Source organism: Loxodonta africana, chromosome 1 (assembly GCF_030014295.1).
Source record: "Loxodonta africana isolate mLoxAfr1 chromosome 1, mLoxAfr1.hap2, whole genome shotgun sequence".
NCBI classification, from domain to species: domain Eukaryota; kingdom Metazoa; phylum Chordata; class Mammalia; order Proboscidea; family Elephantidae; genus Loxodonta; species Loxodonta africana.
Window position 1 is genome coordinate 71,723,969 of NC_087342.1, and position 144,179 is coordinate 71,868,147.

At 40.5% G+C, this 144,179-nt stretch overlaps 3 protein-coding genes, 1 long non-coding RNA gene, 15 other non-coding genes and 1 pseudogene across 26 annotated transcripts; 14 read left to right on the forward strand and 6 right to left on the reverse strand.

Annotated features, from left to right (window-relative positions):
* The first annotated feature begins 3,506 nt into the window (after positions 1–3,506).
* On the forward strand, positions 3,507–12,613 carry BTN1A1 (butyrophilin subfamily 1 member A1). The gene is made up of 8 exons (XM_003416467.3): positions 3,507–3,565; positions 4,292–4,423; positions 4,662–5,009; positions 7,118–7,399; positions 8,400–8,549; positions 9,059–9,079; positions 9,173–9,199; positions 9,606–12,613. Exons 2-8 carry the CDS (start codon positions 4,345–4,347, stop codon positions 10,277–10,279), a joined length of 1,581 nt encoding a protein of 526 aa, XP_003416515.1. The 5' UTR covers positions 3,507–3,565; positions 4,292–4,344; the 3' UTR covers positions 10,280–12,613.
* A 7,456-nt stretch (positions 12,614–20,069) lies between these two features.
* On the forward strand, positions 20,070–20,152 carry TRNAL-CAG (transfer RNA leucine (anticodon CAG)). Its single transcript has one exon. It is a non-coding gene; the product is annotated as a tRNA-Leu (tRNA).
* Positions 20,153–23,740: 3,588 nt separating this feature from the next.
* On the forward strand, positions 23,741–23,823 carry TRNAL-CAG (transfer RNA leucine (anticodon CAG)). Its single transcript has one exon. It is a non-coding gene; the product is annotated as a tRNA-Leu (tRNA).
* A 1,753-nt stretch (positions 23,824–25,576) lies between these two features.
* TRNAT-AGU (transfer RNA threonine (anticodon AGU)) lies at positions 25,577–25,650 on the reverse strand. Its single transcript has one exon. It is a non-coding gene; the product is annotated as a tRNA-Thr (tRNA).
* Positions 25,651–29,916: 4,266 nt separating this feature from the next.
* TRNAR-ACG (transfer RNA arginine (anticodon ACG)) lies at positions 29,917–29,989 on the forward strand. The gene has a single exon. It is a non-coding gene; the product is annotated as a tRNA-Arg (tRNA).
* Positions 29,990–30,412: 423 nt separating this feature from the next.
* Positions 30,413–30,485, forward strand: TRNAV-CAC (transfer RNA valine (anticodon CAC)). Its single transcript has one exon. It is a non-coding gene; the product is annotated as a tRNA-Val (tRNA).
* A 38-nt stretch (positions 30,486–30,523) lies between these two features.
* Positions 30,524–42,240, forward strand: HMGN4 (high mobility group nucleosomal binding domain 4). Of its 8 annotated transcripts, none has more exons than XM_010596165.3 (4): positions 30,524–31,023; positions 33,923–33,968; positions 34,104–34,228; positions 37,464–42,240. In XM_010596165.3, exon 4 carries the CDS (start codon positions 37,544–37,546, stop codon positions 37,814–37,816), a length of 273 nt encoding a protein of 90 aa, XP_010594467.1. In that variant the 5' UTR covers positions 30,524–31,023; positions 33,923–33,968; positions 34,104–34,228; positions 37,464–37,543; the 3' UTR covers positions 37,817–42,240. The 8 variants fall into 8 exon arrangements, with proteins under 8 accessions (XP_010594467.1, XP_064138030.1, XP_023411469.1 ...); XM_064281960.1 differs by having other exon boundaries at positions 34,104–34,209; XM_023555701.2 differs by having other exon boundaries at positions 34,104–34,162.
* A 7,431-nt stretch (positions 42,241–49,671) lies between these two features.
* On the reverse strand, positions 49,672–49,744 carry TRNAK-UUU (transfer RNA lysine (anticodon UUU)). The gene has a single exon. It is a non-coding gene; the product is annotated as a tRNA-Lys (tRNA).
* Positions 49,745–50,635: 891 nt separating this feature from the next.
* On the forward strand, positions 50,636–50,707 carry TRNAA-CGC (transfer RNA alanine (anticodon CGC)). Its single transcript has one exon. It is a non-coding gene; the product is annotated as a tRNA-Ala (tRNA).
* Positions 50,708–51,241: 534 nt separating this feature from the next.
* TRNAI-AAU (transfer RNA isoleucine (anticodon AAU)) lies at positions 51,242–51,315 on the forward strand. Its single transcript has one exon. It is a non-coding gene; the product is annotated as a tRNA-Ile (tRNA).
* A 1,072-nt stretch (positions 51,316–52,387) lies between these two features.
* TRNAP-AGG (transfer RNA proline (anticodon AGG)) lies at positions 52,388–52,459 on the forward strand. Its single transcript has one exon. It is a non-coding gene; the product is annotated as a tRNA-Pro (tRNA).
* LOC135230732 (uncharacterized) lies at positions 52,440–63,146 on the reverse strand. Its single transcript, XR_010321394.1, has 2 exons — positions 62,451–63,146; positions 52,440–61,964 (listed from the first exon to the last, which is right to left on the reverse strand). It is a non-coding gene; the product is annotated as an uncharacterized LOC135230732 (long non-coding RNA).
* Positions 53,701–53,773, forward strand: TRNAK-CUU (transfer RNA lysine (anticodon CUU)). The gene has a single exon. It is a non-coding gene; the product is annotated as a tRNA-Lys (tRNA).
* A 2,473-nt stretch (positions 63,147–65,619) lies between the features above and the next one.
* TRNAY-GUA (transfer RNA tyrosine (anticodon GUA)) lies at positions 65,620–65,707 on the forward strand. Its single transcript is given in 2 exon segments — positions 65,620–65,656; positions 65,672–65,707. It is a non-coding gene; the product is annotated as a tRNA-Tyr (tRNA).
* Positions 65,708–69,146: 3,439 nt separating this feature from the next.
* Positions 69,147–69,219, reverse strand: TRNAA-AGC (transfer RNA alanine (anticodon AGC)). The gene has a single exon. It is a non-coding gene; the product is annotated as a tRNA-Ala (tRNA).
* A 2,989-nt stretch (positions 69,220–72,208) lies between these two features.
* TRNAY-GUA (transfer RNA tyrosine (anticodon GUA)) lies at positions 72,209–72,298 on the forward strand. The gene is given in 2 exon segments: positions 72,209–72,245; positions 72,263–72,298. It is a non-coding gene; the product is annotated as a tRNA-Tyr (tRNA).
* A 5,746-nt stretch (positions 72,299–78,044) lies between these two features.
* On the forward strand, positions 78,045–78,133 carry TRNAY-GUA (transfer RNA tyrosine (anticodon GUA)). The gene is given in 2 exon segments: positions 78,045–78,081; positions 78,098–78,133. It is a non-coding gene; the product is annotated as a tRNA-Tyr (tRNA).
* A 2,276-nt stretch (positions 78,134–80,409) lies between these two features.
* ABT1 (activator of basal transcription 1) lies at positions 80,410–86,471 on the forward strand. The gene is made up of 3 exons (XM_003416394.4): positions 80,410–80,699; positions 81,307–81,509; positions 81,656–86,471. Exons 1-3 carry the CDS (start codon positions 80,453–80,455, stop codon positions 82,034–82,036), a joined length of 831 nt encoding a protein of 276 aa, XP_003416442.1. The 5' UTR covers positions 80,410–80,452; the 3' UTR covers positions 82,037–86,471.
* Positions 86,472–87,956: 1,485 nt separating this feature from the next.
* On the reverse strand, positions 87,957–88,030 carry TRNAN-GUU (transfer RNA asparagine (anticodon GUU)). The gene has a single exon. It is a non-coding gene; the product is annotated as a tRNA-Asn (tRNA).
* Positions 88,031–124,140: 36,110 nt separating this feature from the next.
* Positions 124,141–125,205, reverse strand: LOC111752366 (olfactory receptor 2M3-like; annotated as a pseudogene).
* Between the last annotated feature and the right edge of the window lie 18,974 nt (positions 125,206–144,179).

The window sequence follows — 144,179 nt, forward strand, 5'->3', positions numbered from 1 at the left end:
GTGCCTAACTTGCTCTTTTTATATCTCAAAAGTGATTAGGTTTAAGACACACACCACACTGATGTGGTCTCATTAATATAACAAAGAACCCCCTATTCCCAAATGGGATTACACCCACAAGTAAAGGGGTTAGGATTCCAACACATATTTTGGGGAGACACAAATCAATTTTGACAAGGTAGAACAGGGGACAGAAGCCTAATTGAAGTGGGCCAAGCAGAGAAAAGAGACAAGGAAGGGGAAATTGGTTATAGGTGATATTTTCAGAAAATCAGGCATGAAGTGAAGCTGAAACTGGGGCAGAAGCATCTCAGATTAGGAAGACCAAGGGCAGATTTGTTTGACTTAAGCTGCAAATTTTGTTTCTGTCTATATACTGGTAAGAAGATAGGGAGTACGAATTTGAAGATCTCAATTTGGAGACGAAGATAGACTTGGAAAAAAAAGATGACAATAAACACATCTGCTTCTCTAACTAGGGATCAGGTCAGTTGTGAGCCAAGAGATAAGGACCAGGGAGTTGTCCACCACACAGAACAAACCTAGAGAGTTGGTTCTCCCTGAAGATGTGGAGGAGACAAAGGATACCCAGAGTCATATTTAAACAGACCTTACACAAAATTGAGTAAAATAATTTGCTTTAAATTTATAGATAAAACCCATGACTTCAAAGGCCTTCCTCATGTGAATTGGGCAGCACTGGGACGTTCCATCCTGAAACCTCTCTGGTTGGGGTGCTTGGGTAGGATCACAGTGAAGTACAATAAGTGAGCAAAGGAGAATCCTGCCTACTTTTGGAAGAGGCTGTAGAAGGAGTGGCCCTTAAACAAGCTCTTGAGGGAAGAAAACAAGTTTACCAAGTAGATAAGAGAGGACAGAATGTTCTAGAAGGAGGAGAGACAAGCTCTACAATCTGGAGGCCTGAAAAGATGCTGTGTTTTGAGGCATTCAAACATCTTTCTAAATTCTCTTGGCGGGTGGGTAGGCCTTAGGAGAGGAGGAAGACAAAGCTAAGAGGAAGGCAGCAATAGTACCACCATATCCTACAGCAACTTCTTGGCCAGAATAAGGTGCCTGAATGTGATGCTGGGATCATTAGGGAGATATGGAGGGATTTTTAAGCAAAAAACAACATGATCAGATTGGCATTCGGGAAAAATCACTCCCCTGGCAGTTTGGTGGGTCAACTGGAGCAATTGTCTTCTGTTTGTCTTAATTGTTATCCAAATTAAATGGCAAACGACAAACAGAGAGCAGAGAAAGACTTCTGCTACAAATGTAATAAGAGGTTGATATCTTTAACTTATAAAAGATTGTACAGATGGGTAGAAAACTGTAGCAGGGCCAGTGTAATGGATTAAATCGTGTCCCCTAAAAATGTGTGTATTAATTTGCCTGAGCCATGATTGCGGATATCCTGTGATTGTCCACCATTTTGTCATCTGATGTGACTTTCCTATGTGTTGTAAATTCTGTCTGTTTGATGTTAATGAGGGGTGATGGGCGGCAGTTGTGTTAATGAGGCAGGACTCAATCTACTGGATTGGGTTGTGTTGTGTCTTGAGCTGGTTTCTTTTGGGACATAAAAGAGAGAGGAGAGCAGAGACAGGGAGATCTCATACCAATAAGAAAACAGTAGTGGATGTTAAAGCCATCCACTTGTGGTATTTCTGTTATAGCTGCACCAGATAACTAAGACAGCTACCCAGAGTCTAGAAAAAAATGAGCAATTGGCCTGAAAAGCTCATTTACAAAATATACTGAATAGTTAATAAACATATGAAAAATGTTCAACCTCACTATCATGTAAGTGCATAGTAAAATAATAATTTGATAAATTTTCACCTATCCCGTTAATAAAGATGAGAAATAATAACCTTCAGGGCTGGCAGGATTTAGTGAGAAGAATACTTCCACTGATGGGTTCAACATTTCAGGGAGTGACTTTGGCAACATGCATACTCTTTGACTCAACTTTTGTATTTCTGGGAGTTTATCAGAAAGTTTATCAGGAAGTAACCTTAGTAACTGCAGATGTGACAAAGATTTATGTATAAAGAGTCCCATAATCTTGACATGATTATATGAAGTATATGTGATATTATGCAGCTATTAACAATATTATGAATTAGGTAAAAAGTTATATTGCAGCTAATCCCGAGTCTGCTTTTATGAGGTATATAAGCATAGAATGAAAACTGGAAGTAAATATACCAAAATGTGAACAGAGGTTATTGTCAGTCTGTGGCTTTATGGGTGATTTTCATCTTCTTTTTTAATAGTTTTCCTTTTTTCCATAGCAATAGGAGATTTAGCCAAAATAAGGAATTATAGGCCTCACGGGTTGCTTTGAGAGAACTTTGGTAAGAAAGTGTCTTAATGCTAGTCTAGTGCTGCTATAACAGAAATAGCACAAGTGAACGGCTTTAACAACAGAAATTTATTTTCTCAGAGTCTAGTAGGCTAGACTCTTTTTTTTTTTAGTAGGCTAGAAGTCCAAATTCAGGGCACTAGCTCCAGGGGAAGGCTTTCTCTCTCTGTTGGCTCTGGAGAAAGCTCCTTGTCATCAATCTTTCTCTGATCTAGGAGCTTCTCAGTGCAGGGACTGCAGGTCTAAAGGACTGCCTCTGCTCTTGGCACAGCTTTCTTGGTGGTGTGAGGTCCCCCCCCACCCCCGTCTTTCTGCTTACTTCTCTCTTTTATATCTCAAAAGAGATTGACTCAAGACACAACCTAATCTTGTAGATTGAGCCCTGCCTCATTAACATCGTAGAGGTAGGATTTACAACACATAGGATAATCCCATCAGATGACAAAATGGTGGAGAATCACACAATACTGGGAATCATGGCCTAGCCAAGTTGACACACATTTTGGGGGGACACAATTCAATCTATAACAAGAAGCATCCTTGAGGTCCTGAAAAAAAGAATCACACCTCATGGGCTGGCTCATTCCTAGCCTACCTTTAAGTTTGGCCTCCAATGGAGTTATGCCAACAGACACAGCAGCTTCAGTGAGAAAGACCATGAAGAAGAGGACTGCCAGCAGGGAGCTGGAGGCTACTGCTACCTTGGTCCCCTACCTTTCATTTTTCACTCCACAGAAATAATGGAATAACAACTTACCCTCATCTGGGTCCCTACTATGGGCTTTACATGCTTCATCTTACTTAATCCTCCAAAGAAGCTATTACTGATAATATTCTCGTTTGAAGGATAAAAGAACTAAGGTTCAGAGAGGTGAATTAACTGGCCAAGGCCTCACATTTCATTTTAGTGTTTCTTTGGCCCTCTTCCTTTTTCACTTTACCCCCTTTTATTTAGCCCAGTTCATTAGTGTGTACCCTGATGTCTGAGCTGAAGACCACAGACACTTCATCTTTCTGGAAATTGTTTTGTTTGTTTTCAAAGTAAGTACGCAAGGCTTCTTGGAGGCAGGCTTCCCTGAAAACCCTTCCCCCTTCCTTTTCCTGTTGGCCTTTAACGTTTGCCTCTGGGGCCACAACCAGCTTTTTCACTTGGTAGCAGTGGCTCCTTGGTGCCTTTTCCTCCAAGATCATCAGGTCAGTATCCGCGATTACTCTCATCTCTTGTGTAAGAGAGAGCAGCTAAGGGGCATTCTTCTCTCCCTCTGACATCTTCTTCTCTGGTACTAGGCCCTCTGTTCTTCAAACTCTTTAGCTTTCTTCAGCTCCCCTTTCTTGTTCTACCTTGTCAGTATGTTTTGTCTTTTCTACTCCAGTTCATTTCTTGGTGTCTATCACTTTGTCCATCCCCTTATTTGTATCATCACTGCTAAAAGCAAATACCAAAGTATTATATTTGAAAGAAGATTTTTTTTTTAGTGCAGTGATCCCAAGATTTGTTCATTTATACAACCCATTAATGGGTACTAGGAGACCTGGTGGCAGTGGTTAAGAGCTCAGCTGTTAACCAAAAGGTTGTTGGTTCAAATCCACCAGCTGCTCCTTGGAAACCCTATGGGGCAGTTCTACTCTGTCCTATACAGTCCCTATGAGTCGGAATCAACTAGATGGCCAAAGGTTTAATGGGTACTGTGTCACACAGTTCTCTTCTCCAAAGTCTCTTTTGGGGTTTTAGGGTTCATTTAGTTGTCTCATATATGCTTGATCAAACTTAGGATGATGAGTGAGTGGGCAGTTGCTGATGACAGAGTGGACTGGAAAGCCACACTGGGGAGGAGAGAGATGAGATATCAGATACAAATGGATTACAGAGAACAGAGAGTCTACAGAGCCCACAGTGATGCCTACCCATTCATCTTCTAGACTGGAGTTCCAGTGGCTTCATACCAATATCTTGCTGTCCAGAAAAGTTGGAGATGCCAGTTTCCCCAAACTCCTGCCTCCCCAGATGTCTGCTCACTCTCATTCTCCTCCAGCTCCCCAAGCTGGATTCAGGTAGGCCTCGCTTCTGCTTCTCTCTCTTTTTATCTCTGACTTACTGAGTTGAAACTTCTCCATAAATGTAAACAATTCCTTAGCCACCTCCACTAGGTCCATATAGACACCCTAAGGCTGTTTGAAAAGAGAAACATTGCAAAGGACTCTGCCCTTTCTCAGGAGCCTGGTCTGGGACAGCCCTCACCTCCCATCTCTACACACACCCTGTCCCTGACCCTGCTCGTTTTTTGCGCAGCCCTCTTTGACGTGATTGGACCCCAGGAGCCCATCTTGGCTCTGGTGGGTGAAGACATCGAGTTGCCCTGTCACCTCTCCCCAAACGTGAGTGCTGAGCACATGGAGCTGCGGTGGTTCCGGAAGAAGGTCTCGCCGGCAGTGTTAGTGCACCGGGACGGTGTGGAGCAAGAGGGAGAGCAGATGCCTGAGTATCGAGGGAGAGCCACGCTGGTGAAAGACAACATCACTGCGGGGCGCGTGGCTGTGAGGATCCACCCGGTCAGGGCCTCCGACGATGGGGAATACCGGTGCTTTTTCAGAAGGGGTGAAATCTATGAAGAGGCCAAGGTGCAGCTGAAGGTGGCTGGTGAGTAGATGGGTTTTGACTTTCTCCAGTGACTCCCATGTGATATATATTTTCGTATAGATCGAATTACTTTGGAGACCATCAGATTCATTTTCAAAATCTCTTGGGTTGACTGCGGTTGGCAGACCTATAAGTGAGAGATGGGTGGGAAGAGGGCTTGAGTTGAGAGGGGGAGAGAGCACCAAATGTCTTTCTTGTACAGCTTTGTTTCACTTTCCTCCTGCTGTTCCCCTCAATTATAGAATAAGCATTTCCCCATGTTATTAGTTGAATAAATGTAAGATATAAAGGCCACGTAGCAGTCTTTTCTAAGAGTGCACCATAATTTACTTGGTCAAGCTCCAGAATAGGACATTTAAGTTGTGTGTGTTTCACCATTACAATAAGGCTGTGATGAGCATCTCCATTACATACTTTGAGGCTGCTTTATGGATTGGTCCCTAAAAAGGACTGATTTTCTAAGGCCATAGGGCATGATCATTAACTTTCTTGATCCACTCAGAGAAGATTTTACTTTTGTTTCCTTTTTTGCTTCCAGACAAAATTCAGGGTGAAACACTAAAGGCAATCATAGGCATTCGGGAGGAAAAGTGTGCATTGAGGCCTGACTGTCCTACTTACTAGTGAATGGCATCAAGCTAATCTCTTTTTGAGCCATGTTTCCTAATGTAAAGCTGGGGAAGCACCTACCTGGCAGGATTTTACAAGAATGAAATAAAACTAGACAGTATATATAAGAAACCGCTTTGCCAAATCTGAAAGCATTATATACTTGTAAGATATTACTATGCCGTGTTGTTGTTGTGTGCCATCCAGTCAGTTTTTGACTCATAGTGACCCCATGTGACATTAAAAAAAAAAAAAAATTGCAATCAACCCTATAGGACACAGTAGAGCTGCCCCAGAGGGTTTCCAAGGAGCACCTGATTCAAATTGCCAACCTTTTTGTTAGCAGCCATAGCCCTTAACCCTTATGCCATCAGGGTTTCCACCATATGACATTAGGTTTCCTAATTAGTTGTCTTTAGTCATTTTTCCTGTGCCTTAGGCTGCTCTAAAATATCAAATATAAAAATACATTGCCTTTCATAGACATAATCACATAAAGAACGTTGGAAAAATACTTAAATGAAACCTGGGCCCCTGCCTTATAACAGGATGTCCCGGCAGCAACAGTGTGTGGAACTCACACGCTTTCATTTTTAGGGAAGAAGTATCTTGCAGTTTGATTATAAAAACCTAGAGATTTGGTAGCATAAAACTATGGGTCTCACCTTTTATGAGTCATGCGCACCTTTGAGAATCTGCTGAAAGCAGCAACCCCTTTCATGGGAAGAATACACATTCTCACGTATCTGTGCAAACTTGGAATATGGAGTTAAGCCAGTGGTTGTGGACATGTGTTTAAGGACTACACCCTGCAGCTCAGTGTTTTCCTGTACTCTGTGGAGTTGTAAGAAAAGAATGAGGCAAAATAAACAGGATGAGAAGCTTTGGAACTGATTTATGTTGGAACATAATTGTGAGAGGGAAGATGAAGTTGAAACCATTTTTTAAAATTCCTAAATCAGCATCACAGCTAAAGGAAACTTAAACTGTCATCTGTGATCTCAGTGCAATGATCCTCTAACCCTCTTTTTCCTCAAGGATGCTCCTTCTCTGTTCATTCTTGAACACTCTGTCTTAGTTCTCCTGCAACTCAAAGCCTTCCCTTAATACTTCCAACCACAGAGCTCCCTCCTATCTCTGAAACTCCCAACCTAAACCACTTACTGATCTTGCTGTTCCTGTACCTGATCAAAGACCCCTCGTGTGTGTCCATCAATCCCCTGTCCCTCTTTCAAAGACTACCTCAAATGCCTGTCTTTCCTTTAGGGCTAGGACCAGTGACTAGATTCCAACATGACATCCTTCTCTGCTGAGGTGTAAGAAATTCCCTCTATTGATACCTCAGTTTCATTGTGTAATGAAATATGGAGATGAGTCCCTCCCATTCCCAGTCCCCTTGTGCTTCTGTCTCTCTGTCTTTTTCAGACTATGTTGTCCTATGGTTATAAGGCTCCCAGAAGGGTGTTCACTAAGGACTAAGGCCAGTTCTGTCTCCATAGCTTTGGGCTCTGATCCTCACATCCATATGGAAGTTCAAGACAGAGGTGAGATCCAGCTGGAGTGCTCCTCAGTGGGATGGTATCCAGAGCCCCAGGTGCAGTGGAGAACTCCCGAAGGAGAGAAATTTCCATCCACATCAGAGTCCAGCAATCCTGATGAGAAAGGCCTGTTCACTGTGGCAGCTTCACTGATTATCAGAGACAACTCCCTGGGAAATGTGTCCTGCTGCATCCGAAACCTGCTTCTTGGCCAGGAGAAGGAAGTAGGAATTTCCATACCAGGTTAGTGGAACTAATGATGGATTTATATGTTGACACAGCTTCAGAGCCACACCACCTGGTACGCCTGCCTAGCCATGACCTCATAGATAGAGTTGTCCACTTTCCCCACCGAAGCGCCTGCCTTCTGACTTGGGGAAGCTCACCAACTTCACTAGAAGAGTAAAGATTCTAAAGGTACAAACTCTATCTAGACCTCATAGAAATTTCAGATTTTCCATCTTTGAAGATACACCTTAGGTAGAGAAGCCTTCTCACTGGAGGCCTTTCTAATCCAGAGTCTTCTGTCCTTGAGTGAACAAGAAGCCTAAATTGTTTTTCTATTTTTACTGTTTCTACCCTTGACTTCTCCTCAATATGTTCTCAAGGTCCTCAGGGAAGCTTATTCTCCTATTTATTCTACAGATACTAACTCTGATTCAGGCATAAACCTTGTTTTATTCTTTGATCTTTATTTCAGTCTTATTATGTTACACATGTGGAGCCATGGTGGCGCAGTAATTAAGAGCTTGGCTGCTAATCAAAAGATCAGCTGTTTGAATCCAATAGCGGCCCTTGGAAACCCTATGGGGCAGTTTTGCTGTGTCCTATAGGGTCACTATGAGTCGGAATCCACTCCACAGCAACAGGATGTTACACACAGAGGCGTCACTTCCCTTTCCTCATTTACTTCACTTATCTCTTTGGCTCCCACCCTCCCCTGATATTTATGGAGGAATTTCCAAAATAACAGGAATTGATCAATTATATCCTTTATTTCACAGATCCTATCCCATAACAACTCTTGTTCAGCATCATTCTTCACTTTCTCTGCTCTTTTCTACCCAAGTTCAATTTTTTTTTTTGAAAAGTTTAGAATGGCACTGGAGCCACTATTTTTGCCATGGGAGGAGCAGGAGAGGTCCAGGTCATCCCTTCTTCTCTCCCATTTTGGAATCAGGAGAGAAGTGGGACTTACTCAGAGTTTCTCAATAAATGTCCTTTTTGGAAATTTTTGTTTTAGCTCCCTTCTTTCCAAGGCTGACTCCCTGGATGGTGGCTATGGCCGTTATTCTGATGGTCCTAGGACTTCTCACCATTGGGTCCATATTTTTCACTTGGAGAGTATATAGGCAAAGATCCAGAGAGAGGAAGAATGAATTCAGCCCTAAAGGTAAGTCACAGAATCCCAGGTTACTAGTCAGGAGTGCTTCGGAGTGGGGTTCTATTCAAGTCCTTTAGGATGACTTCCAGCAGGAAAATACTTGATTCTGGATTCAAAGTTGGGAAAGATTATAAAGATTTGGAAGTCACAAATATTCAATATGATGGAGAAGAACAGGGATTTGGGGCACAGGCAGAGTCAGAACCAATTCTAACTGAAGTATTAAATCTGATGTTTAGTTACTACCCACCTTCAGACTGTGTCCCCACTTTTAACTCAGCTTCTTGGGAGCAATCTCTTATTTTTAAAGATCTAATCTCAAGCCAGTAGGAACTTCCTGTATATTTCTTAGAAAGCTAAACAAACAAAAAAATCCTTGTTCTCGATTTATTGATAATGTGTCAATACTCAGGTATTCATGAATGAAACAGTTTCTTGTTGGTGTGTTTCCCACTTCAGTTTTATCCCCTCCCTCACATCCTCTATAGGACATTGAGATATTTCCATTTGTTTTCCAGAGAAACTTCTGGAAGAGCTCAGTAAGTTCTGTCTTCTTGTCCTTGTTTCACCCACAAGGTTTTCTCTCTCTGATTCTACAACCTGTCAATGACAATCTCTCTCTTTCATTGCAGAATGGAAGAAGGCTACATTGCATGCAGGTCAGTGGCTCTGAACTTCTCAAGGGCTCTGAGGCTCTTTGCTGAGGGATTCAGAGTCCTATGACACTTACAAATAAAAACACTAATATCATTTTAGTGATGAGGATAGTGAGGGGAGAGGTGATAGCAAATGGCCTCAACACTTTTCTTGTTAGCCAGAACACAAGCGCCCTCAGAGAAGGTCCAAGTAGGCACTGGGGACAGTCAGCACTTATCCTGTGGCTATTGATGAGGGAGGGAGCGAGCCTGGAGGCAATGGAGACAGCTTAACAGGCCAAACAGCTCTTCTCATCAGGAGACCTGTCAACTCCTAAAATAGTGATCTATTTCTTTGGAGAAAGAGGGATAGATCCTGAAACCTCTACCACTCACTGACTCTTGGACTCCTCTCTCTCACTCTTTCCAGTTGATGTTACTCTGGATCCAGATACAGCCCACCCCCATCTCTTTCTGTATGAGGATTCAAAATCTGTCCGACTGGAAGATTCACGGCAGAAACTGCCTGAAAAGCCAGAGAGATTTGACTCTTGGCCCTGTGTGTTGGGTCGTGAGACCTTTACCTCAGGAAGACATTACTGGGAGGTGGAGGTGGGAGACAGGACTGACTGGGTGATTGGAGTGTGTAGGGAGAATGTAATGAAGAAAGGATTTGACCCCATGACTCCTGAGAATGGCTTCTGGGCTGTGGAGTTGTATGGAAATGGCTACTGGGCTCTCACGCCACTCCGGACCCCTCTCCCATTGGCAGGAGCCCCCCGCCGGGTTGGAATTTTCCTGGACTATGAATCAGGGGACATTTCCTTCTACAATATGTCTGATGGATCCCTTATCTATACTTTCCCCATGGTCTCTTTCTCTGGCCCCCTCCGGCCCTTCTTTTGCCTATGGTCCTGTGGTAATAAGCCCCTGACCATTTGCCCAATCACTTATGAGCCTGAGGGGGTCATAGTGGTTGCTGATGCCCAGGACCCTTTTAAGGAGATCCCACTGTCCCCCATCAGGGAAGACTCTGCATCCAGGGATACAGACACTCTCCATTCTAAACTGATCCCTACCCAACCTAGCCAAGGGGCATCTTAAGGACCATCCTAACTCAGCTGCTTTCTTTTTCTCTAACTCCTCTGCCTCATCATCTCTGAGGCTTCAGCTGTCAGCTTCATTCAGCTCCTGTTTCTTCCTATTAAAAAAAAAAAGAGAGAGAGATAAATTAGGCTTGGGAAGGTTGTGCTGCTACTGCTGCTAGAGAGGCTGGGTGTAAGACCTTCCTAATCTGTGTCTGTACCAATATTTGGGGGTGGGGGGGTGACTCTTAAACCACTTCTAGTGCGCTCCTATCTCTTGAGGCCAGATCCAACAGGGAGGGACTTAGAGCAAACTCAAAGAACGGCTCAGGGATCGAGGTAAGGTTAGGTTAGCATGGGATTGAGGTGGAAACATTTTGGCATCCAGAATAGGGACATGCAGAGGAACAGACTGTAGACAAGCATAAAGCCCAAAGGTGTTGGGAAGGAAAGATTCCAGGCTGAAATCCCACAAAGGCATTTGAGGGGACACCAGGGTGTTGGCAAGTGAGGTAAAACCCAGGACAACAATGAACTCTAGAGTTTTGGGGGCCTAATCTTAAATTTTCCATGCCAACCCATAAAATAAACAATAACACCTGAGAAGAATGTGCTCCTTAGAACAATCAATTGTAGGAGATCAAAAGGACATTTGCCCAAAAGCAAAGATGAGAAGACAGGAAGGGGTAGAAAGACAAAAGGAAATGGTGAACCCAGGACAGAAATGGGGAGAGTGCTGACAAGCGGTGGGGAGTGAAACCAATGTCACGGAAGACTTTACGTACAAACTATTGATTGGGGAACTAATTTGTCCTGTAAACTTTCACCTAAGGCACAATTTAAAAAAATCCCATGCCATGTCCTACAGGGTGGAGGAGACAGGCCCTACTTCTATGGGATCTGGGTATAGGAAAGAGGAATAGAGAGGAGCTGGAATGAGCAGGGCTAGAGGGGCAGACAAAAAGCTTGACAGAAGAGAGCATCTTGGACAAAACTCAAAGTTGTCAGCATGGTCGTTCCTCGAGCCCTGTCCCTCTTTGCCTCCTCCTGTTTCTCCCTTGCCTGGACATCAGTCCAGTTTCAATTTGTTAGCTCCACAAGTTCCCCATTTTCTTCCTTCTGATCTAGCATCTCTCCATTTCAAAGGCATTTCCTAGGAATTGTCCTCCAGAGATATTACCATTACCGCTTCTCAGCCAGTTTCAGCTTCCTGCCCCCTCAGACCCCATCCAACATCCAAACCCCCCAAACACACCTTCGATTTGCTTCAACTTCTATCCATTTCCACGTGGTGCCACCGTCCACTGTCTCCCCATCTCCCCAGCTTCCCGACATGCTGCTTCTCTTCGGCATCCCCCAAATGCTGCGTCATCATTCTTAAGAGTAACTGGCAATACGATCGCACCTATTTGTATTTGCCCCTGGCCATTTTCCTGGGGTTTGTTTCACCAATGAATTCCAAATTTATCCAGGCTCGTACTTTGCATTTTCATTGTATTCTTCCAGTTTCCAGCATAGATGTTGCCCATGGTCTTTACCTAATAAATAATTTTGTTCCATTCCTGAAAGCAGCCTCTGTATCTTCCTTTCTTCATCCCAACAGGTGGAACTGAAACAAAAACAGAGGAAAGAAACCTGTGAGCATGGAAAGCAGCTGGTAAAAGCAGTGCCATTTTATCTAGCTCAAGACCCATCCCAGGCCTGATGGCAGGCTGACATAGACCATGGGGGTCACAGTGTCAATGGCTACCGTCAGCCTCTCTTTGGGTGGTGACTCCATTTCTACCACCAGGAAGGTAACTGACTCCTGGTGTGGGTGAGTGAAGCCATCCCTTCAAATTAACTGCACTTTTCCCGGGAGGGGGGATTATTTGGGACATCTTCAAGGGTAATGCCTCAAAATTAAAAAAAATGAAAACAAAACTGAGGTGATCTTTGGAAAACACCATCCCAGAAAGGAGCTCTTTGGATTCTTGCTTGAAGGCCCTCTTGGTCCAGAGAAAAGCCCATTAGACCCTCTGTTGCCTTAAATCACTGTTAGGAATAGTCCCCTCGCATAAAGTCTGACCTTAATGCAATTCAACCTGCGCTGCTGCCCAGTCACCAAAAGGTGGGAAAATCATCTTATATGTATTCCTTCTACCGAGAAATTGTCAAAATCAGACCTACTACTTGTCACACTGCAACTTCACCAAATCCAAATTATGTTCCCAGTAAACTATTATATCCATTATTGCGCCATATTACATGTCTCATGATTAAACTAAAAAGCAACTCTTCTAAATTTTCTATCTGCCACCCTCACAGAGGATCATATCAAACTAAAACCAAATGTTGACTCTTGGGTGGGAAATCTGAGCACCTGACAGGTCTATTATCATCACATTCATTCCACTTTAAGAAAAATGTGACAGTAATACTCTATTATCTACATTCTGTCATTTTCAGCTCCCAGGCTCCATATGTTTGATTCTGGTTCTGGTGTTTTTCTACTGATTTGGAATTTAAGATCTTAATACATTTCAGTGGAAGTATTACTAGATTGTTTTGAAATGAAACCATATACTGGCTTTGAATTAGGAGACCACAGAAGATTTCTTCTGAGAGGGAGTTGAGATGAAAACAAAATTGAGCTAGGATGAGAAGTGATAGTCAACATTTATTCCAAGCACCTTCTTTCAGAGATGAGGAAACTGAAGCCATGAGAAATAAAAGGATTTGATCATAGACATATAGTAGGTGGCCAAGACAGGACCGAAATTCTGATATTCTTGATACCTGTCTAAGACACCTTCCACTGAGCAAACCACAGTTGGGTAGGAGAACAGATTAAGTTAAACTGGGGGCTGGAGCTTCAGAAAATTGTTTAGAGAAATTACCAGGGTTGGACCTATTGGTTCAGGGGATCCGTAGGTTTAGGAAAGGACAGGAGAAGAAAAAATCCATGCAGTATGCTACCTTCTGCCTGCACCTAGAACCTGCACCTGGAGAGCCAGAGAGAAAGGGCTCCTTCCTCCATCATTTCACATACCCCCAGCAGCCAATGTCCTCCTTTCTCTGCCCCTTCCTCACACCCCACCCACTCCCACACTGTACCGTTTGGAGAACACCATTTATCCCTGCTTTAAAAGTATTTGTGATTAAAGTCGTACTTTCAGAAAATAATTTTTTTTATTTTAAGTTCAAACTTCTTGAAAATACTTGGGAACCTCGGGCAGTTGTTTTGTTGATTTAATGTGTATCCTGAAAGGGAATTTTACTACCACCATGCCCAGAATAGACAGGGCTGTCACAGCAACTTTTTTCTAAGACTGGAGAGAAAAACAGTCACAAGTTCTAGTCTGCTCTGTGACACCCCCCTCCCCCCAGTTTCCTGCTTTTCTTCCTGGTCACCTGTCACAATGCTGGCTAGTGGTAAATTTCTAGGAAAAAACCAGTGCCCTTCTTCCCCCTGGCTCTAGCTTGCATGATCCACCCCTGAGGAAGAACTTATCTGATGACCTAAGAACATGCCTTGAGGATCCCTCTCCTGCTGGCACCAGTACTAGAACTGTCCCGAGTGACTAGAGACAATGATTAGACTCAGTAGTTCTGGCTTTATTTCTGAATCTTCCAAAAGGCAAGAAATGTCTCACCTCCAGTGCTTCACCAAACCTACTGTCATGGATTGAATTGTATCCCTCTAAAATATGTGTCAACTTGGCTAGGCCACGATTCTCAGTGGTTTGGCAGTTATGTAATGATGTAGTCATTCTCCATCTTGTGATCTTATGTAACTATCTTCCATTTTATGTGTTATAAATCTGATGTGGTGGGGATTAGGGTGGGTTGTATCTTGAGTCACACCATTTAAGTACTTCCTTACTTAAGTTACTACCCTTCACTGCTTTACTGAAGTTACATCCTTGCTTGAGTCACACCTTTTACCTTACAAAAGATAAAAGGAGAGAGAAGCAAGCAGAGAGAGAGGGAGCTTGCTACCACTAAGAAAGAAGAGTCAGGAGTGGAGTGTGTCCTTTGGACCCATTCCTAGACCCAGGGAAAGATTGATGCCAAGACACATGGAGATCTCCAAGGAATACCAGACCCACAGGTGTTGAAACGAGACAAGGGCCTTTCCCAAGAGCCCTGAATTCAGACTTCTAGTCCCCTAAACCGTGAGAGAATAAATTTTTGTTTGTTAAAGCCTTTAACTTATGGTATTTCTTTTATAGCAGCACTAGCTAACTAAGACACCCACCATAAGATTTCAGAAGCACCTGAAATTTCATTGTACCCCCACTACAAATAACTAACTGAAGTATATACTAATAATAATAATAAAAAAAACCTGTTGCTGTTGAGGTGATTCCAGCTCATAGTGATGCTGTAAGACCCCACAGGGTTTCCAAGACTATAAGTCTTCATGGAAGCAGACTGCCACACCTTTCTCTCATTGAACGGCTAGTGGGTTCAAAGGGTTCAGACGACTCACCATTAGGATGGCAGCCAAGCTTTTAACCACCTTGCTACCAGGGCTTCTGTATATACTAACGACACCTCAAATTTAACAGGTCCAAAGCACAACTCTGGATTTCTTCTGGCAAACCCATTCCTAACTTGGTCATTCCCATTTCCATTAATAGCTTTAGCATTCACCCCATTTCTCAGGCCAAAAACATAGGAGTCAGCCTTAATTCCTCTTTTTATCTTACTACCCACCTCCATTAGTAATCTGTTAGTAAGTCCTGTCAGCTCTGCCTTCAAAATGTATCCTAAATGTGATCGCTTCTCTCCTCTTTTACCACTAGTTCCTTGGTCTAAGCTATCATCACTGCTCACCTGGATTTTCGAAATAGCATTTGCTTCAACTCTTGCCCCATACAGTCAGTTCTCCATACAAGGGCTAGAATATTGTTTTTAAAGACAAATCAGATTATATCACTGAAATCCTCCAATATCTTTCCAGTGCAGTCAGGATATAACTCAGGCTCCCTAATATGGAAGGCCCCACCTATACGACCTGGCCCTTGCTACCTCTGCAGTCTTACCTCTTTCCCTCTCTCCTTTATTCCTTTCTTTCAGACACAGAGGGCTTTCGTTGTTCCTTTATTCTTGTCTCAAGCCCTTTGTCCTTGCTGTTCCCTCTGCCAGCCTCCCCTCCCCAGGTATCTTGTTTGTCTTACCCCTCCTTTCATTTGGATTCTGCTCAAATACCTTCCCTAACCACCCTCTGTAAAAATAGCACCCTACTCCCAACCCCTCTCCACCATTCTCTGACCTCTTGCCTTGCTTTATTTTTCTTCAAATCACTCATCACCTCTTGAAATTACATGCTTATTTATTTTCCTTATTGTCTGTCTTGTCATAAAAGCAAGAGTCCATGAGAATAGGAATTTTGTTTTGCTTGCAAACAAATAAAAGTGCCTGGCACATATTAATTATTCTTTAAATGCCAACTGAGAGATTAAGCGATAAGTGTGCTCCAGCATGTTTGGATCTGGAGGTCATGGTAGGTGTGACTGACCTACCGCAGAGAGATGGCTGCTGAGTGTTTTCCAGATACATGTGGGTAAGGATGGTCCAAACCCCGCCTAGCAGTTGGGCCTTTACTATCTCAGCCTCTTTGAGAGTAGGTCAGATTGTCAGATTTAGCAAATAAAGTATGTCTACTTGGTGCATACTTATATTAAAAGATTATTTGTTATTTATCTGAGATTCTAACTTAACTAGACTTCCTGTATTTTATCTGGCAGTCTTACCTGAGAGGCCTGGGCCCTTTCACCCTCTGACAGAGGTAAATACCACAGATTCCCAGAAGACAGTTCACCCCGAGAAACTTGTATGAACACTAACTCCCTTTCCTCTTCTTCACCTAATTTTCAATTTCATGTTTTACAACTTAGTTTTCTAACTCTTTATTCTGTCCTTTCTCAGTATTCTTTAAGGCCACTGTGGTAAATTGTTATACAAATGACTCAAGTAAACCTCTTATCCTGGACCCAAGCCTTGTGTAATCTCTCTGGATGCTGACTCTGGTTTTGACCCTGTGACATGCTTTGCCCAGTGGTGAATGTGAGGCAATTAGAAGCTTGAAAACATAAGTGTCCATGGGGCTTGCTCTCTGGAAATTTTTGCCCACCAGATGGAGAAGCCAGGTCTAACCTCCTTGGAGATGAAAGGCCTTATGCAGAGAGGCCCAGCCAACCTAGCTGAATGAAGGGCATGAGTGGCTCAGGCAAGACCAGCAGAAGAACCACAGAATCAGGAGAAATGCTAGCTGTGGTTTTAAACTACTGGCTTTTGGGGTGGTTTGCTATGCAACAATAAATAATTGAAACAGTTACTTTAAATTTTTTTTGCTAATATGTCTTTCCCTTTTCTTATTTATTTTTGCTTTTTCTAAAAATATTGTTTTAAAATGCGGGGTTTTTTCCTTCTCTTTTTTAAGAGGCAATCCAATTGTTCATTGAGGAACTAAACTGGCAAATTGCCTTGAGGCCTAGGGGCTTGAGCTTACATTATCAGAAGCCTCCAGCTTCTGCCCATTTTGCTCCATATTTTTCAGGTTCATTGCCCCAGTAGAGAGTAAGCCTGATAAGGATGGAGCTTCTGTCTGTTTTTTTAACTGTTGGATTATCAGCACATAGAACACTGCCAGGCACATACCTGTTAGCCCACTGCCATCGAGTGGATTCCAACTCATAGTGACCTTATAGGACAGGGCAGACCAGAAGTGCCCCATAGGGTTTCCAAGGAGTGGCTGGTGGATTCGAACTGCAAACTTTTGGTTAGCAGCCATGACTCTTAACCACTGCGCCACAAAGTCCCCACTAGGCACATAGTAGGTACTCAATAAGTATTTGCTAAATGTTGGATGAAAGAATTGCCGCTCTTATCTCTTGTCAAAGTCATTACCCACCAGTACAGTACCCTCTGAGAAGAGCAGAGCTGATTGCAATGGAAAGGCCTGCCATCACTGCTAAGTGGATCTGGTTTGCTGCTGTTCCAAATGGTAGAGGGACTGTGTCCTTGTGTTCACCATGAAGATGGCAAGCATTTCAGTCTTATCACATCACTTTGAACAGAGGGAGGATAATGCCCTGAAATTCCTGCAAATTTGCTAAAGTCTGCTCTGAAATTTTAAGTTCAGGCATTATTCTCTTCTGGAACTTTAGCTAAAACCCACTACTCTTGAGTCGATTCCAATTCATAGTGACTCTACAGGACAGAGTAAAACCGCCCCATAGGGTTTCCAAGGCTATAATCTTTATAGAAAAAGATTGCCACATCTTTCTCCTGCTGAGCAGCTGGTAGGTTCGACCTGCCTACCTTTCTGTTAGCTAGCCAGTGTTCAACCAGGGCTCCTTTCTGGACGCTTAAGCTCCAGTATGTACTCCTATTCTTTGGGGTTTCCCAGAAAGAAGACCTTGCAACAACTAGAGAGCCGTAGTGTTGATTATTGTATATTTTGTTTATTGAACATTATGTTACTGTATATAATTGATATAACAGCCAATAATAGTAACTAGCATTTATTGGATGCCAAGTGTAGAACTAAAAACTTGACGTGTTATCCCATTTACCTAAAAATATTCTATGAGGTAATTACAATAATTATTATCATTTTAGAGATGAAGTACCTGAGGCTCAGGGAGAATAAGTAACTTGGTCAAGGGCACATAATAAGTGGCAGAGGTAATACATGGATCTTTCAGAAACCAAACTCATGCTTTTAACCACAATACTTCCTTATTCAGATATACGTATCCGTTCTCATATAGTTCAAACTCCTCATGATCTCTCCGCCTTTCTCTCTCATTACTGTTTGGTACATACGTTCATGGTAGATCAACTTTGTGAATGAAGAGGTGAAAGAAAGTTCTGCACCTCTTAGTCAATGCATCTTCCCATGAAATTGCCACTCCTTCTTGCTAGGGGAAGTTTTACTTTCTCTGGCCCTTAAAATACCTGGGTTCATTCTGTGGTTTTATCTCACGATGACAGTGAGTGTTGCTTGACTCCGAAAATCCAGAACAGTTGCCTGCAACCCTAAGATATGTCTGTCCTTACAAAATGTTCACAAGCTTCTCCCGACAACCAGTCCAATAATCAGATTTTAATATTCTCTGTAGACTGTTTTCCTTTCATCTCTCAGAAAAGGTGGACTCCACCATTTCAGGGACCAAGGAACACCGTCCTTCGGCTGTGGTCATCTCTGACAATCTTCAGTAATTCACTGTCAGACGCTTCCAGTGGGGGAGCGCATTCACTCAGCCTTACAAATATCCATTGTAAACTGTGCTTTTGACTGGTCTGCTCCATGTTTCAAAAATATTTTGGACCACAGTCTGTAGCACATAGGTCTGAACATGTTTTTGAATGTGGCTGCTTCCTCATCCATAAAAGAAAGATTCATACTTTCTCTAAAAAGCTAAACCCCCAAACAACTGTCTCAAACCTGGTTGCATGTCAGAATCACGTCAGGGTTAAAGATACAATTCCCAGGCACCATCCCCAGAAATTGACTTGGTCTGGGGTTGGGGAGATGTTGGTATGTTTTAAAATCTCCCCAGGGAAGAACTCTACCTAGAGGATTATAAAAGGCATTATTTATATGCTTTTATATCCCACCTTCTCCTAAAGTCAGAACAGTTTCTCTGTTAAGAATAATAGGATTATTGTATTTTAAACCGGTGGTTCTCGAAGTTGAGCTTGCATCAGAATCAAGCGGTGGGCCTGTTACACAGATTGCCCAAGTCTATACCCCAAAGTTTCTAATTCAGTAGTTCTGGGGTGGGGCTGAGAATTTCCTTTTCCAGCTGGTTCCCTGGGAATGGGGATGCTGATGCTGATGGTTCTGGGTCACACTTTGAAAACCACTGCTTAAACCAAGGAATTAGGCATTGTATTTCCTCAGTTGAATTCATGGTGAAACTCAAAGGTGTCTAAGAGCAGATCCTGACGTCCACAGAGGCAGAATGACTTCTCTAAGATCTCCTAGGCAGTTAGCTGGCTAGTTCTAGTTCTGTTTGAAATTAGAACTCAGGTTCCCTGAGTTCCAGTCAGTGATATTCTGATGACAGCATCCTGAAGGCTAACACCTGTTAACAAAAACTTGAATCTGATTTTTACGTATGTTTAGAAAAATGGCTGCAGTGAAGGTTTGCTATCGAGTGCCTCCTGCACCGAGTTTAGTAAATACAGAAATTACTCACCTTTTTTGCTTTAAAAAGAAAAAAAAAATTTAAGTGCACAAATCCTGAGTGTACAGCTCAACAAACTCAACTCAAGAAGGCCGCCCCCTTACGCCCCTCCAGTCACGGAGGTCCACCACCTGGCAGATTTTAAACCTGAGATAGAAAGGGAATGAGAGGCGGAGTTAGCAAGCACCTGAAGGTTGGGCCTCAAAGTAGCAAAAACGGAATAATCCTAAAACCTCCTGTGAGAAAGCGTAAATTTAAGCAAAATATATATATATATATATATATTAAGCAAGGCAATTCAACCTCGGTGAGGTTATTTTAACTAGGCTTTTCTGTCCAGGTTAGGGAGTAAACGTCCTCATTCTTCTCGTGTACCCAGCCCTGAAATGCTCCGCCCGCCAGGGGAGCGTGATGTCGAATCTGTCACTCTGCAGCCCAGGCAACGCCGGCCCTATTCTGCACTTCCCCCGAGGTCGGTGTCTGGGATTGTCAACGAAGTGGCGGTTTCGCTTTTAATCAACGAATTCGAAATTTTTGAGAAAAGAGGAAAAGAAAGAGGGAGACACAGAATAGCATTTTTCGTAGTGACAGAAGAAAGTGCTGAGCGGGGCTGTCACTCAGCAAGTCAGGATGGCCGAGCGGTCTAAGGCGCTGCGTTCAGGTCGCAGTCTCCCCTGGAGGCGTGGGTTCGAATCCCACTCCTGACAATGTGGCATTTTTGTGTCATTGCAGCGATCGAGGCATTCTGCCTTTTTGTATGTATTTGCCACAGGCTGATCTATTTTTCAAAAACTTTATCCCAGCTTTGGAATGAAAGCACTTTGTACCCGAAAGATGATTAAAGAATTATCTACTTATTTTAATCTCATCTCCTTTCTTTGTTTCTCTGTCTCTAGTGGATCTGTCTTGATCACCACACTCAAAGAGCTGAACGAACGTTACTCCTCCATCCATGGCCTATTATCTTCACTGATGTATGCAGGGCTCATCTTTTGTTTTATTTGTAGAATCCTTTTTAAATTCACTTTTCTTATTCTCATTTCTATCCCCCATTCCCATATGAAATCATTGGGAAGGGCATCCTTTTATTTCTATATATTTTTGTAGAACATGCATTACTGGTTTGGACGTGTGCCTTTTTAATTTACATAAATGGGACTGTCTAATATGTCTACTTTTACTTCATTTATTTGACACCACAGTTTTGAGATTTATTTGTGGTGTTGTGTGCACGTCTAATCCAATTGCTTTTAGTTGTTCCATAGAAGTTCTCAGTGTGTGCCCACACTCCCAGATTGGATCCAGAGTCTTGCCACCACAAATAACAGTTCTATCAGTGAATGGCCCATTATGAACCAGTGTAAAATTTGAGATACAACAGGAGTGGAATTGCTGGCCATGGTGTCTGCCAATCTAATTTTGCAGTTCAGCACAGGAGACCCATGGAGGATGACTTAGACATACAGAGAAAGTTATGTTTGTGACATCTCCAGAAAGAGCCCTAAGATTCAAGTTTCCTGATGTCCAGCCTTTTTTTTATCTTGAACATTAATAACTACAGTTATAATCTGTAATATACAATGTTTCTATTTTGGACTTATAATTTGGACATTGAATATTATTCTTACATAATTTATTGCAAAGCCCCAATTAATTAAAAAAAAAAAAAACCCTCAGGTGACCAAATTTCCCCACCACCACCATTCTTAAAAAAAAAAAAAATTCAATCTAATACCAGGTTACAAAAGCAGAAACTGTCATCAACAAGAGTAGAAATGAACAAGATTTCTCATGTCACTCAGGTGGCCACATGTTCATTTCGTTTCTTCCCGCTTAGAAAAAAAGAAAATTTTTCTTTCTTAGATATTCTGATTAAAACATGATTTTAGGTCCCTGCTTGGGTCCTGGCAGCATATGAAACAAACCAACAAAAAAACCCAAACCTGTTATCATCATGTCGATTCCGATTCATGTGACCTTATAGGAAAGGGTAGAACTGCCCCCACAGGGTTTCCAAGCAGCTGGTGGATTTCAACTACCAACCTTTTCGTTAGCAGCCAAACTCTTAACCACTGCACCAATAGGCAACATTTGAGAGTAGAGAAAACGGCTAATAGGTGTGACTCCCAGGGAGCTAGGAGGAGTACTTAGAGGTGCCTGGAGGACCAGCAGCTTGATCCCATGCAATTTATGTTGCTATGAGTCGGAATCTACGGCAATGGGTTTTTTGCTGTTGTTTTGGGTACTAACCTTTGGACTCTGCCACTTGTGAGCTGGATGACTGTCTTAGTCATCTAGTGCTGCTGTAACAGAAATACCACAGGTGGACGGCTTTAACAAAGAGAAATTTACTCTCTCACAGTCTAGTAGTCTACAAGTCCAAATTCAGGGCGTTAGCTCCAAGAGATTTTCTTTCTCTGACGGCTCTGAAGGCAGGTCCTTCTGGTCCATTTTTCCCTGAACTAGGTGCTTCACCGCGCGGTAAACCCAGGTCCAAAGAACACGCTCTACTCCCAGTGCTTCTTTCTTAGTGGTATGAGGTCCCCATGTCTCTCTGCTCGCTTCTCTCTTTTATATCTCAAAAGAGATTGGCCTAAGACACTATCCGATCTTGTAGATGTCATCAATATAACTGCCGCTAATGCATCTTATTGCATCATAGTGATAGGATTTACAACACACAAGGAAATTACATCATATGAAAAAATGGTAGACAGTCATACAATACTGGGAATCATGACCTAGCCAAGTTGACAGGTATTTGGAGGCGATACAATTCAATCCATGACAATGACCTTCCAGGTAAGTGACCTAGCTTTCCTATGTCTCAGTGCTCTCTTCTTTAAAATAGAGAAAATAGTCATATCTTACCTCATGAGTCCACCACCCACTGTCAGTTTGTCATACTCTGGTGGCTTGTGTGTCATTGTGATGCTGGAACCTATGCCACCGGTATTTCAAATACCATCCGGGTTACCCATGGTGGACAGGCTTCAGCAGACCTTCCAGACTAAGGCAAACTAGGAAGAAAGGCCTGGCAATCTACTACCAAAAATTACCAAATGAAATCCTTATGGATCACAACAGAACATTGTCTGACTCACTTGCTTGGGACACATTCATCAGGAAGGCTCAATTGCTAAAGGAGGGCATCATGTTTGGTGATGTAAAGGGCCAACAAAGATGAGAGAGAACTCCGTGAGATGGATTGGCACAATAGACATAAAGATGAACTCGAACATGTGGGCGATCATAAGAATAAGGAAGGAACCAGGCTACTTTTCATTCTGTTGTACATAAGGTCATCATGAGTTGAAGTCAACTCGATGGCAGTTATCTAGCTATCTACCTCAGAAGTATGCTGTGAGGATTGCATAACTAATATATATATAGTGCTTAGAGAGTGCTTGGAAAATAATAAGCAATTAATAAATGCTATTTTTTGCTATAATTGAGGATCTATCATTTGCCGGGCCCTGTGCTGGACCCTGGAGATAACAGCAGTGAGCAGGGCTGATATAGCCCCTGCCCCCGAGGGGTGAACAGGCTGGCAGCAAAAAACAGACATGAAGCCAGCAAATGAGTGCTGCAGTTTAGTATGTAATGGGAAACATAGTCCCTTCCATCTCCTCTTCCATGTATGAGAACCTCAGTAGCACAGCTAAATGCCCTACTTAATCCACAATTTCAAAGCCCAAATGCCATCCTCACTGTCTTGGTAATACATGGTCTTTTTTGAAAGAACGCATGAAACGCTTGATATTTATCAACTCTGGAAGTCAAGTCCATCTGTGGTCTGCATGATGTCTGATGAGAATGCCTAACGGGATTTGGCAGTTTAAATCTATCAGCTGCTCTTTGGAAACCCTATGAGGCAGTTCTCTGTTCCATAGGGTTGCTCTGAGTCAGAATTGACTCGATGGCAACAGATTTGTTTTTTGTTTGTTTTCTGCAGGCAAAGAGGACTTTGAAGACTTGCATACTTCCACTCCTTAAGTGTTCCCATTTACCTGAACCTAGTGTCCTTTTTTTTTTAGTGTCCTTTCTCACCTATAGGTCTTTACACACACTATTTCCTTTGCCTGGAACACCTCTTCCACTCCATCTCCATGGCTTACATTTTCTTGCCTGGGTAAATTCTACATCTCCTTCATGGCTCAGTCTGGGTATCACTTCTTCCATGAAGTCTTCCCCCTCTCCTTCCACCGCATTCAGATTGCGGCAAGTGTCCAAATGTGGGCCACCGCTTCCGGCCGTCCCAGTGATATTACATCTGACTGCATCGTATTATGGAAGTCAGGATGGCCGAGCGGTCTAAGGCGCTGCGTTCAGGTCGCAGTCTCCCCTGGAGGCGTGGGTTCGAATCCCACTCCTGACAGTACAGTTTTGGCTCTTTAGCGGAGCAGTGGTTAAGAGTTCGACTGCCATCCAACAGAATTGGGTAGTTTGAATCTACCATATCCTCTCTGGAAACACTGTGAGGCAGTTTTCTGTTCCGCAGGGTCGCGAGGAGTCAGAATTGACTCGGTGGCAACAGGTTTGTTGGTTGTTTGGTAGTGTAATTGCCACTGAATTATTTGCCTCACCTTCCCACCAGCCTCGTTAGGGTTCATGACTCTTGCCTGTGTGATTAGCATAGTTCGTGCCACATAATAGGTCCTTCCACAAACAGCCACTGAATGAATAAACAAACTTTTGATTGCACTGCATTTCAACTTTGCCACATAGATTGCTTCCATGACTGATATATGGAGAGTTAGGAAGAGTTGCTTTTGGTAGCGATGGTGAGACTCTTCACTGGGAATGTCCTATGGCTTCAGCATCATCCGCAGTGGTACAGACCATCGGAATCGACTCGATGGCAACGGGTTTGGCCACAAGAACCCTGTAAAGGTGTATTACTGGAGCCTGAGCAGGAGGGTGGAAGTTTAGGCAGGCTTAGTCACAGGATGAAAGAGTGATATAGTGTTGACCCAGCCTACTTCACCATTTGGGAGAAGTCTGTACTTTCAGCTTCAAAAAAAGGCTTTTCTGGGTGAAGGTAGAGGGTTCTGGTGAAAAAGAAGGGTCTGCCTTTCAAATGCTTATAAAGAAAACTGAGGAATTAATTTCCAGAGTGAGAAGGAAAACTCTCCCTAGAAGTAGAGCTGCTTTCTGAGCTACTCCCCAAAGTATCTGGACATTTTGTTCCCCGCAGATAGGACCCGAAATCATATTTCCACCTTGGCAATTTATATGAAATAATGTGCTCTGAGGACAAAAGCCAGGCTGACGGAACTTTCTGTGCCCGATGAGTGGGCGCTGCTGAGTCTTGGGATTTGAGTGGGCGGGCGGACAACAGTTACAGCAAACTTCATTTCCCTGACCTTTTGTTTCTATGTGAAGGGCCTCAAGTAAGAGTAAAACTCGTGGCTTCTTTTCCACTTCTTATTTTCTCTTTCTCTTGGAGAGATTGGGAGAAGGAACCTCTCAACCCTTCCTTGACTTCTAGTCCGCCTGGATGTGCTGTGGGCCTCAAAGTTTTTGCCTGTCGGAGGAGGCTACCCACTCCTTGAACACAATCAAATGGATGTTTCTCCCTGCCAGCTTCATCCTGAAGTCACAATGGCAAATATTTATTTTCTGTTTGATTTTCCTTTCCAAAAAACGCTAAGCAAAAGGCTATCTTTTTAAACAGCCGGATTGTTTTATATGATTAGATTTTACTCGGTGCTATGAATTGTCAGAGATGCTGCAGCCTCCTCAACAACACATTTCTCAGCCATTGTCCTTTCTAAAACACTGAGAGTGCATCCGTTTGGGATTTCCCCAGGAAAGAGAACACAGTGACCAGAGATTATGATGTTGCTTGTAGTTTATATTTGGTGGCTGTACCTCCTGCTTTCCCTGGTTTTGTTTGTGCGCTCTGAAAAAATATTTATATGAAATAAAAATACAAGAAATACAGAAATTCTTCTGAAAGAAAAAAAAATTATCTTTAACTCTCTTTTGTAGACATTGAGAGAGAACCAAACTCAGATCCACATAAAACTTCTCTGAAACCCCATAAGGTAAAGTTACCTTCAAGATTACATACACACATACCCCTATGACTACTCCGACTCCCTTTTTTGAGGGCGGAAAACCGCAAAAGGCCCCGCTGGGATTCGAACCCAGGATCTCCTGTTTACTAGACAGGCGCTTTAACCAGCTAAGCCACGGAGCCAACACGGCACCGCTGTTCTTTATTCACAAGGAAAAGGAATGCTCTCTGCTTGTGTTCTGTATTTATCTTTCCGTACCAGATCTACCAGAAGTCAAGAGCAGCCCAGATGTATCCTCAGAACCTCAAAAGGAACCCCCGTCTGGCCCCCAAAAGAACTGATAAACCGCGCAGCTGCGGGCAAACTGAGTCCCCTTCGCGTGATAGGCAAACGCGGGCGCGAGCCTGAATCCGTGGGGCACTCAAGAAGAATCTTCGTTGAGAGGCCAGCTGGAAGGGCATAAGCTCAGGAACGATCATCGTCATCCTCACGTTGGTAAAGCATGACCTGGGTCACTGAGGTAAGGAAGCTGAGGAAAAGGAAGAGACCACGTGTATACCCTAACACCCTTCCAGGTGACCCCAAGACCAAGAATCTATTCTTGCAAGAAGCAAGCTATATGTTCTTTATTTCGAGAGTTTTAATTAAAATTCCAAGTATTTCTCAGTAAATTTGAGTTCCACTGGCCTGCTACTTGCTTATAATGTTAACTAATGGAAATTCCAAAGTGGGCCTTAAAAATACAAGACTTCATAATTAAAAACCTAGTCTTGGAAGGAAATAAGGGAGAAGTCCCCTCTCCTCTGCAGCTTTAGAGGGAGAGCAGCTTTCTTCACAAAACGTGTCCAAAGGATCCAGTTTTATAAGGTGTCAAACTGAGAGCACTCACAAGAATTTGTATATTGTCATGGGGGCTTGTGTCTTTGTAACTGTTCCCAAGTTATTCTGTTCTCTGTTAAAATAAATTTGTCCTTGGAAGTATGATTTGAACAAAGGGGTTTAGTTTACAAATTGTTATGATGTTGTGAAAGTAACTTCCAAGGAAAACCCTGTAATTGTGATTGTCTTACTTGAAATCTGTTGTCCTGGTGTTAATGTGGCAATTGGTACTTCATGTTTCTAAGCTGTATCAATATTTGAAGGATTTCTCTCTCATACTGTATGGCAGCCACTGGCACTTACCTTCGTTCACATACACGATGGGGAAAAAATAAAAGTCTATGACTCTGCTAGATTTCTTATTTTCATAAAATGATTGAGAGTCTATGAACTCAACACTTAATTTGATTGAGTCTCAATGAAATAAGTACCTATTTCTCTCATATATTAAGACTAGCCATATTATTAGTTTGTTTAGAACCAATTAATTATAAACACCAGAGCCAGTTCCCAAGGAGCAGCTAGGTGGATTCAAACCACCAGCCTTTTGGTTAGCAGCCTAGCTCTTAATCACTGCACCACCAAGGCACCATAGTCAGCACAGTCACACCTAATACGACTTTGACCAAACTGTAGCAGACATTTGGCTACAGAGCAGAGCCAACAGTTTGGCTTTTTCCTCTGACTTGCAGCTGATAATGTTTGCATAGAATTTCTAAAAAGTCATAGAAGTTGTCTAACTAGCCAGAGACAAGCCCCAAGAGAAAACCAAGACATTGAGCAACAATTTCCAGAAATTGGGCGTGAACTACATCTTCTACTCAGTTTCCAGTGTGACCAGGAAGGACTATGGAAAGGTCCCTCACATTGGCTCTGCTCCACACATCCAAAACTGGAGAAGTTGTAGATCGAAGTGACACAGACTATTAACAATAATGCAAAGTAATGTGGGAATGGCAGACAGTGTAGTTTTCCATAGGCCTGAGAACCCAGAAGAACAGTGCACTGAAACTCAAGGGAGAAGAATGTCCCTGTGATCCTTAGTTTTATATTGTCAACTTGGTTAGGCTATAGTATTCAGTTATTCAATCAAAAACATTAAGATGTTGCTGTGAACATATTTTATATATCTACAGGTCCTTGACTGTAAGGGGGATTATCCTCAATAAAGTGGGTGGGTATCATCCAATCAGTTGAAAGGCCTTAGCAGAAAAACCAAGGTTTCCTTAAGAAAGAAATTCTGCCTCAAGACTACAACATCAGCTCCTGTTCAACAGTTTCCAGCCTACTGACCGACCGACCGGTCCTACAGATTTCAGATTTTCCAGCCCCCACAATTGTATAAGCCGATTCATTGAACGAAATCTCTTCTTCGAAACAGAAGTATATATATCCTGTTTCTCTGGAGACACCTGACTGGTACAACCACTGAAGAAAAGACTGGAGACTGGAATTGTAACTCTCAGAAAATAAGACCCAGTAGAAAGATATCCAAAACAAAATAAAAGCATGCCCCAACTCATATCAGGTTGTGAACATGGCTGAGAAATTTGAGAGAGTGAAAGAGGCCTTCAAAACCTGCAAGACAAAGGGAGGGGTTTGCAGACAAACATTGGGGAGAGCAAAAGTGGAGGCCTTCAGCCACCTGAGTTGAAAGATGTTTTGAGGTGCAGATGGGACCTGTGACCTCCAAGAGGCCCTGAGATCTGGCCTCCCTCTCTGGGAGGTTTCCTGTGTGGCAGGGATAAAACGGAAGGGGAGGTACTCCCATTTGCTTTGTTTATGAAAATTCAGGCACAGTTTTTAATGCTTCCAAACTCCTTTTCAGAATAGAAATCTCCTCTTGCTTCTAATGGGGATGTGGTTGTCCATGAACTTGGATGGGAAAACAAAAGCTTATTTTGATTAACCTGTTACTAAAATTTTGTATTTACTTTTGTTATAAATGTAGGCAACAAACCTACATATTTTAGCTCCTATGACTTTATCACTATTGGAAATCCCAAATATTTTCTCATGAAATTTCAGTTCTTGATGATTTTGTAAAATAAAATTTATGCTCATTATTATTTTGAAATTACAATATTTATTAGACTCAGTGTTGGATCTTGTTATTTAGTGCAGTAATAAAGAAGCACAAATATTACTGTCATAGTTCTTTAATATTTTGATAGCTTATTTCAACATAATTGGTTTCCTTTTGAAATCTTATGCATTTACCTTTTTTCTTTACATTTAAAAGTGTTATTCTGAGATGCAGTTCGTTTTCACCAAACTGCGCTGTGTACCCATAGGAGAAAGCCTGGTGAGAAGACCCCTGTTCTATGGTCTAGGAGGAATCCGTAACTGGGCCTACCTTAATTTTTATGCAGAAAGAGCAGAAACATGTATATTTTTCTTTAGAGCTGTTGCAACCTTATGAACCGAGAATATTTTCTAATCTCAGTATGAACATTCTCAGTATCAGATAGTTTTACTCCTGTTCATTATCCATCAACTTGTTTACAGTGGCTCAACAGGCATGGGGATAAAGACTCCCGAGAATATAGAGGCTTAAACACACACACACACACCTGAGACATGTTCTGAGAAAGCAAACAAATGAGTATTCTAGTGTGTGCTATTTGACGATGCTCGTTTTTAAAAGAGTCAGATTCTGAGACGTAAACCCTGCTGTAGGAGAAACATGCAATGAGGCTGCCTAGCACACCGTCTTGCTTAGTAAATATTTTTTTTTTCTTTTTTTCAACGAGTCAGGGAGAGATAAGAAAGTCAGGTCATGTCACCCTCCAAAGGCTTCCAATTTCCTACAGACTAACAGCCAACCCTTTGCGGCGGCCTACAAGGCCTGCAAGGCCATCTCCCTGGCTTCCCCCTTTTACCAGTCTCCTAACCCTCTCCTCTTGGTCGTGGCCTGCTCACTGCTGGAAGAACCCAAGCTGCTTCCACCTCCTACCCTTTGTCCCGGCGATTTCCTCTGTCCAGGGCACTCTTTCCTCTGATACCCACTTTTCTGTCTGGTTCATCTTCACTGCTGGGCTTTCCTCTCCCTTTTCCGTTTTATTTTTTCCTGCAAGAGCTTATCACCATTATTTTACTTATATCACCATTATTTTACTTATTTAGTGCTTTCTTATCTGTCTCTGCCTCAGTCAGCTAATCTTGAGGGCAGGGATCATGTTAGTTTTATTTACGGTTGTACAGCATCATCTTGAATCAACGAAACCAATGGATGAATGCATGTACATATGCATGAATGGAAAGGTCATATACCCGCAGAGGATGCCGGGCTTGCCTCCCGCCGCCACTTTTCGGCCGACGGTGACAGGCCAGGGAAGGAAAGTACAGACCCTAAAGCGCGTGCAGAAGTGGTCGCTGGGGAGCCCACGCACAGCTAGCCTAAACTAAGCTAAGCTAAAAAAAAAAAAAAAAAAAAGCTAAGCTGAAAAAAAAAAAACTAGCGGGGGAAAAAGACAGCTTTTAGCCAAAGTGCAAACACTACAGGAAAAACCGGTGCCGCGGCCTGGTGTCTGATCAAGGGATACCCGCCACTACGCCACCTACGCGCAGGGCCAGTGGCGCAATGGATAACGCGTCTGACTACGGATCAGAAGATTCCAGGTTCGACTCCTGGCTGGCTCGGTCTGTGCAGCTCCACTTTTCTCCTTTTTTCACCCCTTCAGCCCACCTGAGTTCAAATAAGTAAGAAAATCTGTGCAAGGCAAAGTTTACCCGGAAGTCTCCGGAGGGCAGAATGCTCGGCTTTTGACCACAGCTGGAGGGAAAATTCCACATGCGACCATACCCAACGTACCCGTCTTCCACGACCTGGCCTGTCTATCTCGGCTGAAGGATGAGTTTGAAATAACATTAATGTAAACGGGAAGAAATTAAGACTTGGACCGAGAGGATGCGGTCTGTGAGTCTCGTTGGTTTCCCTGATTTGAGAGGCCCGCACGGAGACACATGCTTACTCTAACATGAGGCACATTCACAAGGACGGCCAGTGGAAGAGCGTGGGAGTTAAAGGCAGAACACTAGACTCAGAGAACGGCTTTACATCGGGTTTCCGTAGTGTAGTGGTTATCACGTTCGCCTCACACGCGAAAGGTCCCCGGTTCGAAACCGGGCGGAAACATGTTTTTTTCCTCATAATTATTTTTTTTATTTTTAAATATCACACTTTCATAAACACGCCCCCTCCTCTTTCTGTCTTGCTTGCTCCGGCGGAGTCGCTAAGGCAGCGCTGCCTAGGGTGGGTCCGAAGTCCCTCGGCCTAGAAGGCCCACACTCGCAATCATCAGGCGGAAACTGGAACGCCAGCCTCTCCGCGAGAGAAAGATGTGGCAGTCCGCTTCTGTAAAGAAAAGATCACAGCCTTGGAAATCCTATGGGGCAGTTCTACTCTGTCCTATAGGGTTGCTGTGAGTCGGAATCAACTCGACGGCAACAGGTTTGGTTTGGTTTTTTGGTTTCCCGGCCTGGGACGCGCGGCAGGCCGCCCGCAGCCCCGGAAGCGCATCCTCGCCTTCCCTCGCCTTCCTGTTCGCGGCGGTGCGGGCCCCGCGCGTCTCCAGCGTCTCACAGTCTGCGCCCGCCCTCCACCAGCCGAGGGTACCCGCGCCGCTGGCGCCACTCCTTGGATCCCCGTACCCCTCGGAGGCCGCGAGACTTGGGTAAGCGCCTCACGGTTCAGGGGACTTACTGTGCTCCTCCAGAAAATGGAGAGGGTGTCCCTCCGCCCTGCAAGTACCTGGGACCCTCCTGCAATATGGCCCTCGTCATGATTGGGGACCTCGGCCTTGCCATCCCTTCTCCAAAGTAACTGCAGTGTCTCTCCTGGGTTCCGAGTGTGAATCCCTGGGAAAGGCAGAATCCGGGAGGAGGGGTTGCACAGGCTACAGGCGCGACAGGAATGTCCCCACGGGGCCTCTAAGGTGAGATGCATAAAAAAGACAGGCGAGGAGAGGGTTTGAAAGGATTGAGTCGGCAGGACTGTGGCCTGGAAGAGGTCGTAGGGGGTAGGTTGGTCTATCTTGGGCTGGGCTCTCCCTCCCTTGCCACCTTACAGGGCATCACCTTCAGGAAACTCCCACCTAGGAGACACCCCGGGGCTGAATCTCCCTCTACTTTGACCTACTGCTCTTTCTGTCAGAAAAAAAAATGGGTCCCAAAGTTAAGACTAAGTGAATTTTGGCTTGCAGCTTGAGAAAAACCAATGGCAACACCTGTTTAAAATCAGGACTTGTGCACTGGGTTTGGCCTTTGACTGCTGACTCTTTGACCCCTGACCTCTGTCTGACACTGTTCTGCTTTCATTAATGTTAATTGAATCAATGAAACGCTTTTGTGGGAAAGAAATATTGTTATTCCACCTGACAGCCTCAAGGGTATCTTCAGGATTTACTTCTTAAATGTATTATTACTACAGGTATTGTTACTATTTCTAGGGGTTAGCCAGGCCTAGCCTCTCAAATCACCCTTTCCACGTACCCTCTAATGAGTGATATGAATGTGATGTTTTTAGGACCATAAGAAAAGAAAGTGTAGTCCTTACCTAATGAGCTGGGGTGTTTTGTTTAAACAGCCTGCTTGTATAGGCATTCCTTTTCTTGGCCTTATTACCCCTGCACTTAAATACCCTCTCTGAAAGACTCATGCTTTTATCATTTTGCTGGTTCTCTTGTTAGCAGGATAATAAGCTTGGGCATGTACTCAGTAGCAATTTGTCTAAGATCTTTTCTTTTAAGATCCCCTACATCCTCCCCCCTCCCCCCCGCCCCAGAAATAAAAGTAAGTTCGTGTGCTGCCCTGAAAGGGGGTGGAAGGTCCCAGGGGCCCAGGAGGTGACAGGGTTTTGACCTCCCCATCTTTCTCTGATCCCAGTGGGCAAGAGTGCTTCAGCTGGGAAGCCGAGTGAGCCCTAAGCCAGGCAGTTGCAGGTGGGTGACAATTTGTTTGGGAGCCTATGGCTTAGTCCTCTTCCAAACAGGTGCATTCTGGAAGGATGCAGCAGCAGCTCTACCTTTTTGACTTCCTGCCCTTTCTCATGGTTTTTATAATGTCTCTCAAAATTGGTTCCTTCATTTTAAGAACAGCTGTCTCTCCCACTCCTTTGCTGGGTCCACTATTACCCTACTCAAAGTTGCCTTACATGATTTCTCATGGTCCTACCACCCCTTTCCCTCAACCTCCCAAACTTAACCCCAAGTGGAGTTATACTTCATTTGGAAGGTGGAGAACAAATAGGGCCCTGGAGAGTGATTGACGCCATGTGACTCCTTGCTCCTCTAGCACACCACACCTTGCATGCAATCTTTTATTTTTATTTTTTTTTTAAGTTATAGTCTTTATTCTCTCTTAATTAAGCTTGGTGTTAGTAACCTTTCAATGTACTACCTCACCATAAGTAAGAGGCAGAGAGAAAGTGTGGCCTTCTGACTCTGCCGTGGGATGGAGACAAGAACCCAAGTTAGAACTATCACCCAGAACCCCAGTTCAGTAACAGTCAAGGGAGCAGGCGGATGCTGCTAAAATGTGCCCTACATGTGTTTGTCGGGAATGAGGTGGGAGGTGAGTATTGAATGAGATGGAAGTTGGTCCATGGATGCCTGAAACAGACCCACAATGACAGAGGCAAAATCATGGAAAAGAGATTTTGAGAGCTGGGTGAGACCTCAAGGTTAATCTCATTCAAGATGTGTCCCAGGTCACTAAGGCCTTTGCACTGTTTCCTATTTCTGAGGACAGAGATTTGTGTGTTATGTACATTATTGATACAGTTTGGGCAATTCCTAGGAGTTCATCTCACAGATGAACTCGTACCCACATCTCATCTTCCGCAGCATTAGCATATGTTTTTGCAGAAGAAAACTTGTATTTTCTCCTTTAATTTGTCTTTTTTAAAAAAAGCTTTTTTTTTTTTTTCTGGTTAATTCAAGCTTCATGGGTCTTTTTCTAATGAAAAATTAGAAGTCTTCCCAGTTAACCAAAGGATTCTAAGAAAGGGATAGAGCAGATATTACCTCTCCCTTGCAGCTGCTGAAGGAGAGAGACCCTTCTTCATACAAAATAAGTAAGCTGGTTAAATGAGGACTTAAATTGCAATCTTTAACAAGAATTTCAGCCCAGTTCTGTGCAATGTGAAGATATGTGATTAAAAATTTCACTAACTTGTTTTGTTCTGTTCTCTGTTAGTATAATTTTGTCCTTGGAAGTGTTATTTTAACAAAGGGGAATTGTTAGATTCCTAAAACTAAGAATTTTTCCTGTGTCTTGGGAAATAACCTCAGTATCTGTCTTGATAATTTCTTGCCCTGGTGATACCATTGAAATTCATATCTTTATATCCCCCAAAGTTATAAAATTACTTACAAGATTTCTTTCACATGCATGATAGAATATTCTTAATTGTATAATGCTTCTCTGTTTTATTATTTGACAAATGATTTAAGTTACATCACTGTGTGGTGAGAGCTCCCTCTTTCCCCAACCCTCCTCAGCCTTCATGGAAATGACCTTTTATCCCTCTGGCCCTTTTTCATTATTTGTGTATCTGTCTCCTACATTTGTAAGGTCTCTGGACAGTCAGTCACTGGGTCTCCTGATCAGCCTTCTAAAGGTGAGTTTCAAGGAACTAATTCATATTTGTATACCTAGATAAGGTATCCAGCCAGTGGCCTGTTTTCCATAAATTTATCTTTATTGTCACTTGCTGTGTTTTGGCCTTTGACATGTGGCGATCACGGTCCCTCAGCTTGAAATGGACTGCAAGTGATCTATCTTGAAGAAGACTGAGCCCAGGAAACAGATTGTGTGAGCATTCCCACACCAGGAGATGGGCTGAGAAACACAATTTTGGAGTAAGATGGAAGGAGAATGGTATGGAGTATCCATTCTGTAGCGAAGGATGTCCTAGGACAAAAACTCATCCTTCAATTTCCTCTGTCATTGTCTGGCAATAAAAAGGTCTCTAAGAATATAGGCAGAATATTTAGGATGACCGTATCATTTACTGCCGAAGCTGAGACACTTGAGAGAGTAAAAGGAAGCACTGTTAATATTATGCTACAGCAACAGGTATAAAAAAGTCATCCCAGTATTAGAACAAGTGATTCCCATATCCTATAATGTCTCTTTTTCTGGTTTGGTTTTTATAATGTCTCTCAACATTGGTTCCTTCATTTTAAGAATAGCTGTCTCTCCCACTCCTTTTCTGGGTCCACTATTACCCTACTCAAAGTTGCCTTACATGATTTCTGGAATCCTTCTCAAATATTTTCTTTAAAAATTCCTTTCCCTTATTGTGCCTGAATTTTAATTAAAAAATAAAAATCTCTTGTTCTCTTAAGATCTGTTGAAACATTTCTTTAGTGGTATATTTGAGAGAGAGAAGAAGGGAAACAGAAATTAGGTATAAATTCATATAATGTTTAGGAGAAGATGTCTTCAGGACAGAATGGGTCAGGTCTAGTTGGATCAGCACAATTGTAGCATGCCTCAGTGGTAGCAGGGAGATTAATGACACCATTACTTTCTAGCCCCTCAGTAATTCAGTCTCCCTGAAAAGGGGGCAAGGGAAGAGCACAGTGAGGGAAGAGAAGGGTCTGGGCTTATTTCACATTAGCTTTTCAGTAAAGAGCTAGTCACTGTAAGAACACAGCTGTTTCCCTTCTCAATTTTAATCGCTGTTTCCAGAGTACCTTTCAAGATACTAGGGGAGATACTGACTGATTCAGGGCACACTCAAGAACACTAGTTCTTCCTTCTGCTTTATACAGAATTTCATGTCTATCTCTATCCCACAAGAAAGAAGGAAAAATACAAAATTTCCAGAAATTCTAGCCGTGAGGAAAAAAAACGAGGAGCATAGATAACGTGATGTTTTAGCACCATTTACCAGTGGTCACTTTGTTAGCCAAGCAACGTGTAAATGAATGAAATCTAAGGTTGCCCAAGTACTTCTGTGTTTTCCAGTATATCTAAATCAATGTAGGACAAGATAATTAAAAAAAAAAAAATGGTGACATGGGGGCAGTGCACAGGGTTATGAAATTTCCTAGGAAATATTTTCAAGGGCGAGGCAGAAGGGGCGAGTAGCTAGTCTTGGCTGAAAGTTTTAAAGAAGCTAGGTAGTGCCCGTGAATGGCAGCCATAGGTACAGGTCCTAATTAGCCAAACTCAAGTCACTTTTTTTTCCTGCCTCTGTGGCACTGAATCTGTACTCTTGGCTACCTAGTATTCTTTCTGCTATACCCCTCACCTCTTTAGTAGTTTTTAGGAACCACAGAGCAGGACACAAAGTTTTTCCATGCAAGATACAGAGAATCATGTTGCAACAGCCACACCCTCTCCTCTGCCCAGTTCAAGGAGGAGAACACCACCACCTCTTCTTACCTCGGGACTAACCTCCAGGCCCTCCCCAGTCGTGTCTGTTTCCCAGCCTCGTCAGAGGTGACTACTGTCCTGATTTCTAAACTTATGCCTTGCTTTTATTTAGTTTTACTACTTGCTTGCAGCCAAAATAACACGTCATTTGGTTTTACACATCATATAAATGGATCTATACTGTATGTATTCTTCTGCAACTTGCTCTTTTATTTTATTTTATTTTATTTATTTTGGTATTGTTGAGAATATACACAGCAAAACATACACCAGTTCAACAGTTTCTACATGTACAGTTCAGTGATGTTGATTATATTCTTTAAGTTGTGCAGCCATTCTCACCCTTCTTTTCTGACTTGTTCCTCCCCCATTAATATAAACTCACTGCCCCCTAAAGTTCCTATCCAGTCTTTTTCAAGTTGCTGTTGTCAGTTTGATCCTATATAGATAGTCCATAGAAGAGCATGCTTGTTAAAGTGGAGGGTCAGTGAAAAAGAGGAAGACCCTCAATGAGATGGATTGACAGAATGGCTGCAACAATGGGCTTAAGCATAACGATTGTGAGGATGGTGCAGAACCGGGCAGTGTTTTGTTCTGTTGTACACAGGGTCGCTATGAGTCAGAACCGACTCAATAGCACCTAACAACAAAAATAACTAGACGAGAATAATGCTCAAGGCAGACATTTTTTACTAGTTAAGTTAAACAATTTTTTGGTTTTAAGAAGACTTCAGGGGATATTTTTGGTGTAAGGTTTAAAGATTATCTCAGGGCAATAGTGTCAGAGGTTCATCCAGCCTCCATGGCTCCAGAAAGTCTGGAGTCCATGAGAGTTTGAATTCTGTTCTGCAGTTTCCCCATTTTGATCAGGATTCATCTGTAGAATCTTTGATCAAAATATTCAGTAATGGCAGCCGGGCACCATCCAGCTCTTCTGGTCTCATGGCAAAGGAGGTATGCAACTTGATTTTTTGTTCAACATTATATTCTTGATATTTTTACGTGTTTTTGCATGCAGCTGTAGTCTATTCATTTTTGCTGCTGAATAGTATCCCCTTGTATAGATATTACCATGATTTATTTATCCATTACTATTGAGGGGCATTTGGGTGGCTTCTAATTTTTTGAAATTACAGTATTACTAGAAACATTCTTATAGGGGTCTTCTGTGCATACCTCCAAGAATCGCTTTAGGTAAACACCTAGAAGTAAAATTGCTTTAGATACTACCACATCGGGTTTCTAAAGTGAATACACTAATTCATACACACATACATACACACCAACAGTGTATTTAACTACTATTTTGATTGCTTCACATCAGCTAAGCCCTTGATATTGTTAGACCACTTAGTTTTTACCAATTCAGTGGCTATGAAATGTTATCTCCTGTGGTTTTAATATTCGCTTCCCATGTTACTCATCAGGTTGAACATATTTTCACCATTCATACTGCTTCTAAAAAGTGCTTGTTAACACTTTTGTCCACTGTTTTAAAATTTCATCTTGTCCTTTCCTCATGGGTCTGTAGGATTTCTTTATATATTCTGGGTTCCAATCCTTTGTCAGTTATATGTGTTGCAAATATCTTTGCCCTGTTTGCAACTTATCCTTTTACTTTTATATCATTTCTTTTTGATAAACACAAGTTAATTACTTTTAATATAGTGAAATAGTTAAATTTGTTCATCTTTCCCTTTATTGTTTTCATTTTTGTGTCTTATTAAAGAAACCTGTCGCGGAGCAGTGTGAGGGAGGCAGAGGCGCCCCCTGGACTAGCAAAGCCACCTGTCAAACACTGCTGCCACCATGCCCAAGCGAAAGGCTAAAGGGGATGCTAAAAGTGACAAAGCAAAGGTGAAGGATGAGCCACAGAGGAGATCAGCGCGGCTGTCTGCTAAACCTGCCCCTCCAAAACCAGAGCCTAGGCCTAAAAAGCCCCCTACAAAGAAGGGAGAGAAACTTCCCAAGGGGAGAAAGGGGAAAGCAGATGCTGGCAAAGATGGAACCAACCCTGCAAAAAACAGAGATGCCTCTACAGTCCAGGCACAGAAAGCGGAAGGCACTGGAGATGCAAAGTGAAGTATACATTTTTGATAGCTCTGTACTTCTAACAACTGCTGTTCAAAATACTATGTTTTTTTTAAATCAAGTTTTGTAAAACTATAGAATTTTGGTTTAGCTTTTTTTTTTTTTAAGTTATGTTATTAGCATACAGAATGCTTCATTGTTCTCTTTTGTGGAAAGGGCAAATACCACTAATAGAATGTGTCTCAGAAGCTAGATAGAAAGGGAAGAAAATAGGATTTTCTATCCCGGGTTTCGAGGATTGTTCTTGGTCATGAGGGATTCCCTCACATTTGTGCATCAGGCCACTTTGACACAGAAGCCTTGTGTGTGTGTGGCGGGGGCAAAACTTCACTTCTTCTCTTTCCCTGATGCCATCAGCATAGACTTAACTTCTTCAAACAAGAGTCTTGATGTGGTCCTGGCACCCCTAAAATTAGCAGTGTCAGGCAACAGTACTCAGGCAATACAGAATTTCTGGTGATGATATCAAGATGGTGTTGCTCGGAAGATCCACAGTTCCTGTTTTTAGTTCGTGAATCATCCCACTGAGAATTCAGCACCTTTTAGTTTATTTCCTCCACATCAGTTGGCCTGTGAAGAGCTCTTAAACTACATGCCTCATGTGAGACGTCCACCCCTCTGAAAACTTTTCCTGTACAAAGCAGCAACAAAGGACTTTGTTGACTTTTACAGTGACTTTTTCCAGAGGGGAATTTGGGAATTTAAAGTGTTATTATTGCCGATGCCCTGGTGGGAGTAACGTGATTGTTTCTGAAAATTAAAAAAAGCTGAATACAAATTGCTTAGGAGGGGAAATCATCTCCTACCAGAAGCCAGAAAGACATTCTCCTGTACTGCCTTGGAAAGTTTTGTAGTTTTGCTTTTCATATTTACCTTTTGTCTGCTCTGATTTTTGTGAAAAGTATGAGGTTGAAGTCCAATTTAATATTTTTTCCATATGAATAAGTAGTTGTCTGTTTACTGAAAAGTTCGTCCTTTCCCCGCTGATTTGTGACATTAGGTGTTTCATAAATCAAGTTTCTGTGTATCTGTGTGTATGTCTGAGTCTGTTGATAGGCTCTATTCTGACCTACTGATCAATTTGTCTAGCCTTGTGCCAGTGCTATACTGTCCTGATTACTACACTTTTTAAAAAAGGTTTTAATATTAAAGTACAAATCCCACCCTTCAACATCACCATCAAATTTTTTTTCTTAAGAGAGTCTTAGCTGTTCTTAGCCACCTGCTCTTCCAGGTTCTATATCAAAAAACAAAGCAAACTTGTTGGGATTTTGATTGAATTTCTGTTGAATTTATAGATTGGTTTGGGAAGCCATATCATCTTTACAATATTGGGTCTTCTAATCCATGACCATGATACAGCTTTCCATTTATTTAGGCCTTTTAAATGTCTTTCAATAAAGTTTTATAATTTTCTCCATAAATGCCTTCTTTTGTCAGTGTTTCTTAGGGACTTTATATTTTTTGATGCTATTTTATATGGTATGTTTTCAGTTACTACTTTGTATTTTTTACCATTGTTGATTTTTGCATCCAGTAGCCTTGCGAAACCCTCATTAATTCTTACATTTGTATATTCTTTTGGGTTTTCTACAGAGACAGCTGTCTTAGGCTGGATTCTCTAGAGAAGCAAAACCAGTGAGGCTTGTGTGTGTGTGTGTGTGTGTAGAGAGAGATTTATATCAAAGAAGTGGCTTACACGGTTGTAGAGGCTGGAAAGTCACAAGTCTGTGGGCCAGACATCAGACTGGAGGCTTCTCTTGACTCATGTCACTGCAGTGGCTGATGAACCCAAGATCACCAGGTCAGGCAGCAGGCTGTGAGGGTGACAAATCCAGGATCGGCAGGCAGTATGGCAAGCCGCTGGCTCAAATCCCAAGAACTGGAGTTCAGATGATGACAAGTCAGAGATGCAGGATCCAGAGTGAGCAAAAGCCAGCGAGCTTTGCCAGAAAGTCCATATATATTGGATGCAGGCTATACACCAAAGGAAACTCTCTTTCAACTGATTGGCTACTCAAGCAGATCTCATCATGGAGATGATAATATTGTATCAGATCTCATCATGGAGGTGATTACATCATTATGTAACTGCCAAACTACATCATAACTGTCAAACCACTGAGAATCATGGCCTAACAAGTTGACACACAACCTTAACCATCACAACCACCATATCTGCTGTATATGCAAGTATTTTTGTTTCTTTGAAGTCCTTGTACCTTCTTTTCCTTTTCCTAATGCAAATATTATCCCAGTGCCAGGGATACAGCAGCAAGAAAACAGTCTCAAATTTCATGAAGCTATGTTCTAGCTAAACCTAAAAATACCAAATCCATTGCCTGTCAAGTTGATTCTGACTCATAGTGACCCTATAGGACAGAACAGAGCTGCCCACAGGGTTTCCAAGGAGCCGAGCTCTTAACCACTGCACCACCAGGGCTCCATGTTCTATCTAGGGAGGTAGAAAATAAATATGCAAATTTATGCAAAAAGAAGCCTTAAGGAAAGAAGTGTAAGAGGGTGCTATTTAGATTGAGTGGTTGGGGAAGTCCTCTCTGATGAGAACACATTTGAGCAGGGCCTTTAATGAAGTGAGGGAACAAAAGGTGTGAATATCTGAGAGGAAAGCATTCCAGCAGAGGGAATGGCAAAGAAATGAGGTAGAAATGTGCTTGGCAAGCTGAAGAAGAACAAGGAGGCTATCTGCTCCATGGGGGAATAGGCTGTAAGAGGGCAAGAGTGGAAGAAGGAAGCCAGACAGCTGTCGCAATCATCCAGACAAACCATGTTGGTGACTTGGACCTGGTAGGGAACAGTGAAGGAGAGTGGACTGGATATGAGGTGTGAGACAGTTGGCAGTAAATAAGGAATGCCATGCTCGGATAGTTAACCTTTCTGAACCACAGTTTTCTCAGTAGTATAGCAAGAAATGATACCTACTTTACAAGGTTGTTTAAAGAATTAGACATACTATATGGAAACATTTACTACTGCAGTTTACCAAATTGACGTTCTGATGAATAAAGCTTACTTGGGACTTTGAAAAAATAATTCATATTTACCAGAGCTTAATCACTACTGGAAAACTGATTAAAAAAAAATTATTTGTTGAACCCACAAAACTGAGGGCCAGACAGTATATTATATACAGTAGTAGTATATATAGTAAAACTAGCATCACGTTATATGTTACCAGTATTTCCCTTTGTAATAGTGGATTTCTGGAAATTCTGATTTATCATGCAGTATTACCATCCCTCTGTTCTACTATTCCCACTCCATCTTACTCAGTAAACAGTAAACGTTTATCTGTACTTTCTCTGTGACAGACAGCTGGGCTTGGCACAGATCAGAATCAAAGATAAAAGAAATAATCTCTATTCTCAGAGAGCCCAGATTCATACAGGGTCAAGTCATCACACAGTAGTATTCTTTGTGCTGTGGTAATATTGCAGGACCCTCAGACTGATGCCAAGGCATGAAGGAGTACTAGGGAGGACTTCCTCGGGAACGTTAACACCTGAATAGCAAAATGAAAGCAGATAGGAGTTGATCAGGCAAAAACTTGAAAAGCCAAACTTGTTGCCGTCGAGTCAGTTCTGACTCAGCAACCCTATAGGTTAGGCAAGGGGTGATGAGAAATGATTCCAGTCAGAGTAATAACATTTGCAAAGATGTTAAGAAAGTGTGGTGCATGGTAGATGTTCAATAAATTATTAAATAAAAAATAATTAAAATGCGTAACCAAAGAAATTACAGTGTATTGTTTTTGACTATAATAAAAGGTAATTCTTAAGTGCTGATTGTCCACCAAACACTGTGTGTGCCCAGTGATTTACATGCATAATTTCATTTCCACGACCCTGTGAGTTAAATAATATTACTACCCCCATTTTACCTTACATCTAATGAAACTGAGGCAAACAGAGATTATGTAACTTGCCCCGAGATTATACAGTGAGTGGTAAAATCCAGAATAGGATCCAGGTCAATATCTTCAGGGCCTAGAAAACTCCTCACTGTTGAAAAGGCTGAGGATCACTGGTATAAATCTCAAATGTAATCTTTCCCCCCCAAAATTTTTTTGGTATTTCTGAATAAATTCAGAAACTTCCTAAGATACCACTAGAAGCCCATCAAATAAAAGTAACGCCAGTATTCTACAAGCCAGATAATTGTAATTTCCAATGAAGAAGGGTAGTAGTAACACCAACAAATTCCATGGGGAACTGGTCATATGGAATTTATGAATGTTACTCTATCTCCAGCAATATAAAGTTAGCAGGGATATTGTTTCTGAACAAGGATGCTAATTTTTTAGACAAATATTTCTGTGAAGTAGGGAAAGCCAATTTAGGAAATTATAAATAAACCTCCTTCATAGTATCTGCTTCCCTCTACGCCGAATCAGTATTCATCAAACCACCAAAGAATTGTAATTTATTCTTCAAAGTGATTATTATTTGAAAAACAGTTCCAGCTTTTGAGCCAGGTACACATTACTGGCGGGGGGGGGGGGGGGAGGGGAATCTCCCTGCCCACTTTTCTGAACCGTTTGGCACTTATATTCTTATCTGTAAATTCACAAAGTGCCATCCTGGTAATTTATAAAATAGTATAAATATTTTGAGAGTTTGGGTATCTGACATGAATCAGCCTAAGCGATCTAGAGTTTTTAATCAAATTTCTGACTTTTTTTGGCCCTGAAAGAGTTGGGAAGGAGGGAAACTTATTTTTCTGCATCTGCCTTTGTCGCTCTTCATTCTACTCTCAAGTGGTCAGTCACAGTGACCCTTCTAAAATATATCATGTCACACGTCTCAAAACCCTCCAGTGGCTTCCATCTCGTAAAAGCCAGAGTCAAAAAAAAAAAAAAAAAGAAAGAAAAACTGCAAAACACCTACAGAATCCGAGCGAGGGTGCGGTCAGAAGAGCATCCGGATGGGGGGTCCCTCCGGCCAATCTGCTCTCGGACGCACTTCCGATCCCTTCTAGGCGACTGGGAGGTCCGCACCTCTCGATGTCACCTCTGGCTGGGCCAGCTCTGGGTTGCGTTCTGGTTGCTGAGTAAAGGAGGCTGCGGCCGTTCAGTTTTCTGTTTGCTTCTCATTCCCTCGCAGACCTTGCTCTGACTTTCGGGGGGCTCTTACCCCAGTCCTGTTTTGGTGGCGTTTCAACAGAAGCGGATTGTCAGCACCTAAAGGTGGACTAGCCTTGGAGACAGTGAATATCCGCAGGGCTTTCTTAACCGTTTAGATGCCAGGGAGCCCCCTGGAAGCATGAAGAAGCCCAAGGAAACCTTCTCCGAATTATGTTTTTAAAAGCGTTCAGCAGACACACATATGATTACAAAGAAAACCAATTATACTATAAAACGCTTATCAAATGATTAAAAATAATTTGCAATGCAGTAATAACTCTGCTTCTTTATTAGTGTATTATACAAGGCACATCTCATAACTACCATAATTTCAAAATAGTTAAATATGAGATATTTGTAACAACTGTAATGTAATACAAAAGTATTTGTTCTTTTTCTTGGTGACAAAGCCACAGGTACTTCTCTTTTGACTGTGGTTTGTTACCTACATTCATAACTGAAGAAAGTGCTAAATTTCAGCTGTAGGTTAGAGATTTTAAAGACATAATTTTTTTCCCCATCCAAGTTTACCAGCCACCATGTTAAGAAACACTGCAAAAGTGCTTAACCCAGTGTCTGGCACATTGAAACCCCTCCATAAATACAGATATTAGTAATTTCATTATTACTTTTCTTGCACCTGCTCAAATTTCTTTTAGGTGAACAGGATGGAGTTTTATCACATGAAGTCTTGAGAGCTGAAGATTCAAGACCAGTCCCAAGCACACTGACAGAGTGCTGTACTCACAGATGCTCCTCCATTCAACTCTGCCTTGTATAGGGACAATAATTTAAAGATAGGTGGAAAGAGAAACATCAAGTATCACCTGACGGGTACTCCTTGCCTCATTCAGTAATTATTACTTACATCCCACATGTCAGGAGTTATGCTGGGCAAGATATATCAGAGCTCAGTCCATTAATCAATTAGGCATGAGTGCTAAAAGAGTGCTGTCTACACACTTTAGCTGTGGTATAAAAGAAGTGTATAAAGCTGGCAGGTATTAGGAGTGTGCCAAGGGTGGCAAAGCAAGGGCAAAGGAAGAGATTACAGGGAGGAGGGCATGCCATTAAGGACTGGTTCATTGATTCATTCAGCAAATATTTATTGAGCTTCAAATGTGTGCTAAGGCTACAGGGAAGGGCCAGAGGGCCCTGCCCTCACCAAAGCAAAGAAATATTCTGCTTCCATAGAAGGAGAAAAAGCTATCCCATTTCAGGAAAGAGTTAAAAAAAAAAAAAAAGCAACAGTGAAAAGCTCCAGGGTTTGACTCCATGGTCTCTCAACCATCCCTCCTTGAAAGCAAAGCTCAAAAAGGACCTTACACTAACCTCCAGCCATGACCTTTGGTGGGAAGCACTAGAAAGTGCCCACACCTTTCCACAGACCTGGCAGCCACAGGTAAGTTGAGGTTAGATGAAGCATAGGAGCAAAGAAGGGGGTTGTGGGGTGGAGTACAATCAGAGATAAAGCCAGTTCAGAAGGGCTTCTTTCTCTTGGAAAGGACTTCAGATTTTATCCTGTCTTAAAAGTTTTAGGCCAGGGGAAAAGCCCGAGCAGATGTGCATTTTACAAAAACCTCTGTGTCCGCTGTATGGTTGAATTAGAAAGAGATATCGGAAGCTGAAGTTTTCTGACTATACAACTCCCAGCAATGAGCTCTTTCAGTAGCTTTTTTTTGGTGTTTGATGATATCCGGGGTAATGGAGACAAATTAACATACAGGTTTAGAGATTAGGAGAATGACGTAGAACGGAGATATAGTTTGTTCAATTAATCCAGTGTCATTTTATAACCGTCTACTATAAGTTGCCCCCCCACGTGTCTGTCAGTTTGTCATACTGCCGGGGCTTGTGTGTTGCTGTGATGCTGGAAGCTATGCCACTGGTATTCAGATACCAGCAGGGTCACCCACGGAGGACAGGTTTCAGCTGAGCTTCCTGACTAAGACTAGGAAGAAGGACTTGGCAGTCTACTTCTGAAAAGCATTAGCCAGTGAAAACCTTATGAATAGCAGTGGAACACTGTCTGATATAGTGCGGGAAAACGAGCTCCCCAGGTTGGAAGGCACTCAAAAGATGACTGGGGAAGAGCTGCCTCCTCAAAGCAGAGTCGACCTTAATGACGTGGATGGAGTAAAGCTTTCGGGACCTTCATTTGCTGATGTGGCACGACTCAAAATGAGAAAAAACGGCTGCAAACATCCATTAATAATCGGAACCTGGAATGCGCAAAGTATGAATCTAAGAAAATTGGAAATCATCAAAAATGAAATGGAACGCATAAACATCGATATCCTAGGCATTAGTGAGCCGAAATGGACTGGTATTGGCCATTTTGAATCAGACAATCATATAGTCTACTATGCCGGCAATGAGAACTCAAAGAGGAATGGTGTTGCCTTCATCGTCAAAAAGAACGTTTCAAGATCTATCCTGAAGTACAACGCTGTCAGTGATAGGATAATATCCATACGCCTACAAGGAAAACCAGTTAATACGACTATAATTCAAATTTACGCACCAACCACTAGGGCCAAAGATGAAGAAATATAAGATTTTTATCAGCTGCTGCAGTCTGAAATTGATCGAACATGCAATCAAGATGCATTGATAATTACTGGCGATTGGAATGCGAGTGTTGGAAACAAAGAAGGATCAGTAGTTGGAAAATATGGCCTTGGTGATAGAAACAATGCCGGAGATCGAATGACAGAATTTTGCAAGACCAACGACTTCATTGCGAATACCTTCTTTCACCAACATGTACGGCGACTATACACATGGACCTCGCCAGATGGAACACACAGAAATCAAATTGATTACATCTGTGGTTTTTTATGTGGAAAGAGAGGATGGAAAAGCTCAATATGAGCAGTCAGAACAAGGCCAGGGGCTGACTGTGGAACAGACCATCAATTGCTCATATGCAAGTTCAAGCTGAAAGGGAAGAAAATCAGAGCAAGTTCACAAGAGCAAAAATATGACCTTAAGTATATCCCACCTGAATTTAGAGACCATCTGAAGAATAGATTTGATGCATTGAACACTAGTAACTGAAGACCAGACGAGTTGTGGAATAACATCAAGGACATCATCCATGAAGAAAGCAGGAGGTCATTGAAAAGACAGGAAAGAAAGAAAAGACTAAGATGGATGTCAGAGGAGACTCTGAAACTTGCTCTTGAGCGTCGAGCAGCTAAAGCAAAAGGAAGAATTGATGAAGTAAAAGAACTGAACAGAAGATTTCAAAGGGTCTCTCGAGAAGACAAAGTAAAGTATTATAATGACATGTGCAAAGAGCTGGAGATGGAAAACCAAAATGGAAGAACACGCTCGGTGTTTCTCAAGCTGAAAGAACTGAAGAAAAAATTCAAGCCTCGAGTTGGAATAGTGAAGGATTCCATGGGGAAAATATTAAACAATGCAGGAAGCGTCAAAAGAAGATGGAAAGAATACACAGAGTCATTATACCAAAAAGAATTAGTCGATAGTCAACCATTTCAAGAGGTTGCATATGATCAGGAACAACCGATGGTACTGAAGGAAGAGGTCCAAGCTGCTCTGAAGGCATTGGTGAAAAACAAGGCTCCAGGAATTGATGGAATATCAACTGAGATGTTTCAACAAACAGATGCAGCGCTGGAGGTGCTCACTCGTCTATGCCAAGAAATGCGGAAGACAGCTTCCTGGCCAACTGACTGGAAGAGATCCATATGTATGCCTATTCCCAAGAAAGGTGATCCAACAAAATGTGGAAATTACAGAACAATATCATTAATATCACACGCAAGCAAAATTTTGCTGAAGATCATTCAGAAATGGCTGCAGCAGTATATCGACTGGGAACTGCCAGAAATTCAGGCTAGTTTCAGAACAGGACGTGGAACCAGGGATATCATCGCTGATGTCAGATGGATCCTGGCTGAAGGCAGAGAATACCAGAAGGATGTTTACCTGTGTTTTATGGACTATGCAAAGGCATTTGACTGGGTGGATCATAACGAACTATGGAAAACACTGCGAAGAATGGGAATTCCAGAACACTTAATTGTGCTCATGAAGAACCTTTACATAGATCAAGAGGCAGTTGTTCGGAGAGAACAAGGGGATACTGATTGGTTTAAAGTCAGGAAAGGTGTATGGCAGGGTTGTATTCTTTCACCATACCTATTTAATCTGTATGCTGAGCAAATAATCTGAGAAGCTGGACTATATGAAGAAGAACGGGGCATCAGGATTGGAGGAAGACTCATTAACAACCTGCGTTATGAAGATGACACGACCTTGCTTGCTGAAAGTGAAGAGGACCTGAAGCGCATGCTAATGAAGATCAAAGACCACAGCCTTCAGTATGGATTACACCTCAACATAAAGAAAACAAAAGTCCTCACAACTGGACCAATGAGCAACATCGTGATAAACGGAGAAAAGATTGAAGTTGTCAAGGATTTCATTTTCCTTGGATCCACAATCAACAGCCATGGAAGCAGCAGTCAAGAAATCAAAAGATGCATTGCATTGGTCAAATCTGCTGCAAAGGACCTCTTCAATGTGTTGAAGAGCAAAGATATCACCCTGAAGACTAAGGTGCGCCTGACCCAAGCCATGGTATTTTCAATCGCATCATATGCATGTGAAAGCTGGACAATGAATAAGGAAGACTGAAGAAGAGTTGACGCCTTTGAATTGCGGTGTTGGCGAAGAATATTGAATATACCATGGACTGCCAAAAGAACGAACAAATCTGTCTTGGAAGAAGTGCGTCGAGAATGCTCCTTAGAGGCGAGGATGGCGAAACTGCATCTTACATACTTTAGACATGTTGTCAGGAGGGATCAGTCCCTGGAGAAGGACGTCATGCTTGGCAAGGCACAGAGTCAGCGGTAAAGAGGAAGACCCTTAATGAGGTGGATTGACACAGTGGCTGCAACAGCGAGATCAAGCATAACAAGGATTGTAGGGATGGCTCAGGACCGGGCAGTGTTTCATTCTGTTGTGCATAGGGTCGCTATGAGTCGGAACCGGTTCGACGGCACCTGACAACAACAACAACAACACACTCTCGGAGACCATGTCAGAATCATTTTGGATCTAATATTCAATTTTGTGGACTCCCTTCCCCGACCCCTTATTTTGTGAAGTTTGTGACAGAGAGTTGTCCCTTTGTATTTAAATAATGCTAATGAAAGCTTTTTTTCTTTTGAGCAATCTCTAAGCATTGTAAAGAAACTGTGGGGTAACAACCGAAGTGTAGTAGCCCCTACAGACAGGAAATCTTTCCTCTGAAGCTGTGTGGACTTACTAAATTTATGAGGTGACGGGTACTTTAAGAAGACATGTCTTGTGTTGTTGTCATAGCAGTAATAATAATGGACATTGGGTTACCACTTCTGCAGTGTTTTTCATGTTGTAAAATGCTATGCTGTCTCTGAGACTTGAGCTCAAGATGCTCAGATTATGTAACTGGTGTGCTGCCTCCTATGCTAAGAAGGAAACTGTTGGGAAGTGTTCTGTTATTTATGTTTATGTAGAGGTTATGAAGATCCCTAGGTAGGACTTGAGGTTTGCGCTTGTCTACTAACTGAAAGATTGGTGGTTGGAACCCACCTAGAGGCACTGCAGAAGAAAGACCTGGCAATCTGCTTCCATAAAGATTATAACCAAGAAAACCCTATGGACTCAGTTCTACTCTGCAACATACAGGGTTGCCATGAGTTGGAATCAACTCAAAGGCAACAGTGTTGGTTTTCTTTTTTTATTGTGGAGGTATGCAGCCTGTTCAACAATTTTTGATGGAAAGGAAAAATCTAATTTCTCCATTAGCTTCTAGCTGAAAATTCTGGTTTGGGCTATTACCAAAGGAAGTCTCAACCAAGGATTGCGAGTTGTTTCTTTAATGCTTCCACCAGAGACAGTGTTGGTACTGGTGTGCTCCAGTGACTTGAGGTTTTGGGTCACGTGAGGAAGGGGATTTGTATTCAGAGAAAGGGGCGTGGCAGGTGGTCACTCACACAGCCCTCACTGCCCGGTACCACCTATACTTCATCTTTATGATCACCCTACAGACCAATGAGGGGGATGTAAAATCAATTTAACGGTCGATACTAACCAGCATTTTTAAGAGGATAGAATCAGAAATATCAGAATACAGTTCATGTGGTAAGAATAATTAATATTGCACGCAATTTTTGTTTCTGTTATATGTGTGGCCGGGTTGAGAAGTAAACTCAACTTTGCGCTATAGGTCATGGGCAAAAAAATTTTAAACTTCTGCCCCTCTTGGTCCTCAGTTCTGAGAGACAGCACTATATCTATACAGTTTACCTGGGTATCTCCAGAGCCTAAGAAAGCAGAGCATCAGTAAGAAGCATACAAATGTAGGGAAGAGGAAGCAGCTCTGCGATTTTGTTGCTTTTCAAGAAATAGCTCAACCTTTGATAATTTACGACATTGTTATCGAAACTTTTGCTGGTGCCTTTGATGAAATGATTTTTGTGCCGTTTATGGCTCCCAGCCATCTGCCCAGAATTCTAGGCCCCTCTATTTCCCCAACAGATCCTAGGGTTTGGGCTGTACGCCGTGCTTAGCATTGCCTCTCATTTAGTAAGATCACCCTCTGATTTGAGTTTACCTTCTTTCCCCTTACTATTTATTGAAACAAAAATACAGGAAATAAAACGGGAAAAACAGAAAACAACGACGCCCGAACAGGGACTTGAACCCTGGACCCTCAGATTAAAAGTCTGATGCTCTACCGACTGAGCTATCCGGGCTCACGCTAAGCTATGCTATCTTATTCGACCCTGGCTAAACTGTTTCGATATTTGAACTAGAATGTGATCTTAGAACTTTCAGATGTGATTCTGTATGAAGTTAGTTGTTCAGAAAACGCTCGTTAATAAGGTAATTAGCATTATCTTTCTATATATAGAGTAGATACATGTCATGTATAGTATATTTGCAGATGTAGAATTCAGTGCAGTCAAGAACAGAGAATGGCTTCACACCTCGAAAAATGTAATCTATGTCACTGAATTGTACATGTAGAAATGGTTGGATTGGTGCATGTTTTGCTGTGTATGTTGAACACACTATATTCTCAAAAACAACAACAAGGAAATAAAATTGAAAAAACAAAACAAAACTAACAGAATGCTGGCATTCAGTTCCTAGGCTCCCTAAAGAAATATTTTAAATATTCTATATTTGAGCCCAAACAGAATTTTCCAAAGGAAGCCGATCCGATGCTGGCGGTTGTAAAGGAGTCAGTGTATCATCTTTTCAGGGAGGGACTCACTTTGGACACCTGAATGAGTGGAGGGACAGAGGGAGCTGTTTGATCCCGCGCTAGCTCTTAGCTGCCTTTGGAAAAAAGGAAAAACGAAAGAAGCTTTCAAGGGAGAGTCTTACTCTTTTCTTGCCGAACGTCCAGGTAGTTAGTTATGACCCCACGGTCTCTAGGTTAAATGTTTGGCAAGAGTCCGATGGATGGAAGGTTTCTTCTGCTTGGGAAGTTGATGAATGCTGCCCCATCAACTATTTCAATATTTTGTTAAATAAATAAGAGAAAATTTAACCTCATTAAATCCTAGAACTGTAGGCGGGGGGAAGAAAACTGGACTCAAAGAACTAGGGAGAGCTACAAAGGCGGCTTTTCGAGGGCTGGGGATGTAGCTCAGTGGTAGAGCGCATGCTTCGCATGTATGAGGCCCCGGGTTCGATCCCCGGCATCTCCAACCTTATTTTAGACGCTAATACTATTAAAAAAAAAAAAGAAAGAACTGTTTTTTTTTTTTTAAATGTGAAATCTTTGTTTCTATCAACCTTTTTAGCAATATACTGTAGTGTTCTTTTAGCCGTTACATATACAACTGTATATGTAGAGAAGGAACAGGATTGCGTTGAAATATTTTGGAATATCTCTATCTGAAACGAATGGAGCGGGAACGTAGGAAAACATTCCCAACAGACAGATACCCGAAGAAGAGCACCTGGAATATTGCTTGGGACTCTTTAATGAATTTGTGATATTACGGGCTTGTGGTGCAGAAAAAATCTTGACCTGAGAACATTAAAAGGGAGGAGGGAATATTGTTGTACCCACGTTGCTGAGTCATGGAACGAAAGAGTGGGACAAACATTGGAAAAAGGGATGAAGCCTACCTTTACATGAGCTAAGTCGGCCGCTGGGACACACGAGCCTCTAAAATAGGACATCAAGAACAAGACTAAACTCTTGTTATGAACTTGAAAGCCTCACTAACGGAAGCGGCCGGTTAGCTCAGTTGGTTAGAGCGTGGTGCTAATAACGCCAAGGTCGCGGGTTCGATCCCCGTACGGGCCACTACTCGTTTTCTCACTTCCGCGATTAAATTCGCTAGATTTTCCTGGTCTGCGGTAAAAGACAGACCCCCACAGGTAACATATTGCCTCAAGACCGAACCGTCCTACGCAAGCCCTGAGAACTCCTTTTCGCAAGTCGGAGTGCTAAAAAATTTGCCTTAAAGAAGCAGAAAAGCACCAGGACACCTTAAGAGCTCGATTTAAATCCTTAAGAAGAGTGTCACCAGTTTTTTTTCAGTAATCATACACGGCTCTGGAACAGTCTGAAAACATGAGTAAGTCTTCAGTTACTGAAATGTGAAGTGAGAAGGCACTGCTCATTATCTCCAATTGCTAGTTGAGGTTCCTCATTTGAGGAGAGCATCCACTCACATAACAAGGGAGGAACCCCATCCTTAGAGATACATTTTCTTGTTACCTTGATTTCTCAGGTAAGGAAGGACTAAGCCCTTTTCCAGAACCGATCTTGCCTTCTGTCACCAGCCTTTTCGTTCAGGTTGGCTGACGCCAGCAGTCTCTCTGCGTCCCATTTCGTGATGTTATTTGTTTTGACTCAGCCTCATTTCCCACCAAAACAGCTTTCAGCACCCTAATTATGCATTCCCCTCTTCCTTGTACTGTTAATTTTCTCTATTTAATCATGACTGTATAGTTGTGTGTCCTGTTCAGTGAACCTCAAATGTGGGAGACACAATAGAGCCAACACAGCTCGTTTCATCCCGTGTTTATTGTCATTCAACAGCTCCACGTGAGTTTTGAGACCGTGCAAACGGTTCCCCAGTCATCCTCGGTTAAATGTACAGGTGAGCTAGGGAGCCTCCGGGGACTTCGATTTGTAGGAGTTCAATTTCTGCATTTTCGACAAGAGCAGCGGATGTTTCTCATACAACGGAGGGGTCCTTAATAAGGCTTGGGTTGTGAGAAAATTCGGGGAAGTTCTGAGAACCACGCTGATCTGGTTAAAAGCATTCAAAGTGAAATATAAACACAAATTTTAAAAAAGGCAGAACACGAAAGCTGAACAAGTCAGTCAATATTTAATACATTTGTAAATTTCCGCTTACTAACCAGATGGCTCGTTGGTCTAGGGGTATGATTCTCGCTTAGGGTGCGAGAGGTCCCGGGTTCAAATCCCGGACGAGCCCATTTTTCATTTCTGGCCTCTCACAAATTGAATTACAAGACCTGAATTATGGCATCGAGTACAAATGTGTGGACAGAATATGCTTGTGATCTCTATAAATGAACTGGTAACTTTTCTAATCAAAAAAGAACAGGTACTCTTTTACAATTTTGGCTTTTCTTGCGTTTTCATTCGGCTCTCAAGTAACTTCAAAGGCAAATATTTCCGGTTCTGCCAGAAGTTCCGACTCCGCGATTGTGACCAGGAAATGTGTAGAACAATGGTCCCATCTCTATTCAAGGTCATCCATCATTCATTGCTCACATCAGAGAAATCGATTTCAATGGAAAAATCAAAACACTGAACTATGGAGTCTGGCCTTGGAAAATATTTATATGGGTTTTTCAACTTCCCTCTGCGGCTTTTCTTGTTAGCATAGCTTTGAGTATTCCCCAGTTGCATGGAATCAGGGTTTCCTGTTCCCTTCTTGAGAAGACGGGCATTTTTTTCCCTCCTAGAGCGTACCGTCGGTGTACTCATTAAGCAAATATTTACCTAATTGTGGTCAACGCGCTTTTGCGGTCAGCGGTAAACAAAACATGTAAAAATCACTGGATCCTATATTTTAGCGGTTGTCAGATACTTTCTATTAAAATATAATCGCGACACCCTCCCCCGTCTTTTCTGCGTATGTAAGCTGTCACTGCAGAGAGGGCGACAAATGAACAATACGAGGTGTGAAAAGGAGGGAGAAAACCTCAGAGATTTTTTCAGGGCCACATTGAAAATATATATATATACAAATACATATTTTTTTTACATCGACGTGGCACCGTGGCAAAAAAAACTGACTGGTATTGAGGACAGGAGAGGAACTCCTGTATGGGCTAGAGAGAGAGCACAGGATTGTGTCTGGGCCTTTTGGGTCTCGTAGGCAACCAGGCCTGGAGGTCTGGGAGTGCCAGAGTTGGGGGTCACTGTAACATCCAGAGGCTCCAATTCTTGGTTCCTGGAAACATTTCGAGGTCTGTCAAGACAGGCTTGGGAGAATGAAGGAAGATGTAGAAAAAGTAGGTGGAGTGTAAGTTAATCATTCAAGATAATGCTTACATTCTTTAGGCTTCATGTAATCTTACCTATGATACAAAAATATACCATTTGATTACATTTAGAATCCTAGCAATAGTCCTTGCCCTAGGGAGGAAAAAAAAAAAAAGCTAACATATCTTCTTATAATTATTAGGGAATCCAACATGCATAACTGCCCGGCTAGCTCAGTCGGTAGAGCATGAGACTCTTAATCTCAGGGTCGTGGGTTCGAGCCCCACGTTGGGCGGCTGCTTTCAGTTTTTTAAGTCATTCAGTGCTTGTCTATTGATCTCTGCACACTCCTACTACCCAGAAGTAGAGAAGCAGTCTGCTACTGTAAAGACTTACAGCCTTGAAAGCCCTATGGGGCAGTCCTACTCTGTCCTACAAGAGTGGCAATGGGTCAGAATTGACTGACGGGTTGGGTTTCGGGTATACTAACCAAGAGGAAAGCAGTTCAAATCCATCAGGCGCTCCTTGGAAACTCTATGGGGCAGTTCTACTCTGTCCTACAGGGCCGGTCTCTATAAGAATGGACTCGACGGCAGTGGGTTTTGGTGGGTTTCCCCAGTAATTTCAAATACAAGGTCACACACCCCTGTCAGGCAAGGCGCATTTACAGAGGTAGACGCTTTCAAGATGAAGTATGCAATCATGTAATTACCGTAAGTAGCTTCCATTTTATGGAGTTGAACTATTCCAACAATTCCTGAGACTCCTGAAGGGTTTAGCTTCGGCGCCTCCTCGGAGGCTAGTTAAACACAAAGATGCCTAACTTCCACCTGGTTTAGGATCTAGGTCTGTGTACGCATGCATGGGTGCTGTATATTTAACAAGATCCTCGGGTGATTCTGAAGCACAGCTCCCACTAAAACAGGATGCAGGGGGAAAGATAGATGTTAGAAAAGGTAAAGCCTGAAAGTGAAGACAGTCCAAGCAAAGGGAACAGTTTGCTGGGCAGAGGCTCTGAGGCAGCAGTGTCCATGGAGTTTTAAGAAAGGAGGCTCCACTTTTGGGCCCAAACAGGTGTCAATATGGAATAATGGGAGGTGAGTTTTCTATTACCACTGTCATACACCGTTGTCAGTTCCTTATCACCCATACCTAGGCTGCACCATTGATCTCCCAATAGTTGGTGATAGACTATATGCCATTTCCAAAACTTTTTTGATTCTGTATTCGAAACTGATGTCAAGGGACACTTTGAAATGCTGGTGAGAGCAAAGTGTAACTTGCTAAAAAAGCAAACGCTTGCTTTGATTCCCATGACTACTTAATTGAGAATGACAACAACCAATTAATTTACAACTGATCTTAGCAAACGGATATACATTTCAGAAATCAGAAGATTAGGACCTTTATAAAATCATCTCTATGGAGGGGAAAAATCTAGGATGTAATGCCCAGGTTTGATTTTGTGTGTGTTTACAATATTCTGATTGTTTATATAATCAGGCCAGTAGGAATACTAGCTCTTCGTTCTGCAAGCCACTGTAACCATTTGGTCTTTATCAAGCCTTTATAAGGCTGTGGAGACTGCAGAGCATAATGACACTAACCCACCAAGATATTCTATATCTGCACTATCCAATATGTTTCTGTTAGCCACGTGTGGCTATTTAAATTTAAATTAACCAAAACTAAGTAGATTTAAAATTCTCTTCCTTAACCACACTAGCCGTATTTCAAAAGCTCAACCAGATGTGGTCAGTGGCTTCCGTATCTGACCCACAGGTACTAAATCACATCAAAAAGTTCTATTGGACAATGCTGTTCTATGATTCTTTAATGATTCCATACTCATGATTTCTAAATTGTGTGCCACGGAGGCCCTGAGTTGCTGTAGTCACCTCACAGGGGTGCCATGGGATATTTAAAAAATAATTTTTTGTAATTTTTATTGTCGTATACACAGAACATAAACCAATTCAACAGTTTCTACACATACAGTTCAGTGGCATTGCTTACATTCTTCAAGTTGTACACCCATTCTCACCCTCCTTTTCTGAGTTGTTCCTCCCCTATTAACATATACTCATTGCCCTCTAAGTTTCCTATCTAATCCTTCAAGTTGCTGCTGTCGATTTGATCCCATATAGACAGATCTTAAAAGAGCATAAAGCTCAAGGCAGACATTCCTTTACCAGTTAAGCTAAACCATTTTTTGGTATTAAGGAGACTTCAGGGGATATTTTTGGTTTAAAGAGTATCTCAGGGCAATAATTTTGGGCTTCATCCAGCCTCCACGGCTCCAGAAATGCTGGATTCCACGAGATTTAGAAATTCTGTTCCGTACTATTCCTCTTCTGATCAGGATTCTTCTATAGATTTTTTTTAATCAAAACGTTCAGTAATGGTAGCTGGGCACCATCCAGTTCTGGTCTTGTGGCAAAGGAGGAAATTGTTCAAGGAGGCAATTAGCCACACTTTCTACTCTATTTCCTTCTATTCCTAACTCTCCTTCCTCTGTTGCTCCAGGCAAATAAAGACCAATTGTTGTGAGATATTTTAATGTTTTAAGAGAAACATAGTAACATCCGCCAGGAACTAGCTCTGGGTAGTTCAGTTTCAGCATTGGATAGTGCTACATTCCTTTTAATGATGCCACATCTTTGGAAAGCTGGGTTTTTGGCAGTTGCTGTGATTAAAACGTACACCATGAACATCAATATGGAACACAAAGAGTGGGGGTAGCGGTGTCCAGTCTGATGCCAAGGTTAGAGAAGTTGTACAATGCCCAACAGACACACACATCCCTTTACTTGGTAACTGTGGTCATTTAAGTATGAAATAAAAAATACTGTTTTCAATTCACGTATTTTTTCAAATGGCTAGAGGTTGTTAGAACATAAATACCTGGAACTACCTACTTAATAAATGGAATTGTTATTTATTTATTGGCCTAGGGACACTGTGGGGAAAAAAAAAGGGATTAAAGGTGCCAGGAACTGGAAAATTCTGGGCATCTCTGTACTCATCTCTTTACTAAAATGCCACTTCTTACCAGCAGTAACCTGGAAACTTGTGGATTCCATCTTCCCTTATAATGATGTAGAGAAGGAATCCTAGACATTAAGGCTTTTTAACCCTCATAAATGTTCATAATTTTTTAAGATACTGCTTAACAAGATTTAGTAATTAAATTAGCTTCATGAGTAAATACGGCCTGCTTGGTGGAACATGCTGTTTTAAAAATTCTTTTAACCTTTCTTCCTCAAAGCATAGTGGTTTAAAACAAAAACAACAAAGAACAAAACCTCTCTCAAAAGAATTTGTGTTTAGGGCATATAAATACAACTCCACGCGATTACAGACAACTAAAGGGAATATGTTGATAACTACTGAATACTGCATTTTAATTCCTAAGATATTTGATCCATGAAATTCATGTTCATCAAACTCACATGCTCCTTATTTTAAAATTCAGTTTATTTCTTTATGTAATACATTCACAATGTTCAAATGTAAAAAGCATAAAGCGAAGTCTCTCACTCAACAGTTTAGTTACCACCTCTTCAAAAAACAGAAACAGAAACAGAACAAAACCCCTGAACAACCCAACCACTGTTATTAATTTTGTCTATATCCTTCCAGGACTTCTTCATACATAAACTAATATATACAAATTTTTTATTTTCCCCTTTTTTATAAAAAGATAACATACCACTGTTCTGTACAATGCATATAATCATCAAAGATTTTTTCATATCAGCACATAAAGCGCCCCCTTCCTCCTTTTTTTAGAGCTGTAGCCTTCCATTATATGGATATGCCGTTTCTTTTATCAACCTTGTACTGGTGGTCTTTAGGGTGTTCATGCCATTAAAACACCACAGCAGCGAATAACTTCCTATAGGTCATTCTGCACATGCACAAGGAGATTGGTTGAATAAAAACCCGAATAACTTCCTATAGGTCATTCTGCACATGCACAAGGAGATTGGTTGAATAAAAACCCTAGAAGGCAGGGTCAAAGGGAACGTGCTTTTGTAATTTTATAGATATTGCCAAACTGTGCTCCACAGAAATTATATCAATTCATTTTCCTTAAGTAATGTCTGTTTCTTCACAGTTTCACCAACCCAGTGTTCATTTGGTCAGTCTGACAGGTAAAAAATAGTATCTCAGTATTTTTTTTTTTCTTATTAGGAGTGAAAGTGAGCATCTTTTCACCTTTTATAAGTCACTTACATATCCTTTAAGTGAATATCTGTTAACAATATGCTCTTTCTAAGTAAGCTCTGGGTACTTCAACAAGGTAAATGAATCGGGGGGAATTGCCCAATAGTACCCTTGATCATCTACCTGCGTTGTGGGCCTTCTGTATCTCTCACGGGCAGAAGCCAGAGGTCTGAGCAGTACGATGAGTCAGTCAGCAGTCACATACATAGCTATATGATCGAAATGGAAAACCATCTTAAAACCTGGCAAAGTATTTAGAGACAAACACAATAAATTTGTTAGTAATATGTATGTGTAGGACAATGCATTTGGACAAGTAAAGCAAAGTAGACAACATAAGACAAAATATTAGATATTTAATTTGTTGTTGTTAGGTGCTGTCGAGTCGGTTCTGACTCACAGTGACCCCTATGTACAATAGAATGAAACACTGCAATTTAGTCCAACATGAACTGAGCACTCACTGGTCCCAAACAATATGTTGAGTATGGAAGATAAAGATAGAGTAAGACCCAATAGTTGCCTTTAGGAGCTTGGTTTTTCCCACTTCCATTCCATTCACCCTACCTCTGAGAGAATTATCCTTCCGAACACAGATATGATCTAAAGATGCTTCTCACCTGTCAAGAAAACTATCTGCTCTCAGGACTTATTCTGCTAGAGCCAAGACTGTGCAGATGAATGGCATAATAAAGGTCTCTAGATGTAGCAATTTCTTTTCATAGAAAATGGCAACCAGCTATTCTTCCTCTCTACCAACGACAGAACAGCAGAAAATGTGTTTAAAATATACCATAAAGGATACAGCTGAGATGCAGCAAAAATTTGTTTGCCCGACAGTGAGATGATTTTGTGGGGGCAGGTCATAGAACTTCCTAAAGAGAAAATTTTTTTCTTTAACTTCATTCTGATGGAGCAGTTTATACCAGCATTTCTCAAAACATGTTCTAGTATCACACAGATCATTAAGGAAGGTTACTCTAAGTAAAGATTCCGTTGCTAAGTGCACTTCAAAAACACTAGCTTTGAGAAAGCTAAACATGTTCCTTTACTGGAGGACTTCACAGAGCCTTGACTCTGCTCTAAGCCTTGTGAGTATCCAAAAGGGGTGTACTGCGCATAGGTATGTAGATACAGCTTTTGCCACTTAAAAATTTTTCTGTGCTAGGCAAATCAATTACATGATCAGACTCTCAGTCTCCTATTAAAGGGGAGTAATACTTGTTCTGTGTATTCAGCTTACAGGGTTGTTATGAGACTCAGCTAGGATAATATCTGTGAGTGTTTTCAGAGCACACAAATCACCTTTTGGACATAACACCTGAACTCCACCAATAGGTGACCTTCTTCGGGACATACTTTATCATCTGAGAATACATCAATGTTTAATGCACATACAGGAGACTCTAGGGAGGCTTCAGAGAGGGAAAACAGTAAAATAAAGAGAGGTAAGAAAAAGGACACCTTCTCCTTGATGCCTGTAAAGAATCCAAGTACAGGGCAAGAAAGTGCCTTCCACAGTTCTTAGCTAAAGAGTCCACAGGTGTAACAATTAAAAAGGGAAATGCTCCAGCTAGCAATCCTGCCCTGTCCCAGGGCTGCACTGTGAGGACGGGCCAGGTGACTGAGGATAGACCTAGACTAGCCACACTGAAAGAAGGCCTCTCCGGGGAGGTCTCCACTCTCCACATCACTTTGGAAGACTGTGTGCAAGGACATGTAGCTGAAAGGATTGGGAATAATCAGGAAATAGGTTATCTCAGATTTCTTCCACATTATCTTTCACCAAATTCTTCTGCAACTCAAAGTCTTCTCGGAGTTCTCTACGTTGTACCCTTTCTCCATGAGACTCAACCAAGCCACTTGATTCTGTTTCTACTTGCTGTGTTTGGCATGAATGGCCTAAGATATTACATGGATTCTTCTAAAGTCAGAAGGGATCTTGACTGGAGCAATAAAATCTTGGACAAATCACCTCTCTGACAATATTAATTCCTACCTCATAGTTTTTTATTCACTAAAATTTCTTTATTTAGCATTAACAACAATTATCATTTATTAAGACCTGCCACAGGCAAGGCACTATGTTGTGTGCTTGCAAGCTAACCATGAACACAACAAGACAGACATAGTCCCTGACCTGTCAGTGAAGGGTATGTAATATCTAGTACAGAGCAGATACTTTGGAGTGTTTCCTTACAGCTATGTAATGTCTAGCAAAGTTTTATAAACTTTACCATTTAATTTTCTTATATCCTGGTTCTTTTGGTTTTTCCTCTTTTTAATCTTACAGTTCTAGCATAGAATACATTTGCTAAAAATCATGGAGGCTTAAGAAGTTACAAATCAATTTAAACAAACAAAAAAACTCAAGGAAAAACATCAAATTTTACCCTGGAAATACTGATGCTAGTTGTTAGTTACAAAGTGCATTTTAATCTGGTTATGACAGTCCTTGTCATGGATTGAATTGTGTCCCCCCAAAATATGTGTCAATGTGGCTAGGCCACGATTCCCAGTACTGTGTGGTGGTCCTCCATTTTGTGATCTGATGTAAATGCCCTATGTGTTAAATCCTAGCCGCTATGCCATTGGTTCTGATCCTGTTTTGGAGTGAGCTGTCCATTATGTTAATGGGCAGGACACAATCTACAGGACTAGGTTGTATCTTGAGTCAACTTCTTTTGAAATATGAGAGGGGTGAGCAGAGAGGAAAGGGACCTCAGTACCACCACAAAAGAAGACCCAGGAGCACAGTGAGTCCTTTCGGCATGGGGTTCCTGTGATGAGAGGCTCCTAGACAGGGGAAGACTGACGACCAGGACTTCCCCCAGAGCTGACAGAGAGAGAAAGCCTTGCCCTGAATCTGGCGACCTGAATTCAGACTTCTAGCTTCCTAAACTCTAAGAGAATAAATTCCCATTCGTTAAAGCCATCCACTTGTGGTATTTGTTACAGCAGCACTAGATAACTAAGATAGTCCTCATGTTAGATATTTGTAATTAGTCTATGAGGAAAAGTGATTTACCTTAAGGCAGGGCAGCTGCTGACAAACATGACTAATTTAGCTTTGCCATGTGTAATCATTTTCAATGTCTGCCTGTGGTTCAGCACGTATTTTACACTTTCCATTATGAGCAATCCCATAACCTTGAATTTTAAGTATTCTGAGTCATATGTCCAAAACTGAAATCCTTTAACTCAATGACTCAAACTTATTCTTTGAGCTTTTAAATTTTGTACAGCCTTTGGGGACTGAAACTGCCATATTTGTCTCTATGTGTTCCCAGGAACTTAGAGTACTGTCTGGTATAGTCAGTGCTTAATACAAGTTTGTGAGTATAAAGGTCACTGCTGATTACATATTAATCTCAAAACTCCAACAACTGAAGTCTTTGTTCAATTATGACACTGAGCCCAACATTAAGAAAAAAAAATCAAGTAACTTTTAGATCTTGCTTACATATACTTGATACTGGAATGAATCCAAAATAGCTCGCTCTACTTTTGTCGTAAGTGATTTTAATCAATCGTGTCCTTCAAAAGCCCCATCTTGGGCTTACTTAATTAAGTTCACCCAAATCTGATCTCCTGTGTCATCTGAATTCCATGTACTTAAGTTTTTTCAGACCTGTTAAGGATTAAATTGTTAACCTTATGCTTCATCTGGTGTATTCTTGAACTCATAGACTCTAAACCTCTCAAGGACGACACCCAGATGAAAGCCTTTCAAAACGTCTTATGTGGGTTCCCCTGCTTGAGCCTGTGGGGTGGGCAGTGAGCAGCAATTTCATGTATTCTGCTTTATAAATGCTATTTCATTTGATATTCAAAACGACCCTGTTAGGATATCTATTATCTTCATCATCCCTACCATGCGTAAGACACAGAGAAGGCAGAGGTCACACAGTAGTGAGAGAAACTGCATTCAAAAGTAGCCTAAGGGGCTCCAAAACCTGTGTTCCGTCCATTCCATCCTACACACTACTAAATGACCTGTCATACAGCTGTAACTTCTACTACCGAAACTCATTATCTACTTCTATATAGTGTTCAACAGTGTCTATGTATATGATTAGTTCTTGTTAAATATTACAATACCGTACATATTAAAACACATTTCACAGAAGTTGGTTCTGCACTCACTCCCGTCTCTGTAATGGAGGCCGACACTCCAGTTTCCTGTGTGGAACATCAGCTCGCAAGAACTCCAGGGGTCTTCCCCAACCTCTCAGCAGGCACGCAGTAAACCTTTACTGAAGGAGTGAATGGAAGTTCATGAATGAACAGAAGAACGTTACTTTGCAACACGGGCCGCACTTAAAATAACATTTATTTGACCGACAACTATGAGGGTGCACAGCGCGCATTATAAAACTTCCTTCTCCCATCGCCGGTGTGGTTTTAGGCCGGGCCGGTTGACAGCATAGCAACTGCCATTGCCTCCCCACCGCGGTCCCCAGCCTCCACGGCCGCACACACCCAAGCCTTCCCCGCACGTGACCCCAGTGACGTCACGTGACCCATCCCGCCTCCGACCCGCTCCCCGTCTCCGGACCAATCTTGCGTCCCCGCCCCCAACGGCCCGCGGAATGCCCTCATCTTCTGCTTTCCGTCCACCATTTCCCTCTTAACCCTTCGCAAAAACCACCCTGCTACCAAACACACAGGGAAAGAAAGTGTGTCGGGTGGTTAGAGTGAGGAAGCTGACAAAAGTGTAAAAGAAGGAGAGCTACAAGGACCTTCAGGCCAAAACAGCCGTCGGGCGCCGACACAGAGAACTCTCCCGCGAAAATGCGGGAAGGTCTCGCGATGCTTCCTTTTCCGTGTGCGTTAGGGCGCCGTACCAGTCGTCTCAAAAGTTGTAGCCGCCTCCTAATTAGCAAGTCAAATAAGCCCTGAGCCAGAGCGTAGATGTTCTCAGATTCCGGCTCCGGCTACTGGGCTTGGGGACCACATGCGCTCCTGACCCTCTCTCGTCTCGCAGGGTTCGGAAGAGGTTGAACCCGCAGGAGAGGTTTCGGAGACTCTCATCTCCCTCTCGCATCTAAGAGTATTTATGAAGGAGAAAAAGAAAAGACCACCAAATCCTTCCTGCTTCCTGTTTTCGTGTTGGGTTATATTTTATTTTGAAAATAATTCTGAGTATGAATAGAAGAATCACACATGATTCCTGACCTACAGGAATACATGTTATTTACACACATCCCTAGGGATCCTCCAAATCTGCCACTTCCCCCTCTCGCTCAAGTCTCCTTGAGGCCTGTCTCAGCCTCTCTGTGAATCTGCTGAAATGTGAGACAAGAGAAAAGGAAGGAAGGAGTGGATCCTGTCTCCCTGCAGGTGCAGGGCTGCACACAAGGTCCCTTAAGTATGAGCCCCAATCCACAATCATAACAATTCATAGACCACACTTGTTATACACTGGATGGTACTAGTGGCAGATCAGACTTTTAATAAGAGGGGTCACGTTCCTTGTGAATCAATATTTATTTCAGGGGAACCCAATTATTATCTTTCACAGTAAAGAGCCTGTGGGGAGAGTGGTAGGAAACAGGGACTCTCTTTAATGACTCTTTTCGGTGAGGCCTTTCTGTCTTGTGTGGAAAACAGAACTGAGGGGGCAAATCGGAAACCAATTTGAAGATCACAGGTGTCCTGTCAGGACATGGCCGGGGTCAGAATCAGGTGGTGGTTGTAGAATTTCAAAAAAATGGAGAAGATTAGAAAACGTTAAGATGACAAAGATCTCAGAACTTTAGAAAAATGCATACGGATAGCTAAGGGAAAGGTACAAATTGAGAGTGATAAGGGAGATGTACTAGTTAAAAAAAAAAAACCTTTAAAAAGAAATTAATGGAGTCTTTAAAAAAATTCATATTGACTTTAAAAAATAAGTCGATTATATTTACCAGGCTTCCTCCAGCCTTCAGATTAAGTAATCATCTAAAATGTAAAACTAGGCAAGAGCAACAACAAAGTGGCTACATGTCTTTTCAATGTCATCCTAGACCTACAGCATTTTCAAACAGATTTGCCCAAGGATAATCTCATTCTCTAGTCAGAGAACACTTTTTTTTTTTTTTAATCCGTGTTAATTTTATTGGGTGTGATAATGGTGATGTGGATAAGTATAATAATCACTTAATTTTTTAGATACATGCTAAAGTATTTAGGGTTGAATTGTCATGATCTCTGTAACTTAGACCAAATGGTTCAGCACACAAACAAATGAACACGTTCTTGAAGTTTTATAATTTTAAGTTTTACATTTAGGTGTGTAATCTATATTGAGTTAATTGTTTACATATGGTGAGTTATGGATGGAAGTTCATTTTTTTTGCATATGAATATCCAGTTGTTCCAGTGCCATTTATTGAAAAGACTACCCTTTCTTTACTTAACTGCCTTTGCACCTTTGTTAAAAATCAGTTGACCATATATACATGTGAGTCTTAGTCAGAGAATACTTAAGCTTGAAGTATTTTGGACTGGATAATTTTTGGTTGTGGGAGGCTGTGCATTGTAGATGGTTAGCAGCATTCTTGATCTCTGCTTATTACCTGCCAGTAGCATCTCCTCAACCCTGACAATCTCCTCATGTTGTCAAATGGGAGGCAAAATTGTCGCTGTGGGGAATCACTGCTCTATGAGTATGTGACTTTGATTTACTACTTATTGATTAGGATATTTTACAATTCTGTAAGGGTGAATGAACTTCGTCTGATAAAGGTGTAGTTATTTTCAGCCCTGTTTAAAAAACTACAGTTGTATTGCCCTGTAGGGCATTTTCCAGTCTGTATCTCGTTTAGCCATATTATTACAGCATTGCTTCTTTCAGTGACTATAAATACTGTCTTTCCTATAATTCTTCGAACCAGTTTTACCGTCTTACTGGCTCTCTTACTGAGTTAAGTCTTTTGTCAACTGTTCATCTTTCATTTGTATGAGTCATGCATTTAAAGTTTCAAAAAGTGTATTTTGATAAAACAGATAGTTCCAATTGGAGTGAGGATGAAATAAAATTTTACACTTCATACTGGTCCCACTCAAAATAAGATGTTTCATGAAGACTTTATGTTAATGGCCAACTTAACTAACAACCTGCTTTTAATATTTACCCAGGAGGAGGGGAATATAAGTCTTTGTACCACAGAAGAGTGAATACTTGTCTCATTGGTCTACTTGCATGAGTGGGGTCATTTGCCCTATACATGTGGTTCCATCATGTGACAAGGTAATGACCTTTAATGTAACTTGAAGATGAACCAAACAGATACCTGACGTTGGATGCCACCTCAGGTGAATTTCTCTGCTCTTTGGTCTATATCTAAGTCTTATAAACTGCTCTTTCGTTGACAAGGAAGCGTAATAGCCATCTGACCTTTCAGTCATAGAAAACTACATTAGAATTTTTCACTTTGCAAAATTAACTGATACTTGAGTGACATATTACTTTCTACCTCTGTGTTAGGGTAGATCAATAAAAAATATATTGTTTTAGCTCCCCGTCGACAGGTTGTTAAGAATCAGTGTTATGGTCTGGTTTATCTACAGGGACTAATGTCAAGTGAAGAACATTTTAGTATGCTTATTTCCCTCTCTCTCTCTCTGTTAATTATTAGAGGTCAAAATCGAGATTCTCATCGCTAAGCCTTTATCAGTTACTTGTTTATCCTAACATTTAATTTTCCTTTTTTGCAAAGTGTTGAGTGGCAGTGTTCCAGTTTTCTCCCTGGTCGGGGCAGAGGACCTCTGAATGTCGGTTCTGGAGGGGTGCTGGATCACAGATAACGCAGAGGCCGCAGGGCGGGACCTGTTACCAGCCGGGGCAGCTGAAACTGCAAATGCGTGAGCCTCCAACCTCGCGCAGAGATGGCATCCTCGGCGGGTTCCAAAGACTCCGCGGGTCCTTCGATAGCTCAGTTGGTAGAGCGGAGGACTGTAGTGGAGGCTGTCAGGCATCCTTAGGTCGCTGGTTCGAATCCGGCTCGAAGGAACTCGTCTTTTGTAATGTTTTTGCACCATCGGAAAGGCACATTCTATTTACACGTATCTTTTACGTGCGTCTATTAAAGACTATCCTCGATGTGCGGCGTATTGCTCTATTATTTTTGAATCATTGGTCTCCATAACAATTATTAATACGTACAATCAGACTTCAGTCCTAGTTTATATACGAGCGGGGGCTGTGGAGTACCCCCGAGCGCTGACGAGATGGATCAGAGACAAGGCCGCTGGACTTGGGGTCCCGAGAAGAGTCTCCTCCCCCAACCAGGAGTCCGAAGCCGCAGAGAGGGGCGGGCTGGTAGGGCGCAGACTCGCTAGTAATTGGTGGTACACATGCGCCCCCTTGTGGTCCGAAAGTTCTGAGGCGCAGGGAAGGTTTTTTCCAAGTGGAGCGCTCAAGCTTAGGCAGCCAAGGTTTTTTCCAAGTGGAGCGCTCAAGCTTAGGCAGCCGCCCAAGGCGTCGGGGTCCGGATACAATTCAGGAGAGTACCTTTCCTTTTCCGTTTAATTATGTCACTGTGGTTCTCACTACTCCTGAGATACTTCGATGGATATCAGAATTTCCTGGGGAGATTTTACAAAGAGCCTATACTTTGGCCACTTTGGAGTTGATACCCAGACACTGGCATTTTGAAGAGCCCCCTAAAAGCCGTTGTCATCGAGTCCCTTCCGACTCACAGCGAGCCTATAAAAAGCTCCCTAGATGGTGTTAATGTACTGCAAGGTTTGAGATCCACTGCTAGAAGAAAAACAAAGTTTCTGGGGGAGATAATAGAAATAAAATAAAATAATTGGAAAAGTGGGCAGGATTTCTTCCTCATGTGGGAAATTATCTCGCTTAACAATAGAAAGCATTTGCTTATTTAGTGCCAATTCCATTAATATATATTATATATTATTACATAAAATAATATATAATATAATATAATAATATAATACAATATAATACTACAATATAATACTACAATATAATACTACAATATAATACTACAATATAATACTACAATATAATACTACAATATAATACTACAATATAATACTACAATATAATACTACAATATAATACTACAATATAATACTACAATATAATACTACAATATAATACTACAATACTACAATATAATACTACAATATAATACTACAATATAATACTACAATATAATACTACAATATAATACTACAATATAATACTACAATATAATACTACAATATAATACTACAATATAATACTACAATATAATACTACAATATAATACTACAATATAATACTACAATACTACAATATAATACTACAATATAATACTACAATACTACAATATAATACTACAATACTACAATATAATACTACAATACTACAATATAATACTACAATACTACAATATAATACTACAATATAATACTACAATACTACAATATAATACTACAATACTACAATATAATACTACAATACTACAATATAATACTACAATACTACAATATAATACTACAATACTACAATATAATACTACAATACAACAATATAATACTACAATACAACAATATAATACTACAATACAACAATATAATACTACAATACAACAATATAATACTACAATACAACAATATAATACTACAATACAACAATATAATACTACAATACAACAATATAATACTACAATACAACAATATAATACTACAATACAACAATATAATACTACAATACAACAATATAATACTACAATACAACAATATAATACTACAATACAACAATATAATACTACAATACAACAATATAATACTACAATACAACAATATAATACTACAATACAACAATATAATACTACAATACAACAATATAATACTACAATACAACAATATAATACTACAATACAACAATATAATACTACAATACAACAATATAATACTACAATACAACAATATAATACTACAATACAACAATATAATACTACAATACAACAATATAATACTACAATACAACAATATAATACTACAATACAACAATATAATACTACAATACAACAATATAATACTACAATACAACAATATAATACTACAATACAACAATATAATACTACAATACAACAATATAATACTACAATACAACAATATAATACTACAATACAACAATATAATACTACAATACAACAATATAATACTACAATACAACAATATAATACTACAATACAATAATATAATACTACAATACAATACAATACAATACAATACAATACAATACAATACAATACAATACAATACAATACAATACAATACAATACAATACAATACAATACAATACAATACAATACAATACAATACAATACAATACAATACAATACAATACAATACAATACAATACAATACAATATAATATAATATAATATAATATAATATAATATAATATAATATAAAATTAGTTCCACTTTTATCCTGTCTCAAAAAAGGTGATTTCGAATACCTTGGAGAAGTCCTCGACGGCAAAGACCTTAGATCAAAGCAAGGAAGAATCGTCTGAGGATCTTGTGCTTAGCGAATTTTTTTTTAACCTTCCTCTTCATGCTCCGGAACTTTTATCCATTACGCAAATGATCCTCAAATTTTGACGTGTATCAGAATTACCTGGAGAGCTAATAGAGAACACCGAAGCCCAGGCTCGTTGAAGTAGGGTGGTAGTTTGAGAAAAAAAAGACACTGGAGACTATCCCTAACAATAGCTGGAGACTGGTCTAAATTGGAGGCTCTCAATTAACTCCCTGCTTTTTGAAAGTGAGTTGAGGTTAAAAGGAAAAATAGTTCAATTTTCAAAGATAAGGTTTGGGATTTGGATACAAAGTTTATTAGATAGTTCTAGATTGAGCTTGCCAAGACACCTTGGATTCTAATCCAGATAGGCCCTCCACCGCAATTCCCCTCTTATATTTTAACCTGTATTCCGCCATATTCCAGCACCGCTAAACACCTCAGTACTACCTAAGATACAGCTGGATGACTCCAGAAGAGGAAAAGTGGTTGTAAAAAAACAAATCTCAAACACACCTACATATTCTTTGGGTCTCCATCATTTCCATAAGAAATGGGAGTGCATCTGCCCTAGTTGCAAGAACTTGAAGTGACCCTCAATAGGCCGGGCATATGGGAAACAGATTCTGAGAATTAAACTGTAATGTTAATACACAAAGGACTAAAGTGTAGATTTGTAAGACCACATGGCGGAGACAAAGATTCAGGCCTGGAAATCATGAGAGAAATCCCGAAGTTGGCTTTGTGTATTTTAGCACTGGTTGAAGACGGCGGTACTTTGAAATATGTGGGTCTTCATGGACAGACCATTCCTATTAAGAAATGGGCGCATGTTGTTAAGCTAACATGTTTTTTGGCACGTATTTACTGAGGACGAGAGTAAAGGCTCAAGGGTAAGAGGAACATAAAACTGGAGAATGCGGGCATCGATCCCGCTACCTCTCGCATGCTAAGCGAGCGCTCTACCATTTGAGCTAATTCCCCGGCTGGATACGTGGCTATACATCCTTTACACTCTTTAATATCTTGAAGTAATTCATGACCCTCCGCTATTTCAATGTGTGGTCATTATTTGTAGTTAGAGCCAACAGGACTAAGAGCAGATTTGCGACTCAGTTGTGATCAGATAGCCCCTGGACAAATTCCGCCCCTCAGGACCACTTCTAATCTGTTCCAGGTTGCTGGGTCCTGTCGGGAGAAGGACACAGAGTGCCCGTGGATCAGGACGCGAAGTCCACAGAAAATCTTGGGAATCAGGCGTAAGTTTAACACTGGAATCGTACTGAGGGAAAACGGGAACCAAAGGAAATTGCAGATGCCCCTATGAAGAAATATCAAGTTCCTCAAGCAGTGAGGCTTGGCGTTGGCTTTCCCAGTAATTCCCTCCAATCCCTGTTCCCCTAAATTTCCACCAGTTGTCTCTGCTGTCCCCAGAAACAGATTGTCCAGGGTCACTATGGTCTACGAATGTCCCTTTCTTTATCACCGCTCTCAGATGCATGGCCACGAGGGGGCCTGCGTCCTGATTAATTTCTCACTGCATTCAGGCCCCTGTAGTTACAATTTCCCTCAAGGGTTGAGTACAAGTTTCCCACTCCTCCTCCCGCCCCCCAAGGTAAACATTAATAAGGGACGCGAATATACTTATGGCTACAGCCTTAGAGCCAGAGTCCTTGCAAAAAAGACAAAAGCAGTTCCCTCTTTCTTACGGACCTGTCAAGTACCAGGCATCAGGTGATTTGTTGGTGCTGTCAGAAGCTGGTTCTGAAGAGGAGGCTCCTCTGGGCGTTGTTTTGGAGGCCCCTACCCAACATTGGCGCCTGCGACTGCTTCTTTGCCTGAAATTCCACTATTAGAGACTTCCTCTTTCTAGGGTTTTATGTTTTCTAGCCTCAATTAAATTGATGCAAGATGATTAAGGTTGAAATGGAGAAAGCCTAACAGCTTATTTAAGAAAGTGACTCTATGTCCCTATGCTGTGAAGGGCACCAGTACTAGGCCTTTTTATACCTTTATACTGTCCTTAATGCTTGATATTCTCTTTTGCTTTTTCATTGCAATTAGGGCTAAAAAAAAATAGATAACTTTCTGTGGGATGAAACGAAACCCCCGCCTTCCTGCCCCCCACATCTTAGGCAAGAAAGTTAAAAACTTAGGTGATCCAAATATATGAAGAAACTCATCATTTATCTCAAACCTCTGCTCAAGGTCAGCCTTGCCTTGACTCTTATCATCATTTAGGTGCTTTCTCCTTACTCTTCGCTGGCCAGAATTTATTCAGTTACAAATGTCCTCATTTTTTTCTCTCTGCTTCTTTTCTATGACCCTATTAGGGGAGCAAGTGTGGGACTGGAGTGAAAGAAACTAGCTCAGCCCCATAGCTCAGGTCCATGGGATGTGCTTTGGCATGACTGAACTGAAAGCGACTGGTTTGTATAGACGCTTTGAGCCATGAGTTGGAAGTACGCATTTCTAATAACATTGCATTAGGTATTAAGTTCTCCAATCACTCGGTTTCCACAGTGGTAAAATGAAGATCAAGAATATTACCTTAAAATTCACATGGAAGTTTTATCAGTTGTGAAACTATTGACTCTCAACTCCAAACCTACCCTTCTTTAATCCACCTTGTGATACAGGGATGGGACCCTATAAACCACATTGCTGCTTTACTACCTGATCCCTGTTAAGCTTTAGGGAAGCCAGAGGGAGAATGCAAGGATGGAGAGGGAAAAGTGGACTTGCTCCTTCCTGTTTGCTTCCTGGGGCTTCCTGTTCCTCTGTTACCCGAGGAAAATTTCTGAATCCTGGCAGAGACAGTTCCTCGCTGTATCAGCAATTGAATCCAGTAGCATCCCTGAAATTTCACCACATGTTGGTATCTCTGCTGCTTTTGCATCGCATATCCAAGGCCCAGATAGTACACCTGATAGTAGGCAGAAGAAACCGCCATTTTCCATCCTCTCTCTGCCCCACCCCCGCAAGCTGTTCACTCTCTGTTAGGTTAGGAAATGTTACCAGATGATGTTTGCTTAGTTTCTCAAGGAAAGGGATTACTGAGTTAAATATAATTGTTCTCAATATTTCTGATGGGAGGTGTTGGTGACTGTGATTTTTTTTTGTCGAAATTTTAAAATAATATTGAGAAATCCACTTAAGAGTCTTCCTTACATACATCATCAATGAAGGTCTTTTCCCTCCGGGCGGTTTAGCACATTACCTGTTTGCGTTCATTCTTGCCTTAGGAGCAAGAAGCTGAGCTGTGACAATCCTGGCTGAAACTTGATGTTTGACAATTTGCTTTGAAAAAGAATATACTTCCAATAAAAAGTTTTGAAGGTTTTTGTTTCATTTTAAATGCTCCTCTCTGCAATATACTATAAACCACCCAAATAATTTATCCAACTAAAAAAATCTACACACACACGTGTATACACAAAATAACCCACATGCTTCATCGTTAGAGTTATGAATATACATGATCTCACATTTGACCTTCAGAAAGGAGAATGTCAATGGTACAAAATGCACTGGACATCGCTGTTTCACGACCCTAAAACTTTATTCAACACAGTTGTCCGTAGTTAGGGTAACCATATCATTTCCCTGCCAAACCAAAGCACATTTAAGAGAGAAAAGGAAGGTAACCGAGGGACAACAGGGTATCAGGCATAATCCTGGAGGTTGATACCTAGAGGAGGAGGACGTAGGATCCTGGTACTGGTTTTGTTTTGAGATATAGCTTACATACATCCAGTAATATCCTAGTATCTTAAATACGCAACCTAATAAAATGTTTACATGTTTATAAATTCATAAAACCAGACCCAGATCATTATATAGAACACTTCCAGTGCATAAGAAGACTACTTCAGAAATAGCTATACTTTCAAAGTCAATATAAATACAAGAGCAGGCACTATCAGAATAATCATTATTTTGGGGATTTTTAAGACCAGGGCACTCCAAGCCCCCTTCGGTAGCTCAGTTGGTAGAGCGGAGGACTGTAGGTGTACTAGCTCTAGGTATCCTTAGGTCGCTGGTTCGAATCCGGCCCGAAGGACGGCGTTTTTGCAAACTGTTGACCTTATCTGCATAGATACTGGCCATCTCAAATGTTACCCTGTCAAAAAGACAATTCCAATTAGGCCGCCATTTCAGTTCAAACATGGAGGCGCTGATTGTTTCAGGGAAGGGCCCCAGGTTCACTGAAAGTCAAGGTTTTCAGGCAGACGTAGTTTTCAGTTTTCACTTGTGAAATTCTTACCTGGCAACAGTGACGCCCTTCTCTTCCGCTTCGTCCCCCACCCTCAACTCTCCTGCGGGATCCCTGCTTCTTGCCCCCATGCTTGTTTCCCACCACCAGTGGTCATCAAATGCAGTTTTTCTTGCCGCTCCCGCCACCAAGATAGTTGGGGCTTCTGCCGTGTCCACGCCGGACCAACAAATCAGGGGCGGCGCCCACGACAGAGTTCAGTTGAGAAGGAGCTTGAGAAGTATGCAGAATGGAAGGATGCTTTGCGGCTCGAGGTTTTTATTTTAATTTCTTTGGATGTGCGATGGTCTTTGAGTACCTCTGTCATCTTAGTACTTTTGAAAAACAAAAAAACCAAACCAAAACAGAAAAACCGTTGCCTTCGAGTCGATTCTGACACATAGCGGCTTTTAACGAAGCCTTTTATTGGTGACAATTTCAAAGCAGCAGATAGCATAATGAACTCTCATCGTACCTGTCACCAAGACACAACCACCCTAAATTCACAGCCATTTTGCATCATCTACTACATCTGTGGAAAGAGACGATGGAAAAGCTCAATATAATCAGTCAGAACAAGGCCAGGGGCCGACTGTGGAACAGTCCATCAATTGCTCATATCCAAGTTCAAGCTAAAACGGAAGAAATCAGAGCAAGCCCAGGAGAGCCAAAATATGAACTTGAGTATATCTTACCTGAATTTAGAGACGATCTGAAGAATAGATTTGACGCATTGAACACTAGTGACCGCAGACCAGACGAGTTGTGGAATGACATCAAGGACACCATCCATGAAGAAAGCAAGAGGTCACTGAGAAGACAGGAAAGAAAGAAAAGACCAAGAGAGATGTCAGAGGAGACTCTGAAACTTGCTCTTGAGCGTCAAGCAGCTAAAGCAAAAGGAAGAATTGATGAAGTAAAAGAACTGAACAGAAGATTTCAAAGGGCCTCTCGAGAAGACAAAGTAAAGTATTATAACGATATGTGCGAAGAGCTGGAGATGGAAAACCAAAAGGGAAGAACACGTTCGGCGTTTCTCAAGCTGAAAGAACTGAAGAAAAAATTCAAGCCTCGAGTTGGAATAGTGAAGGATTCCATGGGGAAAATAGTGAACGATGCAGGAAGCATCAAAAGAAGATGGATGGAATACACAGAGTCATTATACCAAAAAGAATTAGTCTATGTTTAACCATTTCAAGAGGTGGCATATGATCAGGAACCGATGGTACTGAAGGAAGAAGTCCAAGCTGCTCTGAAGGCACTGGTGAAAAACAAAGTTCCAGGAATTGATGGAATATCAATTGAGATGTTTCAACAAACAGATGCAGCGCTGGGAGTGCTCACTCATCTATGCCAAGAAATATGGAAGACAGCTTCCTGGCCAACTGACTGGAAGAGATCCATATTTACACCTATTTCCAAGAAAGGTGATCCAACAAAATGTGGAAATTATAGGACAATATCATTAATATCACACGCAAGCAAACTTTTGCTGAAGATCATTCAGAAATGGCTGCAGCAGTATATCGACAGGGAACTGCCAGAAATTCAGGCTAGTTTCAGAAGAGGACGTGGAACCAGGGATATCATTGCTGATGTCAGATGGATCCCAGCTGAAAGCAGAGAACACCAGAAGGATGTTCACCTGTGTTTTATGGACTATGCAAAGGCATTTGACTGGGTGGATCATAACAAACTATGGATAACACTGCGAAGAATGGGAATTCCAGAACACTTAATTGTGCTCATGAAGAACCTTTACATAGATCAAGAGGCAGTTGTTCGGAGAGAACAAGGGGATACTGATTGGTTTAAAGTCAGGAAAGGTGTGCGTCAGGGTTGTATTCTTTCACCATACCTATTTAATCTGTATGCTGAACAAATAATACGAGAAGCTGGACTATATGAAGAAGAACGGGGCATCAGGATTGGAGGAAGACTCATTAACAACCTGCGTTATGCAGATGACACAACCTTGCTTGCTGAAAGGGAAGAGGACCTGAAGCACTTACTAATGAAGATCAAAGACCACAGCCTTCAGTATGCCTTGCACCTCAACAGAAAGAAAACAAAAATCCTCACAACTGGACCAATGAGCAACATCATGATAAATGGAGAAAAGATTGAAGTTGTCAAGGATTTCATTTTCCTTGGATCCACAATCAACAGCCATGGAAGCAGCAGTCAAGAAATCAAAAGATGCATTGCATTGGTCAAATCTGCTGCAAAGGACCTCTTCAATGTGTTGAAGAGCAAAGATATCACCCTGAAGACTAAGGTGCGCCTGACCCAAGCCATGGTATTTTCAATCGCATCATATGCATGTGAAAGCTGGACAATGAATAAGGAAGCCTTTGAATTGTGGTGTTGGTGTAGAATGTTGAATATACCATGGACTGCCAAAAGAACGAACTGTCATGGAAGAAGTGCAGCCAGAATGGTCCTTAGAGGCAAGGATGGCGAGACTGGGTCTTACATACTTTGGGCATATTGTCAGGAGGGATGAGTCCCTGGAGAAGGACATCATGCTTGGCAGAGTACAGGGTCAGCGGTAAAGAGGAAGACCCTCAACTAGATGGATTGACACAGTGGCTGCAACAATGAGCTCAAGCATAACAAGGATTGTAAGGATGGCGCAGGACCGGGCAGTGTTTCGTTCTGTTGTGCATAGGGTCGCTATGAGTCGGAACCGACTCGACGGCACCTAACAACAACCCCGAAATACACACCTCGCCCCTGTCCTGATCTTTCTGGGTAAAAAGAAGACTTGTTCTCATTTCACCCACTGTTGCTGTGTTTACAAGAGATCTGTGTTGGGATTCAAAATGAATCGAATCCGTCCTCCCGCCCCACTGCACACACATTAGGAGGGGAAGAAAATTGACGAATAAGTTGTCTCCCTTCAAATTAACAGAGTGCAGGTGCGAACGCGAGGAAGGTGCGACAACCGTGAGCTGAGGAGGCCGCCCAGGCCACCAGTATTTTAGGAACATAGTTGGGCCCTTGTCCTGGGAAAAACTGTCCAACCCATATTGTAAGTAAGTACATATTTGCCACCGGAATACACCAGTCACTCCTTGGAAGCCTTATGGGGCAGTTCTACTCTGGCCTGTAGGGTCGGTATGAGTCGGAATCGACTCGACTGCAACAGGTTTGGGTTTTTTTTGATTTGGCCGTTCTGGGTAGCTTCGTGCCTAGAGCAGGTTCGAGTCGGAGTGAGGAGGAAAAAAAAAAAAAAAGCACCAGGACCCACAGCTAAGGCATGTTTCTATTAATAAGTAATATAAATATTAATATTAAGTAATAGAAAGAGCTCGGGCGTGGCCCTCGCAGTCAGCCCTTCTGCGGTGCAGATTGCAGAAACCATGGCGCCAGGCGGTCCATGAAGCGTGAGGATGGCGCCCCCTGGTGGGTACGTCCTTGGGCGACTAGACTGGATCTAGGCCGAGCGCTGCGGTTGTCAGGCAAGTCTGACGTACTGATCATTGGTGACGAAACACAGACAAAAGAGCGGATGAGGTGGTTAAGTGGCTAACACATTAGACTGCTAATCAATTCCCTGGACGCTGCATGTGTGGCTTCTATTGGGACTGAAAACATCTGCCCTGCTCCCAGGTAATAATTGCTACTGCTGAACTACAAGGAGTTAGGAGTGTTGAGCAGCCCCGTCTGCCCTCAGGAATAAGAACAGAAGACAAGACAAAGCCCATGTTTCCTGTAGCCATTTCAGCCACGGAAGCAGAAATCTTAGACCACAGATGGCACACATGTATGAGATAGTCATGAAACTTCCCCTAGAATATGAAGGTCAGTGTGCTCATAGTAATTAGGTGTAAAACAGAACATTAAGAAATCGTCTTGTAATTTTAGGAGCACAAGGAATTAGGAAGATTTGGATTTGGTGATTTCATACTACAATTTTCAGTCTGCCTTGGGGAAAACTTGTCCCCAAAGAATCGAATAGCTGGTAGTTCTGACACTATATTCTGTATAAAGAGGAAGAAAGTCTTCCCAAAAGGCAAGATCTAAGTCTAGTGTGAAGATTACTTGCCCTTATATCCCCGATCTTGGGGAAAGAGCATTCAAGATAGATAGAATTGAAACTTTAAAGACCCTGAGATGGGAGTCTTATGCTCAGATTAGTTTACAGGTAAAAGAACTTTAAAAGAACTGGCGAGATCAGCTGTAAGAGTTTTTCAGAATAAAATCAACCTTCGAGTACCATGTGGCTAGAAGATTTGAAGCTCTGGGGTCTCAAGGGAGCACTTATACCTTAGCACTAGTTGGTGAGAAAAACAGCAAGGCTCCTGTCAGGTCCCATTCTTGCCTTTCTCTCTGAAAATTGGGGGAGCTTTTGTCTGAGAATGAAGTGAGACCCTGAGGTTTGACAGGTGGAATGACAGCTCAGCTGCTTTCATTTTGGTGTCCAAGACTCAGCGCAGATACATGGGAAAAATCACCCTGAATAGAAACTGTCGGTTTTTCCAGGCTTTCTCTACACTAGCTAAATTAGGTTAGATTATTGGGAAAAAAGTTTTACTAGGCCAGATAATCTTAGTTTCCTACGGAAAGGAACAGAATCACTGAATTAAATTTAATTATGTCCTGTCAATATTTCTCATAGGAACTATTGAACAAGTTCTTTTTGAGGAAAAATTTGGTATTTTTTCATAAGTACAGTTATGGAGAACTTTCACTTTAATAAGCATTTTTTAAATAAATACATTAACTAGACCATCTTTTCCGTAAATACATAATCAATAAAAGTCTTTCTACATGGTTTACTTTTTCACCCATTGGTGCCGGTTCTGTCTTAGATGCCAGCAAACTGAAAGCCAAACTCAGCACTCATCAGCAATGCATGACAGTATCCGTATAAATGGAGCACCTACATTTCTTTTTTAAATAGGAGGAAGAGTTAGTGTTTCATTTACTTGTCTCATTGTAATTGTGCAATTCATGAGCCATGCAATTCCTTAAAAAAAAAAAAAAAAAGTACAAACACACATAGCCCTCTCATGTTTCATTAGTATGTTTGTGTCTATCCATAATTTTCCTTCATCCTTCAGAAAGGAGGATCTCAGTGTTTCCAAAACGAATTGGGCAGTAACTCTGCTTCAAGATAGTAGGTTTCTCTTCAACTAATTTGTTTATATTTAGAATAACCTTACCATTCAGCAACCAATGACGACACCTTAGATACAGAGCAGAGGCGCTAAGTGGACAGTACAGCTGGACAACAGGCTTAATACGGGCAATGGTTCTATATATGTAGGGGAGCAGGACATGGAACATTGGTGGTGGATTTTTTTTTTTCAAACGTACGTGTCACATGTGTACCATAAAAAGCACAAATCTTAAGCTTTCAAGGGGATGAATTTCTGCATATTTATACACTTGTGTAATAAGCACCCAGATCAGTTCATAGAACATTTACAGCACGCTAGAAAACTCCCTCATATTTACCTGTAATTTCGAAATAAAATTGAATATAATCAAAAGATCATTAGGACAAATATTATTTAAAATGTCTTAAGGGGCGCCAGCACAGAGCCCTTCGATAGCTCAGTTGGTAGAGCGGAGGACTGTAGGTGTTTCAAGCTGGCTATCCTTAGGTCGCTGGTTCGAATCCGGCTCGAAGGACTCAGTTTTTGCTAAAGCCCAGTGAAGCTTCATGTTGTCTTTCTATGGGTTCGGACTCTCATAGCAATAACCCCTTACCGCAGGTAAGTGACAATTGTGCTCAAAGGCATACTTGTCGGGATCTTTAAAAAAATATATAAACCAGCCCCAGGTACATAAAAAAGAAACTGCTAACAATGGTTGCTTCACAGGTCATTTGGGTCGCTGAAGTAATACCTGGTCTCCTGGAAAATTGATTTTCCACTGAGTTCTGCTGAGAAGGGGACATAAGGAGCGTGCAGAAGGGGAAGGAAGTCCTGCTCCCAAGGTTTTCATTTAAAAATTTTTGAAGGTTCGATGGCCCTTCTGTTATGATGGTACTTTTTGAATAAACATTTATGACAATTTTGAAACATACAAAAAGTAGGGAAAATAGTATAATGAACTCCCATTGTAGCCATCACGCAACTGACAGCCACTCTTGCATCATCTACTTCTCCTCATCTCTCTCCCGTCCCTTATCTTTTGAAGCAACTCTAGGATGTGCTTTCATTTCATTCACTGTTACTGTGTTTTGAAGACATCGGCATTAAGAATTTAAAAGCAGCACCCGCGTCTGTTCCTCTCACAACCCTCCCATAAAGGAGCAGACAGCAACTGAGAGATTTTTAAAAAATACAATAGGCGGGTGAGAACTCAAGGAGTCTAGTTTATTACAATTTTAGATACTCCATGAAAGAGCGCAGGCATCGCGTTACTCTAGGAATATATTTGGGGCCTACCCAGCAAAAGTTATCCTGGGCTGTGACTGTGGACGTATATGTCACCCACTTCAGTCCTGTGCGTGGCTTTGCGACCGCGTTTGAGACCGATGGGAAGTATTATCCGGTCGCAGAAAGAACAGACTTTTATTGATACTCCTCAAACGCGTCCCAGGCCTCATCCAGAAAGCTGGCCTAGTAACCTGTACACGGTTCCACTGAGCGGCCCTCAGAGTCGGCTCCGCCGCGGGTGCAGATCCGAGGAACCGCAGAGCTGCGCAGCTCATTAAGGGCGCGGATGGCGTCCCTTATCGGGCGCGTCCTCTGTCGACTAGAAGGGGCAGAGGCGGAGGCTGAGGGCGCCGGGAATGAGACTTCGGTTTTCCCGTTGGGTTCGCCCCCAGGACCGCCCAAACTCTACTGTCCCACAAACAAAGGAACAGTGGTTTGGGATCTGAGGGGAAACCTATGAGGACAGGACTGGGAAGAGGGCTGAGTACGCCGCCCGGTGGTTGCCTGAGTCCAGGCCATGGATGCACCTGACAACCTGACAACATATTTGTAACACAGAAAAAACATGAATAATATATCAATACAAACGTATAACAGACGCCAGATAAGTTTTTTAATGAAATAATTGTTACACATTTTAATATTTTAGACATCTTATTCACAAAATCAAGTTTGAATTGTAAAAGTTCAAAGCTTAATTTTTCAAAATTAAACATGTTTCAAAAACTTAAATTTGCAAAAGTAATAATGAAATACATTTTCAAATTTAAACAAAATATTTAAAACTCTAAATTTCCAAACTCAAACGTAATCAAATTAAAAAATGGAAACTTTAGTAAACTTTAAAAGGAGAGTGATCTCTCCACCGTCAACCGAAGTAGAACCCAGGTCCTTCGGTAAAATGGCATTTTGATCGCTAGACCATATGGTTGTAGTTGTGTGCCTTGATTCCGACTCACAGGGACCCCATAAGTCAGAGGAAAACTGCTCCATAGGGTTTCCTAGGCGGTAATCAAAAAAAAAAAATTTTTTTTTTTTAATCTTTAGGGAAGCAGATCGCCAGGTCTTTTCTCCTGCGGAGCGGCTGGTGAGTTCCAACCAAAGATCTTTAGGCTGTACCTTTCGGCTAGCAGCCAAGACCTTAACCATTGCGTCACCAGGTCTCCTTAGAACATACGGAGTTAACCGAAAAAAACTGTTTTCCTAAACTCCCGGATAAGCCTGCCTCATTCGACCTTTCTGTGCGTCAGCAAGGCGCTGCAAAGGGGCTTTCTAATTGAAGATCGGCCTCTTCCGGTCCTGCCTCTCCAGCTCAGGAGTGGTTTGTTTGGCATTCCCGAGCCTTTGATCCCGCCCCCACGCTCTGAATCCGGCAGCTGATCTGGGATCCCACTTCCGCCCTCTCCGCTCGCCATCTCTTTTTCTGCACCCGCCCTCATCGCCCCATCTTGTCTTTTCATTTGTCATCATTCCCTTTGGCCCCTCCCCCTCGCTACCGGTTGTCGCTCTCGGTGTGCGTCAGACTGCGCGGAGCTTTACGGCTGTCGTGCTTCACGTGCCAGCCGGCATGGAGGCAGAAGGCTGGGAGAAGGAAGCGGTGGAGCAAGAGCCGCTGGAAGGGGGAAACCAAAACCCAGAGCCGAGGGAAGAGCAGGAGGAGCCGGGAGAAGAGCAGGAGGAATGCAGCGGCAAAAAACGGGTAGTGCCGGGAATTGTGTACCTGGGTCACATCCCGCCGCGCTTCCGTCCCCTGCATGTACGCAACCTTCTCAGTGCCTATGGCGAGGTCGGGCGCGTTTTTTTCCAGCCCGAAGGTAAGTGCAAAGGCCCTGACCGGGAGTGGGGGGAAAGGTGAAGTTCACTGGGGGGTGGGCACGCAGGCACTTCCCGTTGTCTCGGCAGAGTCCTGGCTGGTAAATCGGTAGTGCATGTCACTTGGGATGGGGTGTATCGTGGGTTTCCTAGCTGGGCTTTAGTGCTCGGATTGTTAGTAGGAAGGTTCGAATCAAGCCTCTGGTCACCTCCTTTGGGGGTTCAGTTCACCGGTTTGTTAAATGATTCATTCCTGGGTAAAATCTCAGTGGCTTTTTCACGGAACTGAACACTTACGACTTGTCATCAGGTCCTTGCCAAGAAACAGTATATAATCAGCCACTCCTCCCCATCCTTTCCAGGCAAGGGTTGGGGTTGGGGCGTGTGCAATTTTTGAAATAGTGTTCAGGGCAGGTCTGATTAAGGAGGTGACATTCGAGCAAAGACTTGAACTACGTATGGGGCAAGGGTATACCTCCCAGATCACTGCTCCCGTGCAAAGACTGTGAGGTGGGACCCTGGCCTGCGGGTTTGGAAAACAGCAAGGCGAGTGGGAGGTGCAGACGCGGCACTGACTTCTTTGACAGCGGCTCTCTTCTTGGCTCTCAGATGGGTTCGTGCGGCGTAAAAAAAAGAAGGCGGCCGCGGGCACTGGAGAAAAGAAGCGGTCCAAGTACAGCAAGGACTACACCGAGGGTTGGGTGGAGTTCCGGGACAAGCGTGTGGCCAAGCGGGTGGCGGCCAGTCTGCACAATACGCCCATGGGTGCCCGTAGGCGCAGCCCCTTTCGCTATGACTTGTGGAACCTCAAGGTGAGTAGATAGGCTTGCTGCTGCACTCTTCATCTTCCCCCTTCCCTGCCCCTGCCCTCGGTACCCCATGGCCTCTTGTCGATCCTGCGGTTCTGATCACTTCTCCTGCCCTGACCACCCTGATCTTTTTGTTTTTCTGCCTGCAGTACTTGCATCGTTTCACCTGGTCCCACCTCAGTGAACACCTGGCCTTTGAGCGCCAAGTGCGCAGGCAGCGCCTGAGGGCCGAGGTTGCCCAGGCCAAGCGTGAGACTGACTTTTACCTTCGAAGTGTGGAGAAGGGAAACCGCTTCCTTGCTGCTGAAGGGGATCCTTCCCGCCCCAATGGCTCCTGGACCTTTGCGCAGCGCCCCACTGAGCAAGAGCTGAGGGCCCAGAAGGCAGCCCGTCCAGGGGATCGTGAACGGGCTCGTCTGGCCACTGCTCAGGAACAAGCCCGCTCTAACCGAGGGCTCCTTGCCAAGATCTTTGGAGCTCCACAGCCCTCAGAAGGCAGGGAGGGACCCTCAGTGACCAGGAATTCCTAAGGGGCAGGGAGGTCCCTCCCACCTCTTGGCCCTACCCTGTTTCCTGCCTACATTTTACTAGAGTGCTAGTGACTATTCAGGCAGGCATTTTATTGTGTTTCTCAGATCAGGAGTGTCTGGTGAGGACCTAAACATGAAAGTTGTGTGACTCTCCTTGCCATTGCCCTCTGTACATACCTGCCTTTGGTACCTAATTCATACTAGCATAATTACGACTTCTATAGGTGCCAGTTTTTTTCTTATCTGACTCCTGGCTGCCTGCACTCCTGCCCGGTGAGGCCCCCTAAAAATCCCACTTCCTGGACCCAAGGAAGGGCCTTTACTTTCAACCAGAGCCATAATGGCTATCCCAGGCAGTGGTGTCCTAATTACCAGCCACAGGGGAGGGCAGTAGCACCATCTTTTTTATTTCGAAAAAGTAAATGGGCAGAGATTACTGGGGTGGGCCACCTTGCAAATGTATTTATAGAATAGGCAAGGAAAAAAATAGTGTACGCACACTATGCTCTTTAGTTTCTGGGGGGATGTTGTGCAAGTTCCATTTTCCATCTCCTTATACCCTTTTGACTCACCATCACTCCATTTCCCAACCTCAGAAGCCGGCCCCCCCTTGCATCATCTATTGTTGTTAAGTGCTCTCCAGTTGTTTCTGACTCATTGCGACCCCATATGTGCAGAGTAGAGCTGCTCCATAGTCGTTTCAAGGCTCTGAGTTTTTGAAAGCAGATTCCCAGGCCTGTCTTTGAAGTCACTCCAGGTGGGTTTGAACCGTCAACCTTTCGGCTAGTAGTTGAAGAGTTAACTGTTTGTGTCACCCAGGGACTTCTAAACCCAACTCTCTCACTGCCTCAGAGCCCTCCTTTTACCTTTTCATAGTTACTTCACTCAGAGCCCATATTCATCCATTGGAGAAGGTTTGGCAGAACTACAGAAAGCCCTCCATTCGAGAGTTACAGGCTAGCAGGCAGCACCACTGGAGAGCAGCAGTAGATTGGTGATGGCACATCCAGGGTAGAAGGAGCAGCAGGCAGGTGGGTGAGATGGGATTCAAAGGTGCCAGCTTGGGCCGAGGCATCAGGCCCCAAGGGTGCAGAAAAGCGTAATGAGGTCATCTAGAAAGACGATGCTGTGGGCCCAGGTTACAAGTGTGATGAAGTATAGCGTCAGCCTGAAACAGGTCTAGGCCACTACTTGCAGTTTGCCCAGGAACGCACGCGGCAGTTATGATACACCCATTTTCCAGGGTTGGTAGAGTGGTGATGTAGTGCACTGTCACCTGTGGACCCGCAGGGACTGCTGGTCTGCCTATAAGTGGAGAAAGGGCTTTCCAGGGCCTGACCACCCGGGACTGACCATAGACATTCTGGCCCCACCTGATTTCTCCTAATTGGTTGGGTTGGATGCCGAGTAGTTCTGTCTTCTTATTGTTCCTCTCTGGCTTCACAATGGGGGTGTCTCAGGCTGAATAGAGAGCCTGGGTGGGGAGGTGGCCAGAGGAGTAGGGATCACACCAGTCCAAGGAAGGTAGGGGCAGGATCCAGTGGGGACCACACAAATAGACAGTTCACTTTGAGTAAGTTAATAAAGTGACTACATAATAATCACGTAGTCGTCTTATTAAGTACTATTTTTCTTTGCTTGTACACTAGATACTGTCCTCTCAGGATGTTTCTTTAACTATGCCACATCATTTTTTATCTTCTTGAGCTTTCATATGCACATGGAAACATGACATTTTCACAATCTTAAAATAAATGTCTCCTATCTCCCCAAAGTTCTGCCAGCTACTGCCCCATTTCTTCACTCCCCACATCAGCGTAACACCTTGAAAGAATTATCACTTGCTGCCTCTAGTTTGTCTTTGTGTTCTGTTTTAAACCCTGGTGGCAAAGTGATTAAGTGCTCGGCTGCTAACTGAATGGTTGGTGGTTCAAACCTACCAGCTGCTCCACAGGAGAAAGGTGGCAGTCAAGTTCCGTAAAGATTAGAGCCTTTGAAACCATATGGGACAGTTCTGTGTCGTAAAGGGTCACTGTGAGTCAGAATCAACTCGATGGCAATGGGTTTGATTTTGGTTTTAAGTCAGGCTTATGCTCTCACTTTTACCGCTTAATGGGAATGGCTTTTGTCAAAGTCCTTAACGATCTCCCATCTTGTTAAGTGAATGGTCAATTCTCAGGCTCCTCCTACATGACTCACGGGCAGCATTTGTGACACTGATTCTTGGTACATTATCTTCATTTGGCTTCCAAAAAAAACCCAAACCTGTTGCCTTTGTGTTGGCAACAGAGACCCAGCAGGACAGTAGAACTGTCCCATATGGTTTCCAAGGAGTGGCTGGTGGATTTCAACTGCTCACCTTTTGGTTAGCAGCCGAATGTACCACTTGGCCAGCAGGGCTCCATTTGGCTTTCAGGGCACCACAGTCTCAGTTTTCCTAGTAGCTGCTTCTCAGTATTGGCTCCTTCTCTGCATCAAGACTTCTTAACATTGGTTATTCCAGGGCTTAGTTCTTGGACCTCTTCTCTTATTGTTGGTGGTTGAATTGTGTCCTCCCAAAATATGTGTCAACTTGGCTAGGCCATGATTCCCAGTCTTATGTGATTGTCTGCCATTTTGTCATCCGATGTGATTTTTCTATGTGTTGTAAATCCTATCTCTGTGACATTAATGAGGCACAATTAGAGGCAGTTATGTTAATGAGGTAGGACTCAATCTACAAGATTAGGTTGTGTTTTAAATCAGTCTCTCTTGAGATTTAAAAGAAGCCAGCAGAGACATACCACCAAGAAAGTAGTGCCAGGAGCAGGGCGTGTCCTTTGGGCCTTGGTTCCCTGTGCTGAGAAGCTCTTAGACCAAGGGAAGACTGACAACAAGGACCTTCCCCCAGAGCCGACACAGAAAGCCGTCCGCTGGAGCTGGTTCCCTGAATTCGGACTTCAACTAGAGTGTGAGAGGATAAATTGCCGTGTGTCAGAGCCATCCACTTGTGGTATTTCTGTTATAGGAGCACTAGGCAAGACATCTATCAGTGCCCCATCTCTTGGAAATCTCTAATCTGATTAATTTAAATACCATCTACATGTAGATAACTCACAGCATTTGATCTCCAGTTCAAACTGTCAGGTAAACTCCAGACTCATATGCTCTTACGTACTCATCTTCAATTAGAGGTTAATAGTCATCCCAATCTTATTTCCAAAGGACTCCTATTCTCCCTCCACTCCCAAACCTACCCCACCTACTGTCATCCCCATCTCAGTGAATGTGAATTCCTTTATTCTAGGTGCTCAGGCCAAAAGCTGTGGGGTCATCCTGATCCTGTTTATTCATTTACGTATTTAATTCTTAGTACAGTTTATTGGTCAATTAACTAATTCAGCATTTACTAACCCACTGTGTGAAAAATGCATGACAACGGATAATAACACATGGCCCTGGGCACTATGAGTCATAAAAAAAACAAACACAAGACCATTGCCGTTGAGTGGATACCGACTCACAGTGACCCTATAGGACAGAGTAGAACTGCCCCATAGGGTTTCCAAGGAGTGCCTGGTGGATTCAAACTACTTACCTTTTTTGGTTAGCAGACATAGCTCTTAACAACTACACTGCTAGGGTTTCCGTGAGTCTTAAACAGGCCAATAGAATAAGACGGGCATTTAAGAAACAAATATACAGAGGTACCACAGGCATTGTGGTAGATGTGTGTAAGAGATGAGTGGGGACCATGTGAAGGCCTGGCTGACTACCTGGGAAGGTCAGCAGTGCCCTCAATGCAGAGCCAATCTGTGATCACAGTCTTCAGAGATGGCTCAGTCTTCAAGTTTTCCAGGTCATTCCTGAAAAGTAAACTGGGAAAACAACACAGCAGTGTCTGAAAGAACCCGGTGTGCTCCTAGAATTGCAAACAGGGCTGCATGGAGGGAGTATTGCGTTAGAACTAATTGAAAGGTGGACAAGGCCCAGAAGAGAGGTTGGGCAGAAAGGATGCCCTTCAGATCGACTTACACGTGTTGGGACTTAAATAATGGAGGGTTCAGCACACAAGCAGTTCTGGAGGCTGCAAAGAATCAGTGCAAGCCACTAGGAGGACCTGAAAACTCAGGTGTCATGATAAACTAAGAAATCTGTACACAATCCCACATAGATTAAGACTCTGATCAACTCTGTTAAATTCACAGGAAGTAGAGGGTGATTTTTTTTTTTTTTAAGAGGGTGATTATAAAAATTAGATGATTTTGGTTTTTGTATATGTTGTTTCTTTAGCTTGTTTTTTCCTCCTCTGTCACTGATGTAATTATCCATGTGTTTTCTGGGTGATGTGGGTTCAGCCACTTCTTTATCCTGGCTCTAAAATAGCGATGTTAAAATATTAATTTGATAGACCTATTTTATTTGAGAGAATAAAAATGACCAGACAGTAAACATTTATGATCTCCTTGGTTTAACATTCCTCGCAACCCACATGCCTGCCTGTGTACAAACACTTCCCTTGGGTGATATATCCTAGGAACTAGATGTTCTGGTTTTGCGTTCATTCCTTGTGAGTTTGTTTCCTGTGGGCTGCTTCCTCAGGTCATGATGTCTCCAAGGGAGCCAGAAAGCCCAGTGTTGGGATTTGACAAGTTGGCATATTCATTTATCAGAATTCTCCTGAGTGCCATTGCCACCTTTGCTAGATAAAGAGAATACCAAGTTGAAAAAGAAAGTTTTCTCCTCAAGTTGCCAACAGCTTAGAAAATAAAACAGATATAATAGGGCTTACTAAGAATTTCTTGAATGAATGAATGCAATTGTATTCCCAGGCTGGGTGGCATTAGGTATTGATATACTTAAGGGTCAGCATCTCAGGCTCATCTTAAGATAGTTTTGTTACAAAAGATCGCACCAGCAGCCAGGTAACCTGGGGAGATCGCAAACTGCATCTAGGAAAATATAAAAGAAATAACACAATATGGCAAGTTGGGTTCATTTCAGGAACGCAAATCTGGTTTAACACTTGAGAATCAATCAAGGCATGTAAACATGTTAACAAGGGGGAAGTGACGTAATAATCTGAATACGTGCAGAAAAAGCATTTGATAATATTCAACATCCGTTTATGAAAACAAAAATCTCAGCATACTTGAAACAGGAGGGAATTTTCCTAATCTGATAAAGGATATTTATAAATTATGTATCAAACATAATTCTCAATGGTAAATATCCACAGCTTTTTTTTATGCCAGGAATGAGAAAATGATGGCCACCATCACCACATGTATTCAATATTGCACTGATTTAAATTTTTTCTCAAGTATCAAGAAAAATAACAGTAAATTAAACCTAAAGAAAGTGGAAATCCAAAGCCCAACTCAAGAAGCTGATTCAGGCAGAAAGGGAGTAAGCTCAGAGTAGAAGACAAGCTCTGCAAGGCCTTGGCAAGACCTTTATTGCTCTTTGTATTCTACTGGATGAACCCAACCCAAACCACCGCCCTCAATTCGATTCTGACACATGGTGACACTATAGGACAGAGTAGAACTGTCCTATAGAGTTTCCAAGGCTGTAAAAATCTTCAAGGAAACAGAGTGCCACGTTAATTCTCCCGCGGAAAATGCTGGGAAGTCGAACTGGCAGCCTGTTAGCTAACAGCTGAGTGTTTTAACCACTGTGCCAATAAGGCTGCTTGGTGGATCGACCAGCACAGTTTAAAAGTGAGAGATTACAGACTGGGTTCAAGACGGTCGGATTGAGTTTACACCTGATGACACAAAGAAGAAAAAAAAAAAAACATAGAAGGGTTTCAGTAAATTTTAATGGAATGAATGCGGGATTATTAAAAAATATTAGAGCAGGCATAGTTAGTAGTAAGACTTTCACTTAATTTGTGAAAGGCGTCAAAACTTGACCTTACGCCAAAAGCCAAAATAGCCGTCCCTGGGTGGGCTCGAACCACCAACCTTTCGGTTAACAGCCGAACGCGCTAACCGATTGCGCCACAGAGACAGCTGCTTTAGAGTATGTCTTCCCGAAATAATTAGTTCTTTCAGTGGAAGCCATATGTAGTCTAGAAACGAGCCTTTTGCAGAATATGAATATAGAAAAAATGCTTTTCACTCTGTGACTTTCGTGTTTCCTATGTTAAAAGTGTTTTTTCTTAAACAGAGGTGATATAGCTATTATATACAGTTACAGAGATACAGAGGAGCCTTAGAATGTTGATTGGGTGGGGAGCAGGACGTGGGACTGCTGCCTGTCCCTCAGAAAAGTATGACTACAATCAAAGGAAAGACACGCATCCGGACAGTTTATTTTCAGTTCACTTATTCACTAACGAAGCTTTCTCTGATTGCTCGGTTAAGACAGAAGCCACCGGAACGTTTTTGCATAGATGAAGGTATGTTAAATGGGAGAGACGCCAGCAAGAGCAGCAAAGAGGAGAAAATGATTTAGGGGAAAATCTTTTAAAAGAATTAGGAATCTTATAGTAGTAGGAATAGACTGGACGGCCACGGGTTTTTTTTTTTTTTTTTGATAGCAGTTTAAAGGTCTGGTGGTGCAGTGGTTCAGCGCTCGGCTGCTATGTGAAAGGTCAGCGGTTCGAATCCTCAGTTGCTCCGCGGGAAAAAGATGTGTCAGTCTGCTTCCTTTAAGATTACTCCCTTGGAAACCCGCGGGTAGAGGGAAGGGGCAGATCTACCCTGTCCTAAGGGGTCGCTATGAGTCGGAATCAACGCGTGGACAACTGGTTTGATTTTGGTTTTGATAGTTTAACATGGAAGACCCCAGGGACTGAACCCAGGATCACTTATGCTGGAAGTTTATGGTCTACCACCAAATTGCAGACCTCTCCCAAACTCTCAAATTTCGATCATACTGTATATTTGTGTTCTGAAGACTAAAATGGGTGACAATTTCAATCTCTCTTTTTTGGCTCAGGAGTAAACTTGAGAAAGAACTGGAACAAAATAGAGGTGGCAGCATGTCATACCTTCTAATAATTTTCTCTTTATTTCTGAATATTCTGACTTTCAAATTTTGCAACTGTTTTCCTTTTTTCTTAAGCATCTGTGAGTTGACAGAAAACATGGCGAAGGGTGGGGGCGAATGGATGTGGTAATTTGCAGAACCCCATTTATCTTTCTACTCCTTTTAGTCACATTTAAAACCCAGGTGTCTGGTTGGATTAGGATGGTTGTCCACCATCTGAAATTCTGATTCTTGGATATTGTCTACTCACGTATTCTCTCAAGCTACAGATATTGAATGTCTGCCAAGAGCCAGGCACTGTACTAGGCACTTGGATACATCAGCTGTGCCACAGATGAAGACTGGAGTTTATTTTTTGGGGGGGGTACCAGAAGGTTTGTGGGTTCTGGGTTACAGGCAGATAATAAACATAAACTGCATAATATTTTTAGAATAATAACTTCTATGGAGAAAAAAAGTTGAGCAGGATGAGGAGACTAGGAAGTTGGAGGCAGGCAGTTTGCAGTATTAAACAAAGTCAGGGTCTCCTCCTCTTTTATACTTGTTCTGCAATGATTTACTGGAGTTTCAATCTCTCCAGCTTTGCCTTTAAAGATGCCTCTTTGAGAATCTAGGCCGAAATGGACAAAAGGGACTGGATAGGTGGTTCAACGGCATTTATGGGGAGTTTTGAGGGGAAGCACTCCCCGGAATTTGAAGGAAATACCCACCCCACTGCCACTGAGTCGATTCCAACTGATAGCAACCCTGTAGGACAGAGAACTGCCCCGTAGAGTTTCCAAGGAGCGCCTGGCAGATCTGAACTGCTGACCTCTTGGTTAACAGCCATAGCACTTAACCACTACGCCACTAGGGTTTCCTTGCAGAAGATACCAACCAGCAAAATTGTAAATGTCTATTCTTCAGGAATAAGCCAAACATCATAATCTCTTTACTTTATGACCAAGAATTCTATGCCTGCCTCTTACAGAGGTTTTGGCCAAAGGCTCACTGGATCATGCCTTTGTCTATGAATCACTACATTCCAGATTGGATTTCCAGCTGGCTTGTTTAGGTGTTTACTTTTTAATTTAATGTTATTTTCATCTAAGAAGTGTCTCCCAGCTTATAGATACTTTTCACTTGTAGACTTTAAAATGTAATCTTTGAATGAATAACTCCTGAAAGATTTTGTGCTCAAAAGTGACCAAAGGTGGCAACACCAACAACTAAAAAATATATATGTGGGTATATGTGTATGAATTTATGTAGGCATATATGTACAAGTATGTATATGCGAGTGTATATGTATGCATATATAGGTGTATGGATGTGTATATGTGTATATGCACGTGTATCCATGTATGTGTACATACATATATATTCATATACATAATAAAGCCCACAGGAGGCACAGTTGTGGATACCTGTTAGACATAACCAAACACCTCACAGAATTGCTTTTCTTGATTTCAAGGCTTAGAACCATAGTTTCATGGCACAACTTGGTCAATTGGCATAAAATTATTCATAAAGTTTATTTTCTACATCCTAGTTTGACGAGTGGAAACTCTGGTGGTGTAGTGGTTAAGTGCTACGGCTACAAACCAAAGGGTCAGCAGTTTGAATCCGCCAGGTGTTCCTTAGAAACTCTACGGGGCAGTTCTACTCTGTCCTATATGGTCGTTATGAGTCGTAATTGACTCAGTGGCACTGGGTTTGGTTTGGTTTTTGGTTTAGTTTGATGAGTAGTGTCTGGAGTCTTAAAAACTTGAGAGCGGCTATCTAAGATTTAATTATTGGTCTCTACTTGTTTGGAACAGAAGAGAAGGAAGGAAACCAAAGACTCACAGAAGGAACTAGTCTATTGGATTAAGAGTCTACATATCCATTGCCTCAACTACCCTGAGACCAAAAGAACTAGGTGGTGCCTGGTTCTGATCAGGGCCACAGTATATGAATCCTGATAGAATGGGAGAAAAATGTGAAACAAAGCCTCGAATTCTTAAAAAAAAAAAAAATCCAGACTTAGTGGACTGGGTTGAGTCTGGAGGACTCCCCAAGACTATTGCCCTGAGGTACTCTTAAAACCTTGAAATGAAACTATCCCCTGAGGTCACCTTTTAGCTAAAACACAGATTGACTCACAAAATAAAGAATAACCCCCTTGAATACTGTGTTCCTTTAAAAAATAAACTATATGAGACCAACAATCACTGTAAAAACAAAGATGAGAAGGTAAGGGGGCAGGGAAACTAGATTACTGAAAACAGAACAACCAGAATGGGAATAAAGAGAAGGTTCATGCATTGTGAAGAATATAAACCACATCACTGAACAGTCTGAGTAGAAATTGCTGAACAGGAACCTAAACTTTCACTGAAAACACAATAAAATATTATTTAAAAAGAAGTGTCTAAGTTTGACTTAGGCCCTGGGATTTTAAAAATACCACTTCACAGATGGTTTTGACATTTGTCCTGAATGCCATGGAAAGGCAACTGAAGAATGTCGTGAAAAGGAGTTACTCATTTATGTTTGTCTATGTAGGGTTGCTATGAGTCAGATTTGACTCGACGGCAACAGGTTTTTTTAATATAACAAAAATAACTGTAATTTGGAGAATGGATTAAGGGTGGAGTTTGACAGGGACAGGGAGTCAACTCCAGGCCAATAGAGATGATGGGTCATGGAATGGAGGTTCTGTACTGCCAGTGGGAATAAAGAAATGCATGGTTTGTACAGACTGTTCATCGCCTATTTCTTGCCCATTTGTATTACAGCAATTTTATGTAGGCTCTGAGCTCCTAGGACACGAGATTTGGAGACCCCATTAATTTGTGTAATGCTAGCACCTCGAAGAATACTTGGCACAACAGAAGCACTAATACATTTTAATCAATTTGTATTCCCCAAAGAGAGTTAATACTTTTTTTTTTCTTTTTGAAGTTGGGATGTATTTCCCCTATTCCCATTATCACCTCCTAAAGTGGTGCAAAATATTATTTGCAGAGTTGTCATGAAGATTAAAGGAGATAACTTGAAAATGCCTAAACAAGGCCTTTAATTATTGTTTTCATTTCCCTACATTGTCCCTGCACTTTCCTGTGATAACCAGTAGGCGGGGAGATGAGCCTCAATCAATTTCTGTCTTCAATCCTTCCCATCTGCGTCAAAGAGATTAATTTTCTGCCAGCAGTGAGATACTAGCATCACAGTAATATCCCTTCCATTTAATTTTGGTCAGAGGCTTTCCAGTGACATCTGAAAAGGAACAAGTATTTGTGCTTTATTCCAGCACAAACCATGCTTCAAAACAGAAAATCCGTTGAAAACCATGGAGGACGAGGGCAGGAAGTAAGAGAGAAGTCCTGTCTGGTGTGATTGAAAGGTCCTTCTTAAGAAATGGGAGGGGGTATGCAGAGTGAAACCATATCAACAAAGGCAAAAGAATAGCGTAGCTGCAGAGAGAAAGGGAAATCAACCAGGAAAACGCGTCTTTTTTTTTTTTTTGCTGGAGACAAATGATGTTACTTTACTTGTTGGTTGTGTAGGAAGGAAGCTGATAACTAACGAGGATTTCCATAAAGGCCTTTGTCCAGCAAACTGGTCGGCTTCATCCTAAAAGACAGAACCTAGGACTGAGGACAGAGACGCAATGTGGTGTTCAAGGATGGAGTCTCTGAATGTTACCTCTGAAAGAAGAAAAGAGGGTTCTAAAAAGCTCCACATCCAATAGTGCCTCGCATAATTTTTAGAAAACACAAGACACTCAGTAGTACTAACACTCTAGTCTTACTGTCATCTCCCTAATCTTGAAGCTATTCCTACAACTAAGGGACACTGGGGTTACCAACAGTTGCTGTTGTTGCTATGCTTTAGTACATTTCAATTCAGTAAAGAAGTAATTGCTCTGCCCAGTACCCAAGGTCTTTCATACAGTAGGTCCTCTCTGTTCCTTAATCTGACGTTCACTCCGGTCAATAGGTCTTCTCCCTAATCTACCTCCTCTTTCAACTCCACCCAGTACTGCTCTTACTCATGTGATTCGTGATTGTTCCTTTTCCCTGGCTGTCCCTCTGAATCTTATCCTCCTTCCTGTCTGCTTCAGGTCTCATTCTGCAAATGAACTACATTTTCAAATAACACATTTTCAAGTTTCCTCTAAATACTCCAACTTATGTGCACACCTCTTTTCTCTGCTATTCTTAAATTTTGTTACTTTTAAATTAATACCCATTTCCATTTTCATTGTAGTTTACATATGTCTATATTTATTCTCAGAATGTTGTTGTTAGGTGTGGCTGAGTTGGTTCTGACTCATAGCGACCCTATATATCACAGAACGAAACACTGTCCGGTCCTGCCCCATCCTTACAATTCTTGTTATGCTTGAGCCAATCCATCTGGTTGAGGGTCTTCCTCTTCCCCGCTGACCCTGTACTTTACCAAGTCCTTCTCCAGGGAATGATCCCTCCTGACAACATGTCCAAGGTATGTAAGAAGTAGTCTCACCATCCTTGCATCTAAGGAGCATTCTGGTTGTACTTCTTCCAAGACAGATTTGTTCGTTCCTTTGACAGTCCATGGTATATTCAATATTCTTCGCCAACACCACAATTCAAAGTTGTCAATTCTTCTTCGGTCTTCCTTATTCATTGTCCAGCTTTCACATGCATATGAGGCAATTGAAGATACCATGGATTGGGTCAGGCGCACCTGAGTCTTCAAGGTGACATCTTTGCTTTTCAATACTTTAAAGAGGTCCTTGGCAGCAGATTTACCCAATGCAACGCGTCTTTTGATTTCTTGACTGTTGCTTCCATGGGTGTTGATTGTGGATCCAAGTAAAACGAAATCCTTGACAACATCAATCTTTTCTCCATTTATCATTATTTGGCTTATTAGTCCAGTTGTGAGGATTTTTGTTTTCTTTATGTTGTGGCATAATCCATACTGAAGACTGTGGTCTTTGCTCTTCATTAGTAAGTGCTTCAAGTTTTCTTCACTTTCAGCAAGCAAGGTTGTGTCATCTGCATAATGCAGGTTGTTAATGAGTCTTCTTCCATTCCTGACACCCCGTTCTTCTTCAGATGATTCAGCTTCTCAAATTATTTGCTCAGCGTACAGATTGAATAGGTATGGTGAAAGGATACAACCCTAACACACACCTTTCCTGACTTTAAACCACTCAACATCCCTGTGTTCTGTCCCAACAACTGCCTCTTGATCTATGTACACATTCCTCATGAGCACAATTAAGTGTTCTGGAATTCTCATTCTTTGCAACGTTATCCATAATTTGTTATGACCTACATAGTCGAATGCCTTTGCATAGTCAATAAAACACAGGTAAACATCTTTCTGGTATTCTCTGCTTTCAGCCAGGGTCCATCTGACTTTAGCAATTATATCCCTCATTCCACATCCTCTTCTGAATTCGGCCTGAATTTCTGACAGTTTCCTGTCGATATACTGCTGCAGCAGCTTTTGAATGATCCTCAGCAAAATTTTGCTTGCATTTGATATTAATGATATTATTCGAAAAGAACTAGCCATTAAAAAAGAATTAGCCAGTGAAAACCTTATGAATAGCAGCAGAACATTGTCTGATATAGTGCCTGATATAGTGCCGGAAGATGAGTCCCCCAGGTTGGAAGGCACTCAAAAGACTACTGGGGAAGAGCCGCCTCCTCAAAGTAGAGTCGACCTTAATGATGTGGATGGAGTAAAACTTTTGGGGCCTTCATTTGCTGATGTGGCATGACTCAAAATGAGAAGAAACAGCTGCAAACAGCCATTTATAATTGGAACCTGGAATTACAAAGTATGAGTCTAGGAAAACTGGAAATCATTAAAAATGAAATGGAATGTATAAACATCAATATCCTAGGCATTAGTATGCTGAAATGGAGTGGTATTGGTCATTTTGAATCAGACGATCATATAGTCTACTATGTTGAGAATGATAACTTGAAGAGGAATGGTGTTGCATTCATTGTCAAAAAGAACATTTCAAGATCTATCCTGAAGTACAACGCTGTCAGTGATAGGATAATATCCATCCACCTACAAGGAAGACCAGTTAATATGACTATTATTCGAACTTACCTACCAACCACTAAGGCCAACGATGTTGAAATCGAAGATTTTTACCAGCTTCTGCAGTCTGAAATTGATCGAGCATGCAATCAGGATGCATTGGTAATTACTGGTGATTGGAATGCAAAAGTTGGAAACAAAGAAGAGGGATCAGTAGTGGGAAAATATAGCCTTGGTGATAGAAATGATGCTGGAGATCGCATATTTGACTTTTGCAAGATCAATAACTTCTTCATTGCAAATACCTTTTTTCACCAACATAAACGGTTACTATACACATGGACCTCACCAGATGGAATACACAGGAATCAAATCGACTACCTCTGTGGAAAGAGACAATGGAAGCGCTCAATATCATCAGTCAGAACTAGGCCAGGGGCTGACTGTGGAACAGATCATCAATTGCTTAAATGCAAGTTCAAGTTGAAACTGAAGAAAATCAGAGCAAGTCCACAAGAGCCAAAATACAACCTTGAGTATATCCCACCTGAATTTAGAGACCATCTCAAGAACAGATTTGACGCATTGAACACCAATGACCAAAGACCAGACGAGTTGTGGAATGACATCAAGGACATCATACATGAAGAAAGCAAGAGGTCACTGAAAAGACAGGAAAGAAAGAAAAGACCAAGATGGATGTCAGAGGAAACTTTGAAACATGCTCTTGAACGTCAAGCAGCTAAGGCAAAAAGAAGAAAAGATGAAGTGAAAGAACTCAACAGATGATTTCAAAGGGTGGCTCAAGAAGACAAAGTAAAGTATTATAATGACGTGTGAAGAGCTGGAGATGGAAAACCAAAGGGGAAGAACATGCTCAGCATTTCTCAAGTGGAAAGAAAGGAGGAAAAAATTCAAGCCTCGAGTTGCAATAGTGAAGGATTCTATGGGGAAAATATTAAACAATGCAGGAAGCATCAAAAGAAGATGGAAGGAATACTCAGAGGCATTATACCAAAAAGAATTGGTTGACGTTCAACCATTTCAAGAGGCAGCATATGATCAGGAACCGATGGTACCGGAGGAAGAAGTCCAAGCTGCACTGGAGGCATTGATGAAAAACAAGGCTCCAGGAATTGATGGAATATCAATTGAGATGTTTCAACAAACAGATGCAGTACTCATCTATGCCAAGAAATTTTGAAGACAGCTACCTGGTGAACCAACTGGAAGAGATCCATATTTATGCCTAATCCCAAGAAAGGTGATCCAACTGAATTTGGAAATTACCAAACAATATTAATTCTCAATATATTGTTTATTAAATCAACAACCATTAACAGTTACTCTGAATCAGGTATTATTCTAGGAACTGGGGATAGAGGAATGCACAAAGAATAAAAAGTCTATGCTGAATGGAGTTTATGCTCTATGCATCCATGTTTCTTTTTTTTACTAGTAGATATTAATCTTCATGAGACCTTTGTCCTGGTATTCCCAGCCCCTAGCACATTCTTTTAAACATAGGGGGTGTTCAATAATTGTATGCTCTTCGAATTTCACCAGTCATACGCCATGGTTCTATAGTCCAGACGGTGCCTGTCATAGTGCTGGATGTTTGTAAATGATCTGTTAAAATGTGCTGCTTAGTTGATATCTTTGCATCAAGAGGAAAGTAAGATGACCAGTAAGGAATATTTTCCTTTTCTGACTTCGAAAGTGATGGACAGGAAGGTAATCTCTGCCATGCCACTCTGCCCTCCCCTCTATGCCTTTGCACATTTCAGGTTATCAGCTTCTCAAAGAAGCCCTCTACCAACTGATTCTAAAATCAAAAAAGGGTGAAACCTGCCTTAATGTACAGAAGGGAACAGTTTAGTGACAAAAAATTTTGACAAGTACTGGAACTATATTCTAGAAAATACTGAATTTATTTAATCGCCACTCACAGAAATATTCTTTAGCCCTCTGACTATCCTTTACTCTTTCCTCTTCTTCAATTCTAATAATAATAGAACATTCATCAACATCTGTGCTAATGTCTCTTGGGTTTACCTGCCCCTTTCCCATTTGCAACTTTCAAAATATCAGAGAGGGTGTTCCTCTGTCATTGTTATTTCTCTTATTCCTAACCACAAATATTGGAGCCCAGGCAGGTGAGAGGCTCCTAGCATCAGCATTACGTGCTTATTTTAGGTTCCCATCAGGAGCTCCTAGTACACCTCTGTGACCGTCATCTGCCTTTCCTGATAATTCTTAGTGTCCCTATTTAAATACATTATACTTGCGACTACTGGATAATCATTAATCATTTTATTTATGATTAGTTATTTTTGGATCCTATTTTAAAACTCTTTTTCTACTTCAAGGCCATGAAGATATTGCCTAATGTAATCTTTTAGGAATTTGTGAGATATAACTAAAGTAGTTCTTGCAGGGAAATTTGTAGCTAAACTGCTCATATTATAAAAGAAGAAATACATAAAAATCAGACAGCTAAGCTTAATCTAGGAAAACAAGAGTGAATTTAACAACAACAAAAAAAGTAGAAGAAAGGAAATAATAAAGGTAAGCGAGGAAATTAATAAAATTGAAAAGAGGTGTGTCATGGATTGAATTGTGTCCCCCCCAAATATCTGTCAACTTGGCTAGGTCATGATTCTCAGCATTGTATGACTGTTTACCATTTTGTCATCGGATGTGATTTCCCTATGTGTTGTAAGTCCTATCACTATAATGTAATGAGATGGATTAGAGGCAGTTATATTGATGAGATATACAAGCTTAGATAGTATCTTAAGCCAATCTCTTTTGAGATATAAAAGAGAGAAGTGAGCTGAGAGACAGGTAGACCTCATAGCACCAAGAAAACAGTGCCTGGAGTGGAGTGAGTCCTTTGGACCTGAGTTGCATGTGCTGACATGCTCTCAGACCAGGGGAAGACTGATGACAAAGGTCTTCCTCCAGAGCAGACAGACAGAGAAAGCCTAGCCTTGGAGTTGGTGCTCTGAATTCAGACTTCTAGCTTAGTGGATGGTGAGATAATAAACTTATCTTTGTTAAAGCCATCCACTTGTGGTAATTCTGCTATAACAGCACTAGATGACTAAGACAAGATGTGTAATAAAGAAGATCAACAGAGCCAAAAGCTTTTTCTGTTAGCTTGCCTGTTTGTTTGATAAACTACTTGCAAGACTTACAAGGGAAAAGAAAGAAAAAAAATTTACAAATTTACCAACATCTGGAATGAAAAATGATATTCCTACAGATCCTAAAAAAACAAAAAATCCCCTTGCTGTCCAGTCAATTCCAACTCAGGACAGAGCAGATCTGCCCCATAGGGTTTCTAAGGAGTGGCTGGTGGATTTGAACTGCCAACCTTTTGGTTAGCAGCCAAGAAGCCAACTACTGCACCACCAGGACTCCCTACAGCTCCTACAGACATTTAAGAAGATACTAAGATGATATTATAAAGAATTCTGTGCCAGTAGATTTGACATCTTTGATTAAATTCCTTGAATAACACAACATTTCATTCTGTATTTCTTTATAATGAATCACCCCAAAACTTAATGGTTTAAAACTACAGTCATTTAACTATTTCTCACAGTTCTTGGAGTTGATTAAGCTCAGCTGGGTGGTTCTCACTGGCTGTCTCTCATGTGGTTGCAGACAGCAGCTGGGGCTGGGGTCCTCTGGAGGCTGAACTGGGACACTGCAACACTCTCCTTCTGCATTACAGTTCCAGGGCCTCTAATGTGGCCTATGTGGTCTCACTGGCAGGGAAGACAGATTTCTTACCTGAAGCCTCGGGTTTCCAATAGCATGTTTTCCAAGAGAAACGTAAAAGCTGCAAAGAGCTAACCACAGGAATTGTGTGGCATCATTTCTACCACATTCCATAGGAGCCCTGGTGGCACAACGGTCAAGCACTTGGCTGCTAACTGAAATGCTGGCATTTGAGTCACCCAGCTGATCTGCATCCTAAAGATTATAGTCAAGAAGATCCTGTGGGGGCAGCTCTACTCTGTAACACATGGGGTAGCAATGAGTCAGAATTTTGTCCATGGCAACTGGTTTGGTTTTTTTTGTTGTTGTTCTCTGTGAGTGGACTGGCAAATACTTTGCACCCTTTTTTCGTCTTTCCCACATAATTTATCAAAACTGAAACAGACAATTGGCATAGTCCTATATCTGATAAAGAAGTTATAAGTATTAATAAAATCACTCCTCAAAGGAAAGTCAGGACTTAGTTTGCTTCTATGTTAAATAATAATAAATATTTTCAATCAGTGTGGAATTGATTTTTATTGTTGATTTGAGTAGGTGTCATAGTATATTTTCTCAAGTGGATATCCTAATGACCTAGCAATATTTACTGAGAAGACCATCTGTTCCCACAATACTCTGCAGTGCCATCACAAACCAGGGCATTGTATTTGAGAGGGAGTCTGTTTCTAGAATTTCTATTCTGTCCCCTCGTCCAGTTTGCTGCACTTGAGCCAATATCACACCATATTAACTAATATAGCTTTATAGTAGGTCTCGTTATCTTATACTGAGTTTCCTCCTGTTTTGTTCTTATTTTTTAAAATTTCCTTGGCTAATCTAAGACCTCAGCATTTACATATGAATTTGAAATTCAGCTTGAAAATCCTCCCTGCCACCCAAAAAAAGAAAAGAGAAGAAACATAAAGATACAAAACAAAACAAGCACACAAGGACAATAGTACCCTCACTAGTATGCCTAATTCATTTTTCACAAAGGTGCAGCATAATTCAATGGAGGAAGGATAGTCTTTGCAAGTGATGGTGCTGGAGCAAGTGAATATCCACAGGCAAATAAATAAATAAAAGTAAGAAAGAGCGAGAAAGATAAAGAAAAAAATTCAACTTAATTCTTAGAACTTATACAAAAATTCACTTAAAACAGATCATAAATTTAAATGTAAAGCTATAAAGCTTAGAAAAAAAAATAGGAGAAAGTCTTCAGGACCTAGGGCTTGGTGAAGGGTTCTTAAACACAACACCAAAATCACAACCCATAAAAGAAGAACATCAATAAATTGGGCTTGACTAAAATTAAAAACCTTCGTTCTGCAAGATATTCTGTTGAGAGGATGAAAAGATAAGCTACAGATAGGGAGAAAATATTTCCAAGCCACACACCTCACAAAGGACACTTATCTAGAAAATTTAAAGAACTCTTAAAACTGTACATGTAGAAACAACAAATATTTTATCACCTGTATATTTACCACAGTAAAAAAAGAACATAAGGTGATTCTATATTAACATTACATGCTAGTTAATATTATTAGTTAAAACTTACGTAGCTTAGTTCATGTTGCATTATTAATATGTACTTTTTCATGCCTATTTTATAGAGAACTATGAAAAGTTGATTTTTTAACATAAATAAAACATAAATTTTTTTCAAAAATTCCACAGTAAAAAAACAAAAACCAATTTCCACATAGGCCAAAGACATAAAGAGGCATTTTATCAAAGAGGATAAAAGATGTTCAACATTATCAACCATTAGAGAAATGCAAATCGAAAACATGATGAGATATCACTATGCATCTATTAGAATAGCTAAAATAATAATAATAATAAAAATCCGGACAATGACAAACTATGATGAGGATGGGGAGAAACTGTATCACTCATACACTGATGGTGGGAATGTAAAATAATAAAGACCCTCTGGAAAATAGTTTCTTAATGAACTAAAGATACACTTACCACACAACCCAGCAATCACACTCCTGGGCATTTAGTCTACAGAAATGAAAACTTCTGTTCACACAAAAACTTTACATGAATGTTCAAAGCAGTTTTATATGTAATATCCCCAAACTAGAACTAACTAAAATGTCCTTCAATGGGTCAACAGGTAAGCAAACTGTGGTACAACCATACCTCAGGATACTACTCAGCAATAAGAAAAAAACAAACTATTGATACATGTAGAAACTTAGATCTCAAGAGCATTTTGCTGAGTGAAAAAAGCCACTCTCAAAAGATCACATATGGTATGGTTTCATTTATATAACATTCTCTAAATGACAAAATTATGGATAGGGAGGAGATTAATGAGAGGCAGATGTTAGGTGGGAGCATGAGGAGGGAGGTGGTCATGACTACAAAGGGTTAGCGTGAAGGGTATCTCTGTGGTAATGGAATAGTTCTGTACTAGATTGTGGTGGTGGTTGAACAAACTACACATGGAATAAAATGACAACTGTACACACATTGTACCAATATCAGTTTTCTAATTTTGATAAAGATTACAGTCTTGGAAACCCTATAGGGCAGTTCTACTCTGTCCTATAAAGTCACTACAAGTCAGCATCCACTTGCAAGCAATGGGTATAACCATTTGGAAATGCTGGGTGAAGACTTCACAGATCTCTCTGTATTGTCTTTGCAACTTTCTATGAATCTGTAATTACTTCAAAATAAAAAATTTTTATGAAGCAGCTTTGTTGCTAAAATCCAAAACACTGACAACAACAAATGCTGGCAAGGATGTGAAACAAAAGAACTGTCATTCATTGCTAGAGGAAATGCAAAATGATCAGCCATATTGGAAGACAGTCTGGCAATTTTTTACAATACTAAGCAAAGTCTTACCGTATAATCCAGCAATTGCACTCCTAGGTATTTACCCAATGAGTTGAAAACTTGTGTCCACACCAAATTCTGCACAAAAATGTTTATAGAAGCTTTATTCATAATTGCCAAAAATTGGAAGCAACCAAGATGTCCTTCAGTGAGTGAAAGGATAAAACAAAAACAAAACACAACAAAACAAAAAAACTGTGATACCTCCACAGAATGGAGTATTATCCAATGATAAAATGAAATGAGCTCTCAAGCTACGAAAGACATAGAAGAACTTTAACTGCATATTACGAGGCAAAAGAAGTTGGTTTGTGAGGCTACATACTGTATGATTCCAACCATATGACTTTCTGGAAAAGGCAAAGCTATAGAGATAGCAAAAAGATTACTGGGGCCAGGGGTTTGAGGGAGAGGGAGAAATTAATAGGTGGAGCGAAGGGCATTTTTAGGACAGCGAAACTACTCTGTATGACACTGTGATGGTGAATACATGATATGATGTATGTATATGTCAAAACCCATAGGATTATACAACACAAAGAGTGAACCAAAATGTAAACTGTGGACTTCAGTTAATAGTGTGTCAATATTTGTTCATCGATTGTAACAAATATGTCACACTAATGCAAGATGTTAATAAGAGGAGAAACTGTGTGTGGTGGTGGGGGTGGTTTTTGGAACTCTATATTCTGCAGAGATCCCTGGTTGCTGCAAAGTTTGTGCTTGACTACTAACCAAAAAGTTGGCAGTTCAGATCAACCCAATGGCATCACGGAAGAAAGGCATGACAATCTACTTCCGAAAGGCTATAGCGGTTGAAAACCCTATGGAATCCAGCTCTGTTCTGACACACATGGGGTCTCCAAGAGTCAAAATCAACTTGATGATAGTGGGTTTGGTTTTTATGGTTTGTATTTTCTGCACCATTTTCCTGTAACCTGAAACTGTCCTAAAAAAACAAAGCTTATTTAAGAAAAAGTAACTTTCTTACATGGGAGGATATGTTTTTTTTTTTTTTTTTAATCCATACTTGTCTGCAGTTTAGTGTATTCTCTATTATACATCTATTTATTTTATAATCAGAAAAATTGGAGCTATGTAGAAGAAACACCTGTACATATTCTACCTCCATTTTCTCAAGATTCTGTTCTGAATCTCCAAACGATAGGTACAGAAACTTACTGTTTACTGGTAAGGTCATGCGGTCTTGGTTTGTGCTTGTTTTGTTTTGCTTCTCTATTTTTTAACATCAGGCTGTAGAACTTTTGAGGAAAAACAGTGTAAATAATATTTTTTGCAGCATTAGTATTGCTAAGCATGGTACCTAGCTGCTCTGCATGCATTTTCTTTTCAAATTCTCAAAACAGCCAAATGTAGTAAACACTGACATTGGTATTTTTACAAGAGACAACAGTAGCCAATTGTGTTAAGTAAGATACCAGTGACTACATAGCCAGCAAGTGATAGAGGGAAACCCCAGTGGCACAGTGGTTAAGTGCTACAGATGCTAACCAAAGGGTTGGCAGTTCGAATCCACCAGGTACTCCTTGGAAACTCTATGGGGCAGTCCTTCTCTGTCCTATAGGGTTGCTATGAGTCAGAATCGACTCGACGGCAGTGGGTTGCAGGAGGTTACTAATTTAAGAACATCTGTGGTGAAGAAACCAATGTGGAGACATACAAATGCTTTCATGCCCTTCTGCTCCTTTATAAGGGTGAGGTGTAGAATTTATGGGGATCTCTGTGAGATGGCCTAGAGGTGCAGAGAGAGAAAGGATGACAGACATGGACAGAAGGAGGCAGAGAGACAAATGAAAGAGAGCCACATGGAGAGATACTGAAAGAGATCTCCAGAGACATGGACAGACAGATATACAAGAGCAGAATCTCAGAGGAAAAAAAAAAAAAAAGATACAATCTGAAACTGAGAGGCCGAGATCCCTTGCTTAAACATTTGGCTGCTGGCCACCACCCTAGGAATAGATCCCAATCCCTAATCACCCATGCAGGGATCTGGCCTTGGCAACCTGTCCATGTTTGATTAATAGCAGGATCTTCCCGCTACCACCTTCCAGCCACAATGGCCTGCCATTGGTTATTAGGGTACATCTTTCCCTGTGTCCTTTCCACTCAGGATTTAAAGTCTTATAAAAAAGTAGTCTGCTTTATCTATGTTGTGTCACAAACTGGCAGCTGTGGTTAGAGTAATGGGGTTCCATGATGTGAAAACAATCAGAATCACATCTAGTTGGGGCAGAGTTATTCCCCTAAAAAACACAGGATGGACAAGCAAGAAAACCTTCAGCCAAAATATTTGATTAACCAGAGCACCCTACTCACTGACCTGGCAAGAAAACAGAATTTGTAATATGAGCTCACTGTGCTGATAATGGGATGATGACGATGATGAACGTGCACAGGTATGAGTTAGCAAAGGATGGTGTTCAGAAGATGCTGGATAGCACTATGAGAACTGCAGTTAACAGGAAAGTTTTCATGACAAAAGGATTGTTTGAAACACACAAAATTAACGGAAACTTTGCAGAGAACTGGACTATTAGCTCTTAAACATGTGTTTATTGTTTTCTCAAATAAGAACTTTTATGATGTGTTTTCCATTGCTGTTTTATGATTTAGCCTATAAATTCTTGAATTTGGAACACTTTGTGTATTGTACTTGATTAGTCATAAGGTCTTTGTCATGTATTGAATTGTGTCCCCCCAAAATATCTGTTAACTTGGCTAGGTCATGATTCCCAGTATTGTATGATTGTCTACCGTTTTGTCATCTGATGTGATTTCCCTATGTGTTGTAAATCCTATCACTATGATGTAATGAGATGGATTAGTGACAGTTATATTGATGAGTTCTACAAGATTAGATAGTGTCTTAAGCCAATCTCTTTTGAGATATAAAGGAGAGAAGGGAGCAGAGATACACCGGGAACTCATACTATCGAGGAAGCAGCGCTGGGAGCACAGTGCATCCTTTGGACCTGAGATTCCTGTGCTGAGATGCTCCCAGACCAAGGGAAGGCTGACGACAAAGACCTTCCTCCAGAGATAACAGAGAGAGAAAACCTATCCCTGGAGTTGATGCCCTGAATTCAGACTTGTAGCCTACTGGACTGTGAAAGAATAAACTTTTCTTCCTTTAAGCCATCCACTTGTGGTACTTTTGTTATAGCAGCACTAGATAAGCAAGACAGTCTTAGAGTTAATATTTCTGACCAGACTATGAATCACATCGTGAGGGGCTGCTTTGTGGACAAGATCAGGACTTCAAGACCTCAGAATGAAACTTAAAATGAGAAAAAGCACTCCATACATAGACATGAGAATCACTTCTTGCAGAGCTTCCCAACTGTAGAGACACATGGACAGAGGGAAAGAGGAAAGATACCATGTGACACTGCAGTTGTAAACCAAGGAACCTCTGAACCTGGAAGAGATGCATGGAAAAAATTCTCCCATGACCTCAGAAGAAATCAACATGGCGGATACCTTGATCTTGGACTCCCAGCTTCCGTAACTCTGAGACAATCAATTTCTGTTCTTTTAAACTACTCAGTTTGTGGTAATTTTTCAGGGCAGCCCTAGGAAACCAATGCACAAATTATCCCCAAGGTAGCAGCTCAAAATAACAAATATATTTTATCTTATAGATTTTGAGGGTCAGGAATCTAGGCACTGGTTAGCTGGGTGTCTCTGCCTCAGGGCCTCTAAACAACTGTAATCAAGGTGTCAGCTAGGATTGTAATCATCTGGAAAATATCCACTTTCAAGATCACTCATGTGGCCTCAGATACTTGCAGGGTGTTGGCTGGAGACATCAGCGAGCTTGTCACCTGAGCTGCAACATAGGATGAAAATTCCCATCCAAACTTAGAATTTTCATTGATTACAGAGCTGAAATGATCTCAGACATCTGCCCTCTGCCCTTTCATTTCCCCCCTCCAAAACCATCTCACTGATAAGCCTGCCTTCTTTGGGACAAGTATGGGGCTGGGAGGAGAGATTTACCTAATTCTAAATCAGAAGAAAACATTTTTAAGCACTTAAAAGATGAATATTCCAACGTATGACCACTAATTGAGGATTCTTAGCTAACGATAACAACAAAAATATTCACTAGGGATAAGATAAGCTGCACTGAGTTCAGAAAGGTAGATGAGAACCAGTAGTGGGAAGATCAAGCTGTTGGTCTCACCACCTTTCCCTTGCAGGTCTCTAAAAAATCAAAACAACCGGAGGCGGAGCCAAGATGGCGGAATAGACAGCCGTTTCCATTGAGCCCTCTTTACACCAAAGACCCGAAAAAACAAGTGAAACAAGTATATTTGTGACAAGCTGGGAACCCTGAGCAACAAAGGCAAGCTTAGACAATGAACTGAGGGGCAGGGGAAGGAAGAGACCGTTCAGAAGCGGAGAGCAGTTACTGGACCTGAATCATGCAGAGCCCTCAGGCACCATTCCCAGAGTGGCGGCAGTGGCGGGCTGGTCCTAGCGTTTGGCCACAGTTTCCGCAGGGAGAAGCAGCCAGCCACACAGCCCACTCACACCTCCGGAACCTGAAGAGAAGGGTACTCTCAGCAAAAGCTAAGTACTTGCATATATTTTACTGCGCCCCCCCCCCACCCCCAACCAAGCTTCAGCGGCTGAATCACTAGGCCTGAGATAGACCCTGGTGAGCACCTGGAGCTGTCCTCCTGGCCTTGGGGAACGAAAAAATTTGCACCTGGGGGGAAAAGACAATTTGCTAGCACCATTAACTGGGGGAGCTCAGGACAGAAGGTGCTCCTGTCCAGGCATAAACCATCCATGGACCTTGAGCACCTTTCCCATCTGCATGGACCTGTGTGGGTCTATTTTGGGAGAATAGCTCCTTGTTGGCAAACTTCAGCCTTTCAGCGGTGTGGTGGAGAGGTGGGTGTTTGACGTTTGACATTGCTTTGCCTATTAAACAAGGTCCTCACCCACCCACAACAGGGACCTAAGGACTGGTGGCTCCACTTGGGTCGCCCAGCCACCTGCGACAGGGGTCCAGGGATAACTGGTACCTCCCAGTCCTTACAACCAAAAACTTTGGGTGCCCATGGTCCCTCTGCAGAGCCCGCCCACCAGCACGCTCTAGGGAACAGAGATACATTTTCCTCAGGGACACTTGGGGGTCGGTTCTCAGCCCCCTGCCTTGTTCAAAGCATGACCCCCTTCTGCAATCAGATACAGGTATATACGCCAATCACCCCTGCCCCTCTAAGACTGTAGGACAGAGCCTGTACCACACACTTGATGATCAGCTACCTTGAAACCTCAGCTGAATTCATACAAGAAAACTGAATGGACTACTAGACTGATATACCTGATAACAGCTCTAGCCAGCTGGGGACAGGACACCAGAGCTCCAAAGACAAAAATAATCAAGCTAGCTCACTCAAGCAACCCATAGGGTATAGCAAAACAAAACAAAGCAAGCAGCTACGACACAGTAAGCAAGCATAAACTAATACAATAACTTATAGATGGCTCCGAGACAACAGTCAATATCAAGTCACATAAAGAAACAGGCCACGATCACCTCAACAGGCTCTCAAAACAAAGAATCTAGGGATCTTTTAGATGAAAGTGCATTCCTGGAATTACCGGATGCAGAATACTGAAGTTTAATATACAGAACCCTTCAAGACATCAGGAAGGAAATTAGGCGATACGCAGAACAAGCCAAGGAACACACAGATAAAGCAACTGAAGAAATCAGAAAGATTATTCAGGAACATAATGAAAAGTTTAATAAGCTGGAAAAATCCACAGACAGCAATCAGAAATTCAGAAGATTAACAATAAAATTCCAGAATTAGATAACTCAGTAGAAAGTCAGAGGAGCAGAATTGAGCAAGTAGAAGCTAGAATTTCTGAGCTCGAAGATAAATCACTTGGCACTAATATATTTGAAGAAAAATCAGATAAAAGAATTTTAAAAAATGAAGCAACATTAAGATTCGTGTGGGACTCTATCAAGAGAAATAACCGACGAGTGATTGAAGCACCAGAACAGAGAGGGATAACAGAAAATACAGAGAAAATTGTTGAGGATTTGTTGGCAGAAAACTTCCCTGATAGTGTGAAAGATGAGAAGATATCTATCCAAGATGCTCATCGAACTCCACATAAGGTAGATCTTAAAAGAAAGTCACCAAGATATATTATAATCAAGCTTGCCAAAACCAAAGATAAAAAGACAATTATAAGAGCAGCGAGGGATGAAAGAAAGGTCACCTACAAGGGAGAGCCAATAAGAGCAAGCTTGGACTACTCAGCAGAAACCATGCAGGCAAGAAGGCAATGGATGACATATTTAAAAAATTGAAGAAAAAAAAATTACCTGCCAAGAATCATATATCCATCAATGCTGTCTCTTAAATATGAAGGTGAAATTAAGACATTTCCAGATAAACACAAGTTGAGGGAATTTGTAAAAGCCAAACCAAAACTACAAGAAATACTAAAAGGAGTTCTTTGGTTAGAAAATCAATAATATCAGGTATCGACCCAAGACTAGAACACTGGGCAGAGCAACCAGAAGTCAACCCAGACAGGGAAATTCAAAAAAAAAAAAAAAAGAGTAAAATTAAAAAAAAGAAAAAGCCCAACAAAGGGTAACGGTGATGTTATTATATAAAAGAAGACAACATTAAAATAATAAAGAGGGACTAAGAAATGTAATCATACACCTTCCATATGGAGAGGAAGATACGGCGATACAAAGAAATAAAAGTTATAAATTTAGAAAAATAAGGTAACCACAAAGGAGACAAACTATCCTACTCATCAAAATAAAAAACAAGGGAAAAATACAGACTCAGCAGAAACAAAACCAACAACAACAAATATGAGGAAAGGACAATATATAAGGAAAATCTACTCAGCACATAAAATCAAGTTGGAAAAAGAAGCTGTCAACACACAAAAAAAGACATCAAAATGATAGCACTAAATTCATACCTATCCATAATTACCCTGAATATAAATGGACTAAATGCACCAATAAAGAGACAGAGAGTGGCAGAATGGATTAAAAAACAAGATCTGTCTATATGCTGCCTACAAGAGACAAACCTTAGTCTTAGAGACACAAACAAACTCAAAGGATGGAAAAAAATATATCAAGCAAACAACAATCAAAAAAGGGCAGGAGTGGCAATATTAATTTCTGACAAAATAGACTTTAAAATTAAATACATCAGAAAGGATAAGGAAGGACACTATGTAATGATTAAAGGGACAATACACCAAGAAGATATAACCATATTAAATATTTATGCACCCAATGTCAGGGCTGCAAGATACATAAAACAAACTCTATCAGCATTGAAAAGTGAGATAGGCAGCTCCACAATAATAGTAGGAGACTTTCAACACACCACTTTCGGTGCAGGACAGGACATCCAGAAAGAAGCTCAATAAAGACATGGAAGATCTGAATGTCACAATCAACCAACTTGACCTCGTAGACATCTACAGAACACTCCACCCAACAGCAACCAACTATACTTTCTTTTCTAGTGCACATGGAACATTCTCTAGAATAGACCACGTTTTAGGTCAGAAAGCAACCCTTAGCAGAATCCAAAACATTGAAATATTACAAAGCATGTTCTCTGACCCTAAGGCCATAAAAGTGGAAATCAATAAAAGGAAAAGCAGGGAAAAGAAATCAAACACTTGGAAACTGAACAATACCCTGCTCAAAAAAGACTGGATTATAGAAGACATTAAGGATGGAATAAAGAAATTCAGAGAATCCAATGAGAATGAAAACACTTCCTATCAGAACCTTTGGGACACAGCAAAAGCGGTGCTCAAAGGCCAATTTATATCAATAAATGCACACATCCAAAAAGAAGAAAGTGCCAAAATCAAAGAACTATCCCTACAACTTGAACAAATAGAAAGAGAGCAACGAAAAAAACCCACAGGCACCAGAAGAAAACAAATAATAAAAATTAGAGCTGAACTAAATGAAATAGAAAACAGAAAAAAGATTGAAAGAATTAACAAGACCAAAAGTTGTTTTTTTTGAAAAACTCAAAAAAATTGATAAACCATTGGCCAAACTGACAAAAGAAAAACAGGAGAGGAAGCAATTAACCCGAATAAGAAATGAAATGGGCGATATTACAACAGACCCAACTGAAATTAAAAGAATCATATCAGATTACTATGAAAAACTATACTCAAACAAATTTGAAAACCTAGAAGAAATGGATGAATTCCTAGAAACACACTACCTACCTAAACTAACACAAACAGAGGTAGAACAAATAAATAGACCCATAACAAAAGAAGAGATTGAAAAAGTAATCAAAAAACTCCCAACAAAAAAAAAGCCCTGGTCCGGACGGCTTCACTGCAGAGTTCTACCAAACTTTCTGAGAGGAGTTAACACCACTACTACTAAAGGTATTTCAGAGCATAGAAAAGGATGGATTACTACCAAACTCATTCTATGAAGCCACCATATCCCTGATACCAAAACCAGGTAAAGACACCACAAGAAAAGAAAATTATAGACCTATATTAACGGGTATCCCTCATGAATGTAGACACAAAAATCCTCAACAAAATTCTAGCCAATAGAATTCAACATATCAAAAAAATAATTCACCATGACCAAGTGGGATTCATACCAGGTATGCAGGGATGCTTCAACATTAGAAAAACAATTAGGGGTAATCCACCACATAAATAAAACAAAACACAAGAATCACATGATTTTAGCAATTGATACAGAAAAGGCATTTGACAAAGTTCAACACTCGTGATAAAAACTCTCAGCAAAATAGGAATAGAAGGAAAATTTCTCAACATAATAAAGGGGATTTATACAAAGCCAACAGCCAACATCACCCTAAATGGAGAGAGCCTGAAAACATTCCCACTGAGATTGGGAACCAGACAAGGATGCTCTTTATCACCTCTCTTATTCAACATTGTGCTGGAAGTCCTAGCCAGAGCAATTAGGCTAGATAAAGAAATAAAGGGCATCATCCAGATTGGCAAGGAAGAAGTAAAAGTATCTCCATTTGCAGATGGCATAATCTTATACACTGAAAACCCTAAGGAATCCTCCAGAAAACTACGGAAACTAATAGAAGAGTCCAGCAGAGTATTGGGATACAAGATAAACATACAAAAATCAGTTGTATTCCTCTACACCAACAAAAAGAACATCAAAGAGGAAATCACCAAATCAGTGGCATTTACAGTAGCTTCCAAGAAGATAAAGTACTTAGGAATAAATCTTATCAGAGACGTAAAGACTTATACAAAGAAAACTACAGTACACTTCTGCAAGAAACAAAAAAAGACTTACATAAGTGGAAGAACATACCTTGCTCATGGATAGGAAGACTTAACATTATAAAAATGTCTATTCTACCAAAAGCGATCTACACATTTAATGCAATTCTGATCCAAATCGCAAGGACATTCTTTAATGAGATGGAGAAACAAATCACCAATTTAATATGGAAGGGAAAGAGGCCCTGGATAAATAAGGCATTACTGAAAAAGAAGAACAAAGTGGGAGGCCTTACTTTACCTGATTTTAGAGCCTATTATACCACCACAGTAGTCAAAACAGCCTGGTACTGGTACAACAGATACATGGACCAATGGAACAGAATTGAGAATGCAGACATAAATCCATCCACATATGAGTAGTTAATATTTGACAAAGGCCCCAAAACAGTGAAATGGGGAAAAGACAGTCTTTTTAACAAATGGTGCTGGCATAACTGGATATCCATCTGCAAAAAAATGAAACAAGACCCATACCTCACTCCATGCACATAAACTAACTCAAAATGGATCAAAAACCTAAATATAAAATCTAAAACGATAAAGATCATGGAAGAAAAAATAGGGACACTTGGCATCTCCTACCTGGAGGGGAGATGAGAGGGTGGAGGGGTTTAGAAGCTGGCGAAAAGGACACGAAAAGAGAGAGCGGAGGGAGAGATCAGGCTGTCTCATTAAAAAAAAAAAAATTGAGAGTAATTGGGAGTGTGTAGCAAGGTGTATATGGGTTTTTGTGTGAGAGGCTGACTTGATTTGTAAACTTTCACTTAAAGCACAATAAAAATTATTAAAAAAAATTAAGTTCATGTTTTAAAACAACTATAAGCTGAATATGTTTAGAAGTAATTTAGAATCTCAGTGATCACTTTAAGTAAATGACTTCCGGTTTTGTGTTGTCTTCACTTTCTTCTGAGGAACTTTTAGTTTATAACAAGAAACTAAATTACTTATGTTGTATAGTATTATAAGCCTAAGTCTGGAGTTGCCCTCACAGACCCTAGATTTATGTAGTTTTCTGGTTTCACTTTGTTTTTAAATCTTGCCTCTAGTATTTTACGTTTAAGTTTCTGTCTTTCATCAAGTTGAAGGCTATGGCTGGTAGTTACTGTTTTTCATGAGACTGACTTTTCCAAGAAAAACTACTTTTTTGCTCCTCGGTTTTGGTAATTACTCTGAGAAACTTTAATGTAAGTTAATATATTTAAAAACTACACTAAAAAGATGAATTGTTTAATTGATATAACAAGGCCTTAAAAAGAGAAAAATTGTTCTAAATTTCTTCTTTAAAGGATCTTATACAGGTTCCTAGAGAAGGACATCATGCTTGGTAGAGGGTCATTGAAAAAGAGGAAGACCTTCTACAAGATGGTTTGGCACAGTGGTTGCCACAATGGGCTCAAACACAGCAATGATTGTGAGGCTAGTGCAGGATCAGGCAGTGTTTTGTTCTGTTGTACATAGGATCACTGTGAGTCAGAACTGACTCAATAGCACCTAACAACAACAATAATGTAAAAATGCAGAAAATAAGGTTATGAACATGTGATAATTTCTTCACTCAGGATGGTTTTATTAAATTAGATTACAGCATTTCCTCTAAGAACTTACTTTGATTAGTTTAATGATAAATAAGCGCTTATATAAGTTAAAAAGTCTTAATATTCCCAGAAACTGATAAAAGTAAATTTTTTCTAATAAAAATTTTTATATTTTATAATATGTCAACTTAAGATAGTTTTCAAGATCTTTTTAAGTAACTTAAGCTGAACTGAACATATGGAATATGTTTTATCAAGGGAAAAAATAGTAATTTTGTCCTAAAATTAAAGAGACTTATTGTTCCAAGATGAGAAAAAGAAAAAATATATAGATAGATTTATAGAAAGTGGTAGAAGGTCAGAGAAAATTACATAGAAAGTTAGAAATACTAAAGAAAAAAGGCTAAACTTACATTAGATAGAAAAGATGTATATATGTATATTTGGGTCAAATAATGAATGTGTTTGCCATTTAAGGGATTATGCTATAAGAAATATATTGCAAAGACAAGGAGTTCGAAAAGTTTGTTAAAGACTTTTTTTGTCTGATATAATTGAAGTTTTGTTTATTGCAACTGAAAGTTTAATAAGTTAATTCGTTAGAATTTTTTAAAGCTTAATGTTAAATAATATATAAAACAAAGAATTGGATTTCTCACTGCTACGATAACAGAATTTTCCTTAATTACTAAGTTAAAAGGTTAATTTTACTCATTATGCAATCGGCTTTGAAGGCAAGGGTTCAACAAAATAAATGTCTGAATCAAAAGCTAAGCCACATGGCTTTAGAAAAAGCTATGTTCTTATCTTTAAAATATTTGGTTAGATAACTCAAGTATTATTTCTCAATAACCTATAATTAAGACATGACAATTTTGAAACTTTGTAGGAAGCCATAAAAGATTTGTTACTGCTTTATTAAAAACCCAAAATAATAGTAATACAAAAAAGAATCTAATACAAGTTACATAGAATGTGTTGTTTAGAAAAAGTAGCAAATTTTATTATGGTTAAAATTTATATCAATAATATTTGCATGATAATAAACAAGCACATGATATTATGTCATTATTTTATTATTTCAATTGCAACTTAAAAAAATTCCCAGACACCCAAATCTGTTGCTGTAGAACCGATTATGACTCACAGCGTCCCTATAAGGCAGAGTAGAACTGCCCCATAGGGTTTCCAAGGAGCAGCTGGTGCATTCAAACTGCTGACCTTTTGGGTAGTAGCTGAGCTCTTAACCGCTACGCCATCAGGATAAATCTAGCATTGTCAAGCCAATGGTTTAACTAGGGAAATTCACATCATTTCAAATGTTTAGAGATTTAATAACCTTAGTATATTCTTGATGTGTCCTGACTATATAGTACCATGTCTCAAGATTATTGTGTGGTATACCTGAAGCTCTTTTAAAATAAGGTTTTAGAGATATTTTTGTCTGAACTAACTTTATTTGGCTTTGCATTACTTTTGTAATTTGTGTCAAGCCTTTCACTTTTAAAAAGTATTATTATTATAAGTTGGGGTCCTGGTGATGCAGTGGTTACATGTTTGACTGCTAACCAAAAGGTTGGCAGTTTGAATCCACCAGCCGCTCCTTGGAAAGGCTATGGGGCAGTTCCACTCTGTCCTATAAGGTTACTATAAGGTAGGTACGCATTAGAATTGACTCAGTGGCAATGAACTTTGTTTTTTTGGTTATTATTATAGGTTAATCATGGCTATATTAAGTTTTGTCATCCACAGATAGGTTTTACTTTGCTGATTTGCTGAAAATGCTTGAACATTATATTTCAACAAAAAATGGACTATATCAAACTTATAAAGAGGACTATAATATTTCAGACATGGATCCTATTGGAGTAAATCAAGATTTTTAGAAGTCATGTAGAAAATAACAAAATTTTTGAAGTTCCAGCTTATCCAAAATAACACGAAACCAAATTAGCTACATGGGACTGAATAAACTAGAATTACCATAAGGTTTTTATAAGACTATTCCTGATGTTCAATGTAGTTCTCCTTACTAATCCTTTTCTGCTAAATTGCAGGGAGTTAAGACTTAAATACACCCCTCCCAATTAAAGAAGACTGTGGCTCCTGTTTGGGCTGTCCAGCCCACCAAAAAGACTTAAGCTGAATTTCAAACATTACAAAGATCAGAAGCAGACGAAACTTAGTGTATACTGCTCTCCCCAAGACTCTGGAGCAGACCTGTATCCAACCCACACCTAACACTAGTTCTTGAAAGTATTGAGCTTCATTTAATACTCATTGCTTTTTCTTGTCTTCTATTGAATTTTTGCTATTTTTTTCTCTCAGAGTTAATTTTTGTGTTATCACTGTACTGCTCCAATATCACTGGCATTATTCTCTGTTGTTTCTAACTTCATAACCTGCTTAGAATCATCGCTATAATCCTGTAGTAGTTACTGAAAGGGTTTATTCTGTAATAGCTATTATATGCTTATTTTTTGCATTAGCATATTATTGTTAATTCTACCTATCCATAAACATGGTATGTTTGCCATTTAGGTAGGTCTATTTTAGTTTCTTGCAGTAGTGTTTTGTAGTTTCCTTTGTATTTTGAAGTTTTGTTCCTGTATTATTTTCCTGAATTCTTCCCTTTTTTGTTTTTTGCATAATTTTGTCTGTATTTTCCATGATTTTGTCCATTTTTTCCTTATTTTTGTCTGAATTTTCCTTCATCTGTTGGAGGACCCTGAATATTAGAGTTTTGAATTTCCTATCAGGCAGTTCCAGTGCCTTTTCTTCTAGCAGAAAGTTGTCTGGTGTTTTATTTTGGCTGCTTTCTAGAGCCATCTGCTCTGCTTTTTAAAATATGTTTTGATGTTGTCTGCTGTCTTGGGTACATTCAGAAAGTACTTTCTTCATTTATTGATTGTGGATTTGTTTCATTCTGCTTTTTTGTTTTGTTTGGTTATGTCTGGAGGGGGCAGCCTGGGTGTGTTTTGTTGCTTGTTCACCTGTGGGCATGATACTTCACACCACCTAGTCCAGTTGGGCAGGGCTGGTCACTCAGCTATGGTGTGGCAGGGCAGGTGTAGCTGGGGTGGAGAGGAGAATAGATAGTTGGCAGCATGAACCTGGATTGATGGGGCAGGCATGGGGGATAGCACAGGACAGAGTCTGGGAGGCCACATCAGTACCCCTCAGGGGCATGGCTCTCAGTACATGGTGCAGATGGGCAGGATGGAAAGGAGAGGATGTGATGTGTAGAGCTAGGTCAGTGGGTGAAAGAAGAGAAAGAAGAGAGAGAAACAAAAAGGTATTTAAAAAAAGGAAAAAAGGAAGAAAAAGAAAACAAAAAAAGTCAATAAAATGGCAATGCATTAGGATTCAGCAGGTGGGGGCAGGGCAGACCCGGTGAGGCCATGTGCTGGTGGCTGTCTAGCTGAGCACTAGGGCTTGAATCAGCGTGGGTGGCACACGGGGTTAGGTGGGCAGGAGAAAGGAAAGGAAAGAGGATAAAAAGAGAGAAGAAACTAGCAATCAAACAAATAAATAAATAAACAAAAAAACAACAAAAACAACGATGGACGTGGGAGAGCTGGCTCTTGGGGATGGGGCAGAATTGGGGTGGCGGTGAGCTGACGTCTCTCTTGCCAGGTGGCACAGTATGGCCTTTCAGGAAGGAGTGGAGGCAGTGCAGGGCTGAGGTGGGAGGGAGAAGGAAAAGTTGAAGGGGAAATAAAAATTAAAGTAAAAAATATGGCGTTGAGGGAGCTGACCTATGAAGGTGGCACAGACCTGGGAAGACTGTCAGGCAGTACAGCACAGCTAACCAGTAAGTTGGGAGCGGCGCATGGGGCTGGGCAGATGGGATAAAGGAAAGGAAGGAAAGAAAAGAGAGAGAGAAGAAACAATAACAAAAGAGACAAACAACAAATAATAAATGACCCTGAGGGAGCCAGTTGGTGATGACAGTGCAGCTACAGGGAGACCATGAGCACATGATGCAGCATGTGCCTCCAAGGGACAGGGGTGCACATGGCTGGGTGGGCAGAAGAAAGGAAAGGAGAGAGAGAGAGAGAGAAGAAACTGAGAAAAAGAAAAAAGAACAAAGCAAACAAACCAAAAAATCACAGCTCATCAAGAAGTGGAGGTGATTGCATGCTGGTCTACCTGGCTGGAAGAAATGAAAGAAGAGAGAGAAGCAACAAAAAAAAGCAAAAAAAAAAAAAAAAGGACCTGGAGGGGTGGGGGGGGAGGAGGGAGGGGTGGATCCCAGCAGTATTGAGCTAATGTAATGTCTCTTTGGCCTAGTATCCATGGCCTGTTGGAAAGTGGCGGAGGTGGCATAAACGGAAGAAGGTTAGGGGTTGGTGGGAAAGTGTGTATCCCTGGTTACTGGGTGCTCTGTCTCCTATTGGGAGCTCTATAAAGTTGCCTTCCCAAACTTCCTGTCTGCATTCTTTAGTGGCTGTAATCCAAGATGGCCAATCTGGCCGTGTTAGTTTGTAGGAGAACTCCACTCCATAGCTCTCCTTGTTCTCTGTTCTCTGTCAGTTTCTTATTCCATTTGGTGCTTGCTTGAGTTCTTCATTCCTTCATCTGGTACTTAGGTTCCAGGATTGACATTTGTATCTGCTTCTCTTAGTTTTTTGGGTGTTTGCTGTAGAAGGATAGCATGGTGGTTCTGTCTATAGCACCATGTTGGCCCCCCCTTTTTTTCTTTTTTTGATGGAAACGTTGTGTGCAGCTTACTGTAATATGATCAAGATAATCATGAGAAACATTGTCTATGTTTGGGATACTTCTTGTGTAAAAACGAAAACAGTGGTTAAAGAGCTCAAGTCATTTCCAGGTTTTCACAGAGAGTGAAACTCAAGCTCACACTTCTATCAGTTTATGGTTTCTGAGTTAAAAAAGAAATTAAAAAATGAATTCGAATGATCAATATTTTTTGAAAATTGGATTTTCCTCTTAACACTAAATACATGCTGTTAAAGTGTTTAAAATATAAGGGAGCTCTATGTGCAATGACTATATATACCAACTAGAACTCCCTCATTGTTTTGAACAATTTCAAGGTATCAACTGTTTGAAAATACAATAGGGTATTTACCCATTAGAGTAGGGCTAAATATTGTATTGTATTCCCACATGATTGATGTCTTGTGACTATTGGTTACAGTTTGAGTTGTTTCAATTTTTTTTAAGAAAAAGCTGCTATAAGTTATGAATATATCTTTAAGTACTTGTGCAGGGCAGTGTTTCATCCTGTTATAAGGTCACCATAAGTTGGTGTCAATTGGACGGCAACTAACACCAAGTGGTTAAAATGCCCATTTTCAGAACCATAATAACTTGAGGGATTTCATGAAAAATTAGCATTTTTATTAGAATAAAGTAGGCCAGTAGTTGACCAAAACACAATCCAGGTAAACTAGATCTATATCTTTTTGATAAAACAAATGTACAACCAAGTAAATGATAAAGAAATAGAAGATGCCCTCTGGGTGTTTAGTATCTAATCAAACAGTCAACAATTTTTCTTATAAAAGAATGAGTAAAGCAACTTGGAATGGAATATATTCTGATAGGAGAAATTGAAGTATACAAATATTCATCTCAACCAGAGGAAGGTAAAAATGGGAATGGCTTGAAAGAAAAATTGTGGGAAAACTAAGAGAAAGATATATTTACTAGTGTCCTTGGACAAATAATTTTACAACATAGACACAATTTTCTTACCACAATGCAGTTAAATACAAATTAAACAATAAAGATAAACATAAGTAATAAAGCTATGCATGTTTGTCATTTTTAAAATATAACACATGTGTTAAAAGGACATAAGAACTGTATAAAGAAACAGAACAAGTACATTTCAACGTTTGCGGGAGGTAACTATACTGATGCTAGGAATGGCCTTAAATGCATTCCACGAGAGAGAGAGAAAAAAAATGTTGCCAATAAGTTTGGAATTTTAGAAAAAAAGGATAATTTTCTAGAAAATAAAAATTATGAAATCAACTTCAGAAAAAATACAATCATGAATAAACTAATAAGGATTACAGAAATTGGATAATCAGAGGTATTCAAGTGTAACAGACTCCAAGCCCAAATGATTTTATAGGAGAATTATTAGAAATCTTTAGGGAACAGATATCCCCATTATAGCAAGCTGTTCCAGAGAATGGAAGACAAACCAACAAACAATAAACCAGAGACATTTACCCAATTCACTTATAATTTGGAATAATCTAGATAACAAAGCTAAGCAAATGTACTAGTAGAAATAAAAGTACAGAACGATCACATTATGTATAAATTTAAAAAAAACCTAAAAAATTCATTATCAAATTTACTATAGTAATATACATGTACATCCAATATCATAATTGGATAAGAATTATTTCATAAATGGAAGTATGGTTTAATATCAAAATACCTGTAAACATATTGGGCTACATTATCAGATTTGATGAGAAAAACAATCATCACAATAGTTGCAAAAAAAAAAAAAGTGTAACTAAATTTAACATTCCATAATGATAAAAACACTTGGAAAGTCAGGAATAAAAAAGAATTTCCTTAATCTGATATGTGGTATCTAGAAATATTGCAAATCTAAAAATTAATTGTTAAACATTTGAAATATCCCAATTAATACCAGAATTGAGCAATGATATCCACTATTACTACTATTCAACATTGTTCTGGAAATCCTTATCAATACAAAGTGACAAAAATTAAAACAAATTAAAAATCAAAATAATTCAAAAGGAAGAGATAAAATTGATATTTTCAGGTAATGTTATTGTCAACATAATAAATCTCCAGAAAATCTGTATTGCTGCTAGATAGGATCATAATATTATTAAAAAAAATTTTTTTTTTTGTAATATTATGCATAGAGTAAATAGCATTCTGGTACATCAGACAAATATGTCACAGATATAAAAGCCAATGCACTGAAAGAGAAATGCTTGTAGGCAATAAGCTTATAAAAGATGCTCAACCTCCCTAGTAAACAGTGAAAGAACAATCAGCTATACAGAGTTGGGCAAAAGAGTATTCACTGCAATTGTTACTGGTAATAACAGAACATATGTTGTTGTTATTAGGTGCTGTCGAGTCACTTCAGACTCATAGTGAGCCTAGGTGTATCAGAATGAAACGTTGCAGGGTCCAGGGCCATCTTCACAATCATTGCTATGTTTGAGCCCATTGTTACAGCCACTGTATCCATCTCATTGAGGGTCTTCCTCTTTTTCACTGACCTTCTACTTTTCTGTCTGTAGTAGAAAATGAATAAATTGATATTGTATTTATCCAATGGGGTATTATACAAGTAGTTAAAAGTTCAAATGAATTGAACTTAATTTATACCCACATACCCAAAGCCAAACCCATTGTCATCAGGTCGATTCCAACTCAAATCAATCCCAGAGGATAGACTAGAACTGCCCCATAGGGTTTCCAAGGAGCGGGTAATGGATTTGAAGTGCTGCCCTTTTGGTTAGCAGCCAAGCTCTTTAACCACTTTGCTACCAGGGCTCCATACTCCCATAGGTGAATTAAAAAAACAATGTGTGAAAGATCAAAGTTGGACAATTACATGTAAGATATAATATCTCATGTATCAAGTATAAAAGCCTTCCATGCTGTTTTTATGAATACATATATATTTAGCAAAATATAATACATTCTTGGGAATGATTAGAATGAATTCATGCCTCTGGTTATGGCCAGAAATAAAAGAAGTGAATGGTACAAATGTAGATAGTTATACAGAGGCCACAACTCTGTGTGTAATATATTTTTCCTTAAATAAGTTGTAATGTTAAGCTACAATAAACTTTTATATTGGCTATCTGGGTGTTTATTATATCACTCCTTTTGTGCCACACAACATTAAAATATTTCATAATAATAAAACCAATGTACTTTAAAAAAATAATGAATTAATGTCAGGAATAGAAATGTCCCTAAATGAAGTTTGATTAGAAGATTTAATCAGTAACTGAGGATTATATGGGATTACTCGGTGGCCTTTAAAAAATGAGAAATACCTTACTCTGACGCAATGAATATAATAGAGCCTAGTGTAAAATCCATTGACAGAATAAATCATCTCTCATAATCTAAATATGAGACTGATTAATAGAATATTTTCTTTGTAACGTATACCGGGTTCATCAAAAAAGAGTGTTTTTAATTCAAGATGTACACAAATTTGCAGTGATTTGATTTTAACCTCACACATTAGGCCAGTGGAAGAAAACATTTCTGTCACAAAAGTCCTTGCATATTTTCTACTAATTGTATTAATTAGCATGGAATGGTTATAACTTAACTTGTTTGCTACATCATTCTGATGGAAGTATATTTACCACTGTCAGCCTTATTTCTCTGTCAGATGTCACCAGGGGTAATGAAACTGCTTTGGCCTTTTGAGTTTGGTAATCATGGTAATTTCTACCTTTCATTAGTTGGCACTTAGCTACTAGTTTCCAAGCAACCACATTAAGTTTGAAAATTTTCCAGTTAGGTAGCTATTTAACTAGGCTGCCTGGGTCTTCAACTTTGCCGTGCTCATTAAAAGTTTTCAGTCCCTACGAGATGCCTCATTTAATGAGCCCCTGAACACTGTTTTTGTAAGTCACAGTCCCTCTCTACTGAACCTGGAACATAGAGACACAAATTTCCAGTGATCATCTGTCTGAGATGGTGATCATCCCAACTGATTGATGTCAGAGAGCTGACTAGAATCAAAGAACTCCGAATAAACTTTAGATTATATCTTGGCTTCCAAACATGTTGATAGCTAAAAGACTTATCACATATGGCACTAATTTCTTTATGAAAGATATATTTAGAGATGACACTACACATTACACCACCTCCTTCAGTAGACTTAGTTTATAAATTAAGACATAAATCTATAAGAAATGTCATATTGGACCAGAAAAAAGTGATCACTTTTTTTAATTGCTGTTGTTGTTAGGGTGGATTGGGGTTCTCTCCTGTCTTGAATATTTTTTGCGTTGAGATTCCTAAAAATTTCAAGATCTCTTGAATGAATCTGTACAACGATTATAAATCTTTGACCTTGATAAAATAATTTTATATATCTGGGCCTCAGTAACTACAACTGGTAAGTGGTGGGATACAGAAGTCTTTTTCAGCTTTATTATATTATACTACAATGTGGGATTTTCTACTTTAACATTAGAATTTTAAATTCTAAGGTTTCTGACATCCTATGGTTTTGTACATTTGTTTGATTTCAGTGGGAATGGTGGTATTTATCCCAACATTCTAGATAAGAAATGAACAGAGAGGGGCCTACCACCTCAGGTGAAAGTCCTTACAAATTAGAGAAAGAACTGTGAAATAATTCTGGTTTGTATAACTTAGAAATATGTAATAATGCTATACTTGGTTTCCATGATCTCTGTAAAGATTTGTCTTCTCAGTGGTGTTCATCATGTAGATCTAAAACCTTGACATTCCCTCTTCTGTTTACCTCCAGGCTTCACGTTTTAAGGTGCCCAATGAGGTACTGAGTATAAGGCTTTCTCACAAAACTCATGCTGCCATTCTATTGTAAATGGAGCTACCACGTTATTTACCTGTGATTTTTATTCTTAATACATTCATACTAGCTCGGTGTCCTATTTTAAATACATCCTTTTATAGGAACTCCATAGCTGGGAGCAAATTAGGGGAATATATGTAAGTTCTCCAATCTTTCTAGTGTTTATTCCATTTACCAGATACCTGGAAACCCTGGTGGTAGGGTGGTTAAGTGCTACGGCTGCCAACCAAAAGGTCAGCAGTTCAAATCTACCAGGTGCTCCTTGGAAATTCTATGGGGCAGTTCTACTCTGTCCTATAGGGTTGCTATGAGTCAGTATTGACTCAAAGGCAATGGGTTTAGGTTTTATTGTTTGTTTGTTTGTTTTTTAGTACCCTACTATGCTGTGTGCTGGGTGGGTACGCTGTTGTGTCAACTTTGACTCATGGTGACACCATGTGTGTCAGAGTAGAATAGTGCTTCATAGGGTTTTTTTTTTTTAAATTTTTATTAAGCTTCAAGTGAACATTTACTATTCCAATCAGTCTGTCACATGTAGGTTTACATACATCTTACTCCCTTCTCCCACTTGCTCTCCCCCTATTGAGTCAGCCCTTACAGTCTCTCGTTTCGTGCCAATTTTGCCATCTTCCCTCTCTCTCTATCTTCCCATCCCCCCTCCAGTCAAGAGTTGCCTACACACTCTCCAGTGTCCACCTGATTTAATTAGCTCACTCTTCATCAGCATCTCTCTCCCCCCCACTGACCAGTCCTTTTGATGCCTGATGATTTGTCTTCGGGGATGGTTCCTGTCCTGTGCCATCAGAAGTTCTGGGGAGCATTGTCTCTGGGATTCCTCTAGTCGCAATCATACCATTAGGTGTGGTCTTTTAGTGAGAATTTGGGGTCTGTATCCCATTGGTCTCTTGCTCCCTCAGGAGTTGGCTTCATAGGGTTTTCAATGACGGATTTACAGAAGTAGATTACCAGGTCTTGTTTCTGAGGCACCTCTGGATGAACTTGAATCACTAACCTTTCGATTAGTAGCCAGGCAGTTAACCATTTACACCACTAATAAATTTCATAGAAATTAGATCTTCTAGGGACACAAAAACGTTTCACTGCGTGCTCTCGCCCACACTGAGATGAAGCGTTTGTATTGAGTTTGAGTGTGTTCTCTTGAGAAGACTATGTTGTCTCTGGATGGGGGTTAGGGTGTTGTACCATGGCTATTAGAGACTAATAAGTATTCTTATTTAGTTACCACCTAAGACTCATCAGGGAAATATAAAAATGTAGATAGCTTTGCCATAATAAGATTATTACACCTTTGTGACATCAGCAGTTTAATTCATAGAAACTTCAATACTCATTTATTTTTGTAATTGAAAATATTTATTTCAATGCTCATTTGATTGGGATTATTTTGATATGAAGAATAAGAATATTCCCATCCTGATTCAATGCAAGAAAACCATAAAGCTTATCACTTCTAGGCAGGAAGCACAGCGCTTGGGTTTCACACACCGTTTTGGATTTTCATGATACTAAGAAAAAGAAATACAAACGCTGGGATGATGCAATTGCGCTATCCACCACAGCCCTGGGACTCAAGTGGTGCCACCATAATACAACTTGCAAATACACAAATGCTCACTACATCAAGGAAGTCAAAACACTTAGCAAACAAATCTTTCCTCTGCCAAAGTAAGTAGCATTCGTTTATAGAACAAGCTTTTTGATGAATGAGAAAATATCTGTGCCTCTATGGTTTGTCTCTCTATTTTGAATGATGTAATAACAAAATACATTACACAAGTGTGGTATTTAACTCAGTGCATAGGACACAGTACCAACAGTTTAATAAGACTCAGGGTTTTCATAGTAAAGAAAGCATCTTATGCAGTTTTATTTATTAATAACTTATGTAAATCAAAGTATATCTGCTTATTAACTATTTTTTATTTTTCAAATACCTTAATTGATTTAGGAAACCCTGGTGGCATAGTGGTTAAATGCTACAGCTGCTAACCAAAGGCTTGGCAGTTCGAATCTGCCAGGCGCTCCTTGGAAACTCTATGGGGCAGTTCTACTCTGTCCTATAGGGTCGCTATGAGTCGGAATCCACTCGGCTGCAGTGAGTTTGGTTTTGGTTTGGTTAGTACCTTCGTGAATGCTCTAGCCACGCCTTTGTTGCGAAGTCTGTAGATCAGGAGGTTGAACGTAGGGGTGAGAATGGTGTAGAACGCTGACATCATCTTTCTTGAGTTGGGGACCCATTAGAAGTGGGCAGCATATATATATGAACATTGCTGGTCCATAATACATCCCGACAACAATAAGGTGTGAAGTACAAATTTTGGAAGTTTTGTGCCAGTCCTCCTGAGAGCTCATTGGAATGACAGCCATAGTTACAAAAGAGTAGGAGACAATGACGAGTAATAAAAGGAAGAGAAACATTAATACACAACAGATAAAAACAAATGTTTCAAAAGTCAAAGTATCAGTGTACAAGAGACTTAGAAGTGCAGACACATCACAGCATCACAGAAGAACTGGGTATTTCTCGGGAGCCACAATATAAGAAGGATAAAATAGATGATACATCAACAATTCCATCAAGGGAGGCAAGGATCCAGGAAGAGGCAGCCATAAGTTCACAAATTTTCTGGCTCATGAGATTGGGGTATTGAAGAGAATAGCAAATGGCAACATAGAGGTCATAGGCCGTGACAGCCATAAGAAGCATTTGGCACCCGAAAGGGACATATAGAAGAATATCTGGGCTTCACAGTCTGCTACTGAAATAGAATTCCAGCCAGACAAGTACCGTTGTTGTAGACCATTTTGGGTACAGTGGTGCAGATCAGCATGAGGTCCATGAGGGAGGGTCGGCTGAGGAGGAAGTACATGGGGGTGTGGAGCTAGGTATTCAGGTAGATGAGGAGAACCATGGTAGTGTTCCTCAAGAGGGCCGCTGCGAAGATGCCCAAAACCAGAAAGAAGAGGAAGATATGAGTGGCTATGTGATGGAAGATTCCCAGTAGGATGAAGTCAGGGCTAAACGTCCGATTCCTCCATTCCATGATGAGTATTTTATCAAGAACCATAAAACATTAAAAATTTAACATTTGGTGAGTTATTTATTTGTTATGTACTCTAGCATGGTACTCTTGTAAGCCAGCGTACATGATACAGCCAGAACTGTGTAAAAGAATGAGCAAAGACTTTACAGGCCATTAGCATTAATCATGCTCAATCTGTATTCTACAAACTTGCATATCCTCTGACAAGTGATTTCTGTGTGCTTCATTTTACTTGCTTTATAAAACAGGATAAACTTTTTAATTGATTTATTGTGATTATTAAATGAAATATCAAAAGTAAATCACAGCCTCTGGGACAGAGCATCTGAATCCTCCAGGAACATATAACCCAGTATTAGATATGATTATATTTATAAATGTGTTATGTATCAGTATGGAACATATTCTATAACAGAGCAATAAAGCATTTTGAATGTCACTGCCTGCATAGTAAAGTAAAATAGCTATAACTAATAATTTGTTATTTCCAAAAGATATTGACTACGGATTTATTTATTTATTTATTTTGTACAAATAAATAAATGAACTTAGAGAGTAATCAGGGCTACTAGTTATAGAATTATATGAGCATTAAATTCAGAATAATTGTTAAATAATCATGAGTAACGAATGGGTCATTAATAGGTGGTTTAATAGTAGATGGGAAAGTAAAAAACAAAATTATCTTTTATGTCTCAGTTTGAGGATGGCTGTACCTTGAAATTTCTTTCATACAAACACACACACACACACACACAAATGAAGAAACTTCGAGAAGGTCTAGGAAGACACACACATTTCATACCCTGTGCTTCTGCCAAATTCCCTAAATCAGCACCAAATTGGAAAAAAAAAAAAAAATGTGTTGGTTTATTTCTATCAGTGTAAGAGTGAGTCAAGGCCAGCTTTTAGCGGTCAGGGAAAAACAGAATTGTTTTATGAAAGGTTAGACGAAAGCAAACTGAACTAAAACCAAAATCCAAACCCACTGCCATCGAGTCGATTCCGACTCATAGAGAGTCCATAAGACAGAGTAGAACTGCTCCATAGAGTTTCCCAGTAGCACGTGGCGGATTTGAACCGCTGACTTCTGTGGTTAGTAGTTGTAGCAGTACGCCACCAAGCCTTCAGGACCGAGCTGGGACAGCTTTTTCCTTGGTTGAAACACCAACGAGGGGGAACTCAGGTAACCACATGCCACAATTTATTTTGTCGTTAAAGAAAGGGTGTTCTCTCCCTCTGACCACCAATGACTCAACCAAACTGTGACCAAAGATTGGGCAGGTTTCCGGTTTTTACTTGCAAACGGTGTTGAAGTGAAGTTCAAAAGGTCTCGGCATATATGTGGCCCCTTCCAGAGACATTTTTCAGGCAAAGAGGTAGCACATTTTTAAACCTCCCTATTCTTACACCTCTTTCTGTTTTTTTTCATCCCTACCTAGAGGAGGATTTACCCTGGAGCCAATGAAGCTTCAGTGCCTTAGGGACCATTACAAGGAACTAGCAGTTCTCTACTCAAAATTTTGTATTCTTTTTTCTTGAAGACGTGAATGAGCTTCAAGTCCACCTGAAATTGGACCTGCCATTGCCCCGTCCCTCTTTTGGCAGAATGCCCATGCAAATCTTTCATTTCAGAGGTTCTCTGCTTATTCTGCTTTGTAGTCGGGCTGCGGCAGGTGACCCGCCATTCCACTTTAGGCATTAGATGCCAAAAATATCTTTCCTGTTTTTTCTTACTCTCTTTTTCCTCTGGAGACTGCAAACCCATTCTGAATTGCCCCTCTCTCAAAAATTTGTGGAGAAATTAATGATTTGAGTGTGTGGTTTGCAGGAGAAGACTAAAGGGGCCTGCAATGTACTCCGGTTTGTATATACTTGAAACTAGTTTTGGAAACTGATGAAAAAAATCCACAACTAATTACCCTTTTAATTTTTGTAGAAGTCTACACTGGGTTTTAAGACCAAGGCCCCGATAATAATAATACATTTATCTGCAGCCTAATGGCACCTCAATTTTACTATAATACTTTATTCTTAATAAAATTAATTGTGCAGATAATTGCAATAAAATATACAAATGAAGACCACTCTTAATAAAATTAATTCATTCTGCCAAACTGTTCCCACACTCAGGGGATTATTTTGGAAACAGCCAAAAGTTAATATCCCTACTTAGTAATGATATCATGAGTTGGCATGAATTTTATTTTTCGGAGATCTCTTTGATCCCGAATGCACCACCATGTTTTCTGATGTGAGGTCCTGGCTCATCTGAAATACCCTTTGCTCTTCAAGTCACCCAGCATTTCAGTTCATCCCCTCTTTATTTATCTTCTTGAATGCTATAAATAGCAACTACAACTGCTACGTAATTACTACTAGCATTACTACTACAAATGCTTCTGTTAAGACTACTACTATCGCTAATATTTCCAGAATCTGTCTTGCTGTGTATGTGTAAAAATCACAGTGCCTTTTTGAATATCACCTTTTCGTCTTTAGAAAATTGTTCATAATACATAACGAACTTTACTTAAATCATTAAGAAGTTATAAAGATTTTAAATATCATATTTCATCATATTATGAGGAATTACATAGTTAAATGAAATAGACTTGGGCAGACCAGGAAGAGCCAAACTATGGGACCCAGATATACCTCTTAGGGGGTTAAGTGATTCATCATGGATCAATCTCAGGTTATGGGTAGAAGTCCTCTCAGAAAAGAAAGGTCATACATATGGAAAGTAGGGTGACAACAGGTAACACAAAAAGCATTGGTATGGGGGATTTTGACAACAAAGTGATAGGCATTACTGGGAAATTCCTCAGGGAACCTATATAACACATTTGGCTAACAACCCAGAATGAGCTTCAGGGAAATTTTCAGCAGCCTATATTTTTATCCATTCAACAAAGCTAGCATTCAGGGTCTATATTCTAATCAGAGGGGGTGGGGAGGTAAGTCCTAAGAAACACAAGACTTCAGACACATGAGGACAAGACAGCATACCAATGACTGGGGTTATTTTATAGAGAATATTTTACAAAGTATTTTATATTTTATTCTAAGCTGTAAAGCTGAAATCTATTAATTTTAGGGAATTACATTCATGCTAAAACAAGCAGCACTAGTGCCATGACTGAGCTGCATAAAATTATTGAAGCGGATCATCTAATACCTCTATAAAAAGGTAGGATAGGTATGGTAGAGATTCTCCATAAATGGCCAGCAGCAATCAGAAGATCTGAATTCAAATTCCAGCTGTGGTACTTATTAGTTATGTAAATCATTGCAGGACAATTAAACTCTTTGTGGCTCAGTTGCCACAGGAAAATGGGACTGATGATACCTACCTCCATAAAGTATTGTGGGAAAAGTGGACAGTAAATAGCTAACAATTACTGAGCACTTACTATGTCCCAGATACTCATCTAAAAGCTTCATATGTAAGACTCATTTAATATTTGTAACCACTTCACCAGATTAAAACCCAGACTCATTTAACATTTGTAACCACTTCACCAGATTAAGTGCAATTATTTACCCCTATTTGAGAGATAGAGGGTCTGGTGCACAGACGTTAAGAGCTACTGCTGCTAAACAAAATGTCAACAGTTCGAATCCACCAACAGCTCCTTGGAAACCCCATAGGGCAGTTCTACTCTGTCCTATAGGGTCGCTGAGTCAGAATATATTCTACGGCAAGGGGTTTCAGGTTTTTTTTTAAGAGATAAGGAGCCTTGTTGGCACAGTGATTAAGTTTGAAGCTGTTAACTAAAAGGTCAGTGGTTCAACCCACCAGCTGCTCCATGGTAGATAAATGTGGCAGTCTGCTTCTGAACCCTATGAGACAGTTCTACTCTGTCCTGTAGGGTCGCTATGAGTCAGAATCTGCTCAGTGGCAACAGATTTGTTGTTTATTTTTATTTTTTCAAGAGATGAGGAAATGAAGACACCAAGTGAACAAGAAATCTGTGCTTGTAAGGCCACACAGCTAATGAGCAGCAGAACTAGAATTACAACCTCACCATCCTGGTCCTAAGTCCGCACTCTGAATCACAAAACTATACTGGCACCTTAATATAAGCATTGTTAGTTCTCTTTTTGCTTTCCTTATGTTTACACTTTAAATAGTTTTGCCGATTTTAAAGGGCCATATCATTTATTCCTCTAATAGCCCTATAAGATGAACATAACTGAATATGAATAACTACACTACAAAGGGAAAGACTTTAGACATGACATCCAAGATTGGCATTTGTACCCCATGTGCTTCACTATATGGTCTCTATGATGTTCAGTTACCACACCTCACAAACACTCTAAATAATGGAGATAATAGGGTTTAATCTATGTTCCGAAGTAATATTTCAGGAATAATACTGATAATTTGCACATAATTCACATGTTGCAATACTTCTTATGTTCAAATAGTGTCCATTAATGCATTTTAACTGGGTTGCATTCACTTTACATCGGGATATCTATGGTATGGCATGGTATGGTCACTTGAAGAGGGGAGTGCCACTGAGCAGTTTCTACTAACCCAATAGGGCCCAACGTACTTCCTCAATAGTGGCAGACACAGAGGCATTGAGGGGGGCACTAGGGGGCCCCAGACATGCTCAGAATGACATTCCTAGGTGCCACAAATATAAATGGGCCTGACTGAGGCAGCCAAACAAGAGAGGTAAGACGTTTCTGCTGATGCCTCAACACTATCAATGTCTATTCATCTTGAAATTGGGGGAGTGAAGGGAGCGCATGTTAGCGATTACACTCCATGCCCTTTACCCTCCCTGCTGGCCTGCAGGGGTGCAATGTCAGTGCTTGCCATAAGGGCTGTTTTCCATAGATACGCCTCTGCTTTCCATACAGAGGTAATTATCCACCCCCATTGAGTTACACCTGGGGTTTTAACACTTAACAAATGTTCGGTGAAAGCTGGACAATGAATAAGGAAGTCCGAAGAAGAGTTGATGCATTTGAATTATGGTGTCGGCAAAGAATATTGAATATACCATAGACTGCCAGAAAAACAAATAAATCAGTCTTGAAAGAAGTATAGCCAGAATGCTTCTTAGAAGGGAGGGTGGCGAGACTTGTCTCATGTACCTGGGATGTGTTATGAGAAGGGACCAGTCCCTGGAGAAGGGCATCATGCTTGGTAAAGTAGAGGGCTAGAGAAAAAGAGGAAGACCCTCAACGAGATGGTTTGACACAGTGGCTGCAACAATGGGCTCAAACATAGCAAGAGTTACAAGGATGGCGCAGGACTGGGCTGTGTTTGTTCTTTGTACATTGGGTTGCTATGAGTCGGAACCAACTCCGCGGCACCTAACAACAAATGTTAAGTGTGTGTTCTCAAAAGGCTTTCCTGGGATGTAATAAAAATCGAGTACGATGCCCATGGTAGAAAGCAAATTGTTTCTCTTTGTGTATTATTTATTTCAAGTGAAGGATTTGCAAATTCCTGTCTGAGGAAAGTCTTTTAAACTTTTTTGAGCATATTATGTCAATGGCGCCATCAATGAAAGCCTCCGTCTATCTCAGAGAAGAGCCATTGTTAAAAAGTGAGTATTTAATTTCTGTTGTTACTTCCTTCCCATTTCTATCATCTCCCAATTCATGAATTTCTATGTTTTACTATTTTTTTTGGGGGGGGGGGGAATAGGAAAGGAATGGGGCTAAAACTGAAACTATAGAGAGGAACCCAATTAAATCACTTCAATCTAAATTTTCTGGGAAACAGCCAGAAATTCCATTAAAAAAAAAAATTGCCAAACCAGCTATTTCTTATACATTTGTAGTCAACTCATTCAAAGGCAGAGCTGAACTTGTTACCTCAAAGTGACAGGATACTTGTCCACAAAGCAGTTGCCAGTAGGGCCATTCTGCAACTCTTCCCATAATTCATAATTTAATTTCAGGAAGACAGGTGTTTAAAACCTAGCCACAAAATAATGGAGATAAATTTTTTTTTTTTTACATTTTCTTTATTACTTCCAAAAAAACAAACCAAACCCATTGCTGTCTAGTGGATTCCAACTCATAGTGACTCTATAGGACAGAGTAGAACTGCCCCATAGGGTTTCCAAGGAGAGGCTGGTGGATTCAAACTATAAACATTTTGTGTAGCAGCCATAGCTCTTAACCACTATGCCACCAAGGCTCAGGGCTTTATCACTTAAAAATGTAAGATTTTAAAAATGCAAGATTTTTAAGTGATAAATCTACACATAGGTATTTTCTGCTCTTCTGTACAAAGCACTGAATTGTGTTCAGGAGGTAGAAAGATGAATGAAAGTCCCTAATAGCCAAGCCCATAAAATTGCAGGAAGACCTAAGGCAATAATTATATAATCAAACACACACTGTTTTGAATATTCTGTGAGAAGTAAAAAAAATGTATTATTTTGGGACTAATTCTCTAGGGTTAAAATGGCAATTAATGTAAGAACTTGGTCATGGCCAAATCACCAGCACTCAGCTGCATATAGTGCAAACAATAAAAGTTTAAAAATTGAGATAATGAGTTAATAAATTAATGCATATATGGATGGGTAGATGGTGAATAAATTATTTCCTCCAGTTCTTTATCAGGTGAATATGTTCATTCGACAGCAATATACGAACAGTGACATTTTCAGTGATCCAACAGCCCTGAAAGGAGGTTGTCATTCCTTGTTTATCTTAGGTGAAAGGTTCTCAGTCTTTCATATTCAACAGGGTCAAAACATTACACTCACTTCTCGTTTATTGACATGGTTATGTTCCAAAGACCAGGTCATTAGTGAAAATGAGTGTTATGCAAAAATGGAGAATTACCACAACACGTCACCCCCTCACCTATGCTGTGAACGTCCTGCTGGGCCCCTGCTTAGGTCACCGGCCAGGGCCACTTTTCCTCCCCCATGTTGCCTCAGTAGAGCTCAGCCCCCACCTTTGTTTGCAGGGGAGGGCTGTCCAGTCTTCTACGGCCAGGGCGGCCCAAGTGCCACCCCATTCCCCATCTCTGGGGTCCCCTCCCTCTCCTACCCTCATCGTATTTTCAGGATAGGTGGCCCTGGCCCATCCCCCAAACGGCCCTTGGTGGCTTTGTCAGGGGGAGAGAGAGGGGGCCCCCCCGTCTGTGGGAGGGAGGGCCTGGGTGCGACCCCATTGGTACCCCAACTGGCCCCTCGCTGAAGCATCCCTCGGCTCTCACTGGACCCCTCTACTCCATCCAACCCCTTGTCGCCATGAGAGTCAACGATCCAGAGCTTTCTTCCAGACTCTGACTGCCAGGCCCGGCCTCTGCCCTTGATTTTAAACTGTAGCTGCCACTGGCCACCCACCTGCTGAGCTCACCCCCGCCGGGGTAGCCTGTGCCCACCCAGGAGGGGACGTTGGGGAAGCCTAAGGGGCTGCACAGATGCCTGCACCTGATGTGGGGTCCTGCGGCTTGGGCACCCAAATGCCCTATCTCAGGGCTCATTCTGACCACTCCCCGGCCCGCTCTGCCGCCCCTCGGGGCTAGGAATGACAGCCAGACCCGAGTCCCGCTTCCTCTCCGGCCCCGAGGGAGGCCCACCTTCAGGACAACCGGCCTCCGCTGCCCCGGCCTCAGCCTCCTGTGGGCACCCAGGACCGGCCAGGCAGAGTCCCATCCCTGCCTGCCCCACTCCAGCCCCCCGCCCTCAACCTTCACTCTGCCTGGCACACTGGCAGCTTGGGGAGGCTGTGTCCCCTCTCCCCTCCTGGGTAGTGAAATACTAATAGGAGCTTCCTTTCTACGTGCAGATGGGTCCGGATCAGGGACCTGGGCATTCATTACTACCACACATGCATTCTTAATGTGCACAATAGTTGGATAGTAGATTTTTTACTATTGTCATAAATGCAAACTGTCGGATAAGGAGATGGCCGATAAGTGAGGAGTAGGTCTATTTAGCAACACATTTGATCCAGCAAATTGAGTTACAATAAAAAAGTGAATTTTTTTCATATATTGTTTCTTCAAATAAAAGCACACCATAATTTTAATTTGCAATTAAAATTAACTGCTAAATAGTTCATGTACCTTTGAGTAATGAGGAATTCTAATTATTTTTCTTAAAAATAAGTAATATTTTGAGTGTATGCTTTATTTGTGTTAATAAATATTAAATATGTGAGGTAGGGTCACTGCATATCTGAAGTCCAGAGAATTTATGTCCAATTGCCCAGAGTTATTTGGGAAGTAAGTGGCTGACTTGAGATCCACATCATATTTCTTCTAAGACCATGATGTTCCAATAACTGTAAGTAGAAAGTGGTAATCCTCAAGTTGTTTGTTGTTGTTAGTTGCCATTGAGTTGATTCTGACTCATGGTGACCCCACGTGTGCAGAATAGCGCTGCTCCATGGGGTTTTCAAGGTTGTGACCTTTTGGAATCAGATTGCCAGGCCTGTCTTCTGAGGCACCTCTGGGTGGATTTGAACTGCCAGCCTTCCAGCTAGTAGTCAAGTGCTTAACGTTTTGTGCCACTTGGGATGTTTGGTGAGCATAAATCAAAAGATTTGTAGCTAAAATATCTAATGACTTCAGGTAAAATATTTCAATGTCAAATAATAGATACTGGTTAAAGTCAATTATTGTAAGAATAGATCAACTATTTCTCTCTTGAGAAATGAAAGTGTTTCCCAATTATCTTGAAAGGTAAAGCGTCAGCATCAAGTGGCAGGTTTAAAGAATTAGGCAACTATTTATCTAAAACATTTAAATAGTACTTATACGAAATAATAGACATACAAAGGACATAAACAATAAATAAGAGACCATCAGTGGAGGAGCTTACCACACACACAAAAAAAAATACAGAAAATAGTTACTGTATTTACTTCAATTTGAAGAAGTGTGTGAACAAATTTTAAAATTGCTGCAAACAAATTATGAAACTCCACAGAGGGAGAAATTGTTATTGGTGTCATCAATGATGGTTTCATAACTGAAGAAGCATTTGAGCTGGAAGTTTGACAGGATTGTGAGAGATGATTATGGTCACCCAGATAAAGTGACATTGTGGCAACACTAGCCAAGGACTGAAGGAGGGTGGTGTTTTTGGATTTACTGTTGTAGGAGACCATATGGTATAATAAATACCTCGGGAAAACTAGCAGGTTTTTGTGGAAGATTAGGCAATATGCTGTTTTAGGAAAAATAATTCAAATAATCAGACATTGGAGATGTGCTTCATATGAAAACAGCCCTGAAGAAGACATAATTTAGAGGGCATGAGGAGAAAGCATTACTATAGGTAGATGTAAGAGATTCAGGAGTTTACAGTCGCTGGGTAGCCTAAGGGAGACCTGGTGGTGCAATGGTTAAGCATTTGGCTGGTAACCAAAAGGAGGACAGCTCGAATCCACCAGGTGCTCCTTGGAAACCCTATGGGGCAGTTCTACTCTATACTATAGGGTCACTATGAGTCAGAATCAACTTGACGGCAATGTTTTGTTTTGTTTTTTTGGTTTGGGCATCCTAAGAGGAAATCATGATTAGTATTTTCCAGCATTAAAATAGAGATAACTGAGGAAAAAAGCATGCAAAGAACTGAATAAGATGTTACTGGTGAGAGATTCTCCAGACATAACCCCAAACCCAAACCCACTGTCATGGAGTTGATTTCACCTCACAGTGATCCTATAGTACAGGGCAAAACTGTCCCATAGGGTTTCCAAGGCTATAAATCTTTACAGAAAAAGACTGCCACAATTTTCAACCACAGAACAGCTGTGGGTTCCAGCCGCCAAACTTCCATTTAGCAATCAAGCGTTTTAACCACTGCACCACCAGGGCTTTGTGTCAGGATTAAAACCAAACCCTTTGCCATCTAGTTAACTGTGCACCACAGAGTAGAACTGCCCCATAGGGTTTCCAAGGCTGTAATCTTTACAGAAACAGACTGTCAAACGACTTTCTCCTGCAGAGCTGCTGGTGGGTTTTAACCACCCACCTTTCGGTTATTGGCTGAGTGCCTAACCACTGTGCGACCAGGGCTCTTTTCTCTAGACATTGGGGATGTAAAACATTAGCAAGTTTGTACTGCAGAAATCTAAGTAAGAAGTGCAGACCACTTCTTTGAAAAGATTGACATAGGAGAAATATAAATTAATTATATACAAGATCAGTTGTATGAAGTCAAAAAGAAGAAAACTTTATGAGGAAACTGTTGCTACATATACATGGAAGAAAAGATCTGATAGACTGATGAAAATGTAGGAAATATCTCTGAGACATTACAGGAGGAAGAAAATATGGGTAAATAATGATTAGCTGAAATAAACATTTTAAGACTTAGACTTCTAAAAAAAGTTGTAGGATGGTCAAAGTAGAAAAAAACTAGTAGGAATGCAGCTATTTTTTAAAAAAATGAACTAGTTCTAGAATGGAATTTCACCAAAGTCTGTATGAAGTAGAGGAAGCATTGATGTTCTGAAAAATGTTGGAGTTCACAGATCCTAATGGCAAAAAATGTGGATTTTGAGATCATTAAAGGGGTGCCTCACTTTACTTTTGAAAAATATGAATAAATAGTGAATCCAAAGAGCAGACTTTTATATTTCACATCAAGGAAAACAAAATGAAAAAGGGATGCTGTCATGGTAATCCAGGGTCAGCAACGGACACGATAAGAAGAATGAGAAAACCAGACTCAAGGAAACAATTAGTCCAAAAGACTACTGGACCTCATGAGCCATAGCTTCCACTAACCTGGGATCAGGAGAACTAGCTGGGCCTGGCTACGACCACTGACTGCTCTGACTGGGCTCACAATAGAAGGTACTGGGTAGAGTGGGAGAAAAATGTAGGACAAAATTCAAATTCATAAAAAAGACCAGACTTCCTGGTCTGATAGAGGCTGGTGGAACCCCCGAGACTATGGTCCTCAGATATCCTTCTAACTTAGAATTGAAACCACTCCCAGGGATCACCTTACAGCCACAAAAAAGACAGGCCTAAAAAGCAAACTATAACACCCAAGAGGAACATGCACCTCAGAACGATCAATTATATGAGACCAAAAGGTAAGCATTTGCCCAAAAAGCAAAGTTAAGAAGGCAAAAGGGGCAGGAAAACTTGGTGAATGGAAATGGGGAACCCAGGGTGGAAATGGGAAGAGGGCTGACACGTTGTGGGGATTGCAACAGTGTATAATTGCTGAATGGGATACTAATTTGCTGTGTAAACTTCATATGCACCAATATAATACTAAAGAAAAAACAAACAAAAAAACTAATGCTCACAAAAAGCTTATCCATAACCTTAAGCCTTAATTCTAACCATAACCATAGATCTCAGTCTAACTCTAACTCTAACACTAATCCCAAACAATCCTAACATCAACCCTAATTCTTTCCCTAACACTTACCATAATGCTAGTCCTAGCACTAGCACCAGCCCCTAACCCTAACCATATCTTTAATAATAATACTAGCCCTAGACATAATTCTACCACTAAATCTAACCCTAACTCTAACCATAACCATAAACCTAGACCTAGCCCTAAACCTAACCCTAACTCCAGACCTACATATAATTCTAACCCAGAACATGACATGTATCATAAACCTGGACCTTATCCTAACCTTAACCTAAACATTGCCTTAATCCTAATCCTACCACTAGTCTTGACCCTATTTCTAGCCTTAAACTTAACCCTATCCCTAGAATTAACCCTACTTCTAACCCTAACCCTGGACCTAAAGCTAACCCTAACTGTAGCCCTAAATATAACTGTAACTCTAATCCTACCCCTAAACATAACCCTAATTCTGACCTGTACCTTAACCCTGAACATAACACCAACCATACCACTAGTCCTAATTCTATTCCTAAACCTAACACTGATATAAGATCTAAAAGTAACATAAACTATAATTCTAACCCTAACCCTAACATTAACTCATTGAACTAGCATTAGCTATAAACCTAATTCTAACACCAAACCTAACCAGTACTCTAACCCAAGACCTAACTCTAACCATGACCCTAACCCTACCCTAGCTATAATTCTACCTCTAAACCTAACCCTAACCCTAGACCTAGCCCTAATCCTAAACATAACTTTAGCTAGACTAGCTCTAACCCTAATTCTAACCACAACCATAACATAACATTGTAACCATAACATTGTAAACCTAAACATAGCCCTTGTTCTAAACCTAATTATACGCCTAAATCTGAATTTAACTTAGACCTAACCCTAAACCTAACCTTAATTCTACCATAGCCCACCGTTAACCCTAGCCCCAATCCTAGCTCCTAACTTCAACCCTAACCCTAACCTAACCCTAGCCCTAATTCTAGACTTACACAAAATCTTTTTTTCTTTTTTCTTGTGCTTTAGATGAAGGTTTACAGAGCAAATTAGTTTCTCATGAAACAATTAATATAAATATTGTTTTGTGACATTGGTTGCCAACCCTGCCATGTGCCAACACACTCCCCTTCTCAACCTTGGGCTCCCCGTTTCCATTCATTCAACTTTCCTGTCCCTTCCTGCCTTCTTGTCCTGCCCCTGGGCAGGTGCACCAATTTATTCTTGTATACATGATTGAGCTCCATGTATTATTGTTTGTTTTATGGGCCTGTCTAATCTTAGGCTGAAGGGTGAACCAAAGAGTGACTTTAGTACTGGGTTAAAAGTGTGCCTGGGGGGGCTGTGCTCTTGGGGTTTTTCCAGTCTCTGTCAGACCAGTAAATCTAGCCTTTTTTTTTCGAGTTAGAATGTTGTTCTACGTTTTTCTCTAGCTCTTTCCGAGACCCTTTATTGTGATTCCTGTCAGAGTAGTCGATGGTGGTAGCCAGACACCATCTAGTTGTGCTGGAGTCAGTCTGGTGGAAGCTGTGGTAGTTATGGTCCATTAGTCCTTTGGACTAATCTTTCCCTTGTGTCTTTGGTTTTCTTCATTCTCCCTTGCTCCAGAAGTGGCGGGATCAGTGAAGTATCTTAGATGGTCACTTGCAAGGTTTTATGACCCCAGACCCTACTCACCAAAGTAGAATGTAGAATATTTTCTTTATAAACTATGTTATATAAGGCATATTATGTTATAATTAACCTAACCTTAAGTTTAGGTTAAAGTTAGGAGTTAGGATTGGGGTTCCGGTTAAGGGTAGGGCTATGGTAGAATTAAGGTTAGGTTTAGGGTTTTTTTTTTTTTTTTTTTAGGGTTAGGTCTACGGTTAAGGTTAGATTTAGGTGTATAATCAGAGGTTCCCTGAGCTTATGGTCCTCAGCCCTCAGCCCAGTAATTCAGTCCCTCAGAGAGTTTGAATGTGTCTGTGAAGCTTCCATGACCCTGCTTTGGTCCAGCTGTGCTGGCTTCCCCAGTATTGTATGCTGTCTTACCCTTCACTAAAGTTACCACTTATCTATTGTCTACTTAGTGCTTTTCCCTCCCCACCAGTCCCCTCCCTTGTGACCATCAAGGATTATTTTATTTTGTGTGTAAACCTTTTCATGAGTTTTTCTGATAGTGGGGTCATACAGTATTTGTCCTTTTGTGATTTGCTTATTTCACTCAGCATAATGCCTTTCAGATTCATCCATTTTGTGAGAAGTCTAACCAAATCTTAGAGCTAACCTGAAAAAAAACCAACCCAGTGCAAACACTTATTACAACCCAAACCCTCAACATAGACCTAGTGCTAACCCTAAGTGTAACCTAAACATAACACTAATCTTAACCCTAAACACAACCCACCCTAACTTCTACCCTAACTCTAATCCTAACACTTACCCCAGCTACAGCCTTAATTCTAAAACTAAACCTAACCCTAACCCAAAACCTAACCCTATCCACCCCACCGACCCAAACCCTAATCCTAAATCTAGCCCTAGCACTAGCCCTAGCCCTAAGGTTAATTCTGACTATAGGCCAAACCATATCCTTAGCCCTAATTCTTCTACTAAAACTAACCCATACTCTAACCCTAGACATAACCCAAACTGTAACCCTAAACATACCACCAACCCTAGCGCTATTCCTAGCCCTAATTCTACCCTAAGCTTTACCCCAACTCTACATCTAACAATAATTCTAACCTTAATTCTAATCCTAGCCCTACACTTAACCTTAACTTTAACACTAATCCAAACAGAAACCCTAACCTAAACCTATCCCTAACACTATCTGTAACCTTAAATGTAAACCTAACCCTAAACCTAGCACTAGCCCTAGCCCTAGACCAAGCCCTAACCCTTACACTAACCCTAACTCCAGCCATAGGCCTAATTATATCCTGATATCTAAGTATAACTGTATAAATAACCTAATCCTATCTATAAGCCTAACCTAACCTACCCTAACCATAATTGTAGACCAAACTCTGAAAACAACCCTAGCCCTAATGCTAATCCAAGCTACAATCCTGATTATATCTCTAAACCAAACCCTAGTCAAAGTCGTAGCACTAGATTTAGCTCTAGATCTAGAGCCAACCTTTACCTTAACCATAACTCTAACATTGACCCTAACCTTAGCCCTAGCCCTATCTCTAAACCTACTCTATCCCCAACAAGCAGATAAACGATGCTGCGAGGAAACTGATGAGGAGAGGGCTTTGTTCAGGAAAATCATAAGGTGTATTTACAAGCTTCCTCAAGTTGTTGAGTCTCAAGAGATTTAAATTTAAAAATTCACTTTCTTAGATATTCCTGTCTGGGACTGATATTGATGGATTTGAACATATGCAAAGAATAAATTAATACAATAAATTGTTTACCTTAGTGTTTTCTATTGAGAACTACAGATGACCTGGATGAATAAGTAAGTAAATTAATTAATCTTAAGCATAAGAAGATCATAAGAAAACCCTGTTTTTAAAATTCAGTAGCATTTAACTCAAAAAATACCTAACCTGCTGCCTACACCATCATTTTAGAATATGATTAGGTAGTGTTAATTATTACATTTTTTTCCTCCTTTAATCCGTAGATGATCCTAGAAGGAAAAGAAAGTGAATTAGATTGCTCAGATCGCATTCTCATGTTACGACAGAGAGATGCATTCATGCTTTCATAATCAATCACCATTCATTTCTGAGTTTGAATGTAATAGCAGCTGATGACAGGTAGAGAACTTTTGAAACTCAGTAATAAGAAAAAAATCAGGCCAAAAAAAAAAAAAAGGAGGGGGCAAAATATTTGAAATGATACATCACCAAAAAAGAGACGTGAATGTCAAATAAACACGTGAAAAGGTGTCAACATCATTAGCTATTAGGAAAATACAAATTAAAATCACAGTGAGAAAACAATAAACACCTATTAGATTGGCTAAAATAAAACACTGACCATATAAAGTATTGTCGAGGGTGTGGAGAAACTGGAATTCTCATATATTTACTGGTGGAATTGAAAAATAGTGCAACTACTTTGTAAGCCAGTTTGTCAGTTTCTTAAAAAGTTAAGCATATAACTACAATGTATTCTAGCCATTGGACTCCTAGGAATTTACCCCCAAAGAAAAGAAACCATATGGTCATACTAAGACATGTACATGAACGTTCATAGAAGCTTTACTTGTAATAGACTGAAAATAAACCAAATGTCTACCAACAGGTGAAAGAATAGTCAATTGTGTTATACACGTATAATGGAATACTACCTAATAATAAAGAGGAAAGAATTGTTGACATGCAACAACATGGGTAGATTTAAAAACATACTTAGTGAACAAACTCAGACAAAAAAGAGTACATCCTACTGTATAATTCCATTTACTTAATTTTCTAGAAGACACGCTCTAATCTATAGTGACAGAAAGCAGGTTAACAGTTGCCTTGGGAAAGAGGGTAGGAAAGGGAGAGAGGAAGGAACACCAGGAAGCTTTTGAGGGGCAGCTTTATTCAAATACCAAAAATGGTAAATCACTCAAATATCTAGAAAAGGCAAAACTATAGTGACAGAATGACAGAAGGTAGATCGGTGGTTGCCAGGAGCTGACATAGAGGGAGGGGGTTGGCTGCAAAGGGACAGGAGGGAATTTTTTCTAATAATGGAAATTATCTATATCTCAGCTGAAGCTGTGGTTACCCAACTATATACATTTGCCAAAGCTCATTTAATTGTACGCTCAACAGTTGAACTTTATTATATGTGAATTATTCTTCAATAAACATAATTTTTAAAAAGTAATACTTTTAATAATTTTGTTGATAAAAAGAAATTAAATGAATTAACTTAATAATTTCAAGGAAAAGTCTAATAAAAGTAGAACATAGCAGTCTAAGAAGACAAAAGTAAGTAGTGAAAGAAATAGAAAACAAATAATATTATGGACAAGTAATTAAGAGTTAATTTTTAAAACACCAATAAAATACATACAGTTGAGCTCCATCAAGGAAAGAAGGGTATATAAATACAAACGCACAACATTAGCATTTAAGGAAAAAAGAGCACAAAAGTTGTTGATTATAAAAGCTTGAAATTTTAAGCAATTTAACCCTTTTAATTGGTCAATAATTTTGAAATTCTTGAAATCTTAAATGTTTTGCTCATAAAATTTCTTTGGGGTTAGATCATCTGAGGTGACCAACATCCAGGGAGAAAATTTTTTCTCATTATAAAGGAGTTACACTTTTTGAACTGATCCCAAACTACTTGAGATCATGTGTTTTAAACATGGAAGGAACAAATAATTCCTGTGTAATTGAGTTGCTGGAGAATACAGATAAAGAAGGAAACATCACAATTCTTAACATTGAACCTGCTGATACCAGAACCTGAGAAAACTGCAGAGAAATCTCACGTTTGAATAGAGTTACAAAATTATAAATACCAATCAAATTCAGCAGTGTATTGACAGTAATATATGACAAATAGATTTATTTCAAGAAAGTAGGAATGGTTGAAAATTAGGGAAAATTTTAACATATTTTTTCACGTTTATTGTTTGAAGAGAAAAATCAAATGATCATATATGGAAAGATGCCTCAAATCTACTTGATCAAATTAATTATGAATCCCTGTTACACGGGCAACAAGAGAAACCCACCTTTCATAATATCTGCCCAAAACAATCAAAACTAACAAAATTTCACTTTGAAATCATAAATAAGACAAGGTTAACTATTAATGCAATTGTTACAAGCTTTATTCCACCAAAATCTAAAAATAAATTAAAGAAGAGAAAGAAGAAATGAAGTTGTTAGAAAGGAGTTATCATTAATAGCAATTGTTATGAAAATTAGAGACGAAACAAAACTATTCACCTCCTAGAAAAATTAAGACATGTGGATTCAAAGCAAATATTTAAAAATTCAGAGTAAATATTTTTAAATTAATAGGAATCAAATACATAAATTTTGACATGTATGTATGGATGTATATATATGCTTTATAATGAATAAATTAAATAATGACCTAAGTAAAGAAAATTATAATGCAGGGTATAAACGAAGACATAAGGTAAATAGAGCAAGCTTCTGGCTGTAAAATCTACTGTTGTAATGTTTCTATTTCTCATTAGATTTGTGACATAATAGCATAGTTCCAAAAATATCTCAATTTTTACCTTTGGACAACTACCTGAAGTCTATCATTAGTCTACCAATACGTGAAAATATCCAAGAGCATTTTGTAAATAGATAAGGGTAATTTTACCATCTGATAATAAAATATATTTCAATATTTAATTTATAATAAAAAAGAAGAATGCTAGGTCACGGTGGGACAGAGTGGTCAGTGGAATGGTGTAACCATATACTGTGCAATATTCTTTACAGGCCATAACTCATTCTAACTTTACAGCAATCAATCTGCATGGGTAATAATGATCCACATTGTACAAATTATGGGACTGTGACTGAAAGAAGCCCAGAAAATTTACCCAGGTCACTCAGAGAGCTAGTTTTTTATCACAGGTCTGATCTGTTTCCAAAGTAAACCATAAAAAACAAAAAACAACTCCATTTTATGCCGCGATAACTCAGTGGCCTGCCTCTTGTAACCTTTTTATGAAAATTAAAGGCTGGGGCATAATTTGGTATAAATGTGAAGTATGGCATTGGATAAAATAGTGAAAACTGAGCTCCAGATTTTGATTTTTGCTAAATCTCATCGCAATTTTATTGGTAAATTTCCTCATTTTTGTATCAATTTACAGTATAGATAAAATTTTCTTCTAGGTAAAAATTCATGTTATAGTTGGAAATATACCTGTTTTTCAATGGACTGAAATTATATACACTATGCATTATTACATATTCTTTTCAAATTATCATTTTTTTTGGATTTGTTTTGAAAGCTAACTCAGTGATTTATTTTTAATTCTTTGTTCTTTTTGTTTTGTTGTGGTAAAAATATTTAACATAACAGAACATTTGCCAAATCAACAATTTTTACATGCATAACTCAGTGATTGTTTTATAAAAGTACGTAAAGTCAATCATGAACTCTAGTGGGATATACGCATTAATGCCAAATTAGAAACTATTAATCTATTTCACATAAATTTAAAAATCAAGATCAAATTATTTCTAATCAGTACTTTTAATTATGAAATATGTTCATATATTTTTATTATATTTAATAAATTTTGTTTGCAAATGATAACATAGATTACTATGAATATAAAAAACAAGAACTACCATCTCCTTAGCAATCTATGTTTATAATTTGATCATAATTCAATATTTCCTCATGAAGTTGTATTAAATATTGTTGAATTCAGCGCTTTCCCTGAACATTTCTCAGACGAAGTTGTTCACAGAATCTCATATTTAATTTTATGAAATACCCTATCAAATAATTTCTCAAAAACTGTTTGCCATGACAACTTTTACATATGACATGGTTTATAATTTTGTGATGAATATTCTGCAACTCTTTGGCCATAGAGAATTTTACAAAATTTTGAATTATTTTCTAAAATTTCCAGAAATAGAACAGCATTAGCTTAAGTGTACAAGGCTGTTTAAAGGTATTGGTGAGAGTGAATGC

Coding starts and splice junctions, on each gene's coding strand:
- BTN1A1 (XM_003416467.3), top strand. CDS start 4,345: ATGCCAGTTTCCCCAAACTCCTGCCTCCCCAGATGTCTGCTCACTCTC. Junction 4,424..4,661: donor GCTCCCCAAGCTGGATTCAG/GTAGGCCTCGCT, acceptor TTTTTTGCGCAG/CCCTCTTTGACGTGATTGGA. Junction 9,200..9,605: donor GAAGGCTACATTGCATGCAG/GTCAGTGGCTCT, acceptor CACTCTTTCCAG/TTGATGTTACTCTGGATCCA.
- HMGN4 (XM_010596165.3), top strand. CDS start 37,544: ATGCCCAAGCGAAAGGCTAAAGGGGATGCTAAAAGTGACAAAGCAAAG.
- ABT1 (XM_003416394.4), top strand. CDS start 80,453: ATGGAGGCAGAAGGCTGGGAGAAGGAAGCGGTGGAGCAAGAGCCGCTG. Junction 80,700..81,306: donor CGTTTTTTTCCAGCCCGAAG/GTAAGTGCAAAG, acceptor CTTGGCTCTCAG/ATGGGTTCGTGCGGCGTAAA. Junction 81,510..81,655: donor ATGACTTGTGGAACCTCAAG/GTGAGTAGATAG, acceptor TTCTGCCTGCAG/TACTTGCATCGTTTCACCTG.